We start from the raw sequence: 101,880 nt of genomic DNA, 5'->3' as shown, positions 1-101,880 counted from the left end.
TAAACCTCCTTTTCGCACAGAACAATAGCCAAGTGTATCTCCCAGGGTACCATCCATGATGAGAGATTGGCCCTTCTGCGGTTTGCAAGGCCACCTGTGAGTGGGATGCAATACAGCTGCTATCTTTCATGCTTGCATCCACACACTGAGTTGACTTGTAGATAGAACTCAGGCTTTTTTCACCTGAATCTGGTTGTACCATTTGTAGGCATAAGATGAAGAATTCTGGTACAAATGTGATGAGTCTTAGGTGTCCTGTGAACTACTTCCTCATGAGGCTTGTTTGGCTTTCTTAAGTCCTGTTCATACTTGATCCTGGATATACCATTTCCATCTTAAAATGCTTAACAGTTGCAGTTGCCCAAGTTTATATTTGCAGGCCTGACATGACACAGTCTATCAAGGGCAGTACTGGACATATGATCACTTGTACTCTGCTTAGGTATTCCATAATTACCAGGGCCTGATAAAAACCAGAAAATGGTTTTTGTTGTTGTTTTTTCCAAAGGCATATATGCTGTAATTTGAATATTTTTGTTTGTCCCCATGAATCTCATACTGGGGCATGATCCCCAGTGCAGCACCAGAATTGAGATATGTCGGAGCCTGTGAGAGATGAAGTCATTCAGAATTAACATTTTTCTTGCCAGAGTGAGTTTTTGCCTGGAGTGGGGAACCTGTTTTCTGCTAAGGGCCAGTTGGATATTTACGACCGCATTTGCGGGCTATGCAAAATTATCCACTTAAACATTATTCTGCTATTGATGTGCTGAATTTCAAACCCCATGTATAGTTGCCTTGGCAGGGCCAAACCAAATGATTCTGTGGGCCTTATATGGCCTATGAGCTGGACATTCCCACCTCAGAGGGACTGAAAAGAGAGGAGTTGTTATAAAGCAATTCTGGTACCATCCTTGCCCTCACCCTGCTGCCTCCTTCACTGTCGTGTGCTCCCTTGCCCTTCTGCTTTTGACCTCCATGTTATGACAGAGGAGTCCCTTGCCAGGTGCAGCCACCTGATCTTCAGTTTCCCTGATCCAGAACTGTGAGCTAATTAAACTCTTTTCTTTGTAACTTACCTTGTCTTCACATACTCTGTTACAGCAACAGAAAACTGACTAAAACCAGTGGATGGAAGATCTGGCTCTCCCTCTCTCTAATGATAACTTACAAATAAGTAATTTTTCTTCCACCACGGCTCACTAGGCTAATCCTCCGCCTTGCGGCGCCGGCACACCGGGTTCTAGTCCCGGTCGGGGCGCCGGTTCTGTCCTGGTTGCCCCTCTTCCAGGCCAGCTCTCTGCTGTTGCCCAGGAGTGCAGTGGAGGATGGCCCAAGTGCTTGGGCCCTGCACCCCATGGGAGACCAGGAAAAGCACCTGGCTCCTGGCTTCAGATCAGCGCGGTGCACTGACTGCGGCGGCCATTGGAGGGTGAACCAACGGTAAAGGAAGACCTTTCTTTCTGTCTCTCTCTCTCACTGTCCACTCTGCCTGTCAAAAAAAAATTAAAATATAGTGTCCTTTAAAAAATAATTTTTCTTTTACAAAAACAGACTATATGTTCTTAAAAATCCACTTTACAATTCATTTAATTATTTTACACATTTTTTAAAATTTTTTTAAATTTAAAAGCCAGTGAGAGAGAGAGAGAGAGATCTTCCATCCACTGGTTTACTTCCCAGATGGCCAGAAAGGCCTGAGTTAGGCCAGTACTAAATCTGGAGCCAGGAACTCCAACTGGGTCTCCCACATGGGTAGCAGGTGCCTAAGCATTTGGACATCTTCCACTGCTTTTCCCAGGCCTTTATTGGGAGCTGGATGGGAAGTGGAGCAGCTGGGACTCCAACCAGCATCTATATGGTATGCTGTCATCGTAGGCAATGGCTTTATCCACTATGCCCCAATGCAAGCCCTTATGTTCATTTTGAAAAACACATTTTTCTAAGGATTTATTTATTTATTTGAAAGTCAGAGTTACACAGAGAGAAAGAGAGGCACAGAGAGAGGTCTTCCATCTGCTGGTTCACTCCCCAATTAACTGCAATGGCTGGAGCTGCACCGATCAAGATCCAGGAGCTTCCTCCAGGTCTTCCCACGTGGGTGCAGGGGCCCAAGGACTGGGGCCATCTTCTACTGCTTTCCCAGGCCATAGCAGAGAGCTGGAACAAAAGTGGAGCAGCCGGGACTCAAACTGGCACCCTTATGGAATGCTGGCACTGCAGGCAGCAGCTTTACCTGCTCTACCACAGCACCAGCCCCCCAAAACACACACTTTCTAATAAGATTATTTTGTGCTTCATTAATAGTGAATCATGATCAAATACTCAAGCGATTTAAATGCTTTGCTAATGATTCCACCCATCACAGATTCTTGGCACACTTAATAGCTACTATAATAATCAGAAGAGCTACAACTATCTTTTTTTTTTTTTTTTTTTTTTTTTTTTTTTTTTGACAGGCATAGTTAGTGTGAGAGAGAGAGACAGAGAGAAAGGTCTTCCTTCCTTTGGTTCAGTCCCCAAATGACTGCAACGGCCGGCGCTGCGCCGATCCGAAGCCAGGAGCCAGGTACTTCCTCCTGGTCTCCCATGTGGGGCAGGGCCCAAGCACTTGGGCCATCCTCCACTGCACTCCCGGGCCACAGCAGAGAGCTGGACTGGAAGAGGAGCAACCAGGACAGAATCCGGCGCCCCAACCAGGACTAGAACCTGGGGTGCCGGCCCTGCAGGCAGAGGATTAGCCTAGTGAGCCGCGGTGCCGGCCACAACTATCTTTTAAACGATTGATTTATTTCTTTGAAAGTCAAGAGTTACAGAGAGACAGACAGATCTTCCATCCACTGATTTATTCCCTAGATGGCCACATGGGGAAACCACTTCCCTAGGGAAGTGGCTGTTCCACTTCTGATCCAGCTCCCTGCTGAAGGCTTGGAAAAAGTAGTGGAAGATGGCCCAAGTGCTTGGGTTCCTGCACCCATGTGGGAGACTAGGAAGAAGATCCTGGCTCCTGGCTCCTGGCTCCTGGCTCCTGGCTCCTGGCTTTGGCCTGGGTGTTGTAGCCATTCAGGGTGTAAACCAGTGGATGAAAGATCTCTCTTCGTCTCTCCTTCTATCTTATCTCTGCCTCTCAAATAAATAAATAAATATTTAAAAAAAGACAAACTCTCCTAAATTCTTTTCTACAAGTGATATAGGTGCATCATCTTATAAATAGACAATTTAATAAAGAAATACTAACCTAAAACAATAAAATTATAGTTAATGGTGATTCATGCCAAAAACACCACACCTTATGTCACAATTTGGAAGTAATTTTGATGCATATTTTTGCATAATGTTTTAATCCTTATAATTTCCACTTTTTTAAGTAATCAAGACAAATAGAAAAAGCTACAGTAAGATCTGTAAAAGGTGTTAATATAATATTGCCTATACAGAAAAAAATCAAACGTGAATAGTAATAATAAATTATACATCTCATACTTACCAATGTAATTAACTCATATTGCCATAAAGTTGTAGGGTATAAAAAATCAAAACGTATTAATCCACAATTAGTATATTGAGAACTGTAGTGATCATTTCAGGTTTATGAAATTTGCAATCATTCTACAGAATATCCTAAGACAAGGGAGACACACTTAATTCACTTAATTATCATCTGTTGGTTTTTTTGTATATTGTGCACAGGAAAAAAGTAATGAGTTGACATTAATGTAAATAGGGTATATTTAGCCTATACATAAAAAAATACAAAATATAAAGATAACACCGAATGAAATCTGAATACAGGTTTAGAAAAGTGGACATCTTAGCACATACTGTATTTCTCATATAAAAATGTCTGGTTTCAGCGAAAAATAATTTGGTTGCTTTTCAGCTGCATTGTAGATCCTGTAAGCTGAAGATGTGTTATGTCCAAGTACCTTACATGCCATAATGAATGCCCTTCTCACTCCATACACAATTTCTTTAAACTATATTATAAATTTTTCTTTAAATATTTAGTAGAATTGATCAGTGAAACCATCTTTTCCTGGGATTTTGGGGTGGACTGGGAGACTTTTATTATTAATTCAATCTTTCTACTCCTTTATTGATCTGTTTATATATCTATTTCTTCATGATTCCATCTTGATACGGTGTATGAGTTCAGTATTTTTTCCATTTCTTCTAGGTTATAAAATGGTTGGCATACAATTGTTCATAATAATCTCTAATAATCCTTTTTTATTTCTGTGGTATCGGTTGTAAAGTATTCCTTTTCCTCTCTGATTTTTTTTTAAGATTTATTTATTTGAAAGTCATAGTTACACAGAGAGAGGAGAGGCACCAATATGGGATGCACTGCAGGTGGTGGCCTTACCCGCTACGCCACAGCACTGGCCTCTCCTTTTTGATTTTGATTCTTTTTTTTCCCTTAGCCTAGCTAAGGATTTATCATTTTTTTTTGTCTTTTCAAAGCAACAGCTCCTTGTTTCATTGAGCTTTTGGTTTCATAGCTGCTATTTTATTCCCTTCTAATTGAGTTTTATTCTTTCTCCTATTCTTAGGTTTAATTTGTTCCCAATTTTCTAATTCCTTGAGGTACACTGTTAAGTTCTTTCAGATATTTCTGCTTTTATTCAAGAGGCAGAAAGATGGAGAGGGAGAGACAGACAGGGATCTCCATCTACTGTTCATCTCCCAAATACCTACAACAGCTGGGCCTGGGCTGTGGCCAAATCCAGGAGCCAGGAATTCAAGCTAGGTCTCCACATGAGTGGCAGGGACCCAACTACTCACACCATCCCTTGCTACCTAACAGGGTTCACACTGGCAGGAATTTGGAATCATGAGCTCAGAACCAAGAATCAGGAGCTTCTTCCAGGTCTCCCATGAGGGTGCAGAAGCCCGAGGACTTGGGCCATCTTCTACTGCTCTCCCAGGCCATAGCAGAGAGCTGGACTGGAAGTGGAGCAGCCGGGTCTCAAACCGATGACCGTATAGGATGCCGGCAATGCAGGCATTAGCTCTACCCACTACGCCATGTGCCAGCCCTTATTATACTGCTTTTGATTTAACATCTATTTTACAGTGCTGTGGCGTAGTGGGCATCCCTTACGGGCGCCAGTTCAAGATCTGGTTGCTCCACTTCCGATCCAGCTCTCTGCTGTGGCCTGGGAAAGCAGTGGAAGATGGCCCAAGTCCTTGGGCCCCTGCACCCGTGTGGGAGACCTGGAGGAGGCTCTTGGCTCCCGGCTTCAGGTCCGTGCAGCTCCGGTTGTTGCGGGCATCTGGGGAGTGAACCAGAGGAAGGACGACCTTTCTCTCTCTCTCTGCCTCTCCTTCTCTCTCTGTGTAACCCTGACTTTCAAATAAATAAATCTTTAAAAAAAAAATAAGAAAAAAGGCCAGTGCTGCAGCTCACTTGGCTAATCCTCCGCCTTGCGGTGCCAGCACACCGGGTTCTAGTCCCAGTCAGGGCACCAGATTCTGTCCCGGTTGCTCCTCTTCCAGTCCAGCTCTCTGCTGTGGCCCGGGAGTGCAGTGGAGGATGGCCCAAGTGCTTGGGCCCTGCACCCCATGGGAGACCAGGAGAAGCACCTGGCTCCCGGCTTCAGATCGGTGCAGCGCGCCGGCCGTTGTGGCCATTTGGGGGGTGAATCAACGGAAAGGAAGACCTTTTTCTCTGTCTCTAACTCTGCCTGTCAAAAACAAAAACAAAACAAAACAAAACAAAACATCTATTTTATATAAGTATGGTTATGCCTACTTTGATGGTCCATTTGCATGGAAAATCTCATTCCATCCTTTCACTTGCCGTCTACATGTCCATAAAGTTTCTTGTATGCAGCATATACTTGGGTCTTATATTTTATTTGCTTATGCATTTATTATGTATACGTGAGGCAGAGAGCGCGCCAACCCCACTTGGTCTCCAATGACTGGTCCCGGTTGGGGCTGGAGCTAGGTCAGGAGTGCCATCAGAGTTGCCCACAGCGGTGGTAGGAGGCCAGCTGCCATCACTGAGCCATCACTGCTGCCTCTCGAGGGATTCTGCAGTCAGAAACCAGAGCAGGACTCAAACCCAGGTACTCAGTGCGGACGGGGTCTGAAGAGAACTGCTCCCACGGGCGGGCGCCGTAACAGGAGAGAAACGCCCCATCGCCCCACGCGCTAGGTCGCGGCGCCCTCGGGGCAGTGTGGGTTTCCTGTTCCAGCCGTCTCTGCCTCCCCGCGCGGTGGTACCGCCGCGGCACGGCCAGGTATCACAGGACAAACGCCCTCATCTTCCTCGCGGACGGCCGCTGTGGGCTCTGGGAAGTGTAGTCGGCTGCCGACGTAGGCGTGGCCGCGGGGCTCTCTGGGAGTTGTAGTGGTAGGGAAATGTTACATTGGTCCCAGCGGAGGCCGCGGTGGCATCTGGGAAGTGTAGTCGTCTGTGGCCCGAGGTCTGGCGTTAGCGCTATGCGGCGTGGCCGCGGGGCAGGCTGGGAGTTGTAGTGGCAGAGAGACAGCCGCGGTCCTCTCTGGGAAGTGTAGTTTCGTGAGGCCCGAAGCCTGCTCCGGGATGAGGCTCGGAAGGCACAATTCCTGAGACACTGGAGCGGTCTTCCGGGTGTGGTCCACAGTGTGGCGTGCGTCGGTCCGGGGCGGTAGGAGGGGCGGGAGCCCCGCTGGGTGGCCTGTGGCGGTGACTCGATTCGGAGCCCGGGAGCTGGCCACCCGCCCGGCGGAAAGGCCAGCCCGGCGTCCTGTGCCCTCGCGGAGCGAGCAGATCGGGCTCACCGTCCGCGGAGCTCGCGCGGGGCGCTGGGCGACCCGGGGCCGGGCCCCCGGGCCCGCGGGCCCCCTCGCCTCCCTTTCCAGAGGGTTCAGGACCCAGGCCGGGGGCACCGCCGGCCAGCTCGGGCCCCGGCCTTCTTGCCCTCGGAGCCATGTCGCAGGTAAGCTGACGCCCTCGTTTCTTCCTCACGCGCGGTTTCCCTCCGGCACGACCTGCCTGACGGGCCCGCAGCTCTGCGCGCCAGGCCTCGTCCGCGGCCGCGCGAGGCGGGAAGCCGCTTCCCTTCCTTCACGAGCTGCCGCCGCCCGCGTTCCGTTGTGCAGCGGCTGTTCGGTAGCGGAGGTGGGGGGGGGGGGCTCGGGGTCTCCACGCGAGGCAGACCGCGCGCGGGCGGACGGCAGTGGGGAGCGAGGGCCGCTGGGGCCTTTCGGGCTGGGGTGAGCGCGGGCCCCCGACGGGCCGGCGGGCGGCCGGAGAGCGCTGAGCCGCAGCCTGGGGCCAGCCTGGGCCAGGTCTCCCGCCTCCCTCTTCTCCTGGAGAAGGTTCGCCGGGCGAAGTCGGGAACAGTCCTGCCTGGCGGGGTCACTCGAGTGGCCAGGCTGCAGAGCAAAGCCTTGTAGATGAGCCCCCGCAGTCCGCGGAGACGACGTTTGGTTCTGACCTGGGACGCAGTGCGTGGCCTCCTTGGGAGGCCCATGCGCTTGATTGCGTATCCCTCTTGCTAGTAGTTCTGTGTCATTGCTAAAGTTGCTGCTACGTCTTATAGCTGTTTCTTCATGATTAGAGAGAACCGTGATAAACTGGAGTACATTTCCTTTTCGAAGGGTGCTACTGCTTTAGCCAGTTATCATGAAGACGTGCTGGCCAGTTCATAGTCATTGGACTGGTGTTAAGGAAAATAGACACTGCTTATTAAACTCAAAGGAATAGTCTTTACTACTCATGCAATGTTAGAACATTTTAAGAAAATTTACAACCAAAGCTATAAGTCAATGCACTTTATAGATAATTGTTTATCTTCAGCAAAATTGTAAATCGTCCCAGATCAGTTCTCTTTTTTTCTGGTTATATAATAAAACAAAAAAGGACGTTAGTTATATAATTTTTACTTACACAGTTCGTCTGCCCACCACAATGAGACTCTTTCCTCCTTGATCAAGGCCTGTGGGGGCAAGGGTGCTGGTTGTATAGATATATGTTTGTCATTTCAGAGGTCAGTGACATTCAGAGATGTGGCCATAGACTTCTCCCAGGAGGAGTGGAAATGGCTTCAACCTGCCCAAAGAGATCTGTACAGATGTGTGATGTTGGAGAACTATGGCCATCTGGTTTCGCTGGGTAAGTATTCCTCTTTTTTTTTTTTTTTTTTTTTTTTGGTAATATTTTTCAAAATTATGTGAAAGGCAGTTACAGAGAGAGAGGAAGAAAGAGAGAGAGATCGTCCATCCACTGATTCACTCCTCAAATAGCTGCAATGGCTGGGGCTGGGCCAGGCTGAAGCCAGGAGCCAGGAGCTTCTTCCAGGTCTCCCATGTGGGTGCAGGGGCCCAAGGGCTTGGGCCATCTTCTGCTTTCCCAGGTGCATTAGCATGGAGCTGGTTCAGAAGTGCAGCAGCCAGGACTCAAACCTGTACCCATTTAGGTGCTGGTGGTGCAGGCAGCTGCCTAACCCAGTACAGTGCTGGCCGCAGGAGCTGGCGTTTTGAAAGGCTGTTGTCAGTCCACATTACGTGCTGAATATTCCCAAGTAAGGGATGGGTTTCTGAAAATTAGTTTCCAGGTGGGGCTGTAACTTCATTTAGGATTTAATGACTGATGTTGAATTCATTTCATTTTCTGTAAGCAGGTCTTTCCATTTCTAAGCCAGATTTGGTTTCCCTATTGGAGCAAGGGAAAGAGCCGTGGCTGGGCAAAGGAGATATAAGAAGAAATCTTTTTTCAGGTGAGTGAGTTAGAAGCTGGTAGGGGAAATTTTAAAATAATAACCAACTAGTTAGTGAGAAAGCAATGGTTTTTACTATGTTGGTTGGAAATTCTTCCCTTAAGGATGTCAGTGTTGTAGAGACTGAGTTCTCACCCACAGCTGCATAAGGGACACTTCATACCCAATGCTCTTATGTTCCCCACTTTCTCACAGACAGTTGTCTCCTTTCTTTCCATCGTTAGCTCTGTTCAGTCTCTGGATTTCATTTCTCTTTGGTCTCATCCTTTTCTTCAAATTGGTACGGTTTTCTTTTGTCTAAATAAAAAGGTATGTAGTATTGTTTTTATTTAATCTGATTGGAAAGGTTAATTCATTATTCTTTGGCTAATTGATTTTTTTATTCATTTGTTCATATATTCTCTTAACAATATTTACCAAATATTTAATCATGCTGCAGACACCAGAGGGCATACAAAACTGTATCAGCTATCAAGGAATTTATGACCTAGTGAGATAAAATATGACTGTAAATCACTTGCATAAGAGACTTCAAATTAACAGTGCAACAATGAGAGGAAAGGAATTTCCAGTTGGTGTTTTTGGCTTGGATAATTTGGATAGGGAGAGTAGTAATAGAAATATAAAAGACAAGAAGAGAGTCACTTTTGGAGAAAAGGAGATGAATTGGTTTGATAGCCTAGGTGTGAGTAGGCAATAGTATTTGCAAGTGAAGATTTGCAATAAGCTATTGGATATATTCTGTAAAAAAAAAATGAGGGCCGGCGCCGCGGCTCACTAGGCTAATCCTCCGCCTTGCGGCGCCGGCACACCGGGTTCTAGTCCCAGTCGGGGCACCGGATTCTGTCCCGGTTGCCCCTCTTCCAGGCCAGCTCTCTGCTGTGGCCAGGGAGTGCAGTGGAGGATGGCCCAGGTGCTTGGGCCCTGCACCCCATGGGAGACCAGGATAAGTACCTGGCTCCTGCCATTGGATCAGTGCGGTGCGCTGGCTGCAGCGTGCCGGCCGCGGCGGCCATTGGAGGGTGAACCAACGGCAAAAGGAAGACCTTTCTCTCTGTCTCTCTCTCTCACTGTCCACTCTGCCTGTCACAAAAAATTTAAAAAAAAAAAAAAAATGAGGTTAGGGGCCAGCGCCATGGCTCACGCGGTTAATCCTCCACCTGCGGCTCTGGATCCCATATGGGCGACGGCTGAGTTCTAGTGCTGGTTGCTCCTCTTCCAGTCCAGCTCTCTGCTGTGGCCCGGGAAGGCAGTGGAGGATGGCCCAAGTGCTTGGGCCCCTGCACCTGCGTGGGAGACCAGGAGGAAGCACCTGGCTCCTGGCTTCGGATCAGCATAGCTCCGGCTGTAGCAGTCATTTGGGGGGGTGAACCAATGGAAAGAAGACCTTTGTCTCTGTCTCTTTCTCTCACTAACTCTATCTGTCAAATAAATTTAAAAAATGAGGTTAGAGATGCAGATATGAGACTTTTTAAAATATTTATTTATTTGAAAGTCAGAGTTACACAGAGAGAGGAGAAGCAGAGAGAGAGAGGAGAAGCAGAGAGAGAGAGAGGTCTTCCATATATTTGTTCACTCCCCAGTTGGCTGCAGAGGCCGGAGCTGTGCCGATCTGAAGCCAGGAGCCAGGATCTTCTTCCGGATCTCCCATGTGAGTGCAGGGCCCAAAGACTTGGGCCATCTTCTACTGCTTTCCCAGGCCACAGCAGAGAGCTGGATCAGAAGTGGAGCAGCTGTTACTTGAACCAGCACCCACATGGGATGCTGGCACTACAGGTGGCGGCTTTACCCTCTACGCCACAGCGCTGACCCCAGTGAGACTCTTATATTAAGAACCAAAAATTTATTTTTATTTTTATTTTTTATTATTTTTTTTTTTTTGACAGGCAGAGTGGACAGTGAGAGAGAGAGACAGAGAGAAAGGTCTTCCTTTGCCGTTGGTTCACCCTCCAATGGCCGCCGCGGCTGGCGCAGCGCGCTGATCCGATGGCAGGAGCCAGGAGCCAGGTGCTTTTCCTGGTCTCCCATGGGGTGCAGGGCCCAAGCACCTGGGCCATCCTCCACTGCACTCCCTGGCCACAGCAGAGGGCTGGCCTGGAAGAGGGGCAACCGGGACAGAATCCGGCGCCCCGACCGGGACTAGAACCCGGTGTGCCGGCGCCGCTAGGCGGAGGATTAGCCTAGTGAGCCGCGGCGCCGGCCCAAGAACCAAAAATTTAAACCATGAGAGTGAATGAGAAAAATCTCTGAAAGCCTTCTTCACCTTTGATTAACAAGGGAATTGTGGTGAAATTCTTTAAAAATACATGACTATGCTCCACCCTTGAAGATTTTTTTTTTTTTTTTTTTTGGATAGGCAGAGTGGACAGTGAGAGAGACAGAGAGAAAGGTCTTCCTTTGCCGTTGGTTCACCCTCCAATGGCTGCCACAGCTGGCGCGCTGCGGCTGGCGAACCGCGCTGATCCGAAGGCAGGAGCCAGGTGCTTCTCCTGGTCTCCCATGGGGTGCAGGGCCCAAGCACTTGGGCCATCCTCCACTGTACTCCCGGGCCACAGCAGAGAGCTGGCCTGGAAGAGGGGCAACCGGGACAGAATCCGGCGCCCCGACCGGGACTAGAACCCGGTGTGCCGGCGCCGCTAGGTGGAGGATTAGCCTAGTGAGCTGCGGCGCCGGCTCACCCTTGAAGATTTTGATATGGAAGCTCTAAGGAAGCTAATGAGCATTTCTGTAAGTCTTATGTAGTGATTGGGAAGCAATTGTCCAGTGGTGGTCCTCTGACTCTTAGAGATCCTGCTGAGAAAAGGAAAAATACCTGTTTAAGACGTTGCAGTTTAAAAGGACTTCCAAGGGAACAGGCGACAGATCCGCCGGGCTCTGGCCTTAAGAGTGGCGGTGGTCAGCGCCACGTGCTGCTGAGACCTCTGAGAGGATGCAGAGGGATTGGAAAGAGGGTCATGATGCGGGCTGAAGTCAGAACAAACACAAGGAGGTTTCATGAAAGTGTGAGTGTGAGTTACAGGAGAAAGATGTTATTCTCTAAGAATAAAAATTAGAAGAAGAACAGTGTATGAAACCCAGGTACGGGATGGGGCTGGTGCTGTGGCATGGGGGGTGGAACTGCTGCCTGCAGTCCAGCCTCCCATATGGGTGCCAGTTCAAGACCTGGCTGTTCCACTTCTGATCCAGCGCACTGATACGGCCTGGGAGGGCAATGGAGGATGGCCCAAGTGCTTGGCCCCCATGTGGGAGACCTGGAGGGGGCTTCAGGTTCCTGTCTTCATATTGGCCCAGCTCTGGGCCATTGTGGCCATTTGGGGAGTGAGCCAGCAGATGAAAGACTTCTCTCTCTGCTTCTATAACTCCTCCTTTTGCATAAACAAATAAATCTTTAAAAAATGTACAAGATAAGTGAAGAAAAGGGAATACATGGAAAAATTGTCTCTAACTCCACTGCTTTAATGTAGCTCTTGGAATTTTTGTGTTCCTTCTAGTGTCTTTTCTGGAAAACTCCTCTTGTTGTGAACTATCAAGTAACATAAACCTGTAGTTCAACAAATTACTATCAAGCCAAACACATGTATCCAAGGTCAGTAAACAGAACAGTGCTTGGTCTCTGAGTGCTTTCTAGATGCTCAACCCCATCCCCCTGTGCCCCTCCAAATAAAAGCTAAAAAAAAAAGTAAGCTTTCCTTATGGTACAGGTTGAGTATCCTTACCTGAAATGGCTGTGACAAGAAACATTTCAGATTTTAGATTTTTTGGATTTTTGTAATGTTTATATATACTTTACTGGTTGAACAGCACTAATTTGAAAGTCTCTGAAGCCAGGAGCCAGAAACCTCCTCTGGATCTCCCACGCAGGTGCAGGGGCCCAAGGACTTGGGCCATCTTCTACTGCTTTCCCAGGCCATAGCAGAGAGCTGGATCGGAAGAGGAGCAGCAGGGACTCAAACTGGCACCCATGTGGGATGCTAGCCCTGCAGGCAGCAGCCTTAGCTGCTACACCACAGTGCGCCCCTACAATTTTGTTGATATTTCTTCTTTGATCTTGTTAGTATTTTTTGTTTATTTGGTTTTGTTTGCTTGTTTTTGTTTGCCAGGTAGAGTTAGACAATGAGAGAGAGAGAGACAGAGAGAGAGTTACAGACAGTGACAGAGAGACAGAGAGAAAGGTCTTCCTTCCGTTGGTTCACTCCCCTAATGGCCGCTATGGCCGGCACTACACCAATCCAAAGCCAGGAGCCGGATACTTCCTCCCGGTCTCCCATGCGGGTGCAGGGGCCCAAGCACTTGGGCCATCCTCCACTGCCTTTCCAGGCCTCAGCAGAGAGCTGGACTGGAAGAGGAGCAACCGGGACTAGTACCCGGTACCCCAACCAGGTCTAGAATTGGGGGTGCCAGCACCACAGGCGGAGGATTAGCCAAGTGAGCCACGGTGCTGGCCTGTTTTTCGGGTTTTTTAAGATTTATTTACTTCAGAGGCAGGGTTACAGAGAGAGGTCTTCCATCCTCTGGCTCACTCCCCAAATAGCTGCAATGGCTGGAGCTGTGCTGATCAGAAGCCAGAAGCCAGGAGCTTCCTCTGGTTCTTCCATGCAGGTGCAGGGGCCCAAGCACTTGTGTCCATCCTGTACTGCTTTCCCAGGTCATCAGCAGGGAGCTGGATCGGAAGTGAAGCAGCTGGGACTTGAAGCTGGCACTGCAGGTGGATGCTTAACTCACTACGCCACGGTGCTGCACATTTTTTTAAAGATTTATTTATTTATTTGAAAGAGTTACAGAAAGAAAAGGAGTCTCTCTCTCTTTCTCTCTCTCCCTCTCTCTCTCTCTTTCTCTCTCTCGCTCTTACACGCACACACACACACAGATGTCCTGTCTGCTGGTTCACTTCCCAGATGACTGCAAAGGCCAGGATCCAGCAGCCAGGAACTTCATCTGGGTCTCCCACATTGGTGGCAGGGTTGAAAACACTTGGGTCATCTTCCACTGCTTTTCCCAGACCATTAGCAGGGAGTCGAATTGGAGGTGGAGCAGCTGGCAGTGAATGGCGCCCACATGGGATGCTGGTGTCTCAGATGGCAGCTGTATGTGCTATGTCTGAATGCCAGTCTGACCATGGTAGTATTGAGAGGTGTATTGTTCAGTAACTAAGGATGAGGGGCTTCAGAGAGTTTGTGGAAAAATTAAATAGTTTGTGTATTTTGTTGTAAAGTTATCAAAATTTTGCATAGTTAGTTCATAATATGCATTTTCTGTTACATTTTAGAGACAAAGATCTTCATCTGTTGATTCACTCCCTAAAATGCCCATAACTTGTCAGGCTAGGCCAAAGTCAGAAGCCTGGAATTCAATCCATGTCTTCCACATGGGTATAGTGACCCAAGTATGTGAGCCATCACCTGTTGTCTCCCAGGGTATGCATTAGCAAGAAGCTGGATTGGACGTGGGGACAAGACTCAAACCCAGGCACTCCAGTATAGTATATGAACATCCCAAGTGGCATCTTAACTATTTTGTCAAACATCAACCCCTGTTAATTTTTTATTTTTTTGGGGGGAGGTGGCAGTGCTGTGGTGTAGTGGGTTAAGCTGCCACCTATAGTGCCAGCATCCCGTATGGGCACCAGTTTGAGTCCCAGCTGCTCCACTTCTGATCCAGCTCCCTGCTATGGCCTGGGAGAGCAGTAGAAGATGACCCAAGTCCTTGGGCCCCTGTACCCGCAGGAGGGGACCCAGAGGAATCTCCTGGCTTGGGCCCCTGCACCCGTGGGGGACCCAGAGGAAATTCCTGGCTCCTGGCTTCAGATCAGCTCCGCTCTGGTCATTTGGGGAGTGAACCAGTGGAATGGAAGATGTCTATCTCTCTCTGGCTCTGCCTCTGGGAGCAGCTGGGACTCAAACTGGGGCCCATATGGGATGGTGGCACTGCAGGGGTCAGCTTTACCTGCTATTTCACAATGCCACCTCTCCCCCACTGACTTTTTTTTTAAATTTATTTATTTTATTTGAAAGGCAAAGTTATAGAGGCAGAGGCAGAGAGAGAGAGAGAGAGAGGTCTTCCATCCACTGACTCACTCCCCAAATGGCTACAATAGCCGGAGCTGCACCGATCTGAAGCCAAGAGCCAGGAGCTTCCTCTGGGTCACCCACGCAGGTGCAGGGTCCCAAGGGCTTGGGCCATCTTCCACTGTTCTCCCAAGCCATAATAGAGAACTGGATCAGAAGTGGAGCAGGGGGCCGGTGTTACGGCTCAATAGGCTAATCCTCTGCCTGTGGCGCCGGCACACCGGGTTCTAGTCCCGGTCGCTCCTCTTCCTGTCCAGCTCTCTGCTATGGCCCGGGAGTGCAGTGGAGGATGGCCCAAGTGCTTGGGCCCTGCACCCGCATGGGAGACCAGGAGAAGCACCTGGCTCCTGGCTTCCAATCAGCGCGGTGTGCTGGCTACAGCGCATCGGCTGCAGTGGCCATTGTGCGGTGAACCAACGGAAAAGGAAGACCTTTCTCTTTGTCTCTCTCTCTCTCACTGTCCACTCTGCCTGTCAAAAAAAATAAATTAATTAAAAAAAAAAAAGTGGAGCAGGAGCCATTGCTGTGGCTCACTTGGTTGATCCTCCGCCTGTGGTGCTGGCATCCCATATGGGCGCTGAGTTCTAGTCCTGGTTGCTCCTCTTCCAGTCCAGCTCTCTACTATGGCCTGGGAAGGCAGTGGAGGATGGCCCAAGTCTTGGGCCCTGCACCCACATGGGAGACCAGGAAGAAGCACCTGGCTCCTGGCTTCGGATTGGCGTAGCATCGGCCATAGCGGCCATCTGGGGAGTGAACCAATGGAGAGAAGACCTTTCTCTCTCTCTCTCACTGTCTATAACTCTATCTGTCAAATAAAAAAAAAAAAAAAAAGAAAAGAAAAGTGGAGCAGCCAGGACTCATACCAGCGCCCATATGGGATGCTGGCACTGCAGACATTGGCTTTACCTGCTATGCCACAGCACTGGCCCCTCCCATTAACTTTTTAAATTTTATTTTATTAATTTGAGAGGCAGAGAGATGTTGAGGGAGGCTGGGGGGACAGAGAGAGAAAGGGAAGGAGTGAGGGAGGGTGAGAAGAAGGAAATAAGAAAGGAAATTCACCCGCTGATTCATCCCCCAGATGCTCACTATAGCCAGGACTGTTCCAGGCCAAGGTGTGGGAGCCAGGAACTCAGTCTGAGTCTCATGTGGGTGGCAGGGACCCGACTACTTGAATCATTATCTACTGCTACACAGGTCATACTTTAGTAGGAAGGTGAAATTACGAGTAGAGCCAGACACTCCAAAATGAGATGCAAGCATCCCAAGCAACATCTTAACAGAAAGGCCAAATGTCCATTCCTCCTACTCCCTGAGCTTTTTGCAGATTCTATTTGGGGATTTTCCGTTTTCCTTTCTGTTACAGATTTTTAGTTCCATCTCATTGTTCTCTTGTCCAATTTCATTGTACTGTGGTCTGAGAGCTCACAGTGTATGATTTCCATTTTAAAAAATGTATTCAGTTATTTTTATTCATTTTATTTAAAAGGCAGAGTTACAGACAGCTAGGCAGCAGTGGGTATAGGATGGGGGAGGGGCTGAGATCTTCAGTCTGCTGATTCACTCCCAAAATGGCCTCCAGGACTGGTCCAGGCCAAAGTCAGGAATCTGTGGTGGCAGAGACTGAAGCACTTGGGCCATCTTTCACTGCTCTCCCAGGTCCATTAGCAAGGAGCTGGATTGGAAGCAGAGACTTGAACCAGAGCTCCAGTATAGGATGCCAATTTTGCACGCGGTGGTTTTACCCACTGTACCACAATACCAGCCCCTCAGGTTTGTTTTATAACCCAGAATGTGGTCTATCTTGGTGACTATTCCATGTGAATTTGAGAAAAATGAGTAATGTGTTGCTGGATGAAGTAGGCTATAGAAGTCAGTTATGGGGCCAGCACTGTGGTGCAGTAGGCTAAGCCTCTGCCTGCAGCACTGGGCGTCCCATATGGCACTGGTTTGTGTCCTGGCTGTTCAACTTCCAATCCAGCTCTCTGCTCATGGCCTGGGAAAGCAGTGGAAGATGGCCCAAGTGCTTGGGCCTCTTCTGTGTGGGAGACCAGCAGGAAGCTCCTGGCACCTGACTTCAGATCAGCCTAGCTCCAGCCATTGTGGCCATTGAGGGAGTGAACCAGTGGATGGAAGATCTTTCTCTGTCTCTCCCTCTCTCTGTCTGTAATTCTACCTCTCAAATAAGTAAATATTAAAAAAAAAAAAAATCAGTTAGAGCCAGTTGATTAATGGTGCTATTGAATCCAACTATTTTGATGGATTTTCTGCCTCTGGATTTTTTTCTTAAGATTTATTACTTAATTTTTATTTATTTATTTATTTGAAAGTCAGAGTTACACAGAGAGAAGGAGAGGTAGAAAGAGAAAGAGAGAGAGAGAGAGAGGTCTTCCATCTGCTGGTTCACTCCCTAATTGGCCGTAATGGCTGAAGCTGTGCCTATCCAAAGCCAGGAGCCAGGAGCTTCTTCTGGGTCTCCCACGTGGGTGGGAGGGGGCTCAAGAGCTTGGGCCATCTTCTACTGCTTTCCCAGCCCATAGCGGAGAGCTGGATAGGAAATGGAGCAGCCAGGACATGAACCAGCGCCCATATAGGATGACGGCACTGCAGGCGGTGGCCTTACCCACTGTGCCACAGCACCGGTCCACAAGATTTATTACTTAATTGAAAGGCAAGAGTTTCAGAGGGAGAGAGGCAGATTTCCCATCTATTAGTTTACTCTCCAAATGGCTGAAAAAGCTAAGCCTGGACGAGGCTGAAGCCAGGAGCCTGAAACTCCATCCTGGTCTCCATGTGGGTGGCAGGGGCCGAAATACATGGGCCATCTTCTGCTGCCTTCCCAGGTGCATTAGCAGGGAGCTGGATTAGAAGCCAAGAAGCTGGGACTCTAACTAGCACTCATATATGGGATATGGGTGCTGCAGGCCGTGAACCCACTATGCCACAAGCAGCCTCCTTTTAGTTTTTTATACAGTATATAATAATTGTTGTGAACTATGATCATCCCACTGTGCTGTGGACTAGAACTTCTGTGTTTTGTGCCTGTTATCTACCCTCCCTCTCCCCCATCCTTCCCAGACTGTAGTAATCGTTATTTTACATTCCAATTGATTATTTTCTTAAAAAAGTTTTATTTGCTTATTTTAGAGGCAGAGTTAGAGAGAGAGAGAGAGAGGGAAAGAGAGAGGTCTTACATTCGCTGGTTCATTCCCCAAGTGGCTACAATGGCTGGAGCTGGGCTGCGGATCCAAAGCCAGGAGCCAAGAGCTTCCTCTGGGTCTCACATGTAGGTGCAGGGGCCCAAGTACTTGGACCATCTTCTGCTTTCCTAGGCACATTAGCAGGGAGCTGGATCAGAAGTGGAGCAAGCCGGCGCCGTGGCTCAATAGGCTAATCCTCCACCTTGCGGCGCCGGCACACCGGGTTCTAGTCCCGGTTGGGGCGCCGGATTCTGTCCCGGTTGCCCCTCTTCCAGGCCAGCTCTCTGCTATGGCCAGGGAGTGCAGTGGAGGATGGCCCAGGTGCTTGGGCCCTGCACCCCATGGGAGACCAGGAAAAGCACCTGGCTCCTGGCTCCTGCCAGGATCAGCGCGGTGCGCCGGCTGCAGCGGCGGCCATTGGAGGGTGAACCAACGGCAAAGGAAGACCTTTCTCTCTCTGTCTCTCTCTCTCTCACTGTCCACTCTGCCTGTCAAAAAAAAAAAAAAAAAAAAAAAAAGGAGTGGAGCAGCCAGGACTTGAACCGGCCCCCATGTGGGATGCTGGAGCTGCAGGCAGAGGCTTAACCTAATGTGCCTCAGCACTGGCCCCCAACTTGTCTATTCTTAAACTTCCATGTAGGAGGGAGAACATATGGTATTTGTCTTTCTGTATCTGAGGTATTTCACTTCATTTCTGTTTCCATCCATTTACCTACAAGTGTCAGAATTTCATTTTTTAATGACTGAAAAATATTCCATTTGTGCATATATTACATTTTCTTTATCCCTTCATCAAGGGACACCACCTAGGTTGACTCTCTTTCTGCCGTTATGAATAGAGCTGCAGTGTAGTAAACAGAACTGCAGTGAGCATGGGAGTGCAAGTGTCTGTTTCATGTGCTGATTTAAATTCCTTCTGTACATCCCTGAACTGTGCTATCCTGGTCGTATTGTAGATCTACATTTAATTTATTTGCGGAACCTGCATACTGTTCTCCATAATAGCTATACTAATTTATATTCCCATCAACAATGTAAAAGGGTTCGTTTTCCCTATCTCCTCACCTGCATTTGTTATTTTTTTTATCTTTTTGATAATAGCTATTCTCACTGGAGTGAGATAATTCCTCATTGTGGTTTTTTTTTTTTTATGTGTATTTATTTGAAAGTCAGAGTTACACAGAGAGAGAGAGAGGCAGAAAGAGAGAGAGAGAGAGAGAGAGAGATCCTCCATCTGCTGGTTCACTCCCCAGCTGGCTGCAGCTGGAGCTGAGCCAATCCAAAGCTAGGAGCCAGGAACCTCTTCTGAGACTCCCACTTGGGCGCAGGGGCCCAAGGACTTGGGTCATCTTCCACTGCTTTCCCAGGCCATACCAGGAAGTTGGATTGGAAGTGGAGCAGCCAGGACTCAAACTGGTGCCCACATGGGATGCCAGCACTGCAGGTGGCGGCTTTACCCACTATGTCACAGCGCTGGCCCCTCATTGTGCTTTTGATTTGTGTTTCTAATAGGTGATTTTACACATTCATATCCTTTGCCTATTTCTTAACTGTATTGCTTTGCTTTGTTGTTGCTTTTTTTTTTTGACAGAGTGGACAGTGAGAGAGAGAGAGAGAGAGACAGAGAGAAAGGTCTTCCGTTGCCGTTGGTTCACCCTCCAATGGCTGCCGTGGCTGGCGTGCTGCGCTGATCCGAAGGCAGGAGCCAGGTGCTTCTCCTGGTCTCCCATGCGGGTGCAGGGCCCAAGCACTTGGGCCATCCTCCACTGCACTCCCGGGCCACAGCAGAGAGCTGGCCTGGAAGAGGGGCAACCGGGATAGAATCCGGTGCCCTGACCAGGACTAGAACCCGGTGTGCCAGCACCGCTAGGTGGAGGATTAGCCTGTTGAGCTGTGGCGCCGGCCGCTATTGTTTTTTAAAAATTCCTGGGGGCTGGTGCTGTGGCATAGCGGGTAAAGCTGCCACCTGCAGTGCTGGCATTCCATATGGTCGCCGGTTCAAGACCCAGCTGCTCCACTTCCAATGCAGCTCTCTGCTATGGCCTGGGAAAGCAATAGAAGATGGCTGAGGTCCTTGGACCTCTGCACCCACATGGAAAGACCCAGAGGAGGCTCCTGGCGCCTGGCTTCCGATTTGCACAGCTCCAGGTGTTGCGGCCAATTGGGGAATTAACCAGAGGATGGAAGACCTCTCTCTCTCTCTGCCTCTCCTCTTTCTGTGTAACTCTTTCAGATAAATAAATAAATCTTTAAAAAAATTCCTTATAAATTTAGGATATTAATCCTTTATCAGATGAGCAGTTTGCAAATGTTTTCTCACATTCTGTCAGTTGTCTCTTCACTATTGATTGTCTTCTTTGTTGTGCAGAAGTTTCTCAGTCCTGAGGAGAATTATTCAGTTAGTATTTCCAGGGCGCTTATTCAAGCACTCAGTAGATGAAGATTTCCTTTAGAAGAGATAAGAAGGGGTGTTAGATTTTCCCCTTGTTAGCGATAGCGATTTCACTGTTTCTCCATCTTAATCTTTCATTTTTTTTTTTTTTTTTTTTACAGGCAGAGTGGACAGTGAGAGAGAGAGACAGAGAGAAAGGTCTTCCTTTTGCCGTTGGTTAACCCTAACCCTTTACCATTGGTTCACCCCCCAATGGCTGCTGGGGCTGGCGTGCTGCGGCCGGCGCACCACGCTGATCCGAAGGCAGGAGCCAGGTGCTTCTCCTGGTCTCCCATGGGGTGCAGGGCCCAAGCCCTTGGGCCATCCTCCACTGCAATCCTGAGCCACAGCAGAGAGCTGGACTGGAAGAGGGGCAGCTGGGACATAATCCGGCGCCCCGACCAGGACTAGAACCTGGTGTGCCGGCGCCGCAGGTGGAGGATTAGCTTATTGAGCCGGGGCGCTGGCCATGTTTTTTTTCTTTTGCCTGCTATATAGATTTAGATCTTGATTATTTTCTGAGACCGATATTAAAGAAATATGAAGTCTGTTTACTTCTACATAAAAGCGTACAACGTGATAGTAAAAGATAGTACACCCTCTAAGTGAATAAGCATCAAAGTATGTTTTAGGGGAAAAAATTTTTTAAATATGCTATTGGAAGTAATTATAAGGCTGGCGCCGCGGCTCACTAGGCTCATCCTCCACCTGCGGCGCTGGCACCCCGGGTTCTAGTCCCGATTGGAGTGTCGGATTCTGTCCCGGTTGCTCCTCTTCCAGTCCAGCTGTCTGCTGTGGCCCGGGAGTGCAGTGGAGGATGGCCCAAGTGCTTGGGCCCTGCACCCCATGGGAGACCAGGAGAAGCACCTGGCTCCTGGCTTCCGATCAGCACAACATGCTGGCTGCAGCGTGCCGGCTGTATCGGCCATTTGGGGAGTGAACCAAAGGAAGGAAGACCTTTCTCTCTGTCTCTCTCTCACTAACTCTGCCTGTCAAAAAAAAAAAAAAAAAAAAGGAAGTAATTATAAACTTAAAGAAAAATTACAAGAATTTTACTGTTGCTGAAACAGAATGTTACAAAAGCTAGTAACAGCCACATGCTAAAATTGTATTTGAGAGGCAAAGCAGCCGATCGGGATCGACACCCCTTACCAGAGTGTGGTCCCCAACAGCGAGTTACACAGCTGTTACAGAATTCTGTCCACTAGGGCTCACAATTGTGAAACTTGTCATGCAGTTACCGGGCCCAGGATGTAGTTGTAAGATAAACGTGGTGAGGCACATTTCTTTAATCTTAGGCAGAACACTGGGATGGGCCTTTTCTCGGTTCTTGGAATTGGCCCCATACCTCAGTCCCTGGAATTTGCCCCACAGTTTCACAAGATAGCCGTTAGTAAGCAAGCCAGCCAGCCAGCAAGACTGGTCTTTACAGAAGTGGGAAGTCATGTAGTTAGCTTTTAGCCACACTTACTCCATTTTGATTTTAACTCTGTATTGCAAATAATGCCCTTTGTCCACTTTCACCTTTGCTAGAATTTTATTCCATTTACCTTCTTGTTTGGTATATGAGCTTTTCTGAAACATTTGATATATATATTATATATCTCAAATATATATATGCATAAGTAAAAGGCAATATATATATATATATTACCTTTTACCCCTACATACTTATGCTAACTTCCTAAGTATAAGAATTTATTATGTTTATTTATATATTTATTATATTTTTAAAAATCCTTAAAATACTGCCTGGGGAAATTTAGGAACCATGCTTATACTGTGAGAGTAGGCAATCGGCACAGTGGTTAAGTTGCCCACACCCTACAACTGAGTGCCTGGATTTGAGTCCTGACGCAGCTTCCTACTTAGGTGCACACTGAGAGACAGTAGGTGATGGTACAATTATTTAGGTTCCTGCCACCCACATAGGAGACCTGGATTGAGTTCTGGGTTTTAGGCTGGCTCAGACCTGGCTATTATGGGCATTTGGGGTGAACCATCAGCATAAATTTTTGTCATTGTGCAAGAAAGAATTCAGACATGAGACAGCAGTGGTAAGCTCGCTAGCAAGGTTTAATGGGGTCAGGCATCCCCAGACGGAATCTGAGAGAAAGCGTCCAGTCATTCAGACTGGGGAGAGCAAAGTGACATGGTTTAATGGAGAGCACACAGCTGACAGGCCAGGCGGGTGGCTCAGGAAAGAGCTGGGAGCTGAATGTGTGGTCCGTATTCAGACTGGGGCTTATAAGGGAATGGGGTCCACTTCTTCCCGCAGTTTCTCCTTTCCCTCCCTCCTCTTCTCCAGGACAAAGGGTTTGCTGAGTGTGAATTAGGTGAATTTCACCCCAAGGTTTCACTACTCAGTGCTATCAGACTGGGTGGCCCGCCTGGCGCTGGGCAGAGGAGCTTCCCTTAGGGTGCCTTCCTTGGGGACGGCTGTGAAGGTTTGATTGTGCAGTGTTGTCAGGCCAGGTAACCAGCTTGGTGCTGAGAAGAGAGGGTTCTCCTGGGGAGCTTTCCTTGGGGGGAAGGCTGAGACCCCCTGTGGTTACTGGGGTGTGAGCAGGACCTGGTAGTGTGAAACACTGCACTGCTTCCCAGCTGGTGCTCTGTTTTCCTCAGGCCCCTCTCACTGCCATGGGCTAATTTCTGACTTCCTACCTAACACTGTAAGATGTCTCTCTCTGTCTCATTTTCTCTTTCAAATAAATCTTTTGAAAATTTTTATTCAGACTTATATTGTACCAGTGCTAAGCTTCATATCAGTTCAGAAGGTAGAGTTAGACCGAGGATCATAGAAAATAGTTTTCAGAGGAGCTCCCCTCTCCCACTTTTAATAAGTCGTTCTAAGATGTTTCAGGGCCCGGTGCTTTGGCATAGAGGGTAAAACCGCCTGCCTGCAGTGCCGGTATCCCATATGGGCGCCGATTCGAATCCTGGCTGTTCCACTTCTGATCCATCTCTCTGCTCTGGCCTGAGAAAGCAGTAGAAGTGGCCCAAATCCTTGGGCCCTTGTACTGGTGTGGGAAGACCTAGAGGAAGCTCCTGGCTTCTGTTCAACACAGCTCTGGCCGTTATGGTCATCTAGGGAGTGAGCCAGCAGATGGAAGGCCTCTCTCTGTCTCACTGCCTCTCCTTCTCTCTCTGTATAACTTTGACTATCAAATAAATAAATCTTTTAAAAAAAAGTGTTTCAAAGGTACTAAGTTAACAGAGTCTGATGTTTTTGTGATATCTGAACACTTGCAGTGTTTATTTTCAATATTCAGTTGTGCTCTCTTATAGTGTTTATTAGCATTATTATGAAATTGTCATTTTCAGATAATTCTTTAGCAAATGCAGTTTGAGTGGAGGTGAGGAAAACTAACAACCTAACCCTCACAACTACTTCTCTTCTTGATAGTTCTATATTTCCTTCTATCAAAGTTATTTATATTTCATTTTTCTGCTTATTCACTCACATCTCTATTTGATCTATTCTGAACTTCCGGGCCTGGTACTCAAATTTCATAGTCATATATGACAGCTATGAAAGCCGAGAAATAGATAAAATTGTTTTCCTCAGTGTGGGTCTCTCTCTCTCTCTTTTTTATTTAACAGGTAGAGTTATAGACAGTGAGAGAGAGAGACAGAGAGAAAGGTTTTCCTTCCATTGGTTCACCCCCAGAATGGCCACTATGGCCAGCACTGCGCCGATCCAAAGCCAGGAGCCAGGTGCTTCTTCCTGGTCTCCGACGTGGGTGCAGGGGCCCAAACGTTTGGGCCATCCTCCACTACCTTCCCTGGCCACAGCAGAGAGCTGGACTGGAAGAGGAGCAACCGGGACTAGAACCAGTGCCCATATGGGATGCCGGCACCGCAGGCGGAGGATTAACCAAGTGAGCCACAGCACCGGCCCCCCAGGTCTCTCACTTTAAAGGAAAGAATGCCTTTTGTTTTACACAGTATAGAAAAAGAAAACCTTTTTTTTTTTTTTTCCAGTGTCGGAGCCAACTGATGAGATCAAGGAGTTTTCTCCAGAAAATGTGATTTATAAAGGTGACTCATCCCAGTATTTGATAGTGGAAAGAATTCTAAGCCAAAACCCTGTGCATTCCAGTTTTCAAAGAGGCTGGAAATGTGAGGATACTGAAATGACGCAAGGGAACCGGGGATGTATCAGGCAAGTGACAGTCTCCCATCAAGAAGCCCTGGCTCAACATATAAGTATTAGTACTGTAGAGAGGCCCTATGGATGCCATGAATGTGGAAAATCTTTCAGCCGGCGCTTTTCCCTTGTGTTACATCAGAGAACTCATACTGGAGAGAAACCGTATGCATGTAAGGAATGTGGCAAAACCTTTAGCCAGATCTCAAACCTCGTGAAACATCAGATGATACATACTGGAAAGAAACCCCATGAGTGTAAGGACTGTAACAAAACATTCAGTTATCTTTCATTTCTCATTGAACACCAGAGAACACATACTGGTGAGAAACCCTATCAATGTACTGAGTGTGGAAGGGCCTTTAGTCGTGCCTCAAACCTCACTAGACATCAGAAAATTCATATGGGAAAGAAACAGTATCTATGTAGGAAGTGTGGAAAAGCCTTTACCAGTGGCGCAGAACTCATTCGCCATCAGATCACCCATACTGGAGAGAAACCTTACGAATGCATTGAGTGTGGGAAGGCGTTTCATCGACCCTCACACCTAACTCGTCATCAGAGTACCCATACATTCAAAACTCCCTATGAATGTAATGAGTGTACGAAGACTTTCCGTTGCCACTCCTTCCTTATTAAGCATCAGAGGATTCATGCTGGAGAAAAGCTCTATGAATGTGATCAGTGTGGTAAAGTTTTCACTTGGCATGCATCCCTTATTCAACATATGAAAATTCATACTGGAGAGAAACCCTATGCATGTGCTGAATGCCACAAAACCTTCAATAGGAGTTTTTCCCTCATTCTACACCAGATAACTCACACTGGTGAGAAACCCTATGTATGTAAAATATGCAACAAATCCTTCAGCTGGAGTTCAAACCTTGCTAAACATCAGAGAATACACGCTGTAGAGAATCAATATAATTGTGTAAATTCATTCAATTACCACTCATACCTTACGGAACACCAGTGAATTCGTACTGTGAAGAATATCTGCGAGTATATGGATTGAAAAAAAAGTAATGCCTTATTTGATTTCAGAGAACTCTTGGAAAGAAGCCTTATATGAATGTGCTGAATGTGAAGAATTGTAGCTCATACCTTGTTCAACATCCTGCAGAAAAATCCTAGGATTGTGTGAGGAATGCCATTAGTAGCCACTCATTTTTTTTTCTAATACCAGAAGATGAAACCAATATTGAGAAGAGTCTTCATTTCGTAGAATTCTCTTACTTTTGTCAGTTTCTCCCAGGAAAGAGTACATATCCAATAGATGTGAGAAAGCTTTTATTTAGAGATCATTCCCTGATTCTGTTTCTGTTAGATCAACCAGGAAAAAATGCATGGGTAAGGAAGACCTTTACAATGGTGTGCTTTGTCTGGGCATCAGAAAAATCATACATAAACAAAGTGGTATCAACACAGTGACTTGGGAATGCCTTCATTTACCGTGCAATACTTACTAAATTTCAAACTACTCTTATAGGAGAGAAAACAACTAAATGAACCAACTTTCTACGTTATATACAAGCTATGTCAGAGAATTATATTGGGGAAAAGCTACCATTGTTGAGTGCAACAAAATCTTAAGACTTCTGAGAAGTCATCTTGGGCAGAATCAGTGTGGAAAAAAGTTTCAGTTTAGAGGGAGAGGTTATTTTTAGTTAATTCAGAAAAGGTTTAAATAAATCTTTAGGTTTATATTAAGTTAATCTTGCTGATTTCTTCCCGCAGTATATGTGGTTCTAAAAATGGAATTACAACAATATAAGATAAACAATGAAGAGTAATATGCTTTATACTAACATAATTATAGAACATTTATAGATATTTTATGGTTTTAACTGTGAGACAAAGTTTGCATTTAAGGCTGTGCTGTGCTTACTCCTGTTTATCCTTGACTCTGAGTACAGACATTTCTTAGTATGAAATAAATGTAAATAAGATGTGTTAAAGGAAGATGTCAAGGTAGTTTTCCTCTTTTGTTCCATTTACAGTGAGAACAGTTCTTTTGTAAGCACATATTTAAAACTGTTCTGGCATTATCAGCTGCCCAGCTGGCAAAAGTCACATCATCAGGGTAAGTTTGCTTTGATTTGGAAGGTAAGCAAATGTATTTTATAGAAAGAGAAATAGAGAATGAAGAGGAGTGACTTTATTGGGCATTAATGTAGTGGCTGCATTGAAGGCACATCTATAGAAGATATTACTAAATAAATGTAAGTCATTTTGTAGGAGATGGAGTTTAGAAGAGTTTTAGAGTTTACTTTTTTAAAAAATATTTATTTTTAACTTGTATACCATTTTTTCAAAGATTATTTATTTATTTATTTGAGAGGTGGAGTTACAGTGAGGGAGAGACAGAGAGAAAGGTCTTCTTTCTGTTGGTTCACTCTCTAAATGGCTGCAACGGCCGGAGCTGCGCTAATATGCCAGGAGCCAGGTGCTTCTTCCCAGTCTCCCAGGTGGATGCAGGGGCCCAAGCACTTGGACCATCTTCTACTGCTTTCCCAGGGCACAGCAGAGAGCTGGATTGGAAGAACAGCAGCCAGGACTAGAACCTGCACCCATATGGGATGCTGGCGCCACAGGCGGAGGATTAACCTACTGTGCCACAGTGCCGGCCCCCAAAAATATTTATTTTAAAAGCAGATTGACAGGCCGGCGCCACGGCTCAGTAGGCTAATCCTCCACCTTGCGGCGCCGGCACACCGGGTTCTAGTCCCGGTCGGGGCACCAGATTCTGTCCCGGTTGCCCCTCTTCCAGGCCAGCTCTCTGCTGTGGCCAGGGAGTGCAGTGGAGGATGGCCCAGGTGCTTGGGCCCTGCACCCCATGGGAGACCAGGAGAAGCATCTGGCTTCTGCCTTCGGATAGGTGTGGTGCGCCGGCCGCAGCAGCCATTGGAGGGTGAACCAATGGCAAAAGGAAGACCTTTCTCTCTCTCTCTCTCTCACTGTCCACTCTGCCTGTCAAAAAAAAAAAAAAAAAAAAAAAGATTGACAAAGAAGAAACAGAAAGAGAGAGAGAGAATATCATCCATCTGCTGATTCACTCCCCAAATGTCTATAACAGCTAGGACTAGTACAGGTTGAAGCCAGGAGCCCAGAACTCCATCAGGGTTCCTCATGTGGGTGGCAGGGCCCAGGTACTTGGACCATCTTCCACTGCTTTCCTAGGCACATTAGCAGGGTGCTAGATTAGAAGCAGAGCAGCTGGGACTCAAACCGGTGCTGTGATGTGGGACACACCAACCCTGGTAGTAGAATTTTAAATGCATCATCAGAAGGGTTGTATTTTTTCCCAGACATGCCATTCTTGGACACTCATTTTGAAGCTTCTTATCTTAAAACAGCATAGTCTGACTGAAACATTGATTTGGTTTTCTAAGGTGACAATGGTGTGCATCAGGATGGAAATCAGATTATCTTGTGTTGTCAGCTATATTATGGAAAACATGAAAATTCATTATTTATTTAAACTGATATTTACTGGGGCTGGCACTGTAGCGTAGTGGGTAAAACTGCTGCCCAGTGCTGGCATCCCATATGGGCGCCAGTTCGAGTCCCGGCTGCTCCACTTCTGATCCAGCGCTCATCTGCTATGGCCTGGTGTTGCTGTGGATTTGTTCTGAGTGGAGGAGTGCGGTGGGGGCAAGAGGTGCTGAGTCACAACACAGACACCCGGAGTTGGGTGAAAGTGGGCCACAGGCGAGAGAGCCTGCACAAGTTGGTACAGCAGCTTATATAGCCAAGGCAGCCAATCCGGTCAAGGGGCGGTTTATGCCTTAACCAGTCACAACCTGTTGCCAGGCAGGCTCTGTTGCCATGTGGTTTCCCCAAAGCCGTTTCTGAGTAACTGACACTCGCTTGCCAGTGGCCATCTTGGCATGGCCTTCTCATTCCACCACAGCCTGAGAAAGCAGAAGATGGCCCAGGTCCTTGGGCCCCTGTGCCTGCGTGGGAGACCCAAAGGAAGCTCCTGGCTCCTGGCTTCGGATAGGCACAGCTCTGGCCATTGAGGCCAATTGGGGAGTGAGCCAACAGATGGAAGACCCCCCTCCCCCCGCCCCGCCTCTCCTTCTCTCTCTGTGTAACTCTGACTTTCAAATAAATAAATAAATCTTTAAAAAAAAATAAAAAATAAACTGATATTTACTTAAGGGTAAATTGGATATTTTTCATTTTTTGCTGCAGATATGGTCTCCATTCTCTGTAGGGTTTGACCTCTGAACTATACTAATCCCCATTTGCCCATTTGGGGTACATTCTAAGACCTACAGTAGGTGCCTTACACATCAGAAACCACTCAGTCCCATATCTAAGCACTGCAATGCCATGATAGCTGATCTAAATTACTAATAGGTAGGTAGCATATACAACGTGGTTACTCTAGACAAAGGGATGATTCACATCTTACATGTGGGATGGAGTGGAACAGTGTGAGATTTTATCACACTACTCAGAACAGCATGCAGTTAAAAAATTATGGGGCTGGCACCGTGGCTTAGTAGGTTAAGCCTCCTGCTGTGGTGCCAGTTTGAGTCCTAGCTGCTCCACTTCCGATCCAGCTCCCTGCTGATGGCCTGGGAAAGCAGTGGAAGTTGGTCCAAGTGCTTGAGCCCCTGTACTCACATGGCAGATCTGGAAGAAGCTCCTGGCTGTTGGCTTTGGATTGGCCCAGCTCTGGCCGTTGCAGCTATCTGGAGAATAAACTAGTGGGTAGAAGACCTTTTTCTCCCTCTCTGTTACTCTGCCTCTCAAATAAATCAATCTAAAAATTTATAAATATTTATTTCTGGAACTTTCCACATTTTTTTTTTTTACTTCACTGCAGGTAATTAAAACTGGAAAGTGAAAGTATACATAAATGGGACTCCCTGTGTCATCAAACTACAACCCTTGGGCCAGATATCCATTTACATATTTCTGTAGCTGTTTACCATCTAAATAGAAGATTTGAGTATATTGCCGTCAAGACTGAAATATTTACTGTCTAGCTTTGCACAGAAAAATGTTTGCCGACCCCTGATTACCTCAGTGGGCTCCTTTGTCTTCTAAATTTTGGTTAAGTGCAACTGATGTTTAGAAAACTTATTTTAGAGGGATATTGGAATATCACAGTGGATATGTTTTGTGGATGGAGGTCATACATCTGGCCTAGGAAAGGCCAGAAGACACTCCTTCCAAGAAACACATTGGTGAGGAATGTATTATCATCCTTCAGCTCTGGGGTACCTTCTTGGCTGTAAATGATGTTAAGAGATTCTATAATGAAAGTAGTTTCCCAATTTCAATGAAGGTACTGGAATCTTGGCATAGTAGATGCAAGGCATAAATATAAGAATCCAAGAGATGGAATGGTAATCAGGCTTTCAAACACAAGTGTGTGGGATTGGGAAAATGAGCATGGAGTTCCTAGAGATAAAATATATGAATGGAGGGCCAGCCTTATGGCATAGCCGGTAAAGTTGTTGCCATCCCATGTGGGCACTGATTTGAATCCCAGCTGCTCCACTTCCAGTACAGCTCCCTGCTAATGGCCTGAGGAAAGCAGCAGCAGAAGGCCCAAATACTTGGGCCCTGCCACCCACTTGGGAGACCCAGAAGAAGCTCCTCACTTGGGCCTGGCACAGCCCCTCACCATTGTGGTCAACTGGGGAGTGAATCAATAGATGGAAGATCTCAGTCCCCCCCCCCCCCCCCCCCGTGTGTGTGTTTGTGTGTGTGTGTGTAACTGTGACTTTCAAATAAATAAATACACCTTTAAAAAAAATATAGGGATAGGCTACAAAGGTGCTATTTTATATACACAAGTGGAAAAGTCCACAATCTACTGGGTTGAGACCTACTGAAATCGCTAGAGTAAGGATCCACACCTTGACTTAGTTCCCAGACTATAGCTGATTCATAGTCCTAAAGCGTCTCAACGAGGGAGAGGCCAAGTCCCTTTGAGGAAAATTGCTGCATTTGAGCACATATTATGTGTGAAAAGACTGCCCATCTCGGTTTCTATGCCTAGCTAATCTATTAGAAAACTTGTTTCAAGAGTGGATATTTTGTGTAGTGATAAAGCACTACTTGGGACATAGCATCCTGTATTGGCGTGGCTTGTTGAGTCCTGGCTACTCCATTTCTGATCCAGCTCCCTGCTAATGGCCTTGGAAAAGCAGCTGAAGATGGCTCAAGTGCTTGGGCCCCTGCATCCCACTTGGGAGGTCCAAATGAAACTTGTGGTCCTTGACTTCAGCCTGGCCCAGACCTGACTATGGTAGCTGTCTGGGGTATGAACCAGCGGATACAAGATCTCTCTTTCATGTAAATTATTTTTTAAAGGCATACTAGAAAACACTGTGTAAAATTACCCTTAGGCTGTGTGTATAGGGTGTGTATGAAGCATAAATGGATTTCATGTTTAGACTTGGGTCATTTGACTGCCTCACGAGTATGTGAAGAAGCACAAATCTGAAAAAAATCCAAAGTCTGAAATACTTCTGGTCCCAAGCATTTTGCACAGGGGCTATCCAAACTGTACTATGTTTTTTCTATACATGCATACCTATGATGTTTTAATTTATAAATTAAGAGAGTAAAAGTAACAACAAAAGTAAAATATTATAATAATATACTGTAGTAAAATTGACAGTACCTCTGTTCTTGTGCTTGGGATCATCATTAAGTAAAGGTGTCAGACACAAGCATTAAGGTACAGCAGCAGATGACTGATAACCAAGAAGGCTACTAAGTGAGTGATGGGCAAGTAGCTTATACAAGGTGGATTTTCTGGGCAAAGTTATGATTCATGTCCCAGATGGAGAGGTACAAGATTTCACTACCCAGAACAGAGCATAATTTTGAAGTTATGAACTATTTATTTCTGGAATTTGCTATTTAATGTTTTCAGGTCATGGTTGACCATGAGTAACTAAAACCATGGAAAGCAAAATCACTGATGAGGGAGAACTACTGCATTAATTTACATTCAGCCTAAGGAAGTACCATGCATGCACCAACACCGGGTCAGTTCATTCTTTATAATCCCCAGTGCGGCAACACAGGAACAGATCAGACCAAAAAGAACCCCTGAGCTTTGGGGTGTGTGTAGTGAGGGAAAGATGGACCAGGAGAGGGAAGAATATGAATAAACATTGAACCACTGTTCTCTTAACAGTCTCGGTTTCTACACACCCTCATGGTGGAAGACCTATGACTAGTATGACTCTAGCGCTTAGAAAATAGATACTGGGAGCGGGTGTTGTGGTGCAGTGGGTAAAACTGCTGCTTGCAGTGCCAGAATCTCATATGGGAACCAGTTCATATCCTGACTGCTCCACTTCTGATCCAGTTCCCTCCGATGGCCTGCATCCACATGGGAGACCGGATGCCTGGTACAGCCTGGGCCATTGCAGCCATCTGGGGAAGGAACCAGTGGATAGAAGTTTTCTCTGTCTCTCCCTCTCTCTCTAACTCTGTCAAATAAATAAATAAAAAGATATTTTTAAAACAAAAAGAAATGGATTCCATGCAATTTTTGTTTCATACAACCACTTATAAAAATCTTATTTCGGGGCCGGCGCCGTGGCTCAATAGGCTAATCCTCCGCCTTGAAGTGCCAGCACACCAGGTTCTAGTCCCGGTCGGGGCGCCGGATTCTGTCCCGGTTGCCCCTCTTCCAGGCCAGCTCTCTGCTATGGCCCGGGAGTGCAGTGGAGGATAGCCCAAGTCCTTGGGCTCTGCACCCGCATGGGAGACCAGGAAAAGCACCTGGCTCCTGGCTTCAGATCAGCACGATGCGCTGGCCACAGCACGCCAGCCACGGTGGCCATTGGAGGGTGAACCAATGGCAGAAGGAAGACCTTTCTCTCTGTCTCTCACTGTCCACTCTGCCTGTCAAAAAATAAAATAAAATAAAAATCTTATTTCGGGGCTGGTGCCATGGCGCAGGAGGTTAATCCTCTGCCTGTGGTGCCAGCCTCCCATATGGGCACTGGTTCTAATCCCGGCTGCTCCTCTTCCGATCCAGCTCTCTGCTGTGCCCTGGGAAAGCAGTAGAAGATGGCCCAAGTGCTTGGGCCCCTGCACCCACGTGGGAGACCGGGAAGAAGCTCCTGGCTCCTGGCTTCGGATTGGCACAGCTCCGGCTGTTGCAGCCAACTGGGGAGTGAACCAACAGAAGGAAGACCTTTCTCTCTGTCTTCCTCTCACTGTAACTCTACCTCTCAAATAAATAAATTAAATCTCTTTAAAAAATCTTATTTGAAGTTAAACTTCCATTAGAATACTAGGTCAAAAAAAAAGCACAAAATTTGTTGAAACCTTTAAATATTTAATTGAACACTTGTTTTGGGCCAATTAAGAGGCATAATAGAGGGGCCAGTGCCGTGGCTCACTTGGTTAATCCTCCACCTGTGGCGCCGGCATCCCATATGGGCACCGGCCGAGTTCTAGTCCCGGTTGCCCCTCTTCTAGTCCAGCTCTCTGCTGTGGCCCAGGAATGCAATGGAGGATGGCCCAAGTGCTTGGGCGCCTGTACCTGTGTGGGAGACCAGGAAGAAGCACCTGGCTCCTGGCTTAGGATCAGCATAGCTCCGGCTGTAGCGGCCATTCTGGGGGTGAATCAACGGAGGGAAGATCTTTCTGTCTCTGTCTCTTTCTCTCTCACTGTCTAACTCTATCTGTCAAATAAAAAAAAAAAAGAGGCATAAAACAGTAAACAATTTAGACACAGTTTCCAGCTTACAGTTAGAGGGCAAGATACACAAGCAGTCAGTACTGTGAAAGTGTGAGAAGCATTGTTAAAGCAGATAAAGAATGCAATTCCTAAAGGAAGAAAGGTTATTGTAAGGAGTGAGGAGATGAAGGGAATAAAGATTACACACTGAAATAAATAGATAAGACTTTGAGCAAGATTTTATAAAAAGATCTCTTAAGAGAGGAAAAGTGAAAATGTGTGATCAGACTTCATATGGGTCATCCTGGGGGCTGTGTAGATAACAGATGAAAGTATAACACATAAACAATATTGTTTATTGCACTCTGACTTTTATAAAAAATGTAGAGGCAAAATGGATTAAATATTTTTTAGTCATAATTAAATATTAGTGCCTACTAAGGATCTAATTGGGTTAGGCATTTGGCATAGCATCTAGGATGCAACTTGGAATACCTGCATCCCATAGAGTATGTGATTTGAGTACTTGTTCTGCTTCTGATTGAGCTTCTGGCTAAGGTACACCCGGAGACAGATTATGGCCTATGTATTGGGATTGATTCCTGATCTGGCTTTGGGCCCAGTTGTTGCATCTGGGGAGTGAACCAATACACAGAGGATCTCTTTTTCTCTCTCTGCCTTTCAAATAACCTAAAAATAAATTTTTAAAGAGAATGAAACGACCACATGCAGTGACATGTAGTGTTATATATGTGCATAAAATCAGACAGAATGCACATTCAGTGTTACATGTCCAAGGTAGCACAAAGACTTCTAAGGTAAGTTTCTCTCTCTCTCTCTGCTTTTGTTTTTAAGATTAGTTTATTTGAAAGGCAGAGTTGCAGAAAGTAGAGAGACATAGAGAGATCTATCCACTGGTTCACTCCCCAAATGGCCAAAATGGACAGGACTTGGCCAGGCCAAAGCCACGTGCTTCATCCGGATCTCCCATGTGGCCATCTTCCATTGCTTTCCCAGGTGCAATATCAGGAAGCTAGATCAGAAGTGAAGCAGCCTGGACTTGAACTGTTGCCTATATGGGATGCCACAGGCAGTGGCTTAACCTTCTGTGACACAACACTGGCCCCAAGTTTATTTATTTGAAGTGTAGATCAAGAGAGAGATTTCCCATCTTCTGGCTCATTACCCAAATGCCCATAATAACTTTGGGTGGGCCAGGCCAAAGGCAAAACCTGGAACTCCAAGCAGGTCTCCCATGTGGGCAGCAAAAACCCAGACACCTAAGCCATCACCTGCTGTCTCCCAGGACAACATTAGCAGGAAACTGGAATGGAAGCAAAGTTGCCAGGACTTGATCCAGGCACTCCCGTATGGAATGCAGTTGTCCCAAGAGGCGGTTTAACCTATTGCACCACAACACATGCCCCAGCTTTCCTTTCTGTGTAGTACAAGGGCCATTTGTTTTTTTCCTTCTATGAATATATTCATTTTACAATTAAAAACCACCAGTAGGGGCCAGCACAGCGGGTAGCCAGTAAAGCTGCCACCAGCAGTGCTGGCATCCCTTATTGGTACTGGTAGGAGTACTGGCTGCTCCATTTCCAATTCAGCTCTATTATGGCCTGGGAAAGCAGTAGAAGATGGCCCAAGTCCTTGGGCTCCTGCAGCCATGTGAGAGACCCAGAAGAAGTTCCTGGCTCCTGGCTTCAAATCGGCCCAACCCAGCCATTGTGGCCATTTGGGGAGTGAACCAACAGATGGAAGACACCTCTCTCTTTTTCTCTGCTCTGCCTCTGCCTCTCTGTAACTCTTTGAAGTAAATAAATATTTTTTTAAAAAAGAACAAAGACTGAAATAATGAGATTGGAGTCCACAATAAGACAATGAAAAAGCAACTTCTGCACTGAGAACACTTACATGGTTTCTATGAATCTTCTTGTGTATAATAAGTGAAGAGCTGTGATGGAAGGCTTCTCCACACTGAATACATTCCTAGGGATCCTCTCCAGTGAGAATTCGCGTATGTCTCCTAAGAGGAAACAACGAAGGCTTTGCTACGTTCCTTATGTTCATAAGGTGTCTCTCCAGTGTGTGTTCTGGCATGCATTCTAATAGAAGACCACTGAAGACCTTCCCACAGCCATCGCATTCGCAAAGATTCTCTCTAGTGTGAACCTTAAGGTAAGAGCTTGTGTTGGAGCTTTTCCCCAGTCACTGCATTCATAGACTCTCTCTCCAGTGTGTGTTCTCTTGTGCACTATAAGATAAGAGCTTGTGCCAAAATATTTCCCACACTGGTTACATTCATGGGGTTTCTCTCCAGTGTGAGTTCATATATGAGCCTTAAGAGTTGTTTTTGATCGAAGGATTTCCTACACTGATTACATGCATAGGATTTCTCTCCAGTGTGAGTTCTTAAAGTTGAGGAATCACTGAACCTTTTCCTACATTTTTTACATTCATACGGTTACTTACCCATCTGCTTTTTCATGTGCAAAAATAAAATTAGAAATTCTTTTGAAGATTTTTCCACATGGATTATAAGTCTCTCTCCAGTGTGAATGTGCTCTTGTGGATTAAGGAATGAATGACGACAAAAATGTTTTCTTGTTTTATTATACTCACAGGACTTCACCATATGAAAACTGTTGTGAGTAGGAAGTATGTTGTTATGCTTGAAGTGTGACCATATTTGCACTCTTTTGTTTTGTTTGAGCTTGATCATATCTGACTTTCACAAAGCTTCTCCAAGTTTATCTTATAATTGTTTAGGATTGAATTGTGTTTCAAACATTCAGTATCTGAGTAAACTGATGGCAATGTTTACTGGTAGAAACTCTCTGAAAAGTGTTTGACCTAACTTTAGAGCTTTCCTCTAATTCATCATAGCCATAGTAGCCATAGACTCTCTCCTCAGATACTGTTTCTTTTTTTTTGACAGGCAGAGTGGACAGTGAGAGAGAGAGACAGAGAAAGGTCTTCCTTTGCCGTTAGTTCACCCTCCAATGGCCGCCGCGGCCAGCACGCTGCGGCCGGCACACCGTGCTGATCCGATGGCAGGAGCCAGGTGCTTATCCTGGTCTCCCATGCGGGTGCAGGGCCCAAGCACTTGGGCCATCCTCCACTGCACTCCCTGGCCACAGCAGAGAGCTGGCCTGGAAGAGGGGCAACCGGGACAGAATCCGGCGCCCCGACTGGGACTAGAACCCAGTGTGCCGGCGCCGCAAGGCGGAGGATTAGCCTATTGAGCCGCGGCGCCGGCCCAGATACTGTTTCCATTTGGGTATATGTCACTTGCCTCAACCATCCTTCTGGAATCCTGTGGTATGTTCTGATGTTGTGGTATTGCCAGTCTTCTCTTAATGTGGAGGACCAATCAGCTTTCGTGAATCTTATTTTCACTCCAGTGGATGGTTTTTCACCCAAAATGTCCTGCTTAGAGGTTGATTCTTTGTTGTACTTTTTTTTTTTTGACAGGTAGAGTTAGACAGTGAGAGAGAGAGAGACAGAGAGAAAGGTCTTCCTTTTCTATTGGTTGACCCCCTAAATGGCTGCTGTGGCTGGCACACTGCACTGATCCGAAAGCAGGAGCCAGGTGCTTCTCCTGGTCTCCCATGTGGGTGCAGGGCCCAAGCACTTGGGCCATCCTCCACTGCACTCCCTGGCCAGAGCAGAGAGCTGGACTGGAAGAGGAGCAGCCAGGACAGAATCCGGCACCTCAACCGGGAGTAGAACCTGGGGTGCCGGCGCTGTAGGCGGAGGATTAGCCAAGTGAGCCACGGCACCAGCGATTCTTTGGTTTTAAGTTGAATCTTCTAGTCTGGACAGGTGGCTTGGGAATTTTTTTTATCATAGTTATCTCTTCTTGATTCAATTGGGAGATCACAGTAGGCCTCCATAACTGATACTGCACTGGAGTGAGATTTCTATAATTTTACAACATCCCATCTCAGCACAAACATCTCTGAAGAGAGTCCAACATCACCCACGCCTCCTGTGTGAACTCCACAGCCACATCTTTGAAGGTGACTGGCTCTTTTAACCAGGCTGCTGGAAATCCAGCACCCGGTTTTCCTGCTCAGTGTTTCTCACACACAGAAGCAAAGTCCTGGGGCCGGCGCTGTGGCACAGCAGGTTAAAGCCAGGCCTGAAGCGCCGGCATCCCATATGGGCGCCGGTTCTAGTCCTGGCTGCTCCTCTTCCCATCCAGCTCTCTGCTATGGCCTGGGATAGCAGTAGAAGATGGCCCAAGTCCTTGGGCCCCTGCACCCCCATGGTGCACAGCTCCAGCCGTTGCAGCCATCTGGGGAGTGAACCAGCGGATGGAAGACCTCTCTCTGTGTCTCTCTCTCTCTCTAACTCTTTCAATTAAATAAAATAAATCTTTAAAAAAGAAGAAGAAGCAAAGTCCTATGTGTGTGTAGAGCCCCTGGAGATAGGCCAATGCCTGCCATTTTGTGAGTCTGAAAGTGACATCGGCTTTCACAATAGGGTACAGAGATCAGAATGTTTCTCTTCTTGTTTCTCTGATCCAAGGGACAGATGAGTTTCACCTGTAGCCAAACTGGTTCAGATAAAAGCCAGGGAAACAGGGCCCCATGGGGGAAAGGTGAAAAACAATTTATAAGACCCTCACCTCCTACTTCTTATAAGGTCTAGTCAGCTTAACAATCTATCAGGATTTATATTATTTTGCAATATAGTCGTGCTGGATCCTCTTTCACAACTGCCACTCTAGTTATTGTATGGTTTCTCCTGGGGACTGTTTTTCAGCCCTAGTTGGGAGCAAGCTTTTTTTTTTTTTTTTTTTTTTTTAATTTTTGACAGGCAGAGTGGACAGTGAGAGAGAGGGAGACAGAAAGAAAGGTCTTCCTTTTTGCCGTTGGTTCACCCTCCAATGGCCGCCACGGCTGGCGCACCGCACTGATCCAAAGCCGGGAGCCAGGTGCTTCCTCCTGGTCTCCCACACGGGTGCAGGCGCCCAAGCACTTGGGCCATCCTCCACTGCCTTCCCGGGTCACAGCAGAGAGCTGGACTGGAAGAGGAGCAACCGGGACAGAATCCGGCGCCCCGACCGGGACTGGAACCCGGTGTGCCAGTGCCGCAGGCAGAGGATTAGCCTATTGAGCCGTGGCGCCGGCGGGAGCAAGCATTTTTTAAAAGTTAAAACTAAAGAGAACCAGTTAGAAATGCATGGTTGTGGGGCTGGTGCCGTGGCGGACTAGGTTAATCCTCTACCTGTGGTGCCGGCATCCCATATGGGCACTGGTTCTAGTCCCGGTTGCTCCTCTTCCAGTCCAGCTCTCTGCTGTGGCCTGAGAAAGCAGTAGAAGATGGCCCAAGTCCTTGGGCTCCTGCACCCATGTTGGAGACCAGGAGGAAGCACCTGGCTCCTGGCTTCAGATCGGTGTAGCTCCGGCTGTTGCTGCCATTTGGGGAGTGAATCAATGGAAGGAAGATCTTTCTCTCTGTCTCTCTCTCTCACTGTCTGTAACTCTACCTGTCAAATAAATAAATAAAATCTAAAAAAGAAATGCATGGTTGTTAAACTTCATGTTTTACTTGCTACTCCTTTAGTTAACTTTTTGAATATTTTTGTTCTGCTTAACTGTTTTAGGCAAAGCTATTTGATCTAAATACCATATTATAGAAATTTATTTGTTTTGGCCGGCGCCGCGGCTCACTAGGCTAATCCTCCGCCTAGCGGCGCTGGCACACCGGGTTCTAGTCCCGGTTGGGGCACCGGATTCTGTCCCGGTTGCCCCTCTTCCAGGCCAGCTGTCTGCTGTGGCCAGGGAGTGCAGTGGAGGATGGCCCAGGTGCTTGGGCCCTGCACCCCATGGGAGACCAGGAAAAGCACCTGGCTCCTGGCTCCTGTCATCGGATCAGCGCGGTGCGCCGGCCGCAGCGCGCTGGCCGCGGCGGCCATTGGAGGGTGAACCAACGGCAAAGGAAGACCTTTCTCTCTGTCTCTCTCTCTCACTGTCCACTCTGCCAGTCAAAAAATAAAAAAAAAGAAAAAAAAAGAAATTTATTTGTTTTATCACTTTTTTATGTAAAAAATCTTACATGTGGTGAATATGACTGATGATGTGGAATTTCAAAGAGGGCAGTGTTGTGCATTGGGTTAAGGTGCCACTTGCGACACCAGCATTCCATCGCTGGAGTGCAGGTTTGCGTCCCAGATGCCCTGCTTCTCCTCCAGCTCCCTGCTAATGTGCCTGGGAAGGCAGTGGAAGATGGCCCAAACCTTGGGCCCCTGCCACCCATGTGGAAGACCCAGATGGAGTTCCTGGCTTCTGGATTCAGCCTGCCCCACCCTGACTTTTGTAGCCATTTGGGGTCTGACACAGTGGATAGAAGAATGGAAGTGCTCTTGAATGCTGTCTCAATCTCTCTCTCTCTCTCTCTAGCTTGCCTTTTTTTTTCTTTTTTTTCCAAAAAATATTTGTTTATTTGGAAATCAGAGTTACAGAGAGAGGGAAATCTTTCATCTGCTGGTTCACTCCCCAGATAGCCACAATAAACAGTGCTGGTCCAGACTGAAGCCAGGACCCAGGAGCTTCCTTTGGGTTTCCCAGGGGCCCAGACATTTGGGCCATCTTCTACTGTTTTTCCCAGGCCACTAGCAGGGAGCTGGATCTGAAGTGGAGCAGCCAGGGCTTGAACAAGTGTCCGTATGGGATGACAGCATCACAGGCCATGGCTTTACCCACTACGCCACAACACTGGACCCATAGCTCTGCCTTTCAAATAAATAAATATATATTTTTAAAAAATTAAGAATGGGGGCTGGCACTGTGGCGCAGCGGGTTAAAGTCCTGGCCCGAAGTGCCAGCATCCCATATGGGCACCGGTTCTAGTCCCAGCTGCTCTACTTCCGATCCAGCTCTCTGCTGTGGCCTGGGAAAGCAGTGGAAGATGGCCCAAGTCCTTGGGCCCCTGCACCCGCGTGGGAGACCCAGAAGAATCTCGTAGCTTTGGATCAGCGCAGCTTTGGCCGTTGTGGCCATCTGGGGAGTGAACCAGCGGATAGAAGACCTCTCTCTCTGTCTCTACTTCTCTCTATAACTCTGTAACTTTGTCTTTCAAATAAATAAAGTAAGTATTAAAAAATAAAAAAATTAAGAATGTATTTATTTATTTGAAAGAGAGACAAGGTATATTCCATCCACTGATTCACTACTCATGCCCACAGCAGTTAAGCTGGAGCCGAGGACTCAATCTGAGTCTCCCGGTGGGTGGCAGGGACCCAAGTTTTGAGCCACTACCTGCTGCCTCCCAGGACGTGCATTAGCAGGCAGCTGGAATTCAGAGTAGAGCCAGGACTAGAACCCAGCTCTTCAGTGTGGGATGCAAGTGTCTGAAGCAGCATCTTAACTGCTGTGCCAAACACCTGCCCCTCTACTAGGAATTTTATTGGAGCTATTAAAGGTACACGTGCGACTTTGAAAGAATGTGTTCTTGAGTACCTCCAATTTAATTTCCTCTCTCAAAGTCTATGTTTAGCTTTGATAATTTATTCTAAGACTTAAATGGAATCAAAAGACAAAGAAAGGACCACAAGTTATATTCCAAACTTTGGGACTGAGGCCCTAATACTGCTAATAACACTGGACATTGTACTTTCCTGAACACATTTTATAATATTAATACAAGTAATGAAGATAATTACTACATCGTGTAAATACAAAAGATAAGTGCTTGGGGACTGAAAGGCAGAGTTATAGGGAAGAGAGACAGAGAATTATCTTCCATCCACTGGTTCACTCCCCAAATGGCTGCTACAACCGGGGCAGGGCCAGGCTAAAGCCAGGAGCTTCATCTGGGTCTCCTAGGTGTGTGGCAGGGGCCCAAGCACTTGGGCCATCTTCTGATGCTTTTCCCAGGCCTAAGTTAGCATGGAGCTGGAATGTAAGTGGGGCAGCCAGGACTCAAACCAGTGCCTATATGGGCTGCCAATGTCACAGGTGGCTGCTTTACTACAAGCTGGCCCCACACTGTTCTTAAAAAATAACACTAACTGGGCCGGCGCTGTGGCTCAATAGGCTCATCCTCCACCTAGCGGCGCTGGCACACTGGGTTCTAGTCCTGGTTGGGGCACCGGATTCTGTCCTGGTTGCTCCTCTTCCAGTCCAGCTCTCTGCTGTGGCCCGGGAGTGCAGTGGAGGATGGCCCAAGTGCTTGGGCCCTGCACCCGCATGGGAGACCAGGAGGAAGCAACTGGCTCCTGGCTTCGGATCAGCGTGGTACGCCAGCTGCAGCCAATGGAAAAGGAAGACCTTTCTCTCTGTCTCTCTCTCACTATCCACTCTGCCTGTCCAAAAAATAAATAAATAAGTAAATAAATAAATAACACTAACTGAAGTTTGAAAAACATGTTAAGCATTAAGGAGATATATTTTTCCCAAGTTAAAATATTAGAAGTTTCTAGTTTTTCTTAAGTCTATAATATGCTTATTTAAAGCATTTTTAGCTAGAAATTTATAAAACCAAAGGAAAGCTTCATTTGCAACTTTTGTGGTTTAAAAAATGTATTTTGGGGCCGGCGCTGTTGTGTTGTGCTTTAAAGCCCTGAACTGCAGCACCGGCATCCCATATGGGAGCTGGTTTGAATCCTGGCTGATCCTCTTGTGATCCACCTTCCTGCTAATATGCCTGGGAAAGCAGTGGAAGATGGCCCAAATGCTAAGGCCCCTGCACCCATGTGGGAGATATGGAAAAAGCTCCTGGCTCTTAGCTTTGGATCAGCTCAGGCTCAGTCATTGCAACCATTTAGGGAGTGAACCAGTGGACAGAAGACCTCTCTCTCTCTGTGCCTCTCTCTATAACTCTATCTTACAAATAAATAAAAAATAAATCTGAAAAAAAACCATATTTTTCAAATTGTGATGGCATTAAAATTCTATTCTAGAAATTCTAGATCTTTTTTTTATTTATTTATTTTATTTATTTATTTATTTATTTTTTGTGACAGGCAGAGTGGACAGTGAGAGAGAGAGACAGAGAGAAAGGTCTTCCTTTGCCGTTGGTTCACCCTCCAATGGCCGCCGCGGCCAACGCGCTGCGGCCGGCGTACCGTGCTGATCTGATGGCAGGAGCAAGGTACTTATCCTTGTCTCCCATGGGGTGCAGGGCCCAAGCACTTGGGCCATCCTCCACTGCACTCCCTGGCCACAGCAGAGAGCTGGCCTGGAAGAGGGGCAACCGGGACAGAATCCGGCGCCCTGACCGGGACTAGAACCCGGTGTGCCAGTGCCGCAAGGTGGAGGATTAGCCTTTTGAGCCACGGCGCTGGCCTCTAGATCTTAAAATGTTAAGAAATATACTGCCGGGGCCGGCGCTGTGGCATAGCAGGTAAAGCCCCTGCCTGAAGTGCCAGCTTCCCATATGGGCACCGGTTCAAGTCCTGGGCACTCCACTTCCGATCCAGCTCTCTGCTATGGCCTGGGAAAGCAGTAGAAGATGGCTCAAGTGCTTGGGCCCCTGCACCTGTTTGGGAGACCCGGAAGAAACTCTTGGCTCCTGGCTCCTGGCTTCGTATCAGTGCAGCTCCAGCCATTGCAGCCAATTGGGGAGTGAACCAGCAGATGGAAGATGTCTTTCTCTTTCTTTCTCTCTCTCTCTCTGCCTCTGCCTCTCCTTCGCTCTGTGTAGCTCTGAATTTCAAATAAATAAAGAAATCTTAAAAATATATATACTAGCCGGCGCCGCGGCTCACTAGGCTAATCCTCCGCCTAGCGGCGCCGGCACACTGGGTTCTAGTCCCGGTCAGGGCGCCGGATTCTGTCCCGGTTGCCCCTCTTCCAGGCCAGCTCTCTGCTGTGGCCAGGGAGTGCAGTGGAGGATGGCCCAAGTGCTTGGGCCCTGCACCCCATGGGAGACCAGGATAAGTACCTGGCTCCTGCATTCGGATCAGCGCGATGTGCGGGCTGCAGTGCGCCGGCCGCGGCGGCCATTGGAGGGTGAACCAATGGCAAAGGAAGACCTTCTCTCTCTCTCTCTCTCTCTCTGTCTCTCTCTCTCACTGTCCACTCTGCCTGTCAAAAAAAAAAAATATATATATATATATACTGCCTGTTATATCTAGAGGAGGATTTTAATCTAATCAATTAATTTTTGATTGATCTGAGTTGCACCACAATGCCTGCTCAATGTGCTTGGGGGTTTTTAAGACTCGCAACAAATCACAAGATACTGCACTACCCTGGTATTTGTAAAGGTCTCATTTTTTTTTTAAGATTTTTTTTTTTAATTTGAAAGAGTTACAGAGAGAGAGGAGAGGAGAGGCAGAGAGAGAGAGAGGTCTTCCATCTGCTGGTTCACTCCCCAGTTGGCTGCAACGGCCAGAGCTGTGCTGATCTGAAGCCAGGAGCCAGGAGCTTCTTCTGGGTGTCTCACGTGGGTATGGGGGCCCAAGGACTTGGGCCATCTTCTGCTGCTTTCCCAGGCCACAGCAGAGAGCTGGATTGGAAGAGGAGCAGCCGGGACTAGAACCGGTGCCCATATGGGATGCTGGCGCTTCAGGCCAGGGCGTTAACACGCTGCGCCACAGTGCTGGCCCTGATTAAAAGCAATTTCATGCCGGCGCCGGGGCTCAATAGGCTAATCCTCCACCTTGCGGCGCCGGCACACCGGGTTCTAGTCCTGGTCGGGGCGCCGGATTCTTTCCCGATTGCCCCTCTTCCAGGCCAGCTCTCTGCTGTGGCCCGGGAAGGCAGTGGAGGTTGGCCAAGTGCTTTGGGCCCTGCACCCCGTGGGAGACCAGGAGAAGCACCTGGCTTCTGCCTTCAGATCAGCGCGTGCGCTAGCAGCAGTGCACCAGCCGTGGTGGCCATTGGAGGGTGAACCAACGGCAAAAAGGAAGACCTTTCTCTCTGTCTCTCTCTCTCACTATCCACTCTCCACTATTGTCAAAAAAAAAAAAAAAAGCAATTTCACATTGAATGAACTGGATTTGGATTATGAATTACCAAAGTTCTTCAAAACAAAACAAAACAAAACATTGGGGTCAGCATTGTGGTGCAGCAGGTAAAGCTGGCACCTACAATGCAGCATCCCGTATGGGTACCATTTTGAGTGTCCCAGCTGCTAATGGCCTGGGAAAAGCAGTGAAATTGCTTGGACCCTGCCACCCCCATGGAAGACATGGATGAAGCTCTGGGCTCCTGGCTCCAGCCTGGCCCAGCCTCAGCTGTTGCTGTCATCTGGCGAGTGAAACAGCAGATGGAAGATCTTTCTCTTTCTGTAACACTTTCATATAAATAAATATGTCTTAAAAAAAACCCATAAAGGTGTGAACAGTCCCTGTGTATAAAGGGAGGGAATATTGTTGGGGTCCAGCATTGTGGTGTAGCAGGTAAAGCTGCTGCCTGAGAAGCTGAGCTGGCATTCCCTGTTGGCACCGATTCCTGTCCTGGCTGCTCCACTTCTGATTCAGCTCCCTGCTGATGACCTGGGAAAAGCAGTGGAGGGTGGTCCCAGTGTTTGGGTCCCTACACCCATGTTGGAGACGCTGATGGGGCTCCTGGCTCCTGGCTTTGGCCTGGCCCAGTGCCAGCCATTGCAGCCATCTAGGGAGTGAACCAGTGGATAGAAGATCTGTCTCTCCCTCTTTCTAACTCTTTCAAATGAATAAATCTTTTTAAAAAAAGAACTACTGTTAATTTCGTAACTATGATTATATCCTGCTTACAATTTTTTAAAGGAGCTTTTATCAACCAGAGATAAATCTAACATATTTATAAATAATATATGTAAGATTTGCTTCAAAACAGTATTGTGTAGAAGGACTCATTATACTACTCCATTTGGGTATGCATTTGATTTACTTATTTGAAAAGCAGAGTTACAGAGAGGGAGAACCAGGGGTGTGGCGGAGAGGGTGTCATTTTATTACAGTGGGTGAATGAGCCACCTGCAATGCCAGCATCTCATATCAGAAACTGCCTGCTCCACTTTTCATCCAATTCCCAGCTAATGCAATTGGCAAAACCCAGCAGAAGGTCTAAGTTTGTGGGCCCCTGCCTCTATGTGGGAAACCTGGATGGAGTTCCAGGCTCCTCGTTTCAGCCTGGTTTTGCCCCAGTTGTTGCAACCATCTGGGGAGTGACCCAGCAGATGGAAGATATTTCTCTCTCTTTTTTACTTTTTTAAAGACTTATTTATTTATTTGAAAGGCAGAATTACAGAGAGAGAAAGAGAGAGAGAGGCCAACACAGGAGCATGGGTTCAGAGACCCAAACACTCAGGCTATTTTCTGCTGCTTTCCCAGGTGCGTTATTAGGGAGCCGGATCACAAGTGGGGCAGCCAGGACCCGAACCAGCTCTCTCATGGGATACCAGCTTGCAAAGGGTGGCTTAACCCACTGTGTCACAGCGCCAGCCCAACTTCCATAAATTTAAGGATCCTAAAAGGTATTTCAAATATGAAGCAAAAATAGGATGGTATGGAGGTTTTTGTTTATGAAATCATAAAATAAGAGGTTTTAGGAAATTAAACAATTATAGCAACTGCCCTCCCCAACAAAGGTATATGGCTTAAAAATAGCTTTTCCAGAAAGTAAATTCAAAAGAAATACATAGCAATGAGTGGAAATTGTAAGCAAATTAATACAATTAATTTCCAAAATCCAACGCCAGATTATTCAGACCTTCAGAAAGAAAAGTGTGTGTGTAGGGAGGAGGCAGTGCTGTGGTGTAGTGGGTAAAGCCTCCGAGGAAAGTGCTGGCATCCCATATAGTTGTTGTTTGAAGTCCCAGCTGCTCCACTTCCTATCCAGCTCCCTGCTAATGTGCCTTGGAAACGGTGGAAGATGGCCCAAGTGCTGGGGCCCCTGCCACCCATGAAGGAGACCAGGATGGGGTTCCTGGCTCCTGGCTTCAGCCTAGCCCAGCTCCAGCCATTGTGGCCATTTGGGGAGTGAATCAGTGGATGGAAGATACCTCTCTTTCTGTAATTCTGAATTTCAAATAAATAAATTTTTAAAAAATAAAATGGAAAAGAAAGTCTTAATACTTAAAATCCAACAAAAACCTAAAAATAACAGTATGTAAGGATTGATCCATTAGATAGGTTTTTTTAAATGTTTATTTTCATCAACTTGAAGTGGAAGGGAAGAAAAGGTGGGAGGGAAGGGGGGGGGAGAGAATCTTCCATCTGCTGGTTTACTCTCCAAATGCCCACAGTAGCCAACAGTAACATCTGCCACTTGCAATGCCAGCATCCCATATGGGTACCATTTCCAGCTGTTTCATTTCTGATCCAGCTTCCTGGCCAGCTCAAAGCTAGGAGTCTGGTGCGGACTCATCCTGTGAGGTTCACACTGCCAGGATGGTAGCACCGGGGACAAGTTTCGATGAACATGTTCGTTTATTAATGATCAAGCACAAGCTGTTAAAGGGCAGGCAGAGGGGACATAGCTAATTCAGGCAACACTAATTCTATAGATAAAGCCGGTATTGTTGCCGCTGTGCTTCTCCAATCAGCTTGAAGGTCGTGTAGGCTTCCTGATGGGCAGTTCACCTGACTGGCAATTACAAGGCGCTTCAACAGGAGGTAGGGGTGCGGGAGATGTGCCTGGGGCTCCTGCCACCTGTCAGCAGTCAGGTTAACATGCATGGGCTAGGCAAGCAGTCTCCTAGCCAGGCGCAGGGTCACTCTCAGCCCGGAATTCCATCCCACATGGGTAGCAGAGCCCAAATCACTTGAGCCATTATCTGTGCCTCCAGGATGCCTCAGCGGGACGCTGCATCAGAAGCAGAGTAGCTGGGACTCTGATACGGGATGTAGGCATTCCAAGCAACAGCTCATCGCGCTGCAACTCCACGTCCACCCTGTGGGGGATTTCTTAAAATGGAACTGAGAGTGATGTGGGATGCAGGCATCCTAATGGAGGTCAGTCTATGTCAACATTTGCCCCCCCCCCCCTTTTAAGATTTATTTATTTGCAAGACAGAGTTACAGAGAGAGGAAAGGCAGAGAGAGAGAGAGGTCATCCATCCTATGGATCACTCCCCAGTTGGCCTCAACAGCTGAAGCCAGGAGCCAGGATCCTCTTCTGGGTCTCCCACGCGGGTGCAGGGGCCCAAGGATTGGACCATCTTCTACTGCTTTCCTAGGCCATAGCAGAGAGCTGGATTGGAAGTGGAGCAGCCAGGTCTCGAACTGGCACCCATATGGGATGCCCGCGCTTCATGCCAGGGCGTTAACCCGCTGTGCCACAGCACCGGCCCCAACCCCCGTTCTTTTTACTGAATTTTACTGAATTTCAGATAAATTCGCCAAAAATGGAATAGAAGTTTCCAAGAATTAGATCTTAGCACAAAGATGAGATGAATAAATGGATGAGGGTTACGGGTAGTCCTGGATGCCAGTATGGTGCACGTCTGCCTGTAACAGCTACCAAAGCCAAACCAGTCAACAGCCAGTGAAAACACGGGGGCAGGCTGGTTTAGCGAGGCCGCCAGTCCACTCCGGAGCAGGGCGCCCGGCTTCTCAGGAAGCTCCGGCTCCGGCCGGCCCGGTGCAGTCCCGGGAGGCGGGGGGTCTCTGCAGGGCGAACCGGCGGAGAGCGGCGCGCAGGCTCTCGTCCGCTCTGCGCTTCTCAAACAAGTCCGTCAATGTTTGATACAAGATTTTTAAAAGTCGAACGCACGTTAGGTACGAGGCAAAGTTCTGCAGGCTTCTGCAGCCGTTTCAAGAGGAACTGTTTCGTAGAGAAACGTGTTCCTGAAGGTTGTGACACCTGCAGTGGACAGGCGGGACAGCACAGCCTCCCAGCAGGCGCGGACGGGCAGGGGTCACGCGGCTGCGGCCAGGGCCGCGGGCTCTGACGCCGCGCGGCCTCGCCCCGGGGGCCCCGCGCGCCCCGACGGGACCCGTGTCCCGGACCGGCCGCCCGCCCTCCAGAAGCCCGCGTCTCCCGCGGAGCCCCCGTCAGGCGCCCGGGCCCGGACTACACTTCCCAGGAGGCCCCGCGCGCCGCGACCGCGGCCCTCAGCTCGCGGCCGCGGGGTTGGACGCCGGCGGGCAGCGGTCGCTGCCCAAGGGCCGCGGCTCTTGCGTGGGCGGCGTGGGCGCCCCCGTGCCGGCACCGCGAAGACTTGCGTGCGTGCGTGACTGGCTGAGGGCGGGGCGCGCGCGCGTGTGCTAGCGGCGGGGCCGCGGCGCGTGCGTGACGTCAGGCGCGGCGCCGGCGGCGGGCGTGGGCGGCGGGCGTGGGCGGGCCCGCGGAGGCGCGGCGTCGCTGTGGGCCGAGGCTGGTTCCCCGCGGGCTTTTCGGTCCCTGCCGCCTTTGTGCCGGGAGCGATTTTCCTGTCGGACCTTCTGGTGGCTTACCGCAGGTATAGACGGTAGCGGCGGGTTGTGTGCGCGCCTCCTGTCGGACTCGTGGCTGTCCTGACAGAGACGCGGCCGGGCGTGCGCGCCGTCTTCGTGGGTAGCAGTGCGCGTCCGCGAGTGGCTTCGTATCTGCCCTGCAGGAGCAGCTGCCACTAGGCAGGGGTCCGAGCCGCCCGGTGGGGTTGGGGCCGGGCAGGGGTCCGAGCCGCCCGGTGGGGTTGGGGCCGGCCAGGGGTCTGAGCCGCCCGGTGGGGTTGGGGCCGGGCAGGGGTCAGAGCTGCCCAGTAGGTTGCGACCGAGCAGGGGTCCGAGCCCCATCATGGGGTTGGAGCCGGGCAGGGGTCCGAGCCGCCCGGTGGGTTTGGGGCCGGGCAGGAATCCGAGCCCCCTCATGGGTTTGGGGCCCGGCAGGGGTCTGGGCCGCCCGGTATGCTGGGACCGGGCAGGGGTCAGAGCTGCCCAGTAGGTTGGGTCCGAGCAGGGATCCGAGCCCCCTCATGGGGTTGGGGCCGGGCAGGGGTCCGAGCCCTCTGGTGGAGTCAGGGCCGGTTAGGGGTCAGAGCCGCCCAGTGAGGTTCGGACCGGGCAGGGGTCCAAGCCGCCCGGTGGCTTTAGAACCGGGCAGGTGTCTGAGTCCCTGGTGGGGTTAGGAGGTGTTGGGAGTGGGGACGTGCAGGTGGAACCCGCGGCGCGTGCTGTCGGCGCTGGAGGCATTGGCAAGGTTTGCGTCCAGCTTCCCGGCGGCCGTGGGAGCGGCCGTGCCCCTAGTTTCGGACTCTAGTACGGAGAGTCCTGGGTTCGTGGGAGTCCACAGCACTCGCGGGCTTCAAAACGTAGCTTTTGCGTTCTATTCACTGTTGTGTGACACATTCGTGGATGAAGTGGGTCTACTTCTAACAAGTTTGCGGCAGAATGGACAGGAGAGGTTTTTTTTTAACGTTATTTATTTGAAAGCCAGTTATAGAGAGAGGATGAGAGCGAGCGAGTGAGCGAGCTAGCTTCCATTCGCCGATTTACTCCCAGACGGCCTCAAAGCCCGGAGCTGGGCCAGGTGAATCCAGAAACCTGGAACTGCACCTGGTTTCCCCCGGGGGTACAGGGGCCCAGGGACTGGACCAGTGTCCACTGCTTTCCCAGGCACATTAGCAGGGACATGGGTGGGAAGTGGAGCAGCTGAACCGGCGCCAAATGCCAGCCCCAGCCTAGATTCCAGTTTCTTATCCTAATCTGAGAACATTCGTTAAGAAACTGCTTTTCTTACCGAAGTTGTCTTTACAGGTTTTTTTCCCTCAAAACTACCCATGTCATTAATATTTTTAGTTAATATGAGGAAGATTTGTGTGTGGTCTTTTTAAAAAAGTCCGTGTCTTTAACTCTTAGTGTCCTCATTTTTTTTTTTATAAATCTAATAATTAACTGAAGGTATTTGTGTATGTATGTGTTCTTGTATTTTCAAGGAAATCTCATAAGTTTAACTTTTTAATTTTTATTTTCCATTGTTACTGTGTTTCTTTAATTAATCTAGTATGAGTGTCAAAGATAAGGTTAACATCCAAGTTGAATATGTAGTTCCCACTTAGAGTGTATGAAGAAGATGGGCACCGGTTTGTGTCCCTGCTGCTCCTCTTCCGATTTAGCACTCTGCTTATGGCCTGGGAAAGCAGAACTCAAGACATACATGATGAGAGATGGAATGAAGAACAAACGAGTAATTTTCAAAAAGAGGCAACCATGTGTGTAAGTCGCGATCTAGGAGGTTTTGCAGAGGTAGACACGATTTTAATGGAAACTGAAGAGGAGCAGCTGGGACTTGAACCAGCACCCATATAGGATGCCAGCTCCACAGGTGGTGGCCTTCCCAGCTACACTGCAGTGGCAACCCGCTCCCTATCCCTTTCAAAACCACCTCAACAGTACACTAACTTTTCTTTGTGTTATAACTAACATGCTCCTCTTCTGTTTTGTTTTGTTTGTTTTTTAACAGGCAGAGTTAGAGAGAGAGAGAGACAGAGAGAAAGGTCTTCATTCCATTAGTTCACCCTCCAAATGGCCGCCAGTGCCAGCGCACCACGCCAATCCGAAGCCAGGAGCCAGGTGCTTCCCCTGGTCTCCCATGGGGTACAGGGCCCAAGGACTTGGGCCATCCTCCACTGCCTTCCCGGGCCACAGCAGGGAGCTGGACTGGAAGAGGGCAACCAGGACAGAATCTGGCGCCCCAACCGGGACTAGAACCCATGGGGCCGGCGCCACAGGTGGAGGATTAGCCTAGTGAGCCACAGCGCCGGCCTAGAACATTCTTTTGCTTTCAGCGGCAGTACTCTGCAAGGTCTGGACTGAGCATGGTAAAAGACTTCCTTTGTCTGCACTAAATGTTTCTCTCTCACTTACACTAGCATCTGAGAACATAATTTTTGCCTTTTCCCACAGAACACCTCTTTGCTGCCTCATCTCATCTAACATTTTATCATGAGTTTTTGAGCATAAAGGTAAATTTTAAAACTATACACTGAATATTTAACAAACCACCATCTGGACTGTACTGTTAACATTTCACGATACTTAGTTGTAATCTAGCTATCTGCCCATCTTTGCCCATCAGTCTGTTGTGTCTGCTCTGATGCATGTCAGAGTAAATGGTGGGTGTCTAGACGTTTTCCCTAAAGCCTTCCAGATGCATAATATTAGTATCTGGAATTTGATAGCAGGTTTTTCTTTTATGTAAAACTAATGTAACATGAAATGCATGATTCTTAACTTTGCATTTTCTGAGTTTTGAGAAGTGCACCATATCTTGAAAATTGCCATCTCTGCTGGCCCAGAATTTTAACTTTGTGGCTCTGGATCCTTTTTACTGATCATTCCTTGCCCTTTACACATGCCAAATACTGTTAAACTTAGAATTTGAAGAGATCCCATTTTTTATTTAAAAACATATGTTCCGTGTGTCTGAGAGAACACTTTCCCTGATGAGGTTCTGTTCAGATCTAAATGCTGACCCTCGGGTACCAAGTCTGAAACAGATTCCTTAGAAAGCAGAGAAGTTAACGTTGTAGGTGTGAAGTATTGACAAATGCTGGAATGAATGAGTGTGAAGTACAAAGTACTGATTAGCTACTTTCTAGGATTTAGAGATCAGTCCTAATTCTCTAGTGGTTCATTGTCTCAGAAGGGAGACAGCTAGTTATAGTGCCAGGCAAGTGTTGAAGTGCTGGAACAGAGGGAGTGGCAGATGCTTTGTGACACTAACAAAGAGCCACTGATTGACAGGAGGACAACAGGAAGGATCATGGCCAAGGGGGAATTGAGTGAGTCTTGGAGAGTATGGAGCAAGGGCAGTGGGAATTCAGTTGAAAAGTTGTCAGGGCCCAGAAAGCCGTGAAGCCTGTACACTAAGTGATTTGATCATGCTGATTTGTGCTGTGTGAGTGCATGTGACTTGGAGAGTGACATTCATAGCTTTTCTGCTGATACTTGACGCTTCTTTCAGCCTATCTGTGCCCAGGGGGGAGATAAAAGATCCCCAGAATCTATGAATAGCTTACCTTAACTTGTACAAGGGAATTTGCGCTTGTGCTTCAACCAAGGACTTAAGGGGGGAAGAGATTGTCTGGACAGTTCTGGGAGGCTTAGGGCAAGCAGGTGAGTATCAGGGAGATGAGCAGGGGCACAGCCAAGGAATGCAGAAACTGGAAAGGGCAAGGGACCTCCCCCCCTGGGGCGCCAGGAGGACCAGCCCTGCCAGCTCCTGGGTTTTAGCCCACTGAGACCCTCGGTGGACTTCTGAACTTGAGAGCTGTTAGGCAATAAACTTGTGTTGATGACAGCTATAGACAACCAGTGCATCTCTCCTTACTCTTGAATTTACCAAGGCAAAGATGATCTCCCTGTCTCCTTGACTCTTTTGACTTTACTTTAGGAGAATAACAGAATGATGACAAAGCCGTACTTTTTTTGGGTGGCCACGTCTAGTAGAAAACACCCACCTTATTGTGATGTAGTGTTCACAATGTTGAGTTAATGTGTTGTTCTCCTGTAGGTTCTACCATTTGGAGTTTGAAAAATGGAACAAAAATCCCCCCCCTTTTTTTTTAAGATTTATTTTATTTAATTGAAAGAGTTACAGAGAGAAGTAGAGACAGAGAGAGAGGTATCCCATCTGCTGGTTTACTCCCCAGATGGCTGCAACGGCTGGAGTGGTGCCAATTTGAAGCCAGGAGCCAGGGAGCTTCTTCCAGGTCTCTCACGTGGATGCAGGGGCCTAAGGACTTGGGCCATCTTCCACTGCTATCCCAGGCCATAGCAGGGAGCTGGATCAGAAGAGGAGCAGCTGGGACTAGAACCGATGCCCATATGGGATGCTGGCACTTCAGGCCAGGACATTGACACGTTGCACCACAGCACTGACCCCAAAAATCCCCTCTTTTTTTTTTTTAAATTTTTTTTATTTTTTTTTAAGTTTTTGACAGGCAGAGTGGATAGTGAGAGAGAGAGAGAGAGAAAGGTCTTCCTTTTGCCGTTGGTTCACCCTCCAATGGCCACCGCGGCCGGCGTGCTGCGGCCGGCGCACCGCGCTGATCCGATGGCAGGAGCCAGGTACTTATCCTGGTCTCCCATGGGGTGCAGGGCCCAAGCACCTGGGCCATCCTCCACTGCACTCCCTGGCCACAGCAGAGAGCTGGCCTGGAAGAGGGGCAACCGGGACAGAATCCGGCGCCCCGACCGGGACTAGAACCCGGTGTGCCGGTGCCATAAGGTGGAGGATTAGCCTAGTGAGCCGTGGCGCCGGCATCCAAAAATCCCCTCTTAAACTTAATGGTCATGATGTGGAATGACTTTTGTACTTTCTGATGCTTAACATTAGACCTTTTCTTGTATTATATGCCTTACCACTAAAAAAAGGAGACAGTCACTCTTAGTTGCTCCTTGAATGTCTTTTTTTTTTCTTAGAAATCTCTCATCTGCTGCTGCATTTCCCAAATGCTTACAATAGCTCGTCTCTCCCTGCTGTCTCCCAGGGTATACGTTAACAGGAAGCTGGAATTTAGGAGCAGAGCTGGGGCTTGAACCTAGGTACTCTGGTATGGAATGCAGGTGTTCCAAGTCGTCTCTAAATCATTAGGCCAAACACCTGCCCCCGAATGCCTTTGATCTTGTGTACATTATAGAATTGTCCTTGCCTTTCTTAGATGTGCCTTGTCTTATTGGGAAGATTACTGGATTTGATAGCCCAGGAATGCCATCTCTCTCTTTTGTTTCCAACACAGCAGTGACCAAATAGGAAGATGGGGTCTAAGCTCTCCATTGTGGGTTTTTTTTTTTTGATAGGCAGAGTGGACAGTGAGAGAGAGAGACAGAAAGAAAGGTCTTCCTTTGCCGTTGGTTCACCCTCCAATGGCCGCAGTGGCTGGCGTGCTGTGGCCGGCACACCGTGCTGATCCGATGGCAGGAGCCAGGTACTTATCCTGGTCTCCCATGGGGTGCAGGGCCCAAGCACCTGGGCCATCCTCCACTGCACTCCCTGGCCACAGCAGAGAGCTGGCCTGGAAGAGGGGCAACCGGGACAGAATCCGGCGCCCCGACCGGGACTAGAACCCGGTGTGCTGGTGCCGCAAGGCGGAGGATTAGCCTAGTGAGCTGCGGCGCCAGCCCTAAGCTCTCCATTGTAACCCAGGAAAAGGGCACTGATCCCTAAAGGCCAAGATTGATGCTGTTGCTGTGCCCAACACAGGAAGAAGTGCTGGATGTCATTTGGTGGAGAATCTGAAATAGCTTTCCTTTGTGGAGTTGCATTTTTCTGTTACCATTAAATGAACTGCACCCACCTTAAGGCTCAGAGTCTCTTAACATTCTCGCCTATGGGGGCTGTCACATCACGGTGCTCCTGCCCTCTCCTCTGAAACTCTCCTGCCCTCTCTTCTGTTACTTCCTGTCCTCCTAGCTCCTTTGTATCTATAGTCTCCGTACACCTTTGAAGTTCCCCTCAAATCAGCCCTTTCCTTCAGTGTCTCTGCCTGTGTTCCAAAACTAGGTCCGGTTGCTGACTGGATGAATCTCTTAGAAGCCTTACTTTCCTTGATATGGAGCGCAAACCAGGTTTTTGTTCCGCTCACTGTAGTCCTCTTCCTCTGTCTCCCTCAATAGAGAGTGTTGCTGGAGAAAATCACAGCTGACAGATGCTCTGTCCACAGCCTCCACTTGTCTTTGTCAGCTGCTTTTGCTAATCCATTGCTGCATGACTCAATCCTTTATCACTGTCCTCGAAGATCTCAACAGCTGTTGTTCCTCTCACTGTTAGCATACAGCCTTGCTTTCTATTTTGGGAACATTTTTGTTGAAATGCCTGTTGACTTGGCATCGCAACTGTCTATCTTCCAGGAGGAGGTGGGAGAGAATGAGTATCCTCCTCCTCTTGTACAAGCTGATCCCTTAATTGCAGCTTCTGACCCATCCCCTCCCTCTCTCCTCCTGGCGCTCCAACCTTCTGGGCTGTTCTTCCTTCCTCAGCCTACAAACAAACAGATCTCCGCTTTGACCCCACCATCTCTTCTAGCTCTGCCCTGGTTTTCCTTCTTTCTCTACCTCCAAACTTCTCATCCTCATCATGGAGTTTGTTTCTTCTCTTTGCCAGTGTATTGAAATTGGTCTCCCTAAATCATTAGTGAACCCTTATCTAACCAGCCCAATAAATTTCAAAACTTAATTGATTAACTCTATTTTGATCATGCTCACCTTGAAATTCCCTCTACTATATCTTTTCATTGTCTAGTCATTCTCTCTGCTGCCTTTGTTGGCATCTGTTTCTCTTCCATTTGAAAGACAGAGTCACAGAGAGGTCTTCCACCCACTGGTTCACTCCCCAAATGGCCACAAAGACCAGGGCTGAGCTGATCCAAAACTAGGAGCAAGGAGCTTCTCCCAGGTCTTCCATGTAGGTGCAGAGGCTGGAGCACTTGGGCCAACCTCTGCTGCCAGGTACATTAGCAAGGAACTGGATCAGAAGTGGAACAGCTGGGACTGGAGCCAGTGCCCACATGGGATTCCAGCATTGTGGGCTGTGGTTTAACCCACGTTGCCACAGTTCTGGCAGAGCACTTGTTTTCTTATCTCTAATGTAAGGATAGTACATAATGATAAGTTTGTTTCCTCAAAGGCGGGGAGTGGGACGGGGTGGGTATTTGTAGTGGTGGGTGTACATCCATTAAATTCCAAGTGGAATTTAGCCTGGAAGCCTAGAGATTAAGGGGAGAGGTATAATTTCTGTACTCTTTTCTTCCTGGTCTTGGGGGGTTTCAGACATTGTGGGTTTATTTGAGGAATATCTCTGATGTTCTGTGTGGTGGGTGTCTGTGTCATACAGAGCTGGTCTGAGAGTTCATGCTGGCAGTTTAGAGCATCTCCCCTTCATCACAAACTTCTCTCCTGTTTCTTTTTCCCCAGCTTCACCTTCTCAGGATTCTCCTGTTATTCAAGAAAGTGCCATCAAGGACAAGAAGGGCATGGAAGCTGAATGGCTAAGTGCCCAGTCCCAGGTAAGTTGGGCTGCTCTTTGTTTTCCAACTAAGAATCCCATTTTGCTTACAACTTAAGAAATTTTATCTCTGATTCTCTCTTTTGAGAGATTGGGACCATTTTGTTTACTATATTTATAGTTTCATTTCCTTTACTGCAAAAGAACCCAGGTTTAACACTAATATGGGTGGGAGTCAAGTGAAGTGGTATCAAGGACTCTTAGTGAAATGTTGCTTCATCCACAAAAAGAAATTGTATCAGGTTTCTTCCAAAGAAGATGAGAGAACTGGGGATACTGGTGCCTCTTGAGAGTTTTTCTGGTCCCTGGCTGTGGTGCTGGCTGTGCTAATTCCTCCACAGGGAGCCTCTGTTTGGAGGAGCTTAGGGACAGGTTATGTCATTACCAAAAGGTTAACTCCTACCAAGAGGAAGGAGCTCCAACAGAACCTTTGGGCGCAGAGTGACTTGGGCACATCAAGAGTGGCAAGCTTTGCCCCCTTGTACCCTGTTCAGCTCCTCCTTCTGCAGGGTCTTTCCTGCAGGTCTGGTAAGCAGATTGAGTGCAGCTGAGATTCCCTGGCCTGATATTCCTTGGTCTGTCTGAAGGGCTTGGCCTCACACTGGAGTTTCTGGACAGGTGTTTGGTGTGTGCCTTTAACACAAGGAGATTTAAATATTTTTAAGATTCAGGAGAAACTTTGTTTAATGACATTTAATGCTAGGGCTGATGTTGTGGCATAATGGTTTAAGCCACTGCCTGCAACACTGCATCCCATGTGGGCACTGGTTCAAGTCCTGGCTGTTCCAATTCCCATCCAGCTCCCTGCTAATGCACCTGGGAAAGCAGCAGAAGACGGCCCAAGTCTTTGGGCCCCTGCACGCATGTGGGAGACCCAGAAGAAGCTCCTGGCTCCTGACTTTGGCTTGGCCCAGCCCTGGCTGTTGCAGCCATTGCGGGAGTGAACCAGCAGATGGAATGTCATGCGCTCGCTCTTTCTCTCCTTCTCTCTGTAGCTTTGCCTTTCAATTAAATAAAAGAAATTGTTAAAAATTAAGATGACTTGTGATTGTCCAAATGAATTTTAGAGAAGTGGGTTTGTGAAGGACCTGAGTATTTTTGTTTGTTTTTAAGATTGAAAGGCAAAACAACAGAGAGTCGGGGGCGGAGAGAGATCTTTCCATCCACTGGTTCACTCCGCAAATGGCCACAACAGCCGGAACTGGGGCAAGCTGAAGCCAGGAGCCTAAAACCTTCATCCTGGTCTTCCACATGGGTGTCAGGGAAGCAAGTACTTGAGCCATCTTCTGACGCCTTCCCAGTCAGATTAACAGGAAGTTGATTGGACATGGAGCAGCCAGGACTCCAGTTGGCTCTCCAGAATGTGATGCCAGCATTGTAAGTGACAGCTTAACCCTCTGTACCATAGTGCTGGCCCAAAGACCCAGATTTTTATTTGAAGAATCAGTTCATCACAGGTAACAGGGCTGAGCAGAACTGAAACAAATACCAAGAAATAATTGGCAAGGTAGAGCTGATGAGCTTGACAAGGAGGTGAGCAAGTTTTCTGGCTTCTATACTGTGTGAATGTATGTATAAGACTCTGAGGTGGATGGTGCGTTACAGTTAAAGGAACTAACATGGTGAAGTTAAAGAAACAAGCATCATTCAACACAAAATCTAATGTGTCCGAGCTAAGTTCAGGTCTGCCTGGTTTAAACCAAGTTCTTAACTAGTGTCTCACACTTCAGTGGTGACACTGTCCACTGCTTTGTCTCTGTTCCTGCTAAAGGTACAGTGTATTTCCTACAGGAATGCTAAAAGCACCAGTCCGTAAATCAGATGACCAGTTATGTTAAAAATGGTAGCTTTCAGCGAGAGACAAGACGGTGAATGTGTCAAGGACCCCAGAGGAGAGCAGTGGGGACACCTGAGTACTATGAGAATGAGGTGGGTGAATGGTTCCATTGCCACCAGGTCATAAGGGGCAGGGTAAGTCCTGGAGAGCAGACACATGATTCATGGAGACTGTTACTGTCTGTCATGGGAATGCACCGCTCCCACCACCGCCATATTTGGCATATCCAGCTGGCCATCTCCCTTAGTGAAATAAAGGCAGAGGTAAGGGAACCCTTCCTGGAAAAAGAACAAGTAGAAGATATCTTGGAAGAAAAAAGATACCTAGTTTGTAAAATCTGAAAATTCCTTCAAAAATGTTTTGTGTTTGGCAGAGTTCTTTCCTTCTAGTATATAGCTGTGTGATTTCTGATAAATGCACATAGTTGGGTAACCCCCATTTGAATCAACATAGAGAGTAGATCCATTCCCCCCAGACTCCCCACATGTGACCTCTCTATTGTTGGGCTTCTGTCTTTGCCCCTCACCTCTGGTGACCACTCATTCCTCTCCAGTCCGCTGGTTCACTCTCCAATTGGCTGCAACAGACAGGGCAGAGGCAGGCTGAAACCAAGAGCCAGGAGCTTCCTCCAGGTCCTCCACATGAGTGCAGGGGCCCAAACATTTGGGCCATCCTCTGCTGCTTTACCCAGAAATCTACTTAGCAGCACAAAGGGCCAGCATTGTGGCATACAGGGTGAAGCTGTGACCACGATGCTGGGGTCCCACATGGCACCAGCTTGTGTCCTGGCTGCTCCGCTTGAGACCCAGCTCCCTGTTAGTGTGCCAAGGAGAGCAGAAGACCTCTCTAACTCTGAGAGAAGTGGGGAGAGAGAGGTCTTCCATCTACTGATTTACTCCCCAAATGGCCACAGTAGCTGGTGCTATACCAGGCTGAAGCCAGGAGCCAGGAGCTTCATTTGGGTCCCACACTTGGGCCATCCTCTGTTGCTTCCCCAGGTGTGTTAGCAGGGAGCTGGATCAGAAGTGGAGCAGCCAGGATGTGAACCAGTGCCTCTATGGAATGCAGGCGCTGCAGGTGGCGGGTTAACCCGCTATGCCACAGCACTAGCGCCAATTAAACAAATCTTAAGACAATAAGTAAAAATGCTTATGATAGTTCTTAACCTAAGATTTCACTTTGGACTTGTTCTTGAGTAGACCAGATCCCTCAAAATAAATACTCCTAGAATAAATTCTCGTCTGTCCTCTTGCATTGCTCCAGTGCTGTTAACCTAAACTCCCTTGCTTTTGATTTTTGTTTGTTTGTTTTGAAAGAATAGAGATTTGCCTAATTCATGGCTGTGGAGACCGGGAAGTCCAACAGCGTGACGCTGGCATCTGTTCCACATTGGATAGGAGCTTGCCTGGGAGCAGAGGTCCATTCGGCATCTGGTACCCACACTGGTCTCCTGTGCTCTGCCCCTGGTGCAGCCGGCCCTTCCTGATGAGAGATGCTGGGGCATTTCTCTCTCCTCTGTGCAGGTGACGGTTTGAGTGGTGAAGAGACAGCGACAGTGTCAAAGCCTTTCTCCTGGACCTTGCCAGGGTTATCAAAGGCTCCATTTGTGGTATCTGTACCATCTCAAAGCGAGATGCTCAAATCCCACAAAAGAGGTGCAGCGTTTAAGAAGGGTAAGCAGCGACCTAGCACAGAGGAGAGCCCAGAGTGTGGGACGGAAATGGGAGTGAGCACTTGCTGTTAGAGTTTTCCGTGGTGTGCTTGGAATGGTGCAGTATTCTGGTTCAGTCTCCTCCTGTGTGATCGAGTGTTGCTTCCTGTGCTTCAGTCAGCAACAGCCTGCAGCACTGGGATCCATCACTACACAGAGATGTTTGGTCATGGGTGGAATTCTTTCTCATGTCAATTTTCAGTACTCTTTGGGTGCTCCCCTGTTCGTGCTCAGCAAAGTTATGAATGCTGCTTGGTTTCAGGATATAGCTGACCGGCATGTGACGTATCAGGGAGGGAGTCTCACCACTTCCCTAGTGTGAGCGAAATCATTGCTGACTGCCCTTCAACCTGTAGCTGCACGGTCCTTTCTCATCCAGGAGATGTCTGTGAGTCTCTTTCCCATCTTTTTTTTTCAAGATTTTATTTATTTGAGAGGTAGACTTACAGGCAGAGAGAAAGATCTTCCTTCTGATGGTTCATTCCCCTAACGGCCATAACTGCTGGAGCAGGGCTGATCAGAAACCAAGAGCTTCCTTTGGGTCTCCCAAGCCGATGCAGGGACCCAAGCACTTGAGCCATCTTCCACTGATTTCCCAGGCCATAGCAGAGAGCTGGCTTGGAAGAGGAGCAGCCAGGACATGAACCGGTGGACGTACAGGGATGCCAGCACCACAGGCGGAGGCTTAGCCCGCTATGCCACAGCACTGGCCCCTTCCTACCTGTCTTGTTGGTCAGCTGGTTAGTCTCCTGCATATGTCCCTTCTCTACTGCCTGTTTTGCTTTGAATATCGCTGGTGCAGTAAAGGAACTGAAATGCACCAGTGGATGTCTAACAGAAAGGAACTGGCCTTGCTACTTTGGATTTGGCTTCCCTTACAGCAGTGCAGTCCTTGTACAACAGTGGGTGCCTCTTCTCAATCCTCTTTGCTTTATCCAGTATCAGTGCTGATGACGCGAAGACCCCTGGAAAAGCTTATCTTTTCCAGTTGCACCTCTTCTCCTTGGTGAAGCGACAGACTTCCGCAAGACAGTCTCTCCACAGTCTGCTGTGAGCAGCTCAGCCTCTGCAGAGAAGTTCTCTTTACCATGTCCGTCTCCGCCAAACTGCAGGCTGCTGAGGGCCACTGAGTCACCTGCCATCAGTGGGCATGATGGGATCGGAAGGAGGCCAGGGCAGCTTGCTCTGACCAACTCCCTGACTGGGGAAGGCAGGACTCACTCTGCCAAGGGCCCTCTGCATGTTTCTTCTTTCTGAGGAGCTGGAATTTTTGCCTCTGGTGCACACAAAGCAGAATTTTCTTAATCCAGGGTGTAGATTTTTAACACCCCAGTGGGTTTGAAAGGACCACAGACAGGGTTTTCTGCAGCTATTTTCTAGCATTTGCCAGCCCCTTGGACTGACTTGAATATTTGGTGTTTTTTTTTGGTGTGTGTTTGACCCTCCCACCTCTGGCCTTCCTGCTTTCTACCACCCTTGGATGAATGGGATTTGTAATTCTAACTGTTGTGTTTTGTGGATTTGTTATTTTTATTGTGTTTCTAGGAAGCACATGCATTGGACGTGGGAGGTAAAAGAGAATCTCTGTTGCTCCTGCTAACTCTCTTTATAGCCATCACTGTTTCTTTAAGGTTTTATTTATTTATCTGAGAGGTAGAATTACAGACAGTGAGAGGGAGAGAAAGAGAGAAAAGTCTTCCATTCACTGGTTCACTCCCAAGTGGGCACAACGGACGGAGCTGGGCTTATCTGAAGCCAGGAGCCAGGAGCTTCTTTTGGGTCTCCCACACGGGTGCAGGGACCCAAGCACTTGGTCCATCTCCTACTGCTTTCGAAGGGCGTAGCAGAGCAGGATCGGAAGTGGAGCAGCTGGGACTACACTAGTGTCTATATGGGATGCCATTGCCACAGGTGGAGGATTAACCTGCTACGCTACAGTGGCGGCCCCACCATCATTGTTTCTTATTTGAGGTTAAGTTTTGTCTTTCTTGCTCCACTGTAATAATTAATAGATAGGCAGAAGAAGCAGAGGATGGATAGATAGATATGGATAGAAAAGACAGATGGATAGATAGAATAGGTAGTCTGCAGAGATGGGACAGGAGGAGGAAAGACCTTACAGCCAGGTCTGTTGGGTTTTGAGGAGTGGTTTTCTTTCTTCCCCTTGAAGGAGACTGCTTTTTTCATGGTGCTTTGAAAACTCCCTGGCTGTGAGGAGGTAACAGTTCTAGACAAGTGGCACCACAACACAAAATGCTCGGAGAGCTTGAACTTTTCAACTCTGGAGGACTGGAATGCACTGTTAGCCACTGCCGGGTCTGTCTGCTATTTCAGGGAATGCTGCGTGCTGCGAATAGGAACTGAAAGGGTAAACTTGCTATACCCATGAAACCTGTGATTGGTTGGCGTTTTCCTGCCATTTTAAGAGAAATAATATGTGTGAGGAGATGGGGCAGCTGTCAGACCACTTGTACGCTTTAAAATAAAAAAGTCATAATGAGGCCGGCGATGTGGCTCACTAGGCTAATCCTCCGCCTTGCAGTGCCGGCACACCGGATTCTAGTCCCGGTCGGGGCGCCGGATTCTGTCCCAGTTGCCCCTCTTCCAGGCCAGCTCTCTGCTGTGGCCAGGGAGTGCAGTGGAGGATGGCCCAAGTCCTTGGGTCCTGCACCCCATGGGAGGGTGAACCAACGGCAAAAGGAAGACCTTTCTCTCTGTCTTCTCTCTGTCTCTCTCTCTCTCTCACTCACTGTCCACTCTGCCTGTCCAAAAAAAAAAAAAAGTCATAATGAAATGTGAGCTGGTTTCCCACCCAAGGAAAAAAAAATAGCCTTCCTGCTGCACCGTAATGTGGCAGAGGGCATCACAAGGCAAGGCAGAGCCAGTGTGCTAACTTGTGTTTTCCTTCCTCTTCATCATTTCTTTTTATTTTTTAAAAAGGCTTTATTTATTTATTTGAGAGGTAGAGTTACAGAGGGAGAAACAGAGAGAGAGATCTTTATCCACTGGTTCACTCCCTAAATGTCTGCAATGGCCAGAGCTGGGCTGATCTGAGGTCAGGAGCCAGGAGCTTCTTCCAGGTCTCCCAGGTCTGGGCCATCTTCCACTGCTTTCCCAGGCCATCAGCAGGCACCTGGATCGGAAGAGGAGCAGCTGGGACACGAACCAGCACCCACGTGGGACGCTGTTGCTGCAGGTGGAGGCTTAGTGTACTGAACCACAGCACCAGCTGCCATTCTTTTTATTATTTTTAAAATTTATTGACTTGAAAGGCAGAGTTACACAGAAAGAGTGAGGTATCTTCCACCTGCTGGTTTACTCCCCAGACATTACCAGGGAGCTGGATTGGAAGTGGAGTGGCTAAGACTCAAACTAGCACTCATAGGAAATTTCCTTATCACAAATAGCGGCCTAACCGGCTGTGCCGCAGTACTGGCTCTGACTTCCCTTCTTGTCAGGACTCAGGAGAGGAAAGCCAGATAACACAGCTGACTCAATACAAAATTTATTCTGACGTTACAGACACTGGTGACCTTCAAGGATGTGCTTGTGGACTTCACCAAGGAGGAGTGGAAGCTGCTGGACACGGTTCAGCAGATGATATACAAGGATGTGATGTTGGAAAACTATAAGAACCTGCTTTCCTTGGGTAAGAGTAACCTCTGCTTTTCCTTTTTTTTATTTTAAAAAGACTTATTTATTTGAAAGGCAGAATGATAGGAGAGACGGAGAGACAGAAGGAGATCCTCCACCTGCTGGTTCACTCTCCAAATGACCATGATGGTTGAGATTGGGCCAGACTGAAGCCAGGAGACAGGAGCTTTTTCTGGGTCTCCCACTTGGGTGCAGGAGCCCAAGCAGTTGGGCCATTCTCCCTGCTTTTCCATGCACATTCGTAGGGAGCTGGATCAGAAGTGGAGCAGCTGGGATTGGCATTCTGATATAGGATGCTGGTGTTGCAGGTGGTGGCTTAATCCACTGTGCCATGTCAGCCCCTCTGACCTCTGCTTTTGAAGATAAACTTACCCTGGTGGTTTTGGTTCCTGATCAAAACATAAAGCATAATTTAGGGTATGAGCTTGGGGTTCTGTGACCTAATTTCTTTGAGGCATGGAATAGCATTTTTCTACTACTTTTGTGGAAATGTTAATTATTTTTCAAGATAAGTTTCCTTTTCTTGCTCTGCATCCTCACATATTTAATTTTTCAGACCCTCTGTGGTACTCTGAGAGGGTTGGATACTTTACTCTGGGATCCTTCTTCATGTCAGCCCTGAGCTTCCCCAACTCTTACCCAGTTCTTTGTCTTTTCCTGGGAACAGGGCATCCACTTCCTAAGCCAGACGTGATCCTTCGGTTGGAGAAAGGGGAAGAGCCCTGGCTGGTGGAGAGAGGGTTTCGTTGCAAGGCTCATTCAGGTAAGGACCAGACAAGAGTTGCCCTGGGCAGTAGACCAGATGACCCATGAGGGGCCGAACTGCTGCAGATAGTGACCCGTTTTCCACACGGGTCCTTGTTTCTGAAGAGACTGAGTTTTTCTGCCTTCTCTGTCCACAGTGCCAGTCTTCCTTCTGCAGTCCAGTCACACTGCGTTTGCAGTCAGGCGCTCAGGTGTCTTACTGCTTCATTAAAATTACCTTCTTATTGATATGCTCTGTTCCAGCCCTGTTCATGTTGCTTTTCTCATTATTACCACGGACTCGAGCATCTCCATTCTCTAATTTATCACAGAATCATTGTCTTTGCTACTTTTCTTTTTCATGTTGACCCTTCCTATAGGCTCAGTTCTCTGACAGGAGATGGGAGTCTGTCACCTGCCACTATCCTGAGATTGTTTTCTGCTGGTTAGAAAACCCAGGGCTGCCAAACTCCTTGTTGGCTTACCTGTCCGTCCTTCCCAGAAGTGCAATTCTCAAAAATACCTGATTCCCTCACTGTGCTCTAGTTATTTGTCTTTCATTCCATTCATTCCTGTTTCATTTTAATGTTAATATTTACAAGGTGCACATTGTAATTTTGTTTCCAAAGACAATTCCTTCTCCCTCTTTACCTGTGTATAAGGAAATATTTACAGGGGAGATTGTCTTCCATGGTAAAAAATAGAAAATTTTCTTTCAGCTTCCCACTCCTTTATTCTCTGTAAGTGTTACTTTCTCTGACCTTTTTACCCAAGTGCAATATTCCAATATGTTCCTTTTTTTAAAAGATTCATTTATTTATTTGAAAGAGTTAGCGAGAGAGGGAAGACGGAGATCTTCCATCCACTGGTTCACTCCCCAAATGACTGCAATGGCCAGGGCTGGTCCAGGCTTAAGCCAGGAGCCAGGAGTTTCCTCTGGGTATCCCATGTGTGTACAGGGGCCCAAGCATCTGAGCCACCTGCTGCTGCTGTCCCAGGCACATTAGCAGGGAGCTGGTTCAGAACTGGATCAGATGGGACTTGAACCAGCGCCCATATGGAATGCCAGTGCTGCAGATGGCAGCTTAACCTGCTGTGCTGCAGTGCCAGTCCCGACATCTTCCTTCTTAGCCATCTTAGGTGCTATGGTCTAAATCAGTGCAAATAACCTCTTTCTTACCATGTAGAATGGGCAGGACACTTAGCATTGATTCCATGCAGGCTAATATGGGACTGTAGCCTCCCAAGTCCAGTGCAGTGCAGTTCCAGCAGAACAACCTGCAGGCATGTTTCTGTTCCTCCAGTACCTAGTATACACACGTATCAGGCATTTCACCGAGTCTTGGGATTTGAGTGTGATCTCAGTTCTCTTTTTCACTATGGAACCTTTAGTGACTCCTCATTGAGTAGAAGTCCTTTCTTTTTCTGACCTTCCACTTAGTTTAAGTGTGTACTCAGAAGTATCATGAACTGTTTTTGACTTTCTAATAATTCACTTGTTAGATGCTTGTAAAAAATATCATGTCTTGGGGCTGGTGCTGTGGCGTAATGGGTAAAGCCGCCGCCTGCAATGCCTGTATCCCATATGGGCGTTGGTTCGACTCCCTGCTGCTCTACTTCCCATCCAGCTTTCTGCTGCGGCCTGGGAAAGCAGTGGACAATGGCCTGAGTCCTTGGGCCCCTGCGCCTGCATGGGAGACCCAGAAGCTCCTGGCTCCTGCCTTCAGATCGGCGCAGCTCCAGCCATTGCAGCCAATTAGGGAGTGAACCAGCGGATGGAAGACCTCTCTCTCTCTTTCTCTCTCTCTCTTTCTCTGCCTCTCCTTCTCTCTCTATGTAACTCTGACTTTAAATTAAAATAAATAATTCTTAAAAAAAAAAAAAAAGAAAAAAATCATGTCTCAAGGTCTTTAAAAAAAAGCTGTTAAGAACTTGATCATCAGTAGGGCTGGTGCTGTGGCGCAGTGGGTTAATACCTTGGTCTGAAGTGCTGGCATCTCATATGGGCATCGGTTCGAGACCTGGCTGCTCCACTTCTGGTCCAGCTCTCTGCTGTGGCCTGGGAAAGCAGTAGAAGATGGCCCAAGTCCTTGGGCCCCTGCATCCACGTGAGAGACCCAGAAGAAGCTCCTGGCTCCTGGCTTTGGATTGGTGCAGCTCCGGTCATTGGTGGCCATTTGGGGAGTGAACCAGAGGATGTAAGACACCTCTCTCTCTTTCTCTCTCTCTCTCTCTCTCTCTGCCTCTCCTTTCTGTATTACTCTGACTTTCAAATAAATCAGTCTTTAAAAAAAAAAAAAGAACTTGATCATCAGTTGCTTTGGGACTGTGAGAGGATAGGTTATTCTGTTTTCCTTCTTTTAATAAAGGAAAATACTCCATTTATATGCACTAATACTTTTCCTGTCTTTACTAAGTTCTCCATCCTCACACAAATGTTAATTTTAGAATCTTCCAGTGGCATCTATAGTTTAAAAATCTTCGTAGTGTTCTCTGTGCCTTCGGTGAAGGCAAACTGAGGAAAAGGTGATGTATTTCCTATCATAAATCAATATGGGGCAGGCACCTGATACAGCAAGTTGGGATGCCCACATCCCATCATCCAAGCGCCTTGGTTTGAGTGTCAGCTTCACTTACACTTCCAGCTTCCTGCTAACGCACCCTGGGGAAAGAACGAATAATGATGCCGCTGGATCCCTGTGACTCACTGGGAGACCCAGATTGAGTTCTCAGCTCCTGGCTTTAGCCTGACCCAACCCAGGTAGTTTTGGGGATTTAGGGAGGGAATGGCCCAGCAGATAGGAAATCTCTGTCTCTCTGGCTTTCAAATAAAAAGAAAATGCAGTGGGGAGAAACTAGGAAATAACAAAGTTGTGAATGAAAATTAAGACCAAAGGGAGGGGCTGGCGCTGTGGCGCAGCGGGTTAAAACCTGGCCTGAAGCACCAGCATTCCATGTGGGTGCCAGTTTGAGACCCGGCTGCTCCACTTCCGATCCTGTGGGAGACCCGGAAGAAGCTCCTGGCTCCTGGCTTTGGATCGGCGCAGCTCCAGCCATTGCAGCCAATGGGGGAGTGAACCAGCAGATGGAAGACCTCTCTCTCTTTCTCTGCCTCTCCTCTCTCTGTGTGTAACTCTGACTTTCAAAAAAAAAAAAAAAAAAAAAGACTAAGGGGATACATTTATTGGCTTCCTCCTTTCTGCCAGTTGATGCCACTGAGGAAGCATTATCAAAGTCTGTTTTCCCACTGCTGTCATGTTTAAGTCATCGTCTAAAGAATCGAAACAGCTGCAGAAGCTTGTCATCTGAGCTCATCTTTGAAACAGTCAGTGAGCATGGGAGGAGCTGTCCTGAGCAACAGGAATGTTTACAGATGGTGGTGATGAGACCTGGGGGCTTTGAGCACCATGGAGGAAGTGGATGCAGCTGTGGGCACAAGACCACATAAGGTAACAGAAGAGTTGTAGAACCAAGAAGGACTGCATGAAAATAAGATTATGCAAGACTAACTGTGAAAAAGATCTTGGTTGATGGCATTAAAGAAGAGCATCACCTCAGAGATTATTTCAAGCAGTATGGGAAAACTGAAGTGACTGAGATAATGACTGACCCAGGCACTGACAAGAGGGGCTTTGCTTTGATGACCCTGACTCTGGATAAGATTTTCACTTAAAATACCGTCCTGTAAATGGTCACAGTTGTGAATGGCGGAAGTCCCTGTTGAAGCAGGAGATGGCAGGTGCTTGATCTACTCCAACAAGTTGAAGTGGGGGCCAGCATTGTGACATTGTGGGTTGAGATGATGGCAGCATCCCATATGGGCACCTGTTCTAATTTTCAGGCTGCGCCACTTCTCAGTCCAGCTCCTTGCTAATGCGCCTGGGAAAGCAGCAGAAGATGGCCCAAATACTTGGGCCTCTACTCACATGGGAGACCTGGATTAAGTTCCTGGTTTGGGCCTAGCTGCTGTGATCATTTTGAGGAGTGAACCAGAGGAGGGAAGTTCTGTTTCTCTCTCTCTCTCTTTTTTTTAAGATTTTAACTCTCTGAGATACAGAGAGAATGAGAGGCAGAGAGAGAGAGAGAGAGAGAGAGAGGTCTTCCATCCGCTGGTTCACTCCCCAATTGGCTGCCATGGCTGGAGCTGTGCCGATCCGAAGCCGGGAGCCAGGAGCTGCTTCTGGGTCTCCTACACGGGTGCAGGGGCCCAAGGACTTGGGCCGTTTTCTGCTTTCCCAGGCTGTAGCAGAGAGCTGGATCAGAAGTGGAGCAGCCGGGAGTCGAACCAGCACCCATAAGGGATGCTGGCACTGCAGGCGACAGCTTTTCCTGCTACGCTACAGTGCTGGCCCCTGTCTCCCTTTCTGTCCTTGTAACTCTGCCTTTAAAATAAGTAAATAAATCTTAACAGGAGGTAGAAGAGGATCTGGAAGCTTGTGGTCATGGAGGTGGTTTTGGTGGCAATGACAACTTTCATCGTGGAGGAAATGTCTGTGGTTATGGCCTTGGCAGCAGCCAAGATGGTGGTGGATATGGTGGCGGTGGGGATGGTTACAATGGATTTGGTAATGGTGGAAGTGGTTTTGAAGGTGATGAAAGGTACAGTGATTTTGGCAGTTACAACACTCAGTCTTGTCTTTTTTAAGATTTATTTAAAAGGCAGAGTTACAGAGAGGCAGAGACACAGAGAGAGAGTGATCAATTTTCCATCCATTGATTCACTCCCCAAATGGCCACAGTGGCTGGAGCTGGGATGATCTGAAGCCAGGAGCCAGGAGCATCTTCTTGGACTCCCACGTGGGTTCAGGGCCCCAAGCATTTGGGCCATCTTCTGCTGCTTTCCGAGGCCACAGCAGAGAGCTGGATTGGAAGTGGAGCAACTGGGTCTTGAACCAGCGCCTGTGTGGGATGCTGGCATTGCAGGTGGTAGCTTTACCGGCCCCACAGCAATCAGTCTTTAAATTTTGAAACATTGGAGGCAGAAGCTCTGGCCCTTATGGTGGTTGTGGGGCCAGTAGTTTGCCAAACCATCCCATGTAATCAAGGTGGCTATGGTGGTTGTAACAGTAGCTGTGGTAGTGGCAGGTTTTTAATGGCTGCCAGAAAACAAAACTTAGCCAAGTCCGGTGTTGGCAGGTTCTCACTGCTACAAGAGAAACATGTTTTAAACAATACTCACGTGTATGGACAAAACTCTAGTCCATTTGTGTGACTAATTGTGTAACTGATTATTTTAGTTTCTGTTCTGTGGAATGCATTCCAACAAAGGAGGTTTTAATGCAGTTTTTTTTTTTTTTGCACTCATGCTGTTGATTACTAAATGCGATAGTCTGATCATGACACTGAATAAATGTGTATTAAAAAAAAATGAAAAATTAGGACTAAGGTGGGGTTGTACAAAGAAGTCACAGGACCTGGCCTGGCCCAGGGATTTTTTACCAGGTGTACTAGTTTCCTAGGGCTGATATAACAACACACATGTTGAGCATTGCTAATCCAGAAAGCTGAAAGAATACCAAACCCAAAACTTTTTGATCTTGTATATTAATGTTTGGACGAGAAAGTGGGAGTACAGTCCTTTCTGTGGAATTCTTACTGCCACCTGCACGGCTGACTGTCATTATCACATTTGTCATGTTCAGTCCTCTGCTTCTTTGTACTTTCTGTTCCTTTTATGTACTGTCTAGCCCAGTGCCTTTGTGTTTCCTCTTCCCTTTGTCATTCTCTATTGAGGGTATAAAGCCATATTTGAAAATAATTCCACATGTGTCTTACAGTCTTCGTCTGCATGTACATCTTTCCATTCTCACCTTAATATGTAGTTATGCCGCGGCTCACTTGGCTAATCCTCCGCCTTGCGGCACCAGCACACTGGGTTCTAATCCCGGTCGGGGTGCCAGATTCTGTCCTGGTTGCTCCTCTTCCAGGCCAGCTCTCTGCTGTGGCCCAGGAGTGCAGTGGAGGATGGCCCAAGTCCTTGGGCCCTGCACCCCATGGGAGACCAGGAGAAGCATCTGGCTCCTGCCATCAGATCAGCGCAGCGTGCCAACCGCAGCAGCCGTTGCGGGGTGAACCAACGGAAAAGGAAGACCTTTCTGTCTGTCTGTCTCTCTCTCTCACTGTCCACTCTGCCTGTCAAAAAAAAAAAAAAGTAGTTACACAAAACTTTTTTTTTTTTCAGATTCTGAGACTGAAGTTGAAATTAAATCATCAGTTTCCAGTAGGAACATTTCTAAAGATGAACAATGCTGTGACATTAAGATGGAAGGAACATCGGGGAATGATCTCTGGTATTTATCATTAGAAGAAGTCTGGAAGTGTGAAGACCAGGTGGACAGATATCAGCAAAACCAAGAGAGACATTTGAGGCAGGTAGCATTCACCCAGAAGAAATTACTTTCTCAGGAAAGAGTGTGTGAAAGTGGTAAATATGGAGGAAGTTGTCTTCTTCCTGCTCAGCTAGTACTGAGGGAGTATTTCCATAGACGTGACTCAAATCCTAAAAGTTTAAAACGTGATTTAGTTTGTAGTGATCATCAGGAAAGCCCTGCAGGTCACAGTGATGAATGTGGTCAAACCTTCTGTCAAAACATTCATCTTATGCAGTTTGCAAGAACTCACACAGGAGAGAAAGCTTACGAATGTGCTAAGGATAATTCTCTGAACCACGGTACATCTCTTGGTATAACGAAGGTCATACATAGAGAGAAACCCTATGAATGTAAGCAATGTGGGAAATGCTTCAGCTGGCGCTCTAATCTTACCAGGCACCAGCTTATTCATACTGGAGAGAAACCCTATGAATGTAAAGAATGTGGGAAGTCTTTCAGCCGCAGCTCTCACCTCATTGGACATCAAAAGACTCATACTGGTGAGGAACCTTATGAATGTAAAGAATGTGGAAAATCCTTTAGCTGGTTGTCTCACCTTGTTACCCACCAGAGAACTCACACCGGAGACAAACTGTACACCTGTAACCAGTGTGGGAAATCTTTTGTTCATAGCTCTAGGCTTATTAGGCACCAGAGAACTCATACTGGAGAGAAACCCTATGAATGTCCTGAATGTGGCAAATCTTTCAGACAGAGCACACATCTCCTTCTGCATCAGAGAACTCACGTGAGAGTGAGGCCCTATGAATGTAATGAATGCGGGAAGTCGTACAGCCAGAGATCTCACCTTGTTGTGCATCACAGAATTCACACTGGGCTAAAACCTTTTGAGTGTAAAGATTGTGGGAAATGCTTTAGTCGAAGCTCTCACCTTTTCTCTCACCAGAGGATCCACACTGGAGAGAAACCATATGAATGCCACGATTGTGGGAAATCCTTCAGCCAGAGTTCTGCCCTTATTGTACATCAAAGAATTCATACTGGAGAAAAACCATACGAATGTTGTCAGTGTGGGAAAGCCTTCATCCGGAAGAATGACCTCATTAAGCATCAGAGAATTCATGTTGGAGAAGAGACCTATAAATGTAACCAGTGTGGCATTATCTTCAGCCAGAATTCTCCATTTATAGTACATCAAATATCTCATACTGGAGAGCGGTTCTTAACATGTAATCAGTGTGGAACAGCACTTATTAACAGCTCTAACCTTATTAGATACCGGAGAAATCATATTAGAGAAAATACCAATATCATGAATATAGAAGACTCATAAGGAGCGATCACTTCATTCTGTGGTGCTCATCATCTGAAGTGAGGCTGTACAAAGGGGGTCCATGTGGAAGTGCTTTGAAACTTGTCACTACCCTGTTGCACACTAGAGAGTTGGTCTTGGAGAGGGGAACTATACAAATATTTCAGTACAAAAATATATCAGATTTTCTTCTTTCCACAAATTCCTACTAAAGTAATTGGGATGGGAATGTTCTTGACCAAACTTGAAGTTCTACAGCCTGAGAAGGAACCAGTAAGTAGGTGAACTGTTGAAATACAACACACTGCATTATCTTATTCAATAAGGCAAATGAAAAAATATGCTACTGAAGAGGGAGTGTTGCTGAGAATTAATAAATTAATGACTGTTACTGCACTAAGAAAAGGAAAAGTAGTAATCCAGTGAATTAGTATGACATTGGTTACTGGATTGTGCCTCTCTTCCTGGGATACTTAGTGCTTAGTATGTTTTAGGTGTCTTGTATAAACTACATTTTGATTAGAAGCATGGGAAATGCTTACAAAATAACTTAAACATTTTGGGGAGTGGACATTTGGCATAGCAGTTAAGACTCCAATTGGGCTACCCACATCCTGTATCAAAGTGCCTGGCTCTTCTCCCAGTTCCAGCTTCGTATTGTGCACACCCTGAGAAGCTAGGGCTGATGGTTCAAGTAGCTGGGTCCCTGCCATTCGTGTGGGAGATCTGGATTGAGTTCCTGACTCCAGAGGATTGAACCAACACATGGAATCTCTTCCCACCTCTCAAATATATGTGCATGTGAGCGAGAATTCAAAGTATAGAGAAATGAACGGAATTGATGAGATTACAAATTTCCTGGGCTAGTGTTGATGTGATGATTTTAAGACATTTTCAAATACTCAAAAGGTTATCTAGTATTGTCTATGCTATTAAGGACTCTTGAGGACCAGCTGCTGGCAGACTTTCCTTTTCTAAGTTGTCTGGGGTCACAGAGTTCCAGTCTGAGACCTGGTGTGAAAGGATCTTGAAGCATAGAGGGGTATTCGGCATGTGGATGGATCAGGGAGAGTCTCAGTTTGAGTGGGATTTGGTGCTTGAGAGTCTCTGTCCAAAGACATCCTTTCTCTCAAGGAATTCTTATATTTATGAAGGAAACATGGTCTGAGAGCATAGACCTGAGTTGAAATACTCAGGTTTCAATCCCACCTCTGTACCCAACTAGATGCTGGGCATGCTGCTTAGTTTACCTGTGCCTCACTGAAACTTCCCATAAATTAGACAATAATTATACTTACTCATATGATTGTGGTGGGAGTAATAAATGACTAGAGCTCAGATTAGTACCTGATACATAGAATGACATTATAATTAGTAGCTGCACTGGTGGATATTGCCCCAGCCCAGTGTCTGTCATTTCATTTAAACTTGCTTGCATACTTTTGTGTACTTTTTTTGTGCTTTCTCGCTTCCAATCGTACATGGTTTTCCCTTTTGCCTAAATCATAATTTGGGAAAATCATTGACAAATAGTGATGTCTGATTTCATTTTTGAGGAACAGTAAACAACTTTGAATACTGTCTGTAAAACTGACCTGTTTGTATGAGGTTTTTCCATTCTAGGTAGAGGATCCTGATCTTCAGGAAGAGGATCTGTTGTAACTTTATTTCAGTGAATGAATCTCCTGTGTAGGGACTGAGCATGATTTGCCATTTTTCTAGCATATGTACTGTATGTTCATTAAATGTTGAATGATAAATGAATAGTGTTACTGCTTCCTGGAAAGAAATCTTGATAGATCACCCAGGAAAAATTTAGAAATGGTGGCTGGGATCATGAGCTATAAGGTTGTGATGAGGCCCTCTAACTCATACTCTCAGTAAAGATGGTATCTTGAAAAATGTTCAGAAACCTGGGATTACTGAAGAGCAAGAAAAAGTCTGCGGCGCCAAATGAATGCTAGTACCACTGGTGGTAGTTGGTGATCTTTGTAAGGTATCCATGTGCTAAGTCATTTCATGTTTAATTTCACATGTCAACCGTATGAGGAAATTTATGTTCCCAATTCTGTATCAAAGGAAATTAGATTTTGGGAATTTTTAGTAATTTGTTCAAATTCACATAACTAGTTAGTGGTGGAGCTTCATTTGAAAACTAGACTTTTGTGGCAGAGATCCAATAACTTAGGGCCTGGCACTTCATAGGGTCTTAGAAAATTAGCTACCCTCAGGTAAAGAAACTACTACTCACTGAGACCTCCCTCAGTGTCCTCTGTCTCCCTTCTTACAGTTATTGTAGAATAATGCATCCTAAAAATGGCATGTTGAGGGGCCTCTGTTGTGATGCAGCAAGTTGAGCCAGCAGCTGCAATGCCGACATAGGTTGGAGTGCCAGTGCTGGCTGCTCTGCTTACAATCCAGCTCCCTGCCAGTGTACCTAGGAAAGCAACAGAAGGTAGCCCAAGTGTTTGAGTGTCTGCCACCCACATGGGTGGCTCCTGCTGGGTCCTGTCTTCAGCCTGGCCCAGCCCAAATGTAGCCGCTTTGGGGGGTGAACCAGTGGATGGAGGCTCTCTCTCTTGTCTTTGTCTCCCTCTCTGTAATTCTGCCTCCCAAATAAGTATATTTTAAATACTAATTTAAAAAAATACATTGAAGTGTAAATCAGAATCTAAGTGGAACTGAAAAAATTTTTAAATGACATGCTAAAGTATAAAAAAATCTAAGAAGGTGAATTACGCTGAACAAATGACATGGCTTCTGATTAAATGCACCATCTCATTTATAAATTTCTTTCAGTTCTATTCCTCTGTTTTAACAAAATGACCCAAAGTTGAACAGTAAGAAGTGGACGAGCTGAGGTTCAAACCTGAATCACTGGCTTTATTTCTGCGTTCTGCTGTTCTTTGCTGCTACACCTGGTTAAGGAGCTTGGCAGTTACCCTGAAGATAATGGAAAGGCAGAGGAATTTAAAGCAGGGTCCTAACATCAGTTATCAATGCCATAGGCACATGTGCAGTCCAAGTATTTTAACATTCATCCTTGTGTAATGCACACATTGATTTTACTATGTGTCTTGTGCTGTCCAGGCATAAAGTTAGTCTTAGAATGACTTAGAGACATGCCTATCTTTTCATAAAATCCTGGCCTGTTTATTTCCAGAACTCCAGTACTCCCATTGCCAACTCACTGGAAACCTGATCTAAAATGGTAGCAGTAATCCTAGTAAAGAACATGTAGGGGCCAGCATTGTGGTGCAGCAGGTGAAGCAATGGCCAGAGCTGGGCTGATCTGAAACCAGGAGCTTCTTCCGGGTCTCCCACGTGGGTGCAGGGGCCCAAGGACTTGGGCCATCTTCTACTGCTTTCCCAGGCCATAGCAGAGAGCTGGATCAGAAGTGGTGCAGCTAGGTCTTGAACCAGCACCCATATGGGATACTGGCACTGCAGGCTGAGGCTTTGCCTGCTACATCACAGTGCTGGCCCTAATTAAAAAAAAAAAAAATTGGGAGGAAAAAATAAGAACTGGAATCTAAAGGCAAGAGAAAAGTGATAGATTTTGGCTATAAGACGTGCATGTATTTAATGCCACTAAAAATTAAGGTCAGGGCAGGTGTCTGATTCAATGGTTGAGAGACTGCTTGGGACTCCGGCATGTCATTATCAGAGTGCCTGGATTCGAGTCTTGGCTCTGCTTCTGAGGTCAGTTTCCTGCTAATCTCATTCTGGGAGGCAGCAGGTGATGGTTCAAGTACTTGGGTCCCTGCCACCCATGTGGGAGACCAAGATTGAGTGTCCATCTCCTGGCTTCAGCCTACACCAGCCTTAGTTGCTGTGGGCATTTGGCGAGAGAACTGGCAGTGGAAAGATGAAGATACATAGATACAGATATATAGATATAAGGGCTGGGTCCTGCAGTGTGGCATAATGGGTAAAGCTGCTCTCTGCAGTGGTGCATCCCATGTAGGCACTTGTTTGAATCTCAGCTGCTTCACTTCTGATCCAGCTCTCTACGAATGCACCTGGGAAAACAGCAGAAGATGGCCCAATTCCCTGGACCCCTGCACCCGTGTGGAGACTCAGAAGAAGCTCCTGGCTCCTGGCTTTGGATTGATGTAACACCTTGACAGTAGGGTTCCATTTTGGAGAACCTGAGACTCCATTCTGGGAAGGTGCCCCCCCAACACCGTGAGACCCTGGTCTGAAATTATGATCTAAAACAGTCGGACAATAGCAGTCCACTACATCACACTTGGCAGAGCATAGAAACCCCCTAGCATGATCGCTCAAGCTACACCTGGGTTAATGATAAAAATGTAATTTGTCTATGTCCTACATATGATTAAAACCAATACCTGGATTAATGTCAAGGTTATAATTGGAATTAAGATTGTAACTCGTATTGTCAAGATTATAATTGATACTAGTTTTGCATAGGTTTTAGGTCAGCTTGACCCCAGTGACCATGTATTTGCCCAATCCTAGCAACCATATATTCCCCTCCCGATTTTGTGTTTTTTTTTTTTTTTTTTTTTTTGCCTTTATAAACCCTGTTGCTTTGGGCTTCAGGGTCGAGAGTTCTTTAGGGCATGAGCCCACTCTCCACCGCCAGCAATAAAGGACCATCAGATTTTATCAATGTGTGGTGCCCCTTTGTTTACACTTGCTCAGGTACAACAGGACTGGCTCAGCAGCATCCATTGTGGCCATTTGGGGAGTGAACCAGTGGGTGGAAGATTCCCCCCCACCCCCCGGCCCCATCTCTCTCTCTGGCTCTTTCAAATACAATTAAATATTAAGGCCGGCGCCGCGGCTCACTAGGCTAATCCTCCGCCTTGCGGCGCCGGCATACCGGGTTCTAATCCCGGTCAGGGCGCTGGATTCTGTCCCGGTTGCTCCTCTTCTAGGCCAGCTCTCTGCTGTGGCCCGGGAGTGCAGTGGAGGATGGCCCAAATGCTTGGGCCCTGCACCCCATGGGAGACCACGGTGGCCATTGGAGGGTGAACCAACGGCAAGGGAAGACCTTTCTCTCCGTCTCTCTCACTGTCCACTCTGCCTGTCAAAAAAAAAAAAAATTGAATACATTTTATGTACATAAAATTTGACATTCTTTTGGATTCTGTATGGGCCATCTTTGTAACTCTGTACAGAGACTCTAACATAGAGCCCCAGTTTGTCTTTTATAACATAATGGTAGTAACATTTAGGATTTTTAAAATTTATCTTTTTCATTTTGTTTTTAAGATTTATTTATTTGAAAGGCGAGTTAAAAAGAGTGCCTGTTGGTTTACTCCCCAGAAGGCAGAGACTGGGCCAAGCCAAAGGCAGGAGCCTGGAATTTCATCCCGATCTTTCACATGGGTGGCAGAGGCCTAAATAATTGGAACATTTTCTGCTGTTGCATTAGCAGGGAGCTGGATCAGAAATAGAGCAGGCAGGACTCAAACTGGTGCTCATACGGGATAGTGGCATTGCAGGCAGTGGCTTAACATGCTATGCCGCAGTGTTGGTCCCGCCACTTAGGATCTTGGACCCAAGGTGAAATGATCAGATGTGTCTTGGACTAAAAGTGACATCCAGTGGCTCCCTGCTGTGGCAGCTGCCTGTTAGAATCATTGTTTTCAGTCAGACTTGAATAACTGCAGTCACAAGGAAGTCATGCAGATGACGTTAAACTGATAAGTGGGTTTTCCTCTCCTTTTTTCTTTTCCAGAATGCATGATTTAGGGCTGTGGGTGCAAAGCAAAGAACTTAGTAGAGCCATGTTACCCCCAGTCTTCACGCACGAACGTGTACTGAGGGAGTTGTAGCAGAAGGTACTGGAGCACTGCTTGACGTGTTCAGTGTTGTACGTGCACCCTTCCTGTCAACACCAGGTTGTCACTGTTCCTGCCCAGTCATGCTCCTCCCTCGCTACATCCCCATTCCAGAGTTCCCACTCTTACACTGAGCCCAGAGCAGCAAAGTGATCGAATGAAAAAGTTAATCATACAACTTTTCTCTATTTCAGGCTTCTAAATCTGGAAACAGTGCAGGTGGGTGTGGGGTGGATGTTTGGTGCAGTAGTTAAGATGCTGATTGGGATGCCCACAGAACCATTGTGGGGAGCAACTCGGACTAGACTAAGTTACTGGAATTAGGACTTATTCTATGCATCTGCTCTCCCACAATATGGCGCTGGGAGAGGAGTAAAAACAGCTTCTACACAGCTGCCTCCAGTTCAACCAATAGACTGTGGGACCTGCTCCTGATTGGAGGAGAGCAGCGTACTCGGCGTGTGGGTAGCAGAGTTGGGATTGGTGGAAGAGGACTATAAAGGAGGAGAGAGACAACATGCACCAGGAACATCTATCTGAAGGAACACCTGTGCAGCCCCCGAGAGAGCAGGCCGGTGGTGTGCCGCTCCCCCGCGGAAGTGGGGAATGTGGCAGGGGGAACCGCCCTTCCACGGAGGTGGAAGGGTCGGTAGCCAACCCGGGAAGAACCAGCAGCAAACCCGGGGAGGGCCGAGCAGACAAAAGAACAGCGCAGGGTCCTGTGTCGTTCCTCCACGAAGACGGGGAGCGACAACCATAACGGAGTGCCCGGGTTCAAGTACCAGCTCTGCTTCCAGACCCTGGGAGACGGTGAGCTGATACTTTCCAAACAGCCAATGCATGATGTTATAAAATTATGCATAATGAAAGAATTCAGGGGCTAGCATTGTGCATAGCAGGTAAAGCCACTGCCCGCAGTGCCAGCATCCCATAAGGGTGCTGGTTGGAGTACCGGCTGCTCCATTTCCAATTCAGCTCTCTTCTATGGCCTGGGAAAGCAGCAGAAGATGACCCAAGTGCTTGGGCCCCTGCACCGAAATGGGAAACAGGAAGAAGCTCCAGGTTCCTGGCTTCAGATTGGCCCAGTTCCAGCCATTTGGGGAGTGAATCAGTGGACAGAAGACCCCTCCTTCCCCCTCTCCCTCCCCTCCACCCCACGTGCCTCTCTCTTTCAAACACATAAATCATAAATACATAAGTCAATCTTTTTTAAAAAATGCAAAACACAAAAAGACCAATAAATTTTGTTTTATTTATTTGAAAGGCAGAGTTACAGACAGGCAGAGGCAGAACGAGAGCGAGGGGGAGAGGGAGAGGGAGAGGGAGGGGGAGGGGGAGGGAGAGGGAGGGGGAGGGAGAGGGGGAGAGGGAGAGGGAGAGGGAGAGGGAGAGGGAGAGAGAGAGAGAGAGAGAGAGAGAGAGAGAGAGAGAGAGGTCTTCCATCCTCTCCTTCACTCTCTGGCCGCAATGGCCGCAGCTGAGCTGATTGGAAGCCAGCAGCTTCTTCCAGGTGTCCCACGCGGGTGCAGGAGCCCAAGGACTTGGGCCATCTTCCACTGCTTTCCCAGGCCACAGCAGAGAGCTGGGTCGGAAGCGGGGCAGCCAGGATTAGAACCGACGCCCAGGCCGGCGCCGCGGCTCACTAGGCTAATCCTCCGCCTAGCGGCGCCGGCACACCGGGTTCTAGTCCCGGTCGGGGCGCCGGATTCTGTCCCGGTTGCCCCTCTTCCAGGCCAGCCCTCTGCTGTGGCCAGGGAGTGCAGTGGAGGATGGCCCAGGTGCTTGGGCCCTGCATCCCATGGGAGACCAGGAAAAGCACCTGGCTCCTGGCTCCTGCCATCGGATCAGTGCGGTGCGCCGGCCGCAGCGCGCCGGCCGCGGCGGCCATTGGAGGGTGAACCAACGGCAAAGGAAGACCTTTCTCTCTGTCTCTCTCTCTCTCACTGTCCACTCTGCCTGGAAAAAAAAAAAAAAAAAAAAAAAAAAAAAAAAAAAAGAACCGACGCCCAAATGGGATGCCGGCGCTGCAGGCGGCGGCTTCACCTGCTAGCCACAGCGCCGGCCCAGACCGATGAGTTTAAACGGAGTAAGAGTAGAAACAGCCTACCTCTGTGGTCTCACGTTGTACTGTTTCACCGACTTCCACTAAAACAACAGGGCAGCAGATTGGGGGCACAAGCGAAAGAATTCAGCTGGTTTCTGTTACCCCCCAAAATGGGAATCACCAATTTTTTGGGAAAGATTTTTCATTGAAATATTGCTTGTAAAGGATCTTCGGTATCATTGCAGAGTGCATTACGGCCACGTTGGCGATGCAGAGGCTACCGTACTTGTTCCTCAGACCCCTGCGCTACTCTCAAGCATTTTACTATTTCTCTCCAGCGGACAGCCTCGATCTGGCCGAGCCGCGGGCGCCCCCGCACGCCCCCGCACCTCAGCCGCGCCTCCTGGCGCAGAGCCTTCCGGGAGTTGTAGTCCCGTCTGCCGTCGGCTTGCGCTTACGCATTTTCTGTGCGCCCGTCACGAACGACATTGCTCGGCGCGGATGGAGAGAGGTTGGGCCTGCGGGGTCGTCCGCTCCATGTTGGGGTCACCCAGACACCCCAGTCTGGAGGGGGCCGTCCTCGCCCGATCCACAGGCCGTGGCCGAAGGACCCGGGCGAGCGCCGCGGAGTCCGCAGCGAGGACCGAGCCGGCCTGGCGCTTACCCGCCTGGTGGCGGATCCGCGAGGCGAGGGCAGCGGCGCCGTACGGGGTCGGTCCCTGTTGGAGGATCGCGGGAGCCGGCCGCGGCGGGAGCGCGCAGCGCTGATGAGGCCTCTGCCTCCCGCCTCAGGAGGACGCGGCTGATGGGCGTCGGAGCCGAGGACCTCTGTGGCCGCGGCAGGGAATGGGTCTGCGCTGCGGGCGGGGCCGCCAGGCGCACACCACGTGCACGAGGGTCCGGACGGCCTCCGTCTGGGTAAGTCGCAGCCTTCGTGCCGCCGTGGGGCGCGCGGGTCCCGTGGCCTCAGCCTTCCTGGGCGCCGTCAGTCTTGGTCCGGTTGTCGGACTTCATTTCTCCCTTTTCTTTTTTTAAGGGTTATTTGTTTCAAAGGCAGAGTTACAGAGAGGCAGAGAGAGCGCGCGCGTGCGCGAGGTCTTCCATCCGCTGGTTCACTCCCCAGATGACTGCAGCGGCCAGAGCAGGGCTGATCCGGAGCCAGGAGCCAGGAGCTTCTTCCAGGTCTCCACGCCGGCGCAGGGGCCCAAGCACTTGGGCCATCTTCTGCTTTCCCAGGTGCATTAGCAGGGAGCTGGATCGGAAGTGGAGCAGCCGGGACTCGAACCGGCATACGACTGCGCCTCTCCCGTCTCTTTTCTGCCAAGTTTGCATTCTGGACTTTGAATTAAGCAAAGCACAAGCATCTGTCCTCAATTTTTTTTTCCAACCAGTACTTACTGTCTCCTGTGTGTAACATCTTTGAGCCCCACTTGGAAAAATACATGCTTGTTCCATGATTTAATCAACAACATTGTTTATCATGTTCTGTTTGCTGGACCTCGCGTCCGGTCCTAAGTTTAATGATGAATTGGTCATTTTCCTAATAGGTGCTCTAAGAGTGGGCGGCGGTAGTGTATGGTGGACATGGCAGAGGTCAGCTTGGGAAGTGAAGACACCCAACATTCTGAGATATTAAATTTAGGTTGAGGGGGCCAGCGCGGTGGTGCAGTAGGTTAATCCTCCGCCTGCAGTGCCGGCATCCCAAATAGCTGCCAGTTCAACACTCGGCTGTTCCACTTCCAATCCAGCTCTCTGCTGTGGCCTGGGAAAGCAGTAGAAGATGGCCCAAGTGCTTGGGCCCCTGCTCCCACGTGGGAGACCCAGAAGAAGCTCCTGGCTCCTGGCTTCAGATCAGTGCAGCTCTGGCTGTTGCCCAATTGGGGAGTGAACCAGCGGATGGAAGACCTCTCTCTCTCTCTCTCTCTGCCTCTTCTCTCTGTGTAACTCTCTGACTTTTGAATAAATAAAATTAAAGAAAAAGAAGGGTGATATTAAGAAAGGGAGCAGTTGGGGGCTGGCACTGTGGTGTAGTGGGTGAAGCCGCCGCCTGCAGTGCCAGCATCCCATCTGGGCACTGGTTTGAGTCTCGGCTGCTCCACTTCTGATCCAGCTCTGGGAAGGCAGTGGAGGATGGCCCAAGTCCTTGGGGACCTGCACCCGCGTGGGAGACCTGGAGGAAGCTCCCAGCTCCTGGCTTCGGATCTGCTCAGCTCTGGCCATTGCGGTCAAATAGGGAATGAACCAACGGATGGAAGACCTCTCTCTCTGCCTCTCCTTCTCTCTGTAACTCTGACTTTCAAATAAATCTTAAAAAAAAAAAAAAAAAAAAGCAATGTGACCTACTTAGGATTTTCAGAGACCCTTCTGCCTGAAATGCTGGCATCCCATGTGGCTGTCAGCTCAAGTTTCAGCTGCTCCACCTTCCATCCAGTTCCCTGCTAATGCTCCTGGGAAGGCAGTGGAGGATGGCCCATGTGCTTGGGCCCTGCACCCACATGGGAGACCTGCTGAAGCTCCTGGCTCCTGGCCTTTGCCTGGCTCAGCTCCGGCCGTTGTGGCCATTTGGGAGTGAACCAGCGGATGAAAGGCTTCTCTCTCTGCCTCTGCCTCTCTGTAATTCTGCATTTCAAATAAATAAAATTTTTTTTTTTTTAAAAAGAGGCACTGGAGAGCCGGGGGATATTTAAAGATAGAGTTCTCTTTTCTAAAAACCAGTGTATGCTTTTCATCTTAATGGTTGCCATTTTTTAGAATTGTTTATTTCGTTAAGTGTTTACATATATGTGTGGGATTTTTTTTCCATTTTAACCAAATCTTAGTGCTCAGTGTTTATCTCTGATTTCTGGGCTAAATTTGTACTAGGTGTTAGCACCTGGAAACCTCACAGTAGGCCCTGGCAGTGAGCATCATCATCATTCTTGGATGGTCAGGATACTGAGGCCCGGAGAGGCGAATCGGAGTCCATGTTGCGCTCCTGCTCAGTGCAGAGCCAGGACTTGAATCCGGTTCTACATCCATTTCCCTGTTGTCTCTGGATATGGAATGAGGATTTCTCCTGGGCCTGATGGGTTACCTGTGAAGGTCATTTTTCAGCTCCCTGCACTCAGGACCAAGTAAAAGTGACAAAGCAGGCCCAGGTCAATACCTTGTTGTGTCCACGTGGGGTGTATAGTTGCCCCGTATGAACAAAGAAGGCTCTGAGAGGTCAGCTGCTGTGTTCTAGGGAATAATCTAAATGTCTGTTAACTGGTGAACATTTGAACAGAGTGAAATACTCTTCAGCTGAAAAAGGAGGGAACTATTGATACAGGCTATAATAAGAAAAAACACTAAGCAAAGTGAAGATAGACACAAAAGACTAAATATTGTATGATTCCATTTATGTGTCAAATATACACGTGTATACATATGTGCTGTCCCCCCTTGCCTTACACCAAAGTTAGCTTTTTAAAAAAAGAATTTATTTAACTTATTTGAAAGAGAGAGAGAGAGATCTTCTGTTTCCTTGTCTACTCCCCAGATGTCCACAATAGCCAGGGCTGGGGCAGGCCTAAGCCAGGTGCTACCAAGAACTCCGTTCAGATCTCCTGCCTTGGTGCAGGGACCCAAATCCTTGAGCACAGGGTACGCATTGGTAGGAAGCTGGAATTGGGAGCAGAGCCAGGACTTGCACTCAGACACTCTGATACGGGATGTGGACGTCCCAAGTGGCATCAAACTCACTATGCCAAACAGCCAGCCCCCAAAGCCAGCTCTCTGTCTATCACGCTCTCCTGGTTTTCACCTGCCATTGCCTCCCACCCTACCCAGGTCTCATTTTCTCTGAGTGACTGTGTGATAGGGCATTGTGTGGATGGACCATGGTTTACTTAGCCAGTTTTCTTGTTGCAAGTGTCTGGGTTATAAAAAATGCCTCTGTGAACAACCTTTTCATGTGCCATTTCATTCATTATTTTATCTTTCCCTTGAATTTTTAATTTTTTCCTTAGGCTTTCTCCACTTTTTACCTGTGTTCTCTAGCTTGTGTGGCCCTTTTCTATGTTTCTGCTAATTCAATCTTCATTTCTGAATTTTTTTTTCTACTTCATTTCTGAATTCTGGTTATTTCTTATTTCACATTCTCCAGTTGTATAGGTGTCTGCTTTGTAGTCTCTTTTATTTATCATATATTTGTCCTTTCAAAGTTTTGTTTCTCTAATTTCTTTAGTTCATTTTGACATATTAGGTTACAGTTTGTGTATGTGTGTGTATGTGTGGCCAGGTATTTTGTATTGTTTATTAAAACCTCATTTGGTTTTTACCCCCTTAGCACTGTTGCATGGGGCTTTTTATGGTTTTAGAATTTTCTGTTTGGGGCTGGGACAAGCTTGGGATATCTTTCTCTGCCATCACTGTTGGGGTTCCTGCCACTGTTGTTAGCATGAAAGGCTGAAATCACGGCCTGTTCAGCCTCATCAGGAAGCCTTTTTTCTGCCTGTGAGCCTCTGTTTCCTGGAGTCCAACAAGCTTTGTTTTCTAATGTTTTCCTCATGTTTGCATGTTTTATTTTGTGAAAATTAGCTCTGGGATGAACTCCTCTGGATGCTTCGTTCTTGTTATCTAAGCCTTCTCGCTCCACTCCCTCATTCTAATAGCGATTTTCTCCTATTTTCCTCTGCTTTTCTGTTCCTCTGTATCCCTCTCTCTTACCTCTCGCTGCCCCTACATCTTCTCTCTTGTGCTGATCAGTTTGCTTTCTATGTCCAGCAGCTTTCCCTCAGAGTGAGAATCTGTGTTTCTGGAAAGATCTGTTTGCTGATTGTTTCTCAGTATCTGGTGGTCTCAGATGGCCACAGACAGCAGACTCAGAAGTGAAATGAATTGTTCCAGACATCTGGATGTCAAGAGTTGAGATGTCATTGCATTCCAAATTTCATACTGGTGTGCATCATCTCATTGAAGTGGCTGCCAGGGCTTGTTTAAACATCAGGTGAATTTTCCGGGTTCCCGGGGGCCTGTGCAGAGTTTGGGTGGGACTGTCATTCATTTGCCAGGCTTCATCTTTTATCCTGCAGTGGCACCAGCCACACCACAGAACACCCAGCTCAGGCTCCCTGTGCGCGATTCACCAGCCAGAGACTGGATGTGCACGCGTGAAATTACGCTTGCTCTTGAGTCCACAGGTCCCACCTCTCCAGGAACAAGGTGCTTTGTGTGATCGGATCAGAAAACTGCAAGGTCAAGAGTGCATCCTGGGCAGAGGGACCTCTGGCCGGAAACCCTTTCCTGGGGTCCCCAGGGAGAGGCAGCAAAGTCACACAACAGAGCAAGTCCTAGAATGGTTGTTTGTTTCCCAAGAACAGCTGAAAATCAACAAGTCCTGGGTGAGTTCCTTGTGAGTTTATTCCCATTTTTTTCTTTTTTCTTTTCTTGGTTTAATAATTTGACAAGTAGTGACTTGGTTTTTACATTTAAGAGTCAAAGACAGAATTCTAACCCTAACCCTAACCCTAGACAGAATTGTTACTAATGAGGATTTATCTGTGGTGACAGTTTTATTTTTAGAGTGTGTAATATAAGATACATACATTTGAGAGGCCATAAGAAGATGAAATTTAAGACACATAAATATATTTCAACAGGAGTTCAGGCAGGGGCTGGCATTGTAGAGTAGCAGGTTAAGCTACCACTCCAGCTTCTCCGCTTCCGATCTGCCTCCCTGCTGATGCTCCAGAAGGTGGCCCACGTACTTGGGCCCCTGCCACCCTGTAGAACAGCTGAATGGAGTTCCTGGTTTCAGCCTGGCCCACCTCTGGCTTTCAATGGATGGAAGATATTCTCTCTCATCCTCTCTCTCTCTCTCTCTCTGTGCATGCGCGTGCACGCGCGCCTTTCCTTTTTTAAAAAAATGGTCAAAAAATAATATTCAACATTCTATTCTGAGATGAAACTACTCCAATAACAAACTAATGGATTTTGACATACTCCTTCGGATAAGATCCATGAAAACTATGAAATATAAAATAATTATCTTTTTTGTTACGTTCAACTCTAGTTTTCAAGGTCTAGTATAAAAGATGGCCTGAATAAAAAAGTATCTAAAAGCAGTTAAGTGTCAACTCATAGTACTACTCAGGTTACCACTCAGGAGATTCCTACCCCTGTCAACAGAATTCTTGCAGGGAGGAAACCTACGTGTCTTTTTTTTTTTTTTTTAATAAGGATTTATTTCATTTATTTGCAAGTCAGAGTTACCCAGAGAGAGAAGGAGAGGCAGAGAGAGAGAGAGGTCTTCCATCCACTGGTTCAATCCCCAGATGGCCACAATGGCCAGAGCTGCGCTGATCCGAAGCCAGGAGCCAGGAGCTTCTTCCAGGTCTCCCACATGGGTGCAGAGGCCCAAGGACTTGGACCATCTTCCACTGCTTTCCCAGGCCATAGCAGAGAGCTGGATCGGAAGTGGAGCAGCCAGGACTTGAACCGGTGCCCATATGGGATGCCGGCACTGCAGCCGGTGGCTTTACCTGCTACGCCACAGCGCTGCCCCCACTACATGTCTTGAACAAAAAATAAACCCTTCCCCTTAACACCTGTGTAGAAAGACTTGTCAGTTACTGTCAAGATTGTCTTTAATGGAAAACATCTTAAATTTAGAAAAAGAGGCATCAAAGCAAGACACAAGAATGTTATCACCCTGCCCAGGTGAATGGGTATTTGGGATGAAGCCAACGGGAGATGTGCTACTCGGAGTGGGAGGGAGTGTGGAAGGGAGCTGGACTCAGGTCCCAAAGCTGCAGGGTGTGTGTGTGCTTCTTCATATCTGGTCAGTTGGTTCTCTGCATTCTGCTGGCAACAGCATTAACAAAAAGACACAAATCTAAAAGATAGTTCTTAAGCAGGAAATGGTAGCTATACTGTATAAGTATCTTTTCATATGCTTGTTATTTATGCTAAAGCTCTGGCAGTGGTCAGAAATGGTCAACGATTACGTGCCCTTTTACAAGTTTTTTTTTTATGTATTTTATTTATTTGAAAGGCAGAGAAAGACAGATCTCCCATCTGCTGATTTACTCACCAAAAGCCCACAACAGCTGGGGCCAGGCTAGGCAAAAACCAGGAGCCAGGAACTCCATCCAGGTCTCCCATGGCAGGGACACAGCTCCTTGAGCTGTCACTGCTGTCTCCCAGGGCCTGCATTCGGAAGCTGGATCTGGGACTCACACCCAGGCACTCCAGTAGGAAATGTGGGCAGGCCAGCAACATCCTCACTGCTATCCCAAGCACCCATGCCAGTGCTCCAAGTTTTAATGCGCCTTCTGTTGCATTGGTTGCTTCTCTAGTGCCGTCTCACAGATTGTGCTTGGTGCTGCCAGTGTAGCACGGACTCCTTCCTCCTTTGTGGCAGTGTTCTGTTCTGTTATCCTATCTTCTTTGATTCCCATGTCTTTAATTCTGTTTGTCTATACAATGCTGACGTTTTCTTAAAGATAGGACCATATCTCATCTACACCCAGTTGAAAATCCTGGTACCTAAAGGTCAGTACTGTGTGTCCAGGGTCATCAATTGGCCTTCTTTGCCTACGACTGACTTGCTTTTCTGTTTTAGTTTTTTTTCCCCTTTTTTAAAGATTTAGTTTATTTGAAAGTCAGAGTTACAGAAAGAGAGAGAGAATCTTCCAAATGGTCACAGTGGCCAGGGCTGGGGCTGTGTCAAAGCCAGGAGCTTCTTCCAGGTCTCCCATGTGGGATCAGGGGCCCAGACACTTGACCATCTTGTGCTGCTTTTACCAGGCCATTAGCAGAGAGCTGGATGGCAGGTGGAGCAGCTGAGACTCAAACCAGCGCCCAGATGGGATCCTGGCATTGCAGGCGGCAGCTTTACCCGCTGCACCACAATGCTGGCCCCAGCTGCCCTTCCTTTATCACTGAAGGTTCTCTGTTCAGGACTCCTGTGTAGATGGTCCCAAGTCAGCTTAAAACCGTCTTTATTTATTTATTTTTTTTAAAGATTGATTTATTTATTTAAATGCAGAGTGACAGAGAGGAGAAAGAATGTTCCATCCACTGATTTACTCCCGAAATAACTGCAATAGCCAGAGCCTGGTTGAAGCCAGGAACCTGGAACTCTGTCTGAATCTCCCACATGGGTGGCAAGGAGCCCAAGTACTTGAGCCATCCTCTGCTGCCTTCCTAGGTGCATTAGCAGGGAGCTGGGTCAGAAGTAGAGCAACTGTGACTCGAACCACCATCCAGTATGATGGTGGCTTAACATACTACACCACAACACCTGCCCCAGCTCAGAACTTTACAGAGAGGCTATCCCAATTCCCATGTTGAAAGAAGAGATGACTGGGGCCTGTGCTGTGGCATACATAGCTGGTAAAGCCACCACCTGCAATGTGGACATCCCATATGGGCACTGGTTCAAGTCCCAGCTACTCCACCTCAGATCCAGCTCTCTGCTATGGCCTGGGAAAGCAGTAGAAGATGGCCCAAGTCCTTGGGCCCCTGTACCTGTGTGGGAGACCTGTATGAAGCTCCTGGCTCCTGGCTTCGGACTGGCACAGCTCTGGCCATTGCAGCCAGTTGGGGAGTGGACCAGTGGATGGAAGACCTCTTTCTCTCTCTGCCTTTCCTTCTCTCTGTGTAACTCTGACTTTCAAATAAATAAAATAAATCTTTAAAAAAAAAGAGAGAGAAGCGATGACTGCTATGAATGTTTTCAATACAGTCTTTGTTTTTCCTTATTAAAGATTATTTATGTAAATGATCAATACCCTAGATAGCATATTGTTTTCTATGAACTCAGTAAAAGAACTTGAGATTGGATGAGAATATTTTATTTCAGGGACCATTGTCATTGTGGCTGTGTTTGTGGGTTTTACCTGGGAGGAGGAGAAGTTGCTGGACCCCGCTCAGAAGCACCTGTGAGGGAGTGTGATGCTGGAGAACTATAGCCTCCTGGTGTCACTAGGTAAGTGCCACATCCCTGAGGAGGAGTGTGCATGATGTTTAGGCTACACCCCATCCCCCCAACCCTTGGCCTTCGTTATGAAAGCTGGGGTTCTTCCATAAAATACTTTGGGATTTGGGGCTTAAATTTAAAGGCCACAGTTTCTGGTTCGTGTGGGTTTTTTTTTATGTATTTGGGTCCACATACTTAGGCTATCATCTGCTAGTTTTCCAGACACATTAGCAGGAAGCTGGATTGGAAGTGGAGCAGACAGGACTTGAACTGGCATTCATATGGGATTAACCCACTGTGCCACAACACCAGCCCCAGGACACATTTCTTAGTCCTCTGTTGACATCAGAATACTCCAGTTGATTGGTCTTTACTATGCCAGAGTACAAAAGGGAAGCTTCAGCATGCTATCTCTAAGCTAGATCTTTCTCAGTCCTCAGAGTCCCTGAATCCCAAGTAGTTTAGTCTTGGTCGTCTGTGATTTTCTCTTTTTAGGTTATCAACATGCCATAGCCAATGTCATCTTGCAGCTGGAACGAGGAGAAGACCTGTGGATGATGCAGCCCAGATCCCAAGTCCGGGCATCCAGGTGAGGGTTAGCGACGTTGAGGTCTTTCCCCTAATTCAGAATCAGTGTGCCTTCTTTGCACTTTCTTGATCTCATTTAGAATCTCACCACCTCCCCTTTTCCTCTCAGTTTCCTTTTTACTTTCTTGGCAGTGAGCTCATTTCATTATTCATTTAACCAAGTTTTTCTTCTTTCTCTCACCTTAATTGACTTTCTTTTTCTTAAAATTGTACTGTTAAATCCCTTCCACTTAAATTCCACAACTACAGTCCCAACTTCCTTCCTTCTTTTTGATATTTGTTAGGGATTGTACGTCTTCCGTGCTAAGTGTGTTCATGTCTTCATTTTGTCCCTTAAACACATTCTCGTGCCGTTTCGTGATGTCCTTGACCCAGCCTGAACCCCCTGCCCTCTCTCACGTGTGTGACCCAGGAACCTGCCTCACACTGTGCCACGTGGTGATGATTTCCCTCGTGCTCTCCTGGCTTCTCTTTGTCTTCCTTCTGAGTCCGAGGGGTCTTTGTTGAAATAGAGATATCCTGAAAAAGATCTTCTATCCATTGGATCACTCTGCAGATCCCTGTAACAGTTAGGGCTGGGCCAGTATGATGCCAGGAGCCAGGAATCCCACGTGGGTGGCAGAAGCCCAAGTACTTTGGCCATCACCTGCTGCATTCGCAGGACAGTGTAACCAGACTCAGGCCAGGCACTCCATCTGTGAGCTGCCAGCATCTGAGTGGCAACTAAATTGTTATACCAAACATTGCTTTGTTTTTTTATATTCATCATTGTTTTTGTATTTACATTGTTTTTATATTCACCATTTTCTTCATATATTGTATCTGTAAAAAACAAATTTTTAAAAAAGGGTTAAAAAAGTATATGTTTGAGAGACAGAGAAACAGACAAGGGCTGACGCTAGGACATAGCCACTACCTGCAATGCCGGTATCCAGTATGGGCGCCGATTCATGTCCTGGCTGCTCCACTTCCAATCCAGAAAGAGTAGTGGTGTTTGGGCCCCTCCCTGTACCCATGTGGGAGACCTGGATGAAGCTCCTGACTCCTGGCTTTGGCGTGGTATAGCTCTGGCCACTGTAGCCATTTTGGGAGTGAACCAGTCGATGGAAGATCTCTTCCCCACCTCTCTCTCTGTAACTGACTTCAAATAAATAAATAAATCTAAAGACAAACAAACAGACCGAATTCTCATCTGCTGGTTCATTCCCTGAATGCCTGCAATGGCTGGGCTGGAGCTAGGCTGGAGCCAGAGCCAGGAGCAAGGAACTCAGTCTGAGCTGTGGGGAGCAACTGGGAGCAACTCGGACTAGACTAAGTTACTGGAATTAAGACTTATTCTATGCATCTGCTTTCCCACAATATGGCGCTGAGAAGGGAAACAGCTTCTACACAGCTGCCTCCAGTTCAACCAATAAACTGTGGGACCTGCTCCTGATTGGAGGAGAGCAGCATACTCGGCGTGTGGGTAGCAGAGTTGGGATTGGTGGAAGAGGACTATAAAGGAGGAGAGAGACAACATGCACCAGGAACATCTAAGGGGAACCTCCGAAGGAACACCTGAGCAGCCCCCGAGAGAGCCGGCCGGCGGTGTGCCGCTCCCCCGCGGAAGTGGGGAATGTGGCAGGGGGAACCGCCCTTCCACGGAGGTGGAAGGGACAGTAGCCAACCCGGGAAGAACCAGCAGCAAACCCGGGGAGGGCCGAGCAGACAAAAGAACAGCGCAGGGTCCTGTGTCGTTCCTCCATGAAGAGGGGGAGCGACATAATGGTGCCGTGACTCGGATATGAAGCCTAGGCAGGGCTTAGTGTCGTTCCTCCACGAAGAGGGGGAGCGACACTGAGCCTCCCACGTGGGACAGGAACTCAGTTACTTGAGCCCATCACTGCTGCTTCCCAGGGTCTGCATTGGCAGGAAACTAGAATCAGGAGTTGGAGCTGGAATTGAACTCAGGTATTCCTGTGTAGGCATGTAAACCACTAAGGTAACCATCCACTCCACATGGGGTAACTTTTCAGAAACTTTAGTTACTTTTTTAAAAAATTTTAAATTAATTAATTTGTTTGAAAGGCGGGCTTAGAGAGAGAGAGGGAGATCTTCCATTGGTGGTTCACACCCCAAATGGCCATCACGTCCAGAGCTGCGCCAGGCTGAAACCAAGAGCCCAGGACTTTCCTTCTGCGTAGGTGCAGGGGCCCAGGAACTTGGGCCACATTCTGCTACTTTCTCAAGTGCATCAGCTGGGAGCTAGATTGGCAGCAGAGCAGCCAGGATTTGAACCAGCACCCATATGGATGCTGGCATTACAGACTGTGGCTTAACCTGCTGTGCCACAATGACGGCTGCCCGAAGCTTTTTATTTGTTAAAGAGGCCGGCATTGTGGTGCTGCAAGCTAAGCTGCCTCCTGCAATGCCTGTCTCCCATGTTAGAGCGCCAGTTTGTGTCCCCACTGCTCCACTTTCAATCCAGCTCTCTGCTAATGTGCCTGGGAAAGCAGCAGAGGATGGCCCAGGTATGTGAGCCTCTGCCACCCACATGGAAGACAATGCATGGAGCTCTGGGATCCTTCAGCCTGGACCAGCTCCAGCTGTTGTGGCCATTTGGGGTTTCTGTCTCTCCCCTTCAAATAAGCCAACTTTTTTTTTCTCAAGACTTTTTTTTTCTTTTTTTAAATTATGTATCTATTTGAAAAGCAGAGTGAGAGAGAGAAGGACAGACAAAGGTCTTTCATCTGCTGGTTTGCTTCTCAAATGGCCACAACAGCCAGGGCTGGGCAAGACTGAAGTCAGGAGCCAGAACTCCATCTGGTTTCCCACAGGGTGGCAGGAACTCAAGGACTTGAGCCATGGCCTGCTGCTTTCCAGACACATTAGCAGGGAACTGGAGGGGAAGTGGAGTAGCTGGGACTTGAACCAGCACTCCTTTATGGGATATAGGCATCTGAAGCAGCAGCTTCACCTGTTGTACAACAGTGCTGGCCCCAAAAGACTTTAGTTCATTTGAGCTTCTGCAATGTGGGTAATTTGTGAAGAACAGAAATATATTTCTCTTGGTTTTGGAGGCCGAGAGGTTCATTATCAGGCAAGTTTGGTGTCTGATGAGAGACTGCCCTCTGCTTCCAAGATGGCACCTTAATGGCTGATTTCTCGGTAGGGAAAAGAAAGAATGGCAAAAAGGACCTAAACTAGTTGTTCCAGCCCTTTTATAAGGCACCACTCCATGAGGACAGGTACCTTATGACTTAATTCTTTTCACAAGGACTTTTAATACTTCCACAATGGGGATTATACTTCAATGTGAATTTTTTATTTTTATTTTTTTGACAGGCAGAATGGCAATGAGAGAGAGAGACAGAGAGAAAGGTCTTCCCTTACTGTTGGTTCACTCTCCAGTGGCCGCTGCGGCCAGCGCGCTGCTGCCGGCGCACCGCGCTGATCTGAAGCCAGGAGCCAGGTGCTTCCTCCTGGTCTCCCATGGGGTGCAGGGCCCAAGCACTTGGGCCATCCTCCACTGCACTCCCTGGCCACAGCAGAGAGCTGGCCTGGAAGAGGGGCAACCGGGACAGAATCCGGCACCCTGACCGGGACTAGAACCCTGTGTGCTGGCACCGCAGGCGGAGGATTAGCCTAGTGAGCCGCAGCGCCGGCCTTCAATGTGAATTTTGAAGGGAACACAATCAAGCCATAGCAACTTCCATCTTGAAAATTTAAGCTCTTTTTCTTCTAGTGGAATTGATAGCCACACCCATTTCTTATCTGCCTTTTTTGGTCCTAGGTTTGATTGGTACACCAGAATCTTCCCTGCATGGGCACTGTCTGGCCTCGTTTTCAGAAACTGGAATCTTCTTTCCTACTGCACTGTCTCCACTGCCTTGTCACCTTTCTCATGCTCGTTCTACTCTTCTCAGTTCTTCTTCATACACTTGGTTCTCCTTTACAATGCAGTACCCTTTCCTAGTCTTGCTAGTTTTATTTATTTATTTTTATTGATTGATTTTTAAAGATTTATGTATTTATTTGAAAGTCAGAGTTACACAGAGAGAGGAGAAAAAGAGAGAAAAGAGAGAGAGGTCTTCCATCCAATGGTTCACTCCCAAATTGGCTGCAACGGCCAGAGCTGTGCTATTTATTTATTTTTTAAAAGTTTATTTATTTATTTATTTGAAAGTCTGAGTTACACAGAGAGAGGAGAGGCAGAGAGATAGAGAGAGAGAGAGATCTTGCATCCGATGGTTCACTCCCCAGATGGCCGCAATGGGCGGAGCTGCACAGATCTGAAGCCAGGAGCCAGGAGCTTCTTCCAGGTCTTCCACGTGGGTGCAGGGCCCTAAGCACTTGGGCCATCTTCCACTGATTTCCCAGGCACATTAGCAGAGAGCTGGATCAGAAGAGCAGCCAGGACATGAGCTGGCACCCATATGGGAATCTGGTGCCACAGATGGATATGCCACAGCACCAGCCCCACCTGTTTGGTTTTTGTTTTTCTTTGTTTTCTCCAGTTTCCAGTAGTTTGGATACATTCACACTTTTTTTTTTAACGTTCAGATCTAATATCTGAAACTATCTGAAAAACCTCATGACATTCAATTTAAGTTAATATTTAAGTTGTGCTAGTATCACATTATGATTTATAACATGGAATTATGTTCATTTCTAGACGAAGCCTGGGAAATTGATGAACATTTGGAAAATCAGGACAAACTGAGAAGTGTGGCAAAAAGCCTTGAATGTACTGCATTTGGAAAACTATGTTCTAGTACAGATTACATTTATTCAAGACAAAATCCTCACAAAAGTGGGCTTAATAAAAAGTTTGAAAGATAATATAGATTTCACTGCTAATTATGATGGGAAGAATGCTAATGGGTTTCCTGTACATGGAGAATCATTCTCCCATTCTAAACACGAGCAGACTTTTATTGGAATAAAATACTGTGAAAGTAATGGATCTGGGAGAACTGTCAATAAGAAGTCACAACTTACATGCCAACACATGTTTAGGGGAGAAAAGCTCTTGGACTGCAGTTACTGCAAGAAAGCATTCGGCAGCAAGTCACGCCTTCCGGTGCGTCAGCAAGCTCACAGGCAGGAGAATCCCTGTGACTGCTGTGAGTGTGGGAAAGTCTGCAGCAGGCGAGATCAGCTCCTTTCACACCAGAGAACTCACCTGGGACAGAAGTCCTGTGGGTGTGATGAATGTGGAAAAGCTTTTGATTTGAAATCACAGCTTATTATACATCAAATAATTCATTCAGGAGAAAAACCATATGAGTGTTGTGAGTGTTGGAAGGCCTTCAGTACAAAGTCAAACCTTATGGTACATCAAAGAACCCATACAAGGGAGAAACCATATAGTTGTGGTGAGTGTGGAAAAGCCTTTATGTTCAAGTCACAGCTTATTGTACACCAGGGTGTTCATACAGGAGTAAAGCCCTATGCGTGTCTTCAGTGTGGAAAAGCATTCAGTGTGAAGTCACAGCTTGTTATACATCAGAGAAGTCACACCGGGGACACACCCTATGTGTGCAGCGAGTGCAGCAAAGCCTTCAGGAGCAAGTCATACCTCGTTGTACATAGAAGACTCAAACGGGAGAGAAGCTTCACGAATGCAGTGATTGTGGGAAAGTCTTTGGTTTTAATTCACAACTTGTTACACATCGGAGGATTCACACAGGAGAGAACCCCTATGAATGCCACGAATGTGGGAGTGCGTTCAGACGTAAATACCAGCTCATCTCACATCAGAGAACTCATGCAGGGGAAAGGCCTTATGAATGTAGTGCCTGTGGGATAACTTTTGGTTTGAAATCACAGCTTGCTGTACATCAGAGAACTCATACAGGAGGGAACCGGATGGGTGTAATGAATGTCAGAAGGCCTTTAATACCAAGTCAAACCTTAGTGTACACCAAAGAACTCATACGGGGAGAAACGATATGGTTGCATTCCGTGTGGAAATGCCTTTACATTCAAGTCGCAGCTCATCGTGCATCAGGGAGCTCACACTGGAGTAAAGCCCTATGGATGCAGTCAGTGTGGAAAGCCTTTAGTTGAAGTCTCAGCTCGTCGTCCATCAGAGAAGTCACACGGGAGAAACCATATGATGCAGCGAATGTGGAAAGGCCCTCAGGAGCAAGTCCTGCCTCATCATACCTAAGAGAATGCACATGGGAGAGAAACCACACGGATGCAGTGAGTGTGGGAAATCCTTCCGTTTCAATTCACAACTCACTGTGCATCAGAGAACGCACACAGGAGAGAATCCCTGTGAATGCAATGGATGTGGGAACGCCTTTAATAGGAAAGACCAGCTCATTTCACATCAGCGAACTCATGCAGGAGAAAAACCTTTCGGGTGCAGTGAATGCGGAAAAGCCTTTAGCAGCAGGTTCTACCTCATCGTACACATGAGAACACACTCGGGGGAGAAACCGCACGAATGCAGTCAGTGTGGGAAGACCTTCATTTGGAGGTCACTACTCGTTGTCCATGAGTGAACTCATACAGGGGAAAACCTTTATAAGTGCAGTCACTGTGAGAAGCCATTCAGTGGGAAACTACAGCTCCTTGTACACCAGAGGACACACATGAGGGAGAAACCCCATGGATGCAGTGAGTGCCAAAAAGCCTTCCTTAGGAAATGTCAGCTCATTGTACATCAGAGAACTCATTCAGGAGAGAAACCCTATGGATGTAACGAATGTGGAAAACTCTTTTCTCAGAAATCAATCCTTAGTGCAAACCAGAGAACACACACAGGAGAGACCCTGTAAATGCACTGAATGCGGTGAAGCCTTTTGTTGGAAATCACAGCTCATTATGCGTCAGAAGACTCATGCAGATGAGAAACACATTGAGGACTCACATGTTAAGAACTTCCTCTCGCAAGTCGTGTCACAGAAGATGCAAGCAAGATAGTGTGAAAGAGAAACTGGAGCTGGAATCACTGCACACTGAACAGAATACAGAGGCATTCGCAGCTGGTGTTTACATACTCACGGGCACACACTCAAAGCAGAAAGTAGAGGAGCTCTGAATTCAGCCTCCATATGAAAGCTTCAGCCAGCAACAAGTCACACTTTTTAAAAACAGTTATAGAAGTGAGGAAACATCTGAGTGTAATGGATGTTGGTCATTTTATTAATTACATAAAAATAACAAAGAGGAAACCATGGGGTAAATGAAGATATAATTTACTCCTTTGAAATTCATGATTTATTAAACGTTAGGATTTTACTGAGAGCCAGTAAATGGCAGGATTATCAAAAGTGTTAATTTTTTAAAAAGATTTTATTTGAGAGGTAGAGTTACAGACAGAGGGAGAGACAGAGAAAGGTCTTCCATCTGTTGGTTCACTCCACAGATGGCTGCAGCTACCAGAACTGGGCTGATCCGAAGCTGGAAGCCAGGAGCTTCTTCTGGGTCTCCCTCAGGGATGCAGGAGCCCAAGCACTTGGACCACCTTCCACTCCTTCCCCAGGTGCATTAGCATGGAGCTGGATGGGAAGTGGAGCCGCTGGAACCTAAATGGTACCCATGTGGGGTGCGGGTGCCACAGGTGGCGGCTTTACCCACTATACCACAGTGCCGGCCTCTTGTTAACATTTTTTTACAGAAGCTCATATCTTAGACGACCCATGTTTATATTATGGAAATTCTAAAAATGACAGACTTCCGGCCGGCGCCGCAGCTCACTAGGCTAATCCTCCACCTAGCGGCGCCGGCACACCAGGTTCTAGTCCCGGTCGGGGCGCCGGATTCTGTCCTGGTTGCCCCTCTTCCAGGCCAGCTGTCTGCTGTGGCCAGGGAGTGCAGTGGAGGATGGCCCAGGTGCTTGGGCCCTGCACCCCATGGGAGACCAGGATAAGTACCTGGCTCCTGCCATCGGATCAGCGCGGAGCGCCGGCCTCAGCGCGCCGGCCGCGGCGGCCATTGGAGGGTGAACCAACGGCAAAGGAAGACCTTTCTCTCTGTCTCTCTCTCTCACTGTCCACTCTGCCTGTCCAAAAAAAAAAAAAAAGACTTCCATGGGGAGGAAAAATAGTATATGGATGGTCTGTGAATAAATTAAGTAATAGTAGAAAGAGTCACTCCGTAAAGTATCACAAGGTTTACTCTAAAAATATGTATTATTGTAATTGGAAAATTTCCCTCAAAAATTTCTTTTAGAAATTATTTTAAGATTTTATTTATTTGAAAGGAGTTAGAGGGAAGGAGAGACAGAGAAAGGTCTTCCGTTCATTGATTCTCCAAATGGCTGCAACAGCTGGAGCGGAGCCAATCCGAATCCAGGAGCTTCTTCTGGGTCTCCCACGTAGCTGCAGGGGTCCAAGCACTTGGGCCACTGCACTGCTTTCCCAGGTGGTAGCAGAGAGTTGGAAGAGGAGCAACCCGAACACGAACCAGCACCTATGTGGGATGTCAGCACCACAGGCAGAGGCTTAGCCCACTGTGCCACAGCATAGGCCGCATCGGAAGTATTTTACGGGAAATTCTGTTCCAAATTTCCAGAAAAACATTGGAGAAAAAATTAAATGGTAATAGAGTGTAATTCTGTTTTTTAGTGTGAAAAAAATATGATCAGGGTACCAAGAAATAAGTCCTAAGACAGGGATATTTAGATAGCCTTGTGTGTACTATATTGTGAATTTTATACAGTTTGGCATTCTGTTGTGAGTGCCATAGGTGGAAGGCTAATTAGATAACAAATTATCCTCCCCTAGGGATTTCCATCCTGCATAATAACATTTTTTTTTTTCCTAACATTTTTAATGCAATTTTATGGCTTATTAAAAGTGATTTAAGTACTAATTACCAACATTTTTGCTATTATTTTCTGTCCTCTGTAAGGGGTCCTGTGACAGCCACCTTGTTTGTTACAGAAATAAACATAGTGCACAGTTCATGTGTTTGTATACCCTGGAATCTGTTCAGCCCTCAGTAGTTAGATTATCTTGGTTTCCATTAAGAGAACTGACCCCCATGGTGTGTCGTCATCACAAGATGTGCTGCCAGGGACTTGGCATGTTCACTGAGGTCAGCCGACAGGTGCTTTGGGCTTTAACTTTTTTTTTTATTTTTTATTTTTTTTTTATTTTTGACAGGCAGAGTGGACAGTGAGAGAGAGAGACAGAGAGAGAAAGGTCTTCCTTTGCCGTTGGTTCACCCTCCAATGGCCGCCGCTGCAGCCGGCGCACCGCGCTGATCCGATGGCAGGAGCCAGGAGCCAGGTGCTTTTCCTGGTCTCCCATCGGGTGCAGGGCCCAAGCACCTGGGCCATCCTCCACTGCACTCCCTGGCCATAGCAGAGAGCTGGCCTGGAAGAGGGGCAACCGGGACAGAATCCGGCGCCCCGACCGGGACTAGAACCCGGTGTGCCGGCGCCGCAAGGTGGAGGATTAGCCTATTGAGCCACGGCGCCGGCCCTGGGCTTTAACTTTTTACTGGACTACTCAAGTACAGAAAAGCAAAGCTTTTTTTCTGTGGTAGCATCTTGATGTGATTATTAGTATTTAGTTCTTTCTGTATAGATTTTCCAAAACCACTGTAGTTATTGTCTTTTTCTTAACCTAGTTCATTTATCTTTTTCTTAACCTAGTTCATTTATTTATTTTTCTTAAGATTTAGTTATTTGATAGACAGAGAGGCAGAGGCAGAGAGAATGATCGTCCATCCATTGGTTCACTCCCCAAATGGCTGCAATGGCCAGAACTGTGCCGATCCAAAGCCATGAGCCAGGAGCAGCTTCTGGGTCTCCCATGCGGGTGCAGGGGCCCAAGGACTTGGGACATCTTCTGCTTTCCTAGGCCATAGCAAAGAGTTGGATGAGAAGTAAAGCAGTCAGGACTCGAACTAGTGCCCTTATGGGACGCCGGCACAGCTTTATGTGCTGTGCCACAGTGCTTTTAGTTTGAGTTATTTGGTATCCTTTTAGCTCATTCCTTAAATTGTGTTTTTCTACTGCCTACAGCTTAGTAACTTGGGTTGCTTCAGAAAGGGGTGCTAGAGAGTGAGGCGTAGGCAGACGCTTGCCATGATATGTAGATACTTGGAAATGTTTGCCCAGACAGGATGGAGGATTTTCAGGTCTCCTTACTTCATGGCAGGGAGTTGACCCATGATACGACATATAACGGATTGTTAGATCCTATGGCCACCTGAGGCTCAGGAGGTGGGATAGTTGCTACCATTGAAAAAATTTTAGGAGGAATGCTGGACTGCTCAAAGGGGAGCTGCTTTTTGTCTTTTTAATTTGCAAGGCAGAGTGACAGATCTTTCTCGTGCTGGTCCATTCCCCAAGTGGCCAGGGCTGGGCTGGGCAGGATCCAGGAGCTCCATCTAGGTCCACCACATGGGTGCGTGGGCCCAGGAATTTAGGCCGTCCTCTGCTGCCGTCCCAGGCACATTAGCAGAGACATGGATTGGAAGTGGAGCAGCCAGGACTCAAACTGGTGCCCATATGGGATGCCGACATCACAGACGGTGGCTTAACCTGCTGCACCACCGTGCCAGCCTCAAGAGAAAGTCTATATTTGGTTTACTGCTACCCAGGATTAGATTTCAGTTTTTTGTATCATCAAATACAAATGCAGCCTTGCCTGGTGGGAGCCAGAAATGTTGGCATAATGACAAGGCTAGCAACCATACTGTCCTTTCCAGAATGCTGCCCAGGGAGGCATTCCCCCAAAGACTAGCTCTTTAATTCTGTGACCCCATGGGAAGGGACCAAAGGATGGGTCCCCAACAGCTACAATACTTTAACATGCAGATGGATACTTAACAAATCTGAGAGGTTCAGGATCCAGGATCATCAGGATGCCCTCTTGGGGCAAGGACTGCCTCAGGAGAGCCCCCAGGATGAAGGTCATTCCACAGAGGGAGGCGGAGGTTCTTCGGAGGCCAGCCTAGGTGGGCTTTGAGCTGTCTCTGTTAGAATAAATATATATCCCATCCCCTGGCTAATTCCACAGTGAGGGAAGGCGCAAAGATTCCTGGGAATTTCCTGCAAATGGAAATAAGGGGAAACACACCAGAGTTTGAAAGTACATAGGAAGCAAAATGATGAAAAAGATAGTTTTTGAGTATTGACTGTAATCTCAATTCCATAAAGAAAGAAGTCTTATTACCACCCCATGTTTTTTTATTCTTATTATTTATTTATTTGACAGAATTAGAGACAGAAAGGTCTTCCTTCTGCTGGTTCATCCCCCAAATGGCCGCTACAGCTGGAGCTGCGCCGATCTGAAGCCAGGAGCCAGGTGCTTCTTCCTGGTCTCCCATGCGGGTGCAGGAGCCCAACCACTTGAGCCATCCTCCACAGCCTTCCCGGGCCACAGCAGAGAGCTGCGACTGGAAGAGGAGCAACCGGGACTAGAACCCGGCGTCCATATGGGATGCTGGCCCCACAGGCGGAGGATTAACCAAGTCAGCCATGGTGCCAGCCATCCATGTTCTGGAAGAGAGAAAAAGAATAGCATCAATGAATTGTGCAAAGTCATACAACTGTTACATAACCAAACTGGGAGTGCTCTAGGTTCCAGGAGAAAGTAGACAATCTAGAAACAGTGGTTAAGTGTGCTTTAGGATGCATTATGTGGTGATGGTTGCATTTCTCATTTCTCATTAGGGAGGAGTGGAGGAAAAGGAGAAGGAGACTACTTAACAATAGGCGTTCGGGCTGCAGCTATGGTGCAGCAGGTTAACGCCCTGGCCTGAAGCGCTGGCATCCCATATGGGCACTGGTTTGAAACCTGGCTGCTCCGCTTTCCATCCAGCTCTCCGCTATGGCCTGGGAAAGCAGGAGACGATGGCCCCAGTCCTTGTAGTTGCAGTCAATTGGGGAGTGATCCATTGGATGGAAGTCAGTCTCTCTCTCTCTCTCTCTCTCTCTGCCTCTCCTCTCTGTGTAACTCTGCCTTTCAAATAAAAAAACAAATAGGCATTGGCTAATTATCTTTTAATACTGCCTTGTGATTGAAAGGACTAAAAGTGAAGATTACAATAGTTTTTTTTTAATATTTATTTATTTACTTGAAAATTGGAGTTACACAGAGAGAGAAGGAGAGGCAGAGGCAGAGAGAGAGAGAGAGAGAGAGAGAGAGAGGTCTTCCATCTGCTGGTTCACTCCCCAATTGGCTGCAATGGCCAGAGCTGCACCCATCTGAAGCCAGGAGCCAGGAGCTTCTTCCGGGTCTCCCACATGGGTGTAAGGGACCAAGGGCTTGGGCCATCTTCTGCTTTTCCAGGCCACAGCAGAGAGTTGGATCAGAAGTGGAGCAGCCGGGACTTGAACCAGCGCCCATATTACAGTAGTTTTAAATCGGGTTTTTTCCTGATTAAACAGTGAAGGGCTGAACTTAAGGATGTAGGCTTCTGAGTCAGATGCTGCACAAAGGCCACTAATGGTTGGAGAACCACTAGAAATGTTTTAATTTTTTTTGAAGGATTTATTTATTTATTTATTTGAAAGAGTTACACAGAGAGGAGAGAGAGAGAGAGAGGTCTTCCATCTGCTGGTTCACTCCCCAACTGGCCGCAACAGCTGGAGCTGCACCTATCCGAGGCCAGGAGCCAGGAGCCTCCTCTGGGTCTCCCACGCGGGTGCAGGGGCCCAAGGACACTGCTTTCCCAGGCCATAGCAGAGAGCTGGATCGGAACTGGAGCAGCCAGGTCTCTAACTGGCACCCATATGGGATGCTGGCACTGAAGGCGGCGGCTTTTACCTGCTATGCCACAGCGCTGGCCCCTAGAAATGTTTTTAATGTCCTTCAGAGGGAGGTTTGGAGGTTTGAATGAAATCATC

General features: G+C 47.6%; 2 protein-coding genes across 12 annotated transcripts; both read left to right on the top strand.

The window, feature by feature from the left end:
* The first annotated feature begins 5,758 nt into the window (after nt 1-5,758).
* On the top strand, nt 5,759-73,591 carry LOC103345523 (zinc finger protein 10). 11 transcript variants are annotated; one of them, XM_070065693.1, is made up of 9 exons: nt 5,851-6,929; nt 7,981-8,107; nt 8,616-8,711; nt 24,392-24,572; nt 26,558-26,640; nt 56,009-56,100; nt 63,170-63,296; nt 63,969-64,064; nt 70,227-73,591. In XM_070065693.1, exons 1-9 carry the CDS (start codon nt 6,921-6,923, stop codon nt 71,708-71,710), a joined length of 2,295 nt encoding a protein of 764 aa, XP_069921794.1. In that variant the 5' UTR covers nt 5,851-6,920; the 3' UTR covers nt 71,711-73,591. The 11 variants fall into 11 exon arrangements, 10 of the variants coding, with proteins under 10 accessions (XP_069921794.1, XP_069921793.1, XP_069921795.1 ...); XM_070065692.1 differs by having other exon boundaries at nt 8,613-8,711; XM_070065695.1 differs by lacking the exon at nt 5,851-6,929 and adding an exon at nt 7,052-7,311 and having other exon boundaries at nt 8,613-8,711.
* Nucleotides 73,592-80,033: 6,442 nt separating this feature from the next.
* On the top strand, nt 80,034-97,981 carry ZNF268 (zinc finger protein 268). The gene is given in 13 exon segments (XM_008250009.4): nt 80,034-80,467; nt 84,712-84,912; nt 88,377-88,386; nt 88,389-88,502; nt 88,989-89,082; nt 93,684-93,691; nt 93,736-93,883; nt 93,885-94,651; nt 94,654-94,920; nt 94,923-94,997; nt 95,000-95,126; nt 95,128-95,841; nt 95,843-97,981. Coding segments are annotated over 13 exon segments (2,751 nt in total). The 5' UTR covers nt 80,034-80,395; the 3' UTR covers nt 95,997-97,981.
* The last annotated feature ends 3,899 nt before the right edge of the window (nt 97,982-101,880 follow it).

This window comes from Oryctolagus cuniculus, chromosome 21 (genome assembly GCF_964237555.1).
Source record: "Oryctolagus cuniculus chromosome 21, mOryCun1.1, whole genome shotgun sequence".
NCBI lineage: Eukaryota > Metazoa > Chordata > Mammalia > Lagomorpha > Leporidae > Oryctolagus > Oryctolagus cuniculus.
Note: the sequence above shows the minus strand (reverse complement) of the source record. Positions and strands in the feature narration are given on the sequence as shown.

Coding starts and splice junctions, on each gene's coding strand:
- LOC103345523 (XM_070065692.1), top strand. Junction 8,108..8,612: donor TGGCCATCTGGTTTCGCTGG/GTAAGTATTCCT, acceptor ATTTTCTGTAAG/CAGGTCTTTCCATTTCTAAG. Junction 56,101..63,169: donor GGCTAAGTGCCCAGTCCCAG/GTAAGTTGGGCT, acceptor CTGACGTTACAG/ACACTGGTGACCTTCAAGGA.